This window comes from Dromiciops gliroides, chromosome 3, assembly GCF_019393635.1.
Source record: "Dromiciops gliroides isolate mDroGli1 chromosome 3, mDroGli1.pri, whole genome shotgun sequence".
Lineage (NCBI taxonomy): Eukaryota > Metazoa > Chordata > Mammalia > Microbiotheria > Microbiotheriidae > Dromiciops > Dromiciops gliroides.
Genome location: NC_057863.1, coordinates 442,256,125 through 442,400,303, shown reverse-complemented (window position 1 = coordinate 442,400,303; position 144,179 = coordinate 442,256,125). Strand labels below are relative to the sequence as shown.

At 39.7% G+C, this 144,179-nt stretch overlaps 2 protein-coding genes across 9 annotated transcripts; both read left to right on the top strand.

Moving 5' to 3' along the window:
• Positions 1–25,158: 25,158 nt before the first annotated feature.
• On the top strand, positions 25,159–124,332 carry METAP1D (methionyl aminopeptidase type 1D, mitochondrial). 8 transcript variants are annotated; one of them, XM_043994377.1, is made up of 11 exons: positions 25,423–25,467; positions 92,283–92,441; positions 102,910–103,079; positions 105,293–105,442; positions 107,568–107,716; positions 108,366–108,408; positions 112,395–112,558; positions 120,708–120,805; positions 122,692–122,739; positions 123,647–123,725; positions 123,843–124,332. In XM_043994377.1, the coding sequence occupies exons 2-11, from the start codon at positions 92,315–92,317 to the stop codon at positions 123,919–123,921; spliced, it is 1,107 nt and encodes a 368-aa protein (XP_043850312.1). In that variant the 5' UTR covers positions 25,423–25,467; positions 92,283–92,314; the 3' UTR covers positions 123,922–124,332. The 8 variants fall into 8 exon arrangements, with proteins under 8 accessions (XP_043850313.1, XP_043850314.1, XP_043850318.1 ...); XM_043994376.1 differs by lacking the exon at positions 25,423–25,467 and adding an exon at positions 40,057–40,186; XM_043994378.1 differs by lacking the exons at positions 25,423–25,467; positions 92,283–92,441 and adding an exon at positions 25,159–25,331.
• Positions 124,333–130,403: 6,071 nt separating this feature from the next.
• On the top strand, positions 130,404–134,813 carry DLX1 (distal-less homeobox 1). The gene is made up of 3 exons (XM_043994384.1): positions 130,404–130,727; positions 131,337–131,536; positions 132,964–134,813. The coding sequence occupies exons 1-3, from the start codon at positions 130,415–130,417 to the stop codon at positions 133,216–133,218; spliced, it is 768 nt and encodes a 255-aa protein (XP_043850319.1). The 5' UTR covers positions 130,404–130,414; the 3' UTR covers positions 133,219–134,813.
• The last annotated feature ends 9,366 nt before the right edge of the window (positions 134,814–144,179 follow it).

Sequence of the window (144,179 nt, the reverse complement as noted above, 5' to 3'; positions counted from 1 at the left end):
TGAAGAAAGATAAAACGTAGAAGAAAAATTATAGACCAATATCATTGGGGGGTGGGGGTGGGCAATGAGGGTTAAGTGACTTGACCAGATTTGAACTCAGATCCTCCTGACTCCAGGGCCAGTGGCTCTATCCACTGCACCACCTAGCTGCCCTCTAGACCAATATCATTAATGAACATTGATTCAAAAATGTTAAACAAAATCCTGTCAAATAGAGCACAGATTTATCCAAGAAGTCATTTATTAAGACCAAATGGGATTTATACCAGGGAAGCAAGGATGATTTGACATTGGGAAGAAATCAACATAACTAATCATATTAAAAACAATAACATCCAAAACCACATGATCATTTCAATAGAGGCAGGAAAAACCTTTCACAAAAGTACCACACTCTTTTATACTAAAACCCTATAAGTATAGGCAGAGAAGGACCTTTTTCAATATTTTAAAAAGCATCCATCTAAAACCAAAAGTAAGCTTCACATGTAATGGAGATACATTAGCACCTTTTCTAGTAAATATGTGAGTGAAGCAAGGAAGCCTACTCTCCCTACTATTATTTGGCATAGTTTTGGAAATGTTACCAACAGCAATAAGAAAAGGAAAAGAAACTAAAGGCACAAATATAGGTGAAGAGGGGATAAAATTATCCATTTCTGGTGTGATGGATACTTGGGAAATCCTGGAGAATCAGCAAAGATACTAATCAGGGCAATTAATAGCTTTGGCAGAGTAGAAAACTACAAAATAAATCCTCAAAAATTAACCGCATTTCTATATAATAGCAAAACCAAAGGGACAAAAAGAAAAAGAAAAACCCATTCCAAATAACTACAAAAATTCATAAAAGATCTGGATACCAAGCTATCAGAGAAAAAAAAAATCTAGTATAGACAACTACAAAGTGCTTTTCAAAGAAATAAAGAGCAACTTAAATAGAGGAATACTCAGAACTCATGGCTAGGATGTGTCAACATAATAAAATGGTATACAATCAAATTACTAAGGAGGTACTTCATAAATATTTCATAGAACTTGGTAATATAATAAAATTCATTCAGAAAAACAAAAGAGCTATAAAATCAAGAGACATTATGAAAAGAAATAGGGATGAAGGGGCAATAGCACTTCCAGACCTCAAACTGTATTATAAAGCAGCAGTCATCGAAACTATCTAGCATTGCTTAAAAAACAGAGGGAATGGAATGGAACAGACTGTGTCAAGGAGAATCAGAGGCAATGAAACTCAATAACCCAGAGCTTGATAAAGCAGAAAGCATCAATTACCTAGGGGGAAAAATCCTTTTTTTGATTTAAAAAAAAAAACACCCAACTTCTGGGAAAACTGGAAAGAAGTCTGTTAGAAATTAGGCATAGAGCAATAGATTCCATATTACTTCATAAATAAATTTGTGACCTTAATACTAAAGCTCATAATATTAAAAAATTATATGAGATGGGGCAGCTAGGTGGTGCAGTGGATAGAACACTGGCCCTGGATTCAGGGGGACCTGAGTTCAAATCCAGCATCAGACACTTGACACTTACTAGCTGTGTGACCCTGGGCAAGTCACTTAAACCCAATTGCCTCACCAAAAAAAAAAAAATAAATAAAAAATTATATGAGTAGCAAATCATATATCTCTCACAGCTATGGTTAGGATATATATTCTTAACCAAACAAAAGATAGATGAAATTTCAAAAAATAAAGTAGATAACTTTCATTACATGAAACTAAAAAGTTTTTTTTTCACAGACAAAATTAATTACACCTAAGATAAGAAGGGAAGTGGTAGAAAGGGGGAAAAGTCTTTGTATTAAGTTTCTTTAACAAGGTTTTGATATCTGAGATATATAAACAATTTTTTAAATTATAAAAGTATTTTATTATTTTCCAGTTACATGTAGAGATAGTTTTCAACATTTGTTTCTACAAGATTTCTAGTTTCAAATTCCTTTCCCCCCTCCCCAAGACAGTAAGCAATCCAACATAAGCTATATATGTACAATAACATTAAACACATCTCTGCATTAGTCATATTATAAGAGAAGAATCAGAGCAAAAAGGAAAAACCTCAAAAAAGATAAACAACAGCACCAAAAACAAAAGAAATAGTATGGTTCAATCTGCATCCATATTCCACAGTTCTTTTTTTTTTTTTTTCTGGATTTGGAGAGTCTTTTCCATCATGAGTCCTTTGGAAGTATCTTGCACCATTGTATTTGCTGAGAAGAATCAAGTCTATCACAATTGATCAACACACAATGTTGTTGATACTGTGTACAATGTTCTCCTGGTTCTGCTCGTCTCACTCATCATCAATTCATGCAAGTCCTTCCAGGTTTCTCTGAAATCCACCTACTCACCATTTCTTACAGCACAATAGAATTCCATTACATTCATATGAGGTATATAAACAATTAATAAATATACATATAGGTCTAAAATCCAATCCCCAATAAATAAGTGGTTTAAGTATTTGAACAAATAGTTCTCAAAAGAATTGAAAAGTATTAGTAACCACAAGGAAGAAAGCCCCAAATTACTAATGACAAGAAAAATACAAATCAAAACAACCTTGAAGTTTTACCTCACACCCTTCAAATTGGAAAAATATCCTAAAAATGGCAATAGTAAATATTGGAGGGACTGTGGAATGATAAGCACACTAGGACATTGTTGGTGGAGCTATGAAATGGCACAATCATTTTGGAAAGCAATTTAGAACTATGCAGAGAAAATGTTCAAACCAAAGACTCCATTATTGGACTTACACCTCAAGGAAGCCATTGATTAGAATCCTGGTAAAGTGGCTTTTGAAGGACCGCCCCTTTTGGGGAGGAGACCATGACGAACAGCCATGTGCCTGCTGCTGCCCGGGAGATCGTGGCCAAGCACTCAATATTTCTGGGACGCCAACTTAAAACTGGGTAGTAGAAAGGAAGTGCTCTCTGGGTCTCACACACTCTGGCTTAACGGTGCATGCTTTGGTGATCAGCTCTGGCTCTCGGCCTGGCAGGCAATTTTGGGATTTGGTGAGTTTTATAAAAGAATATAGACTAAGCTTAGATCTAAGACTATTCGTTTGTATTTTTACTTTCTATTTCCCTAATCAGTATCACCTGTTTGTTGTCTAAACAATAAAAGCTAATCCCTCTCTGATTAAAGCTCAGAGGCTTCTTTTTCTTACTGGTCTGGGAGATATACAAGGGAAAGGTTAAAAGGGGAGTTTAATGATTTTATATCCAATTTTAAATCTCACAGAAGAAAGTCCCCATATACACCAAAAGATTTTCTATCACTTTTTGTGATAGCAAAGAATTCAAAACAAGGTATATTCCCATTCATTGGGGGATGACTAAACAAATTACCTGTCATACATGAATGTAATGGAATATTACTGCGCTATAAGAAATTATGTGTGTGAATATAGAGAAACATGGAAAGACCTACATGAACTGATGCAGAGTCAAGAAAACAACATATGCCACAACTACAACAATGGAAATGGAAAGAACAATTATATAACACACAAAATCAAAAGTTAATGTTGCAATTATAAAGAACAAACATGGTTTGAAAGAAGTGATATAAAGGCACTCCCAACCCACTCCTTTTTGGATGTATGAGGTTCACAGGTGTTACACATTACACATTTCCTTTCCCCCAAAGCATTAATAAATTGTACTAATTTTTTTCCTCTTATTTTTCTTTTGTCTTTAAAAAATACTATTTCTTATATGGGATGGCTATGGGCGGGGAGGGAAGGGAGGTGTACTGGGGGAAACTATGATGATGTAAAAAACAAATAACACAAAAAGCCTTATTTTAAGAAGATTTTAATGTATTTATTATTCTTGCATCTGCTTTGACTAGTAGGTCTGACCATAACAAATCTCTCTTTAAAAGCTCTACTGGCTCCCTCTTGCTTCTAGAAAAAAATGCCACATCCTCTTTTTGACATTTAAAACCCTTTACAATCTGACTCCAGATTTTCTTTCCTGGCTTATCATAATGAATGCCCTTCATACTGTGTTATTTAAAATATTGTGGGACTAGCTGTTTCTGTCTAAATTATTGGGGAACTGGGCTGGGGTTTCTAAAATATTGCTACTTAGAAATTAATGGCTATTGCACCCATTTAGGTAGTAAGCATTTATTAAAGTATATTAAATACTAAGAAAGCATGGACTGTATTTAACACTAGCCAAAAAATCCCCTCTCTAAGAGAGAGCACATGGCTCCAAGCAGAGTTCAGAAGCCTAAAAAGGAGCATGCTCACTCATGACAGCCTTCCATGCCTAGTATGCAACCCTAATGCCATTTGCCTCATGGTCTGTCTTTTTCCTCTTCTGATAGAGGTGATTCTTACACACTGATCAAAGCTAATTGGCTAGACTAATTCAGTTCCATTAGTTGACGTGACCTGAGGGTGGCCCATATTAAAATGAGTTTTACCTACGCCCTAATGATGTAATGACCTAATTGGGAAGTGTGCAAAAAGATCATCTCTGAAAGGCTAGGCAGATGAAATCCAGGTGTGGCCAATCTCATCTAGTTAATCTCCATTTCTATCGATCTACCCAAGGGCTCCTGGGCTAGTCCTGAAAGGGATTGAAAGGGGTGAAGAGAAAGCTAAAACTTGGTCCCTGTGTCCCCCAAGAAATCAATTATTAATAATTATTTTCTCGAGGCAGGTAGGTGGTGCAGTGGATAGAGCACCGGCCCTTGAGTCAGGAGTACCTGAGTTCAAATCCGGCCTCAGACATTTAACAGTCACTAGCTGTGTGACCCTGGGCAAGTCACTTAACCCCAATTGCCTTGCTTTAAAAAAAATTTTTTTTCTCACAATACATCCTATATTTCAATCAAACTGACCTACTTGCTGTTCCTTATAACATCTCTTTGTCTTTGAATAGACTATCCCCCATTCTTGGAAAGGACTCTCTTTTCACCTCCTCTTCTTGGAATCACTGGCTTCCTTCAAAGTTCACTTTATGTCACCTCCTTCATGAGCCCTTTTTTTATGCTCCCAATTGCTGGAGCTTCCCCTAAATTACCTTGTATTTATTCTGAGCATTTTTTTTTTTGCGGGCCAATGGGGGTTAAGTGACTTGCCTAGGGTCACACAGCTAGTAAGTGTCAAGTGTCTGAGGCCGGATTTGAACTCAGGTATTCCTGAATCCAGGGCCGGTGCTTTATCCACTGCGCCACCTAGCCGCCCCTATTCTGAGCATATTTTATATTTACTTATATGAGTACGGATTTTTTAAAAGAATATAAGCCCCTTGAGAGTAGAAACTGTTTCTTTTTTTGTTTTGTTTTTATCACTTGTGCCTACCATGATCCTGATACATATTAGGGACTTAATGAATGCTTGTTGATGAACTGAACTGCTTTGATGAATGCCACTTAAAATATACATACCTCAGTATTCTGATTTTGGGTCAATTTTACCTGCATCATTTCACTTCTTTTGAATAGGAAATCTAGACATGTCAACTCTCTAAGAATCATTTGTGATTTTTCAAATGTCATAACAAAAGAAAACGTCGCTAGGTCTTAATTGTAGCCTCTATTGCTATTAACCATTTTATCATTCCCTTCTTTTAATGGAGTTGTATAGTTGAGACATTTATCATTTATTGTGAAAACAATACTATCAATTTTATTTATTTCTATCCTGGTATCATCCATCTTACAATTGCAAAGTAACTTAATCCTTCCCCCCCACCCCCAATATTTAGAATTTTATTTTCCCAAATTACATGTAAAATACAAATTTTGACATCAATTTTTTAAAACTTTGTGTTCCAAATTCTCTTCCTCCCTCCCCCGCTCCAAGAACTCAAGCAATTCAATATAAACTATACGTGAGCAGTCATACAAAACATTTCCACATTAGCCAGGTTGTGAAAGAAATCAGACAAAAACAAAACTTCAGATAAAGGAACTAACAAAAAATTATGCTTCAATTTGTATTCAGATACCATCAGTTCTCTCTCTGTAGATGGACTGCATTTTTCATAAGACCTTCAGAGTTGTCTTGGATCATTGCATTGCTGAAAATAACCAGGTCATTCACAGCAGATCATCTTACAATATTACTGTTATTTTGTATACAGTAAAGTACAGAAAGAAAGAAAGAAAGAAAGAAAGAAAGAAAGAAAGAAAGAAAGAAAGAAAGAAAGAAAGAAAGAAAGAAAGAAAGAAAGAAAGAAAAACCCCTAAGGGAAAAGGACTCACATGTACAAAAATATTTATAGCTGCTCTTTTTGTGGTGGCAAAGAATTGGAAATTGAGGGGATACCCATCAGTTGGGGAATGGCTGAACAAGTTGTGGTATATGAATGTAATGGAATATTATTGTACGGTAAGAAATGATAAGCAGATTTCAGAAAAACCTGGAAAGACTTAGATGAATTGATGCTGAGTGAAATGAGCAGAACCAAGAGAACATTGTACACAGTATCAACAACATTGTGTGATGATCAACTGTGACAGACTTAACTCTTCCCAGCAATACAATGGTCCAAGATTATTCCAATGTTCTCCATATCCAGAAAAAAGAACTATGGAATCTGGATGCAGATTGAACTATACTGTTCCTACATTTTTTTTCTTTTTTGAGGTTTTTCCATTTTATTTTGATTCTTCTTTCATAACATGACTAATGCAGAAATATGTTTAATGTGATTGTACATATATAACCTATATCAGATTGCTATCTTGGTGGAAAGGAAAGGGAGGGGAGGAAGGCAGAAAAATTTGGAACTAGATATCTTATGAAAATAAATGTTGATAGGGCAGCTAGATGATGCAGTAGTTAAAGTACTGGCCCTGGATTCAGGAGGACCTGAATTCAAATCTGACCCCAGACACTTGACACTAGCTGTGTGACCCTGGGCAAGTCACTTAACCCCCATTGCCTGCCCCCTCCCCAATAAATAAATGTTGAAAACTATCTCTACATGTAACTGGAAAATAATAAAATACTTTTATGATTAAAAGAAAAAAGAAAAACCCCTTTTTCTGCGCAAGACAGTATAAAGACTGGAGTACTCAAGATTAGAAAAAGGTAATTTTTTACGGATGAAACTCACTTTTTATTCAAGTATATACTACAACTATTTTTTAAAATTTGTTTTATTTTTACTTTATGGGAAAAAACAAACATTTTCATAACATAGTATTAATTAAAAAAGATGATTGTACATGAACTGCTAATCTATTATGTACAACTTGCTTTTTCTTTTCTTTTTTTTAATTAATAAAGTGTTTTATTTTTTTCTGTTACATGTAAAGATAGTTCTCAACTTTTGTTTATACAAGCTTTACAATTTCAGATTTTTCTCCCTCCCTCCCCTCCCTCCCCCCTCCCCCAGACAGCAGGCAATCTGATATAGGTTATATATATATACACATAATAACATTAAACATATTTCTGCGTTAGTCATGTTATAAGAGAAAAAGTCAGATCAATGATGAAAAACCTCAAAATAGAAAAAAAACAAGAGCATCAAAAACAAAAGAAATAGTATGGTTCATTCAGCATCTATACTCCGCAGTTTTTTTTTTTTTCCTTGGATTTGGAGATCCTCTTCCATCACAAGTTCCCTGGAACTCTTCTGTACCATTGCATTGGTGAGAAGAATATAGTCCATCACAGTAGATCAACACTCAATGCTGTGTACAATGTTCCTCTGGTTCTGCTCATCTCACTCATCATCAGCTCACTAAAGACCCTCCAGGTTTCTCTGAACTCCTACTGCTCATCGTTTCTTATAGCACAATAGTATTCCATTGTATTCATATACCACAACTTGTCCAGCCATTCCCCAATTGATGGGCACCCCCTCAACTTCCAATTCCTTGCTACCACGTAAAGAGCAGCTATAAATATTTTTGCACATGTGGGTCCCTTTCCCCTTTCCATGATTTCTTTGGGAAAAAGACCCAAAAGTACCACAAGAAGTCCATGTGAGCCTGTTTGATCTGGATACCTTCATCAAATTTTAAAACATCTATGCCCCCAAATATGGGAAGACTCGAAACGACCTGTGCAGAAGTAAGCAGAAGCAGGAGAACAATCACAGTTACTACAGTAATGACAATGAAAGCACAAACAAAAAAATTGGATTAAATAGAAGGGCAGATATTGATTCTGCAAGACAGATGATGAAACACTCTTCCCTCCAGTAAGGACAGAGGAGGTTAGAGAGACTATGACCCCAACTTACCTTTTCACCCTTATTATACATTATTTTCCTTCCTTCTATGGTCCAAACTGGCTTTTTTAATGTTCTTCATAACCAAAAAAGACCAGCCAAGATGGCAGAGTAGGAAGAAGTATAGCCCAACTCCTTATCACAACTACTCCAACAAAGGCCAAGAAAAACACTGCACTGAGTCCTGATTGGGAGATCCAAAGAAAAATCACAGTAAGTTTTTTTTTCCAACCCAAGATGGGAAATTTACAGAGGTCTGTAGACACTATCTAACCTGTCTCTAGCCAAGAGAGTGACTAAGGAAATCTTACAGCTTGAAGACACCAAGGAGCTTGAGGCCTTGCATTAGCATAAAACATAGTTAAGGATCTAGCATGGAGAAAGCTGACAGCAGTGCAGGGGGCAGGAACAGGAAGAAACTGGCAGCTGTGTCACTTATTCTCCAGAGTTGGTTTGCAGATCTAGTGTTGACTCAGGGAGGGACCTGTACCTACAGTTGGAAGACCAGGGCATGGAGTAGCCACAGGCCTGATGCTATGTAATAAGTAAGGAGCAAGCAGCAGCTGTGTGACTCTGTCCTTAGAATGGGGTCTTGCCTCCAGTCCCCAGCCTGATCTGCAGCTAAATTATTAAAGCAAGGAACACAGAATAAGAGGAAATCTACGGTTTTGTTGCTCTGAATCTCCATAATCTTCCAGCTACCTATTACTTCCTAGAGGAGGGAATTGAAGGGATTAGTACAGCAAGTGGCTAGTTGTGGGAATTGAGTGAACCACACTGACTCCATCTTGTGACTCAATTTTGGAGTTAGTTGAGTTCCCTTTCTAGTCAATTATGGGTCTAGTCCAACTTCTGTCCTGTGAGAAAACATTATTCAATTGTGGGAACTCTTGCATTGCTTGAACCTAGTCCTGTGTGGCTTGGAAGCTGGACATCGGTCAGATTCAAAGAGTGATGCAAGGACTTTTTACACAATTGTACATCTCGAGCAACCCCTATGTCTTATATGAAAACTGGTTTCTATGCTTTTCTGATTTCAGGGAACTGAATCTATTCACTTTCCCCCTCAACTTGGAAAGTCCCTAATCTTTCATCTAATTAGAAATCAGATTACCTAATATTATATTGTTTCCTTTTAATTAATTGGACATATTTGATTAATTGTTTTTAATGTATAAAAGTTGGCTTCCCCCTGTATTTGGGGTCCAGGCCTAAGCTGAGGTCTGGCCCCCATTTGTCGGGCAGTTGGCACGAGTTGCTTAATAAATTATGCTCTGACAACTGAACCTTTGTTTCCTTAATCCTTTCATCTTTCACCAGCAAGATGGATCAAATCTAAAATCCATACAAGTGGTGGCAGAACAGATGGAAAGATGGCCATGGTGGACAGATGAATGGGATGAGAAACATAATCTAGTTTGGTGTTGGTCAAAGTAGGCAGCTTTGTACCCATTTAATTACCAATCAAGATCCCTCAGCTCCAGGGTGTTAGCTCCAAAACTAAATGGGTTAACTTCCCTAGGGACTGAGGGAGGTCTACTGTGGAGATTGATGGTCCGGTTGGTCCTTTTTATATTGAAATGTTTGTGTTTGCTGGTGATTATTCAATTCCTAATGAACAAGAAAATTTTAAAATGAAGTAGGACAATTATGGCAAGGTAGAAGGCAGCATGGCCTGGGGTAGACGGTTGGATGAGAACCATGAACTGGTCTGGGACCAAATATGGTTAGGTAAGAACAGATTAGACTGGGTAAAGGGTACTTAGAATAATATATATATATATTTTTTTTAGTGAGGCAATTGGGGTTAAGTGACTTGCCCAGGGTCACACAGCTAGCAAGTGTTAAGTGTCTGAGGCCGGATTTGAACTCAGGTACTCCTGACTCCAAGGCCAGTGCTCTATCCACTGTGCCATCTAGCTGCCCCGGTACTTAGGATAATATTAAAAGAATCTAATTGAGTAGTACGAAGAGCTTAAAGTAGGGTGGTAGCTGTGAGAATAGAGTGGAGAAGACAAATGTGAAGGAGTTAAATATAACACAAAACATTTTGTATGTGAAAGACTGCTCAAAAAGTGGTCTAGTGACAGAAATATTGAAATCAGAAGGCAGGTAGGGAGGTTAAATATCTACTGCATACAAGACACTGCAATAAACACTAGTGATACAAAGGCAATAATGAAACAGTAACTGCCTTCAAGGAGCAGTCTATGGAGGTGACAAAGCATAAACGCATGTTATTTTAAACATGTTAACTACAAAGTAACAGAGCAGGTACAATGAGAAGATAATAAATTCAAGACTGGATACATTACATTTGAGGAGTTGATAAGATATATCTATTTGGCAATGTACAGAATAGGCAGTTGGAGATGTGGTCCTGGGAGAGAGATCAAGATTGGAGATAGAGGGGCAGCTAGGTGGCGCAGTGGATAGAGCACCGGCCCTGGATTCAGGAGGACCTGAGTTCAAATCTGGCCCCAGACACTTGACACTTACTAGCTGTGTGACCCTGGGCAAGTCATTTAACCCCAATTGCCTCAACCCCCCCCCAAAAAAAAAGATTGGAGGAGTCATCTGAATAGGGGTGATAGTTAAAGCTTTGGGAATAGATGAGCTTGCCTAGAGAAAGAATATAGAGAGAAGAGGGCTTAGATCAGAACATCTACCTTAATGGGTCAAGAAGGTTCCTCCAGTTAACCTTATTGTGTCCTTCCCAGGGAAAGATTTTCCCTTGGTGAGATCCAGAAGAGCCACATATATAGTAGTTTCCTAAAAATTCTACATGGTTCAGGGGGCAGCTAGGTGGCTCAGTGGATAAAGCACCAGCCCTGGGTTCAGGAGGACCTGAGTTCAAATCCAGATTCAGACACGTGACACTTACTAGCTGTGTGACCCTGGGCAAGTCACTTAACCCTCATTGCCCCACAAAAAAAAAGTAAAAAAAAATTCTATATGGTTCAATTGGTTTTTGTCTTTTCTTTTTTTAAAAAGAGGACCAATAGCACTGGGTGACTGGAAATTGGATTTAAATGAGGCAGAGTTGCACAAAGTTGTCAGCCTCAACTCTCTCTCTCTCTCTTTTTTTTTTTAAGTGAGGCAATTGGGGTTAAGTGACTTGCCCTGGGTCACACAGCTAGTAAGTGTTAAGTGTCTGAGGCTGGATTTGAACTCAGGTCCTCCTGACTTGAGGGCTGATGCTCTATCCACTGCGCCACCTAGCTGCCCCTCACAACTCTCTCTTTTAGAGTCATCAAAATCAAGTGGTAAGAGAAGTCAGGACAACTGGCAATGACCTGGCATGCATTAGATAACCTTGATATCTTTGATGTCTGACAAAATTGTAATTGCTCCATAGTGCCTGCTTCAGTCATCTTCAGTGGAACAAATTGTTCTCATCTGCCCATTCTGCCAGAAGTCTTCACATACTTGGGGTAGATATCCCCTAACTCACCAATGGGTTTATGGCATGTCAGTTCTTTTCACCTGATTTAGCCCGTCTGCCAAAACGGTTTATCAGGCACAGCCACTGTGTTTGCTACAGCTTCTCAGACCCACAGGTGAGAGTAGAGTGCCAGGGGAACACCAAAGCTGGATGAGCAACCCTGAAAAGGGTTCTGCAAGCCTTCACACCAGAAGTCCACCTTGAATACCCTATGTGGTTCAATACTGCCTTTGAGAAAGAGGAGCTGGCTCCAAATCACTGTGGGGAAAAACTGGCTTTGGAATCAGGAAGCCTGGGTCCAAATCCTGCCTTGAACATTTATGAGTGTTGTGTACTCATCTTCTTCGAATCATAGTTTTTTCTTCTGTAAAATGGGGATTATATATAGCCAACTTTATAAGATAGGCTTAAGGGAAAACACTTAGCAAATCTTATAACACTTTGTCAATATGAATTGCCATTATTATTGTTAAAGGACAGCAGACAAATTACTGGGCTATAATGCTGGGCTAAGGGAAAGTTTCCAGGGGCAGTAGATAACTGTTATTCTTTTCACCTCCTTCCCATCAAGAAAAAGCCTTAAAATTTACCCTGCCGCATAGGCCATCAACTGATCTCTGGTTAATTTGATGATGAGGGAAAGGATGTGGGTGAAATGTGTGGCAGCAATGGATGGAATTTTCAGTGACTATTTTCAAGAGTTGGTTGATCATTTGGGATTTCCATTCAACATTTATGAATGATGTGCTCAGGCCTCCCACATAGGAGCTTAACCTAATTAGTTAATTGCTTAACGGGTCAGACTGCTGTTTCTGACAGGGCCTAAGCTTAAGACTTCCAAGTTCCAGACCTAGTAAGTCAGACAACAGACAAATACCCAATGGGGTTGTGGTGAAGTTTTGTGTTCTCAGTACTTTCCATCAGAATATTGGTTCCCATGTCATATACCAGAGGTGAAAAAAGTCTTACTTGTGGTAACAGATCATCATACCTTGGTTCAGAGCCAGGTAGAGACAACCCTCCCTCCCCCCAATATTTAAAAGTTCTTCGCACAATTAAATATGAAACATACCCGTCAGTGAAAGTGAAAATCTCCTTTCTTCAAAATAAGCTAATTCTGGAGTTAGAGGTGAAAATCTGACAAATAATACTATCCAAGTGAGTCAGATTATAGTATTTTTATTTGATCACCAGAGTCGCACATGGCTGAATGTGTATTTTATTCAAGGCACTGTGGGAAGTGAAGGGGATAATATGGATTGCTTAAAGTCCTCCTTATTTTGAAGGTTCATTTTGAAAGAGCTCTTGGAGCAGGGCTATCTAACTGAACCTCAGTTTCCTCACCTACCTGACTGCATCTTCAAGTTCACATGTTATAAATATGATTTCCTTTCCCCCTCACAGATCAAACACTAATTGGGAAATGGGTTTTAGTCAAGCTCTCACTTCAGCTGGATGAGTCTTTAAGAACTGTAATGAGTTATTTTGGCAGGTGAATCTGTGCAGAAGCCATAGGCTGTAAATGTTTATTTGCCTGGGCTTCCTGAATTCTCCATTGTGATAGCTCTGGGTGACAGCAGAGTAAGCCCTGTGTGCTGTCTGTTCCCACAGCAGCTGCAGCTTTTCTTCCTTTATCGAGCAGAGGGACAAGCAATGATTTTGAACGGGCTTCTGATGAGAAGAATGCCCTTCAGTTAAAGTAGACTGGACATAGTTTTATGCAGTTGAAGTAGGCTGTCGTGAAGGCAGATGAGATATAGTTCAATGGGGAGGGAAGTCACAGCATCTGCCCTCTTATTTCTAGAGCTTAAATCAGGAAGGATCTGACTGAACCTCAAATGTGAATTTGTGTGTGTGTGTATGTGTGTTTAGAGAAGAAAGGAGGGTGAGTCTGGGAAGAATGAGTTGAGAAATACACCAGTTCAAGAAAGAAGCATTTTTTTTTCTATCATTAAAATTCTAGTATTATCTAAGTTGCAAGTGTATTTCCTGATACAGACTCTTAAAGGTTATTGCAGCAAACTAAATTGTGTGGCTCCAAAGGAACAGAAAACAATTTAATCTTTATAGTTGTAATAAGTCAAAATTACTCACCCATAGAAAATTTCATAAGCCTATACCAGTGAGACGACTGGTCCTTTTGCTCCTCTCTTCATGCCCACCCTCATAATCACTAGACTAAAAGAACATAACCCTATATATATGCTTGCAGCCTTACATTCTCAAGAGTTCACCCATAAACATAACTCCCTGTGAAGCTAGCAAAAGCTAACAGGAGCTAAGAAAAGAAGTGGGGGAAAAAGGTATGCAGGTCAACAGCAGGGTAGCTCAATGTGGAAGGCAACTAAGAAAGAGAGAAATAACAAGACAACTCATAACAGGGAGCAAATAATGAAGCAAAGAAAAGAGAAGAGACACCGTGGTAAAAAGAATGCAAGAAGGAAAAAGTAAAGAGGAATAAAAGATAAAGTTTATGTAAAATCTTACCTTCTTTTCTGTTTGGTCTATGTTCCTAGTCTAGCTTTAAGATATATTGTCTTCCATATATGTTGTTTTTAAAGGTCAATCAGAAGGACAAAAGAAGTCTTTGTCTACACACTTTGACACCTGTTTCTTCTGGCACAGAAATGTAAGACAATGCATCCTGTCTCATAGACCATCCTCTTTATAAGGAGAGATAAGAAATCTTGGAATTTGGAGGATAAAAGGTTAGGGAGCATTTTCTTATTTTTCTTAGGCAATCAGTTCTAGGAATATTTGGAGAGCCAGAATAAAAAATCTTTCAAACCCACTGTTGGTCCTGTTACCATATCTGGCATTAGTTCTTGTTCCTATGTTTTCCTTAGAGTTTGAACCACAAAATTTGGCATTTTAGTCCAAAGTCTTAAAATATTTCACCTGTGATTATTTAAGTTGCTTAAAGGCAGCAGTTATATTTTATCTTTCTCTGCTCTCACATAATCTGTACAAAATGTTGGGCAGGTACTGTCAAGTCAAATCAAGTCAACAAGAATTTATTAATGGTTTCAGAGAAAGCTGGTAAGACTTGTTTGAACTGATACAGAATGAATTGAACAGAACCAGGAGAACAATTTGTACAATGACAACAGTACTGTAAAGACCAACAATTTAGGAACTCTGATCAGTGTAATGACCAACTATAATTCTAGAGGACCAATGATGAAGCATGCTATCCACCTCCAGATAGAGAAGGGATGGACTCATAGTGCAGATTGAGACATATATCTACATTTTTTTTTCTTCTGGATATGGCCAATGCAGAAATTTGTTTTGCTTCATGACTAATATGGCAACATGTTTTGCATGATTGAACATATAGAAATCTATAACTAATTCCTACTGTCTCAGGAAGGTGGGGTAAGAGGAGAGAGAAAATTTGGAACTCAAATTTAAAAAAAAAAAGAATGTTAAGGGGGCAGCTAGGTGGCGCAGTGGATAAAGCACTGGCCTTGGATTCAGGAGGACCTGAGTTCAAATTCAGCTTCAGACACTTGACACTTACTAGCTGTATGACCTTGGGCAAGTCACTTAACCCTCACGGCCCCCCCCCAATGAATGTTAAAAATTGCTTTTACATGTCACTGGGGAAAAATAAAATATTTTTTAAAATTTCGTTTTGTTTGATCATGTGTGTTTATAAGAGGGGTTTTGTTTTTCTTTCATTTTTAACTGGTGGGGGAAAGGTGGGAGAGGAGAATTTTTGTTAACTGAAAAAATAAAATTTAACTTAAAAATCACCTTGTTTTTAAGCTCCTGTGTGCCAGGCATTGTGCTAAGTGCTGAGGATACAAAGAAGGGCAAAAACATCATTCCTGCTCTCAAGGAGCTCACAGTCTAATGGGGGAATCAACAGGTAAACAACCATATACACACAAGATATAGATAGGATAGAGTAGATATCATCTCAGAGGGAAGACACTCATTACAAAGGATCAGAAGGGGCAGCTAGGTGATGCAGTGGATAGGGCACCGGCCCTGGATTCAAGAGGACCTGAGTTCAAATCCAGCCTCAGACACTTAACACTAGTTGTGTGACCCAAGGCAACTCACTTAACCCCAATTGCCTCATCAAAAACAAACAAAAAAACAAAGGATCAGACAAAGCTTCTTTTTCAGAAGGTGAGATTTTAACTGAGACTTGAAGGAAGCCAGGGAAGTTAGAAAAATAGAGATGAGGAGGGAGGGAATTCCAGGCAGGAGAGACAACCAGTGAAGATGCACAGTTTGGATGGACACTCCTGTGTAAGGAACAGTTAAGGAGGCCAGTATTCCTGGATTGTAGAATACATTATGGGGAGTGAGGTGCAGTAAGACTAGCAAGGTAGGATGAGGTCAGTTTATGGATGGCTTTAAAAGCCAGAGATTTTTCTATTTGATCCTGGAGGCAAGAGCGAACCACTGGAGTTTATTGAACTGGGATCGATGGTGAGGAAGAGGGAGACATGGTCACACCTACAATTTAAAAAGATCAGCTGAATGCAGAACGGACTGGAGTGGGGAAGAGACTTCAGGCAGAGAGACTGCTAGCAGGCTGTTTCAATAGTCTAGCTACAGGATAATGAGGGTCTGCATTAGAGTGGTGGCAGCCTCAGAGGAAACAGGGGCTGGGCCATATCTGAGAGCTATTATGATGGTAACACATAGAGGTCGCTGACTAAGTTCTGATTGATTGGCCTCTCTTCTTTTTCTGAAGACTACACCTTTTCTTCTTTTTGTTTGTTTTTTTGGGGGGTGGGCAATGAGGGTTAAGTGACTTGCCCAAGGTTACACAGCTAGTACTTGTCAAGTGTTTGAGGCCGGATTTGAACTCAGGTCCTCCTGAATCCAAGGCCAGTGCTTTATCCACTTCACCATCATAATTCTGGGCCTATCCTAAAGGCAAAAGAACCAGGAAAAAGATCAAAAGAAAGAAAAGTGGTGGTGGTGGTGTTTTCAAATTCTCTTTTACCAATCCTTGTTGCTTCTCTTTTTGAAGTGTTTCCATGGTCCCTATTACGTCTAGGCTTAAATAAAAACTCCCCTGGCATTTAAAACCTTTCATAATTTCCAGAACTATAACACACTACTACCCTTTGAACATTATACTGTTCAGCCAGACTGTTCTTCTTGTCCTTCTTCATGTGGGGACATTTCATCTTTCATCCCTATGCTTTAGTACAGGTTATGCCCTATTCCTGGAATACTCTTCCTCCTCACTTACACCTCTCAGAATGCCTGGCTTCTTTTAAAGCTCAGCTCAAGTGCAACCTCCTATGAGACCTATCCAGATCCACCCAGGTAATAGAATCTTTCCTCCCAAAACTATCTTGCATTTATTTTATTTTGTATTTACTTACACATATACATGTTGTTTTCCCTGTTAAGAGTATTTTTTTTTAAAGTGAGGCAATTAGGATTAAGTGACTTGCCCTGGGTCACACAGCTAGTAAGTGTTAAGTGTCTGAGGCCAGATTTGAACTCAGGTACTCCTGACTCCAGGGCCGGTGCTCTATCCATTCACTGCGCCACCTAGCTGCCCCGATAAGAGTATTTTCAAGAGATCTATATTTACTGTTTCATTTTTGTCTTCGAATGTCCAGGACCTACCACAGTGCCTAGCACACAGTAGGCACTTAGTAAATGTTTGTTGACTCACTTTTGAAAACATTGAATTCCTTGCACAATTTTTTTCTTCCCTAGTGATGCTGTGATGATCAAATGAGATAATATTCATAACGCATTAGCACAGTGCCTGGCATATAGTAGGGCTTAATAAAGGTTTGTTTCTTTCCTTTCTTCCTCCCTACAACTATATTAAGATAACTAGCTTACTTAACATATCAGAAGATGGCTACAGAAAATATTAAAAATACTGATGAATGGGGCAGCTAGGTGGCACAGTGGATAAAGCACTGGCCCTGGATTCAGGACCTGAGTTCAAATCCAGCCTCAGATACTTGACACTAGCTGTGTGACCCTGGGCAAGTCACTTAACCCTCATTGCCTTGAAAAAAAAAATACTGATGAACTCTGAGCACAGATTGAAGCATATATTTTTTGCTTTCTTAATTTTTCTTGCTTTTTTGTATGCTTTTTGCAACATGGCTTGGCTAATAGGGAAATAAATTTTGCATGACTTCACATGTATAATGGGCATCATATTGCTTGTCTTTTCAATGGAGAGGGGCTGGAGGGAGACAGAGAATTTGGAACTCAAAATTTTAAAATGAACTATAAAAAAATAAGAAACATGAAAAACTCCAACTGGCACCCTCATTTAATTTATTTTTCATTAATTTATTTTTCATTTAAAACTTTTTTCTGGTACCCTCCATTTCATTTTAATTATTTATTTATTTAATATTGATTATTGATTGATTGATTGATTGATTGCAAGGCAATGAGGGTTAAGTGACTAGCCCAGGGTCACACAGCTAGTAAGTATCAAGTGACTGAGGCCAGATTTGAACTCAGGTCCTCCTGAATCCAGGGCCAGTGTTCTATCCACTGTACCACCTAGCTGCCCCCTGGCACCCTTCATTTTAGCAAATGATTTATCTTTCTATTTTGCTAAGATTGAGGCCCTTAGACATGAACTCCCTTAACTCTCTTCCCCTGTACATCTCAAAGCTGGAAAGAGACTTTCTGGACATTGACGAGTACAGATGAGGTAATTTTAAAAAATGCTTTCATAAATTTTATTTTGTTGCTGTATATTTTGTGTGAGGAAAGAAAGAAGTACAGAGTTCAGTGGAATATGATGACTACAGATCATGTATCTGGCAGTGAATCCAGGGTTTCCTTTATTAAGAGGAATCAAGTTTTTGTGATTTGAGTCTCCACAAACATTGATGTGCATGTTTTCCCTTTATCTTCAAGCAACAACTGTCACTAGACGTCATATAATTAGGAAAGGTAAGCATCATTTTAAATGTTCAGTCTACTGCCAATTTCATGCTACTGATTGTCCACCACTATTATTGGCAGTAAAATGGGGGTGGTGATAAATTGAAATACTTATTTCTGGCTGTCAAATGATGAATAGCATTTCTGTTCACAAATTTGACTGTGGGAGTTAGGAGGGGAAGGCACTAAATTGGGTTGGACTGGGTTCAGGAAAAATGATTTTATTTCATTTATAAAGTGAGAAAAGAGAAAGAAAAAAAATATCTCCCACCCCCTTTAATTTCCACTTAACTAAATACTCCTACTGGGTTCAAAATGACATCAAAATCACTGTCCAGTGTTGAACTTGGAGAAAGATGGAAAGAAAAGGCATTTGAATTGTTGCTGAAAGGGCGGAAATGCAAAAAGCACCACCCTTTCCCAAAGGAAGTCCAGATCCATGGATGACCAAGTGTTAAAGTACTGCCTCTAACATAGGCAGCTCTTAATTTCCAGAAATTTCCCCTCAATTCAAAATAATCCAAAACTTGAGCAACCAAGTAAACTGCTGCAGGTAGTTCAATAAATGAAGAAAATATAATATTCCTCTCAACTAAAATGAGTTTTCATTATGACCACATAGTGATGATCAAATTAGGAGTTATTTAGGGGAACACTCACTAAACAATTATTAATTGCCTACTGTTAAGGGGTACAGTTTTAGCTAGTCTGTCTAAAATATCTAATGAGTGGTCGCCAATAAATCATAAGCTTAGCAAGAGTTAGGCTTTTAAGCATTTATTAAGGAGAATAAGAATTTGGTAAAGTGAGAGAGAAAGGCCTACATTCATCTATCTATTAAAGGGAGAGCTCATTTCTAAGTTCCGCTCTCCGCCAGAGTCCCCAGGACAGAGCGAGTCAGAACGCCAGGCTCCCCCCTTCTTCCTCCCACAAGCAAACGTCACTTCCTGACGCCAAAGAAAAGACGCTTGGTCCTGCCCTCAGAGACGTTCACCTCATAGTGGAACTTTTCTACAGTAAGTCTCCAGCAGGTGGCATCATTCCAATTGTTACACTACTATGTGTCAGACACTGTACTTAAGCACTGGGATACAAAGAAAAGAAAAAAAAAAACAGTCCCTGCTCTCAAGGAGCTCACAATCTAATGTGGGAGAAAATGTGGAAACCACTATGTACAAATAAGATATGCACAGAATAAATTGCAATTAACCAACAAAGGGAAAACATTAGAATTAATGGGGATTGAGAAAGGCTTCCTAGAGAAGGTGGGATTTTAGCTTGGACTTGAAGAAAGACAAGGAAGCCATGAGGCAGAGATGAGGATGGAGAAAATTCCAGACATGGGGGACAGACAGTGAAAATGCAGGGAGTCAGGATATGGAGTGTCTTGTTTGAGGAACAGAAAGTCCTAAATAGGGTAAAGAAACTTTTCAAAGCCAGCCAAGAGAATGAGTGAGTATGGCTTTAAGAATTATTGGTTTACCGCAGTGGATAAAGCACCGGCCCTGGATTCAGGAGTTCCTGAGTTCAAATCCGGCCTCAGACACTTGACACTTACTAGCTGTGTGACCCTGGGCAAGTCACTTAACCCCCACTGCCCTGCAAAAAAAAAAAAAACCAACAAAACAAAACAAAAAAGAATTATTGGTTTACGGGGCAGCTAGATGGCGCAGTGGATAGAGCCCCGGCCCTGGATTCAGGAGTACCTGAGTTCAAATCCGGCCTCAGACACTTAACACTTACTAGCTGTGTGACCCTGGGCAAGTCACTTAACCCCAATTGCCCCTCAAAAAAACAAAAACAAAAAAAAGAATTATTGGTTTACTTTTAGGTCTTTTTCCCAAAGAAATCATGGAAAGGGGAAAGGGACCCACATATACAAAAATATTTATAGCTGCTCTTTACGTGGTAGCAAGGAATTGGAAGTTGAGGGGGTGCCCATCAATTGGGGAATGGCTGGACAAGTTGTGGCATATGAATACAATGGAATACTATTGTGCTGTAAGAAATGATGAGCAGGAGGAGTTCAGAGAAACCTGGAGGGTCTTGTGTGGACTGATGATGAGTGAGATGAGCAGAACCAGAAGAACACTGCACACAGTATCATCAACATTGAGTGTTGATCTACTGTGATGGACTATATTCTTCTCACCAATGCAATGGTACAGAAGAGTTCCAGGGAACTCATGATAGAAGAGGATCTCCAAATCCAAGAAAAAAAAAAAAAGAAAGAACTGTGGAGTATAGATGCTGAATTAACCATACTATTTCTTTTGTTTTTGGTGCTGTTGTTTTTTTTTTTCTATTTTGAGGTTTTTCATCATTGCTCTGATTTTTTCTCCTATAACAGGACTAGTGTAGAAATGGGATTAATGTTATTATGTGTATATATATATATATGTGTGTGTGTATAGATATATCTATATCTATATGTATATAGATATATAGATATAACCTATATCAGATTACCTGCTGTCTAGGGGAGGGAAGAAGAAAAATCTGAAATTGGAAAGCTTGTATAAACAAAAGTGGAGAACTATCTTTACATGTAACGGAAAAAATAAAATACCTTATATGTAAAATAAAAATAAAAAATAAAAATAAATTAAAAAACATGTAATTGGGGAAAAATAAAATTCTAAATAAAGATTAAAAAAAATTATTGGTTTACTAAATGACTTTCAAATAGAAATTTGGTAAACCAGGGTTGAGTCTGTGCTACAAATCAAACATACCTTTATTTTGCTTCCATTTCATTCTTTTCAACAAACAGAAACCTTATATCTAGCTCCCCCACCCCCTGAAAAAAAAAAGAGAAAATATTTTGACCAAAAACTTACATCCATATCTAGGGCATCAAAAGGAGTCATTAAATCACTGCACTAAGTTTTTGAAGTGAAATTAATTGGAAAAAGAATGAAAATAGCTTTTATTGATGAGGAAATTCATGAATCAATCGAATCACAAAGGCAAAAAAACCCTAAAGGGGCATGATTAAATCAACAGAGGACTGGAAATGTTCTTTCAGGTCATAGAGTATAATACTGAATGATTTATTATAACTTATTTAGTTAAAATACTGATTTTCAGGATCAAATAGCAAAACTGAGGGCTGGGGCCCAGAGCTAAAACTGAAGCTACCTTAGCCATGGACAAGTCTTTAAAAGCTGCTCAGGTTGCCAGGCCACCAGGATTTTCCCAGTTTCCCTGAGGGGCCATCTGATCCTGCTTTCTTTCCAGCAGGAAACACAACATTATTTCTAATTAAACTGTAATGCATATCTATGTAACATTTTTCATCTAAGGATTTCAAAGCACCTTTGTCTCAGTTTAAAAAAAAGTACAGATGTGTTCTATGAAAAAAATCTAACCTATAAAAAATCCAAATTTATAATAATTAATTAGGAGGTAGTTATTAGCATTACAAAAGCATTATTTACTTTACAAAAAGCTTTGCCTCAGAATTCCTAGAGAAGTACTGAGCTCTCTTGAATTTTGGATGCGAATGAATATATAAAAGTTCACTTTTTATACTTTTCAGGAACACATGTATTATGTAAGTGAGGTACAGCCACATAGTAAAACATTACTGATGTGGCTAGAATAATAAATGGTGTGGTGGGAGGTGAAAAAGAAAGGACCAATTTTACTTAGTGAAGGGTAAATTACAGAATATGTTTCATAAATGCAGCTTTGTTGCTATCAAGTACAATACATTTTACAAACTGGGATATGAATTGTTGCTACTAAGTTAATGAAAAACCAAGTTAAGTTAATTTAAAAATAATGAATCACAATAGCACTAAAAACATCAGATTGTATTAAGGAAGAACATCTTTTAACAAGAATAAACTGTTGGAAGCAGTAGCTGAAGGCACGTTGTTTGGAAAAGTAACTTATTTTAGACTGGATGCCCTTTCAAGACCGTGAAAATTTGTAGAGGAAGAAACTTTCAAACTTTTTACTCAATAGCAATCATGCATACAGGGTCTGAATTATTACTTTCGAAATAATGCAGTTTTATAGTATGATTAAGTCCCACATCACAGAAGTGGAAAAGTAACTGTACTTATTGGCTACTCATCAAATAAATGGCAAAAATCAGAACAGACCCTAAATCTATCAATTTCCACTCAAATTCTCTTTATTACTCAAACTCATGGAATGAAGGGCCCTAAGAGATTCTTTAGCAATCTAGCTGGTCCCTTTATCTTCCATACATAATGTAATATAAATTAATGAATTCAGAAGATTAAATCTGTTGAATTCCAAGTCTTTCTAAGGTCAGAAGGATATATTAGGATGACAATTATATCCAAGGTCACTGGATCACCTGTATCAGTTGTATGATTTGATCACTTGTATCAGTTTAAAACTGGTTTATTACCAGTTGGATCTAGATAATTAAAGTTCCTTTCCACTATAGGATATAAGAACACTGTACTAAAAATCAAGGGATGTGAGTCCTAGACCTCTACTCTGCTATTCACTAGCTGGGTGACCCTGGGCAAATCTTTTCACATTCCTGTGAATCAGTTTCCTTATCTGTAAGAGAAGAGAATTGAACCAGATGATCTCTAGGGTCTATACCATCCCTGAAGTTCCAAGATTGTTTTATTTCAACTCATCTGGAAACTAGTACCCACTAACAGGTTGCTCTTCAAAGCACTTTGTAAACCCCTAAAGCGCTATGAACATTGTGGATTATGATTATAATTTTATCTTCTAACTGCATTGCAAGACAGCAATTTGGTTTGGATAGTCAATTAGCTGAATCAGAGGAATATATTTTCCATACCAATAGTTTCTGCCATTCAGCTAGGGTCTCTAGAGTTTCCCTCCTCCCCCATACTACAATATATTTTATGTACTTAAATAGCTTTCAGGGGCAGCTAGGTGGTGCAGTGGATAGAACACTGGCCCTGGAGTCAAGAGGGCCTGGGTTCAAATCTGGCCTCAGACACTTAACACTTACTGGCTGTGTGACCCTGGGCAAGTCACTTAACCCCAATTGCCTCACTAAATTAAAAAAAAAATAGCTTTCATACCCTTCCCATTGCACTCCAATATGAAGCATGGGCTGTTTAGGAAAGTCTTCAATTGGTTCAGATGTTCTTTCCACTAGAGCAAGGGATCTTAACAGGAAATCTTGGAACTTGTTTGGGGAAAAAAATTTGCATCTTTATTTTTGCTAACAAAAATTTAGCATTTTCTTCAATTATTTTAAAACACTATTATTAGGAGGCCCTATAGGCTTTACTAGGCTGCAAAAGGGATCCAAGATATACAAAAAAGGTTAAGAACTCCTGCCCTAGAGGATGTCGGAGTTTGGAAAAACAGATACCACAGGAGGCTAACAAGACCTAATAAAAGATTTTATCCAATTTTGAGGGAAAACTTGTACATCTCATTTTCCTTCACTCAGAAAGAAACCAGAACTATTCTCCACCTTTATCTTTGAAGGCTTAGCTTCAAAGCATTTGGTAATTTCTCTCTAATGAGCTAGCATACTTAATTGTCCTTAAATCAAGGATTTACATCATAAGACATCATGCAAATTGAACAATGACCCTTATTGCATAGCCTCGACTTTTAACAAAGCAAGGTTACTTCTGGAACTTTGGCTGGATGGTGTTATGCAGTGTTCAGTGCGATGATGGAAATCTAGACTGGCCCAAAGCCTGATGGGGCACTAGACTAGGTAAAACTAGATGATGACATTTAAAGAGATGGGATAGAGCATTCTGACCTCAATTAGATGGAGCCCACTTGGCTTTCTCTGTTCCCTATTTGCAGTGAAATTGCCTGGAACCTCCCCCTATTTCCTAGAATCCTCTGATTTAGAGTTGGAGGTCATTTTAGACATACCCCACATTTATGTAGTACTTTATAGTTATTGGTTGGTTTTTATTTGTTTATTTTTCTTTAAGTTTTGCAACCTGATTTTCTCACTGTAACCTGGAAGGTGAGGAGGGCAAGTATTATTACTACACCCATTCTACAGATGAGGAAACTGGTAGCTGAAGGGTTAAACAGTTCTTCCAAGGTAACTAACTCTTCCACATTTCATCTGACTCTTCTCTATTTCTTAAGAGGGCTGGCTACTCAGGAATCAAAAATCGTTGTGGGAAAGGTTATCACTACAAAAAGGAAACAATTCCCTGCTCACGCATGCCCCAGTGTTGTGGGGTTGATTTCATTATTCACATAGGTCGTCCCTGTCTTGCTGAGTAACAAGGTGGTGCCCGGGATGCTCTGGGGAAACAGAGCGGTGGATCAGCGTCTGATAATGACTTTGAAAAAGACTTGACCCCGCAGCTCCAACAAGGAAAAGAATTTGCCAAAGGAAAAAAATAAGTGACAGAAGCTGTTTGTTCTAAGACCGGCTGATAGTTGCATTTTTTTTTCCTCCCAACATCTTGCCGGCTTCACATTTTTAATGCACCAAAGCGATGCTAAAAATATTGCTTCAACCCTTACCTGACAGTCTTCTCACCCACGAGTGAGCGCGGGGGTGGAGGGGGGGCGGCGGGGGAGGAGCGGCTGGAATAGCCCGGGAGGCTGCAGCGGCCGTTGCCACAGCGGGTCGCCGAGGTCGCCTTCTCCTCCCGGCCCCGGGGTGCTCCAGGTCCTGAGCTCCCGCAGTCAGTCACTTCCCGCGCAAGCGCGCTGTTCCTCCGCCCGACTCCGCTATGGTTCCTCTCCACCCCCTCCCCCGAGTCATTAGGAGCGTCGCGAGGAGCCGGGGTAAGCGGGCGGGGGCAGTAGAGGGAGGGGGAAGGGTGAAAAGGGGGAGGGGGGGAGGGAAACCCCTCCCCCTCCTGACCACGTGACCTCCCCAAGATGGCGGCGCCCAGAGGTGTCCACCTGGTCCTCAGTAGAGGTAAGAGCTTTGGGCGGACTGAAGTGCGTGTATGTACACAGACGTACGCGCGCGCGCGCAACACACCACACCACACTCATACACACTCAGGACACGTCGGTGCTCTAGACAGCGCGCGCACGCGCACACGCACGAGTTACAAGTTGACACACAGATTCACCAGGACATACAGACATTGACACACCTGCATGCTGACTGGGTCATTTCTCTCTCTGTCTCTGTCTCTGTGTCTCTCTGTGTTTCTCTCTCTCTCTCTCTCTCTCTCTCTCTCTCTCTCTCTCTCTCTCTCTCTCTCTCTCTCTCTCTTCCTCCCTCCCCCCCTTCCTCCCTCTCTCTCTCCCTCCCTTCCCCTCTCTTTCTCCCTCTGTCTCTCCCCCCATCTCTCTCTTCCATATACTTCCTCCTCCTCTCCTCCCAAACCTCATTGACCTGCCAGTACTTACTACTTCAGATTCGGGGTACATTTCCTTTATTGTTTCCCTCCTTAATTATATGGATTTGGAGGTAGAGGACCTGGGTTCAAATCCTGCCTCTCCTACTGGGGTCAAGTCATCAAGCCTACTATGTGCCAGGAATTGTACAAAGCTCTAGGAGGACAAAGACAGGCAAAAACCAGCCCTTGCTTTCAGGGAACTCATAATCTGATGTGGGGGAGACAACGCACAAGCAAATACTTACAAGCAAGATATGTGTACGATAAGTTGGAAATAACCAGCAGAGAGAAGGCTCTTTAATTAAGGGGGAATAGCAGGAGATGGAGAATGAGGAGGGAGAGCATTCCAAGCATGGGGGCGGGGGGCAGGGGGGCTCAGCTAGGCAAAATGCAGAGTCAAGAGTGTCATGTGAGAGAAGTAGCAGGAGTCACTGGATTTCATAGTATGTGGTAAGGAATAAGGTATAAGAAGAGTGGAAGAGGGGGTTGGGGCAGGTTATGAAGGTTTTTGAAATAGCAAATAGAGGATTTAAAAATATTTGAGCCTGGAATTAATAGGGAACCCCTGCGGGGGGGGGGGAGACATGGTATAGGGTGAATGTGACATATTCAGATCTGTACTTTAGGAAAATGAACTTGACAGCTGAGTGCAGGATAGACTGGAGTGGGGAGAGACTTGAGGCAGGGAGACCAGTCCAGGAACGAGATGAGGAGGGCCTGTCCCAGAGTGTCAGAGGAAAGAAGGGTGTGTATAGGAGAGAGATTATGAACGTAGACCACAACTGATTGGATATGGAGGTGGAGGGGAGGCGTGAGAAAGTGAAGGATGATATCTAGATTGTTTGTTTTGGCAGGATGCCATAAGGGTTAAGTGACTTGCCCAGGGTCACGCAGCCAGTACATGTCAAGTGTCTGAGGCCGGATTTGAACTCAGGTCCTCCTGAATCCAGGGCTGGTGCTTTATCCACTGCTCCACCTAGCTGCCCCCTGATTATAAGCCAGGGTGACTGAGAGGATGATGATACCTTCAACAGTGATAGAAAAATTAGGGAGAGGGAGGAGTTTGGGGGTGGGGGGGTTCAGTTATGGACATATTGAGTTTAAGATCTTTATGGGATTTCCAGTTTGAGATTTGTGAAATTGAACAAGTGTCTTGATGTCTTGGCACCCAGCTTTTTATTTGTAAAATATGATAGACTAGATAAGTCCTAACATCTGTACTAACCTCTGAATCTAAGTTCTCTGTATGACTTCCTGTTCTATTCCTTCGATCATGTTTCTGTCACCCACCAAGATCAGGTTTTCATGGTTTTCCAGAACTTAAGGTGATTTATTCAGCAACCATTATGGTTTAGTAGAAACATCTTGGGTTCCAGTACTTACTCTCTCATTTACTGAATATATGTTCACCTTTCTTTGCCTCATTTTGGCATCTGCAAATTGAGGGAGATTTCTGGCTCTAAATGCTATTAAATGGATTTTAGAATGTTTTCATGGGAGTGAGGTGGTACAGGTATATGTCCTTATTCTTTAATCAGGGATATCTGTTGGAATTATATTAGTTTCCTAGGTTTTAGAGACAAGTAAGGATGTTCGAAGTGTGGGGAACAAGGTACTTTAAGACAGGACAGGACTGGACAGAGAGGAAAGGCAATATTGCAGCAGAATATATACTAGTCATGGGGAAAGAGGTGCTGGGGGTCCTTAGGTATTCCTCTGTAAAGAATCACACGCTTGAACACAGTCCAATTAGAATTAAAATGGTCCTTTATTGGACGCTAGAGAAAGTGATCCAGAGGGAAGTGGAAGACTTAGCCTCAAGGGGAGGAGATGGATTAGAGACATCATTCTCCTCAAACAGAAGAAAGGCCAAAGCTTTTGTGGAGGATTGATGGGATGGCCACCTGACAATGGAAAGTTCCTTTTGGGGGTTGGGTGGGGAAAGCTTGGAGGGGTGATGGTCCTGACTTTTGGAGTTATCTCTGTCCCTAGTACTACTCTAGTAGTAGCCATGACTAATGGATTTATATCTCCTTACTTCCTTTAGTTTTGCTTCTTGAAGAGAAAACCTCTGAGTTATCTCAGGCCCATATCACTAGTGAAGAGATATGTTGGAGAAGGAGACTGGGTGAAGGGATCCCTCTTCAGACATCAGAGTAAGGAATGCAGATTTGCTATGGAGGTCTGTGAGGAGCCATTGGAGGTTTTTAAAGAATGAATGAATGAAAAATCAACAGTCTCTTAGCGTGTGCCAAGGAAGTACGGGGGATAGTCTTTGAAAGTGTTACAAAGCTCTTTGTGTCAGTAGCAGAACTTAAACTGTGGAAACAGAACTTGCTGCCCTTGATCCTGGGTTGGGCCATGCTATCTCTAAAGTGGTAGGGGGTACAAGTTAAAAAACAGACACAGTTCTTACCCTCAGGGAGCTCACATTCTACTCAGGAGAGACAATACATATAGGACAGACCAGTTACAGGGCAGATGGAAAGGCCCTGTAGATCTTAGATTTCAGTGGTTGGGCTGATGACACAGTCCATGGCTCTTTTTTTTTTTTGTTTTTTGTTTTTTGCAGGACAGTGAGGGTTAAGTGACTTGCCCAGGGTCACACAGCTAGTTAAGTGTCAACTGTCCGAGGCCGGATTTGAACTCAGGTACTCCTGAATCCAGGGCCGGTGCTTTATCCACTACTCCACCTAGCTGCCCCTCCATGGCTCTTTAAGACTGCTTTGTTGTTATCCAGTCCTGTCTTATTCTTCATGGCCCCATTTGGAGTTTTCTTGGCAAAGATTCTGGAGTGGTTTGCCATTTCCTCCAGATCATTTTACAGATGAGACATTGAGGCAAACAGAGTTAAGTGACTTGCCCAGGATCACACAGCTAGCACTGAGGAGAGATTTGAACTAAGGTCTTCCTGACTCCAGGCCCAGGGCTCTATTTACTGTACCACCTAGCTGCTCTTTAGACTAATTTAACAGATCACAAAGCAGTCCCCAGGGGTCTGGAGGTTGTAGCAGCAGAATAATTAGGCAAAAAGAATGTGAGAGATTGATAGCGGAGAGTAAAGTTAGGAGAGCTAGATTTGAATCTGTATTCTCTGTCCTCTTCACCCACATAGTCATAACCCTGCTTCAGGTCCTCATCACTGATTTCCTATATTCTTCTTCTTCTTCTATTTTTTTTTTCAGGGCAATGAGGGCTAAGTGACTTGCCCAGGGTGACACAGCAAGTAAGTGTCGAGTGCCTGAGACCAGATTTGAATTCAGGTTCTCCTGAATCCAGGACCAGTGCTTTATTCACTGCATCACCTAGTTGCATCCCCCACCCCTGTTTGACTTTTTTTTTTTAGTGAGGCAATTGGGGTTAAGTGACTTGCCCAGGGTCACACAGCTAGTAAGTGTTAAGTGTCTCAGGCCAGATTTGAACTCAGGTACTCCTGACTCCAGGGCCGGTGCTCTATCCACTCCGACACCTAGCTGCATGCCGGCCCCCCCCCCCCCCCCCCGTTTGACTTTTAAAGCTCTTCTTTACCTGGCCTCTTCTTATACTGTTCCCTTTCATATATACTGCAATCCAGCCAGAATTGACCTTTTTTGCTTCTTATATACATTTCCTCTCCCATTGTCTGTCCTGTATACCTGTGATGCACTCCCCTCTGACTTTTGCTTCTTAGAATCTTTCCTTTCCTTTGCAATTTAACTCAAATGCTACTTTCTGTATGGTCCTTCTCATTCTTTAGAGTGCCCCAGCACTAGTTCCTTAATCACTTCCCCCAATTATCTTGTATCTAGTTCGTGTACTTTGTACATAGGGCAGAAAGGTGGTGTCAGGCCCAGGCCTGAAGGAAGATTCATCTTTCCCGAGTTCAAATCTGCCCATAGATGCTTACTAGCTATGTGATAATGGGCAAGTCATTTAACCCTATTTGCCTCAGTTTCTTCATCTGTAAAATGAGCTGGAGAAGGAAGTGGCAAACCACTCCAGTATCTCTGCCAAGAAAACCCCAAATGGGGTCACAAACCATTGGACAGGACTGAACAACTCTAAAATATGCACGTTGTCATCTCCAGCTAGATTGTAAATTTCTTAAGAGCAGAGACTTTCACATTTGTCTTATTGTCCCCAGTGCCTGGCACATAATAGATGTTTAATAAATTCTTGTTAGTTTATTTATTTGTTGATTGATTAATGATTACCACCATAATCAAGTCACTTACCCTCTCAAAAAACTCAGGTTCCAGTTCGATAAAATGAGTACAGTATGACTTATACTAGATATTCCTCAGGGTTATTTTAAAGAAAGTGGTTTTTTTAGAACTTTGAGGTACTATATAAATGTTAGTGATTGTTGTTATTTAGATATTCTTCCAAATTGGTTAGAAGGGAAATGAACAAGAGCAATGAAGGCTGACTTAAAGGGGACCATGAGTGAGGGTGTCTGGACCAAATTGTCCTGGACCAAGAGGAAAGAGGCCTAGGTTTTTCCCAGATCCACTGTACTACTATGAGAAAAACCACTTCTCTGTTTTTTTCCTCATCTGTCAAGTAACTAACTACTCCATATATATCTATCTTATAGAGTTGTTGTGAGGATCAAGTTAGATCTTAAATTTTAAAATATTTTTAAAACTTCAAAATATTATATACTTTGCAAATATAAGGCATATATGAAATACATACAAAGTACACTTTACAAATATAAAATATTATGTTATAGTCCAAGCAGGGAGAGTAGGACCTGGACCAGAAATTTAGTGTTAGAATGCCCCATGGAACAGTGGGAAAAGCATTGGGTTGGGAGGCAGAGACTTGGGTTCAAATTCTAGCTTGGCTGCTTACTAGTTTTGCAGCTTTGTACAAATCACTCCACTTCCCTAGGCCTCAGTTTCCACATCTGTAATAGGAAGGAGCTGGATTAGATGGACTCAAAGGTCTTCTCCAACTTGAACTTGTAAAAATAGGAAGGAAGTAGCATGGAAGTAGAAACTGATGACTGAATGGAATCAAGAATGGATATAAGGGGGGACAGCTAGGTGGTGCAGTGGATAGAGCACTGGCCCTGGAGTCAGGATTACCTGAGTTCGAATGTGGCCTCAGACACTTAACACTAGCTGTGTGACCCTGAGCAAGTCACTTAACCCCAATTGCCTCACTTAAAAAAAAAAAAAAGAATGGATATAAGGACAAACAAGTTATAGGCATTTATTATAAAGCTAGGGAAAGAGTAATTATAACTGATATTTTTATAGTATAGTTTAACATGAAATAAGGGATTTTAGGGAAAGGATGAAGTGCAGAACCTAAACTGGATTGGATATGGAGAGAGTATAAGGAGATAGTTTTGTGGCATACCTCTGTTTGTTGTTCAGTCACTTCAGTTGTATACAACTCTTTGTGACCCTGTTTGGGGTTTTCTTGGCAAAGGTATTGGAGAAAGGGCACCTAGGTGATGCAGTGAATAAAGCACCTGCCCTGGATTCGGGAGGACCTGAGTTCGAATCCAGCCTCAGATACTTGACACTTACTAGCTGTATGACCCTGAGCAAGTCACTTAACCCCCATTGCCCTGCCCCCCCCTCCAAAAAAAAGGTACTAGAAGGGTTTGCCATTTTCTTCTCCACTTCTTTTTTTTGGGGGGTGGTGGTGGTGAGGCAATTGGGGTCAAATGACTTGCCCAGGGTCACACAGCTAGTAAGTGTTAAGTGTCTGAGGCCGGATTTGAAATCAGCTCCTCCTGAATCCAGGGCCAGTGTTCTATCCACTGCACCATCTAGCTGCCCCTTTCCACAGATGAGGAAACTGGGGCAGCTAGGTGGCACAGTGAATAAAGCACTGGCTCTGGATTCAGAAGGACCTGAGTTCACTCAATGCCCTGCAAAAAAAAAAATAATAATAATAATACAGATGAGGAAACTGAGGCATTTTGCAGATGAGGTAAACAAGGTTAAGTAACTTGACCAGCGTCACACAGCTAGTATGTCTGAGGCCACATTTAAACTTAGGTCTTCCTGACTCCAGGCCTTGTGCTCTATCCATTTAACCACCTAGCTTCCCATATAATGCTGGTTGTTGAGTGGTTTCAGTCATGTCTGATTCTCTGTGGCCCCATTTGTAGGAAAAGCATGAAAGGAGTAAGAGAAACACTGCCTTCTCCTTGAAGGGGACAGTTATTTAAAATTTTTAAAAGCTCTGGTTGGGGCAGCTAGGTGGCACAGTGGCCTCAGACACTTGACACTTACTAGCTGTATGACCCTGGGCAAGTCCCCTAACCCTCATTGCCCTGCCAAAAAAGAAAACAAAAAGCTCCAATTATAACACATTTGGGGCTGTCTACAGAGTCTCAGGAAAACAAATCACTACTCAGGAGTCAAGGTAAGGTCTGTGACTTCCTATGATGCTGGCAGAACGCAAGTTCCCTAAGGGCAGAAACCATCTCGTTTCTGTTGTATTTCTCAGTGCCCAGTACATTATAGATGTTGACTACATGCTTACTGAATTGAATTGCTATGATAACTTTGCTGGGAATGAACAGATCTGGAGGATATATAGAACACTGAATTCTTTCTCATTGAGGTGAGCAGAAGATATATTAATGGGAAAAGGTCAGAGTTGGGAGTGGAGTGTTAGAAAGATTTGCTGTAGGGAGAGTCAGGGTCCATGGGTTCAAAGCCCACACAAAGCTAGTACCCATGTGACCTTGACTAAGTTAGCTAATCTTCCTGCACCCTAGTTTCCACATCTGTAAAATGAGGGGGTTTGACTAGATGGCCTCTGATCTGCAATAGAGCTATGATCGTATGAACTCCTGGTAATCTAGTTTGTGTATTATCTCTGGTAGAGTCCCAGCCTGTCTTTGCCATGCCTAGCAGCATGCTACTTTGCGTCTTCCCTCTGCCTGTCAGTGTGTCCTCAGAGAAGTCAAACTAATTCTAACTTTAGGCTAACCCAAGCATAGTCAGTAAATCAAATCTGCTGCAAAATTGTATAATCACACAGTACTATGTCAGATAAGATAATAATAAAAATTCACATTTATGTAACACTTTAAGATTTATAGAATGCTTTACTCACAGAAATCCTGAAAGGTAGGTAGTGCAGGTTTTATGATCCCCAATATTTGTTGATGGGAAACAGGCTCATAAATTACTTTTTTTGGGGGGGTGTGTGGCAATGAAGGTTAAGTGACTTGCCCAGGGTCACACAGCTAGAGTCAAATGTCTGAAGTCAGATTTGAACTCGGGTCCTCCTGAATCCAGGGCTAGTGCTTTATCCACTGCGCTGCCTAGCTGCCCCCTCATAAATGACTTCTTCAGGGTCACATAGCTACTAAGTGCCTAAGCCAGAATTCAGACTCAGATGCAGTCTTTCTAATAACCACACTGTTTCTAGAATTACCTGTTGTTTTGGATAATTTGTGCTGGTGTTTTATTCCACTAAAAGCGAATCAAGGGTTGATTCTAATTGCCTAATAGTATGAGGCTAGTTTTAATAAGGTGTCATATATATGTTCTGTATATTTCTGTTGAAAGCCAGTGTAGGGACCAATTTTTAATTGGGGAATGTTAGCTAGGTGGCTCACCGCAATATTGGGGCAAGGAATGAGACCGACAGCCTCCCTCAAAACAGAGCAGGATTTATTTAACAAGAACGAATTTAAAAAAACACAAACTGGATCAGTAGGATTAAGGGAAAGGAAATAAAATGGGGATAGGGAAATAATACAACCTGAGTAACACCACTGCCCAGGAATCAACATCCTGTTGCCTTCCAGCTTCAAGCTAGAATGGTGAAAAACCTCCCTTCTTCTCAGCAGACCCCAGGCTGACCACACACAGCCCCAAGCCAATTGCCTGGCAGCTCTGACTGACAGTCACATGACTGCCCTCACTGGGCTTCCAGTCATTATAATTTTGCCAGGCCCGTGTAGGTGTCGGCAAGTGGTGATGACGTGAGATGCCAGCGCCATGGTGGCAGTTACAACCAGTGGGTGGAGCACCTTGCCATTTGCTGAGGTGCTGGCCTGGGCCCCAGGCCTGTGCCCAAGCAGGGGTTTTTCAAATTCTAGCCAAAAGATGGGGTCATAAAAACCTCAAATAGCAATTAATTCTATACACCAGATAATAAGAATGTTTTGTCATTGTCATTGTTATTTGTTGAATAGCACCCTGATCCGACATGACCTGTGGTTATACAAATTCAGATGTGCTTCAGGTCAAATTGTGTCCCTGAAAACAACTCATGTACTTCTGTGGCTTCTGTAACAGGATTAGCCCATGAGGCTAGTGTTAGCCAATCAGTTAATCAACAGGCTTTTCTTAAGCAAGCTGTTGCCCTCAAGGATCTTAATAATGTAATGGGAAAGACACAATGTCATGCAAATAATTATATAGGTACATACAAGACCTATGAAAATCAGATTACTTTGGAAGGGGAGTCACTATGACCTGGGGGAGCAGGAAAGATTTCCCACGTTGGGTGGCGTTTGAGCTGTCTTGAAGGAACCCAGGGATTCCAGGAATCGGATATGAGGAAGAAGAGCAGTCTAGGCTTGGGGCACAGGGTACAAAGGGGCCAGGGTGTAAGGGCCTATAAATACCAAGTGAAGGAGTTTATATTTTATCCTAAAGGTAATATAGAGACACTGGAGGGTTTTTTTGAGTGGGGGAGGGTGACATAATCACACCTGCTCTTTAGGGAAATCACTTTAGCAGTTGTATGGAGGGAGGCTGGATTAGATTGGGAAGAGTTTTAAGGCAGGGAGACCAATTTAGAAGGCTATTGCAAAAGTTGTAATGAGAGGTGATGACAGCTTTAATTAGGGTGGTGGCCTTGCATGTATCCAAGAGATGTAGAGGCGGAAACGAGATTTAGCAACTGATTGGATATTTGGGGTTAGCAAGAGTGAGGAATCAAGGCTGTTAATCTAAGTTGCTAGAGGATAGTGGAATGAGGAGTGGGTTTGGGAGGGGGGGGATTGGGGAAGATGACAAATTCCATTTGAGACATGTTGAATTTGAGATGTTTCTAACCAGTCAGTCAGCATTTATTAATCACCAGTTACTGTGCCAGTTACTGTGCTAAATCCAGGGACTACAAAGGCAAGAGATTGCTCTCAAGAAATTCATAGTCTAATGGAGGAGAAAACAAGCAAACAACTCTACACACAAGCTGCTTACAAGATAAATTGGAAATAATAAGCAGAGGGAAGGCACTAGAATCAAGGGGGATTGGGAAAGGCTGCCTGCAGAAGGTGGGATTTTTGGCTTGGACTTGAAGGGAAGCCAGTAGGTGGAGATGAGGGAGAGAGCATTTCCGGCATGGGGGCCAGCCAGAGAAAATGCGAGGAGGAGAGGGAGAGAGAGAGAGAGAGACAGCAAAGAGCCCAGCAAAGAGACAGCAAAGCAGCAAAGAGCCCAGTGACCCTGGATTTCAGAGTAAGGGGGTAGGTGGGAGTCCAGTATAGGTATAAGAAGACTGGAGAGGTAGGGGGGTTATGAAGGGCTTTCAGTGACAAATACAGGATTTTGTATTCGATCCTGAGGGTGATAGAGAATCACAGGAGTTTATTGACCGGAGAGATGACATGGTCAAGTCTGTCCTTAAGGAAGTTGATTTTGATAGCTGAATGGTAGACTGGAGCATCCTGGGATGCAAATTTTTCTGATGATTCAACTTTTTTTTTTTGCAGGGCAATGAGGGTTAAGTGACTTGCCCAGGGTCACACAGGTAGTAAGTGTCAAGTGTCTGAGGCTGGATTTGAACTCAGGTCCTCCTGAATCCAGGGGCAGTGCTTTATCCACTGCACCACCTAGCTGCCCTGATGATTCAACTTTTAACAATATCTTCAAGAGTAAAGAAGCCAACAAGGGTTATAAAGGGTTAAAAAGGGAGTAAGGCTAAAGCTGACCTTCCTTTTGAGGACTTGTCCTACGCTTAAGACAGTTTTTTTCTTACATAATATGTTTCTTGGGTAGTTCTATTTTTGGTGATCTATTCCTTATCCTTCATTTGCTAAAAGAATGTGGAAAGATTAGAGAGAGGGAAGGTGTACAGGATGAGTGATGGGAGCAAAATGGTTGTAGATAGAAGTGGCATTTTCTGAGATGAATTTAGGAAATTCTTATTGGTACTTAATGCTGGAGTGGAAGATTGTAGGGTGAGAAAGGAATGAATGTCCTTCAGAGCTTTTAGCAATTTGGGGCTAACACTAATAGGCATCAGCATTATAGAAGAACACTCAATTCTCAATGCAATGGGATTTCCAGACCTTGTACTTGGAAGATAATTTGTACCCATCTATTTGGGTAGTGTTTGCCACCTAAAATAAAATGACAATTTTTAGAGAGTATGTTGATTACCTTCAGAAAATAAGAAATACCTAATTTTCAATGAGAATGCTAAAGATCCATATAGTGAATTTAATAATGAAAATCACCATGTAACATTTTAAGCCCTGACCCCTGATTCCAGAGCCTTGGAGTTGGCGAATCTTGCAACTGAATGTGAATTGAAAAAGGATTGTCTTAGTGAAAAGGAGAAATTGAAGAAATTATTTACTTTAGAAATAAATAGGGGCAGCAAGGTGGTGCAATGGATAAAGCACTGGCCCTGGATTTAGGAGGACCTGAGTTCAAATTCAGCCTCAGACACTTGACACTTATGAGATGTGTGACCCTGGGCAAGTCACTTAACCCTCATTGCCTCACCAAAAAAAAAAAGAAAAAGAAAAGAAAAGGAAGAAAGGAAGGAAGGAAGGAAGGAAGGAAGGAAGGAAGGAAGGAAGAAAGAAAGAAAGAAAGAAAGAAAGAAAGAAAGAAAGAAAGAAAGAAAGAAAGAAAGAAAGAAAGAAAGAAAGAAGGAAAGAAAGAAAGGAAGGAAGGAAGAAAGAAAGAAAGAAAGAAAGAAAGAAAGAAAGAAAGAAAGAAAGAAAGAAAGAAAGAAAGAAAGAAAGAAAGAAAGAAAGAAAATATACACATACCCCAAACCCATAGAGAAGAGGCAAGAAAGTAAGAAGAAAAATGAAGTTTGAGATTTAGCCTAGGTGTTTATTGCAAGATATATTTGCCTTTCATTTTTTAGGAAATAAACTTTAGTGAAAACAAAACTTCAATAAACACAGTATTGAGAAAACTTTATTTTTTGCTGTACTATAAGTGTCACATAACAAAGTAACATTAAAACCTTCCTAGTCTCTTTAATTGAGAAATGTGCAAATGTGTTTTATCTACTTTGTCTAGCATCAGTTGACACCAGATGCCTGGGTCAGTCTGGGAACACACAAAAAAAGCACAGTAGACGATCACAGAATGAATGATGCCATGTGGACTCTACCCCTTCTTGTTCTCAGCAGAAAAAAAGGGGGCAGCTACTTTAACTAAAGAAACAAATGACACTGAGTACCACTTCTAGTATCTGTTATGCTTCGTGTAATTGAACATGTGATACCTATGTATGATCCTGGGACAAAAAAAGAGTACTTCAATAATTGTCACATAGGCAGCTCTTAATTATTTGAACCAATTCAAAGAAGAATTAATCCTATGTAATAGAAAACCACAGAAAATATGCCCAATTAGTTCAGGACTTTAGCAAACTTTACTGATCCAGGGACCAGAACTATAATTTCAGTCAATCTTAATGCTAAGCTAGAAGGAAAGGATGCATCATTACTTTAGGCCAGGAACCCATCCAGCCTTTCTGAAGGGGATGGTTTGATATTGTGTATGAATATCCAACAGATGTAATAAATGGTTTATAAAGTTGAGTAGGGCATAACTTCTAAAAGCCTGTCCTAATGCTTTGGGGGGGGGGGCATGTTTTGTGTGTGTGTGTGTGTGTGTGTGTGTGTGTTCTTTTGGATGTGGGGGATAAGGGAGACTACAGAAAACTGTTTGAGGATCCCATGATGGTATGCTTAGATTGCCTGTAGGAAAAGGTATCCATGCAATATTTCTGCTTCAGAATGGATAAGAACTGTAAGCAATATACTGGATTGATTGATTAATTGATTGGAGAATCAGAGACTGGAATCAGAGACACCAGTGAGAAGGCTATTGAAATAATTCAAGGGTGAAATGAGAAAGGCTTGTGCCAGTGGGAAAACGAAAAGGACAGTAAAGATGTGTGAAACATTTTGAAGTAAGGAGACAGAATTTAATATCTGGTTATGATTAAGAGGAAGAGAAGAAAGACTCGGAGTTTACTCTTAAGGTTTTGAGCCCAGGTGCCTGGGGAAATGATGGCACTATTAGTAGAAAAAGGGAAGTCAGAAAGAGAAGCTATCTGGGGGGAAATGTGATATGAATTCACTTTTCAATACATGAGTAAAAAATGTTCTTCACTTTTTTTTCAAGTTCACTTTAAGATTTGCACAGTGTGTTTCTCACAAAAACCCTGTGAAAGTAGGTAGTACAAAATATTATCTCCATTTTACAGGTGAAGAAATTGCATCTCCAGCAGCTGAAGGAACATGTCCGTGGTCACACAATTAGTTTACAACTGAAATCTGAGCCCAAGTTTCCTTGTTCCTTTCCTTATTTAGTCTTGCAGGCTTTCTACTGTCCCACACACAGAGATGTCCTTTAGACACTTGGAGGTATAGGACTGATGAATAAATTTGGGGGATAAATCGTTGCTGCAGATGTGGAGTTTTCAGTTTGAGAGTTATTTACAAGGAGAGGATAGGTTGGTTCCCCCCACGCTCCATACGTTTTATTATTACCTTTTGTTTTTAAAATCATAGTGATTTCCAGATGAGCTGCCTGTCCCCCTCCCCAAAATGAGTTATTTCTTGTAACAAAGAAAAACAGTTAAACAAAACCATTTGACACGGGGACTGGATCTGATAACAGAATGCAACATCCCACATGAGTAACCCACCTTGAAAGGGGATAGGCTTCCTCATGGCTTCTCTGGGATCAAGATTGCTAATTACAATTACATAGATCTGGTAGTTCAAGTGGGACTTGTATTCGAGCTCAACTATAAACAGTAACAATGGATTGAAGAGTAAACACACATGTAGAGGGAAGGAAACAAAAGAAAAAGGAACAGGAAAAGTAGGAGAATTGGGGTAAGGAAGCATCATGGCATCCAGGGGAGAAAAATCTCAAGGAAAGGAATGGTCAGCATCATGTTAAATACTTCAGAGAAGTAAAGGAGAGTGGGGATTGAGAAAAGGTCAGTGGATTTGCCCGTTAGAAAATGATTGGTGACTTTCAAGAGAAAAATTTCAGTTGAATCCTGGAAGTGGCAACCAGATTACAGTGGAATACATAGTGACAAAATGGAGGGAGAGGGTACAAACCAGTGGTGCTCACCCTTTTTAGTCTCAGGATCCCTTAACGTTATTGAGGATCATCCTGGAAGCTTTTTCTTATGTAGATTATATCTATTCATAATTACCACACTAGAAATATTAAAAATCCTCATATTATTATGAAAAGTTTTAATCCTAGTGGACCCTCTGAAAGGGTTTTGGAGACTGCAGACCCTGGACTATACTATGAGAACCATTGGTATAGACTATTTGATTGAGAAGTTTGACTGTGAAAAGAAGAAAAACAGGATAGTAGTTAATGTGGGTAGCAGAGTCAAGTGAAAGTTTATTTGAGCGAATGAGACCTATTTGTGCTTGAAGGTAAAGAGGAAGGGGCCAGGAGTGAGAAATAGAATGAAAATGCTGGAGAAAAGGCATGATCAAGGGAGCAAAGTCCAGGAGGTGGTGGAAGGATATTGGCTACAAAGCTCAAGTGTAGAGATTAATCTTAGAGAGGAAGAGGGTACCTTTGTTGAAGTCAGAAGAGGAGAGTTTTTCAAGAATTTTTTTCCCCCTAGAGCTTCAGCTATTTTCATTGTTGGGAAATTTGTAATAATACTATGATTTTTAAAATGTTAAGCTACCATTAAGTGACTAGCAGAATGAGGGAAATTTTACTAGTTAATTATAAATGGTATCTAAGGACAACTGCATCTGAGGTGCCTTGTGATCCTCTCACTCTGTGTGTCTGTATTTCACATCCTAGCTCGCCTTCCTATTCAGTGTTATGATTGGAGTTTGGGGTATCACAAACTATTCCTATAACAGCAGATAAAAGTAATACAGGAGCGGAAAGAACACCCACGTTGCTCCCTCAACTGGCTGAAAACTGGCTGCTCTATGGAATTGATTAATATCAATTCCAAAGATTGTTGTTCCTGTTCCTTCTTTTATTTCACCCCTACTTTGCGGCTTTATGAGTAGGAGCAGCTCAGTGCATTGCTGAGTGCTAGAATTCTGCAATCAGAAAGGTAAGTGAGTGACACAGCAGGGAGAACGAGTATGGTGGGATTGTGATGTGAGGGAAGTAGGTGATGTTCTCCGTTGGAAGGTAATGAGATTTTTATCTGATGGGTAAATGGGGGATGGGACAAACAGACAGCTATCGATATGATTGCCAGTTATGAGCTTGTTGAAGATTATCAATTACCTTAATCAAAAAACCCGGATGTTGAATGTTTTCATGTCAGTGGCTTTCCCATGATTCCATCCATATCAGTAGAATGGAGTGAGAGAATAGAATTAATGAATTTTAATGGAAAATCAGTTGCCAAGGAGATTTTTCAGAGGCCTATAACTACTCTATAGAAGATAGCTATGTTGATTATTTTTTAAATAGTAATTAAATTTATTTGGAAATTCTACATACTTTTAAAATAGCTACTTACTTTAAGTGTCAGATTTGTTTTCTGGCACTGTTTTCCTCCTTAATCATTAGAATATTATTAATTTCTGTAGGCAGTGGGGAGCCATGGAAGATTTAATAAGATTGGCATTGTTTAAATGCTGATGACTCCCTGAATTCAAATTAAGCTTGCTTGACCTTGAACCAAGATTCTTCTCCAGGAAAATTTCTTATGAAGAGGCGTATACTAAGTCACTAAATGCTTAATATATTTCTAGCTTGTCCCTAAATCTATATATGGTAAGAAAATTCATGTTCAGTAGGAATTGCAGTACTTTTTCATCTGATTTTTCCTCAGATTTTATGTGATTCCTGCTATGGATATAATCAGTAAAAATGATTTTCATCCCCCAAAAGCACAAATCCCCGAACAGCATGTAGGTTTGGATTAATTTGGAAAAATCGTAGGTCGTTTATAAATCTTGAATACTTCTTAATTGATTGGCTAGCTCAGTGCTATCCAACTAGCAACTAAACACCATCTCCAGGCCTCTTTTCCTCCAGGCTTCCCCTATCTTCTATTATATGAGGTTGATCTTGCTCTGTGAACCCAGCAGCCCCTCCCCCCCACTGCAGTTATACCTCTGACCCCTAAAGTGGTGATGGCATCAGATTGGTACCTTCTTCACACAGTTTACCCACTGGGAGCAGATCAGCACTGGGGCCTGTTGTCCAGTTGACAGGTTGAGGGACTGAGGGAATATGGGGGAGAGTGTGTGGGTGAGGGGGATGAGTTGGGGAGCAGGTATAAGAGAAGGTAAGGATGTAAGAGGGATCTTTGTGAGGGGTTATGTGAATGAGCATATGAAAGAAAGGCTAAGGGAATGGGTGATTGTTTATAGGAGAGGGAAGGCCATGCAGGAGGTGGGAATGTGCCTGGTAGAACCTGCTGCCAGGCAACTCCACAGGAATGTGATCCGCACACCAAAGAAGTTGCTTAACCTTGTACTACTTAATGTTTTCTTAGCAGTACCTTTATTTCTTGTACAAAAGTAAAATGCAGAATTAATTTTTGTATATGTAAAGAGCACTTTCCTTGGTCTTTTCAAAGCAGATGTAAAGAATTAATTGTTATATGAGGTTTTTATGCCCCAGGCGTGCACTGGCCTGGGGCTCCGCAAACCGCACTTGCTCCACCCACTGGTTGTAGCCCTTGTCATGGCGCTGGCACCTCACATCATCACCACTCGCCCTATGCCTACATGGGCCTGGCAAAATTATAATGATTGGAAGCTTAGTGAGGGCAGTCATGTGACTGTCAGAGCGGCCATCCCATTGGCTGGGGCTGTGTGGGGGTTTTTCTGGGATTGGGGGAGGAGAATTGGGCATTCTAGCTGGAAGCTGGAAGGTGACAGGAGCTCTGCTGCATATTCTCAGCTGATTCCTGGGCTGTGGTATCTTTAAAGGTTGTATAATTTCCCTTTCCCCATTTTATTTCCTTTCCCTTGATCCTACTGATCCTGTTTGTGGTTTTTTTTTTAAGTTCCTTCTTGTTAAAATAAATCCTGTTCTGTTTTGAGGGAGGCTGCCGGTCTCCTTCCTTGCCCCAATATTGCAGCGAGCCGCTTAGCTAACACTCCCCAATTAAAAACTGGTCCCCACACAGGCCACTATAAGATCATAGATTTAGAACAGGAAAGGAGTTTAGAGGTCATCTAATATAAGCCTCGCATTCACTAGATGAAGAAACTGACCCTCCTCTGGTCAGTTTGAGGAAACCGAGGTCCAAATGTATGGCATAACTTGCCATGGTCACACAGATTGCAAGAGCTGATGTTTGAACCAAATGCTAAGGTCTTTCAGGATTGTTTTTCCTCACATCACTATGATCATCACATAAATCGTTCTTCTGTTTATTTCATACTAGCCTTCCCACATTTCTCTGAATCTGTCATATTCATAATTTCTTACAGCACAATATTCGATTACATTCATATACCACACTTTATTCATCCATTCACTAACTGATGGGCAATTATTTTTTTCAAAGAAGTAGTCAACTCTTTGCATATGGGTAATTTCTCTCTAATATTGACCTCTTTGGAGATATTGCCAAGAAATGGTATCATCACTGATACTATAATCAAAGATGATGTACAGTTTAGTGGTGGGGTTTTTTTTAGAGGGGGAGGGAGGATATAGATAGTTTCAAATTATTTTCCAGAATGGTTGAATTAACTCACAGTTCTACTAGCAGTTTATTAGCTTGCCTTTCCCCCCACATTCCTCCAACAATTGCTATTTTCCTCTTTTTTTTTTTTTTGGCCAACTTGATGGGTATAAAGTAAAACCTCAGAATTGGAGAAAAACACCGATTGTGTTTGTTAAGTTGACAATTTTAAAAAAGAGGGAAAAAAGACTGGGAACTTAAGGAAAGTAGAAAAGATTAAGAACATCCTTTCAGTGCTAAGGAATCAATAAAAGATAATGAGAGTTCAAGTAAAAGAAGCACCCATTTGTATTGGGTCAAGTTAGCACAGTCCCATTTCCCCCAGGGTATTTTGTGACATAGGAGCAAGAATAGAGAGAACAAAAAGAATCTTTAGTTTGTTGGGGTACATCTGTGAACTTTAGGCTAAGAAACTATGAAATGAAGATATCAGATTAGTATGGGTCACTGACAACAATAGCAAGGGATTGGGTAGAGAGGAAAAATATGAGCCAGGAGCTGAAGTCACTGAAGAAGGTGTAAACAATCCTGTGAAGGTGGCATAACCTCCAGATATAAAAGCCTCCATTTGGATAGTGCTTTAGGGTTTACAAAGCATTTTCCCTACAATAACCCTGAAAAGTTGGTAGCATAAAGATAATTGTTCTCATTTTACAGATGAGGGAACTGAGCTTCAGTGAGTTAAAGTGATATGCTCAAGGTCACAGGGATAACAAAGGTCAGAATCAAGAGTCTAATCAGTGTCTTCTGACTGCAGGTCCAGAGTAATTTCCTCCACAAAGGAGAAGAATCTAAGTTATGATGGTGGGTCGGTGGAACAGTACTAGGGAGTAGACCTGTCCTGCCAATGAATCAGGAAGAATGGGAGAAAGTGAGGTCTTCCCAACTGACCTAAGGAATTCTGCTTTCACTGTTGGGAGGTAGAGGGAGAAGGCTGAAGAAAAATAAAAGTCACAATGGAGGGCATGGTGGAAGGAGCTATAATAGGAGGCAGAACAAAGAATGAAAAGAAAGGGAGGTACAGAGCTCAGCTACAGTGAATAGTAAAAGCAGGAGGAAGAAGAGGTTTTCACCAGAGACTTCAGGTATGGAGAAATGACACAAAGGAAGGGGTGGGGGGGGGCAGGTCAGGAAATCTTGTGGAAATATGTTAGTGCTAGTTGGCTTACCTGTGTTATGAAAACAACTTAGAATATTTTGAAGTGGTCACACAGTTTTTAAAAGTTGTATTAGCAGCTTTAAAGATGGGTTTAGATATTTGTGATGTATCTGAACTTGGAATATCACATTCCATTTTGGTTGAACTTTAAGAAGAACATTAGAACTGGAAAAAGCTCAGTATGAACAAATGGGTTATTTGAGAGAATTAGATTAATGGGAATTGGTCCAGTTTCTTAATCTGGCTCTGTTCTCTCTATATACTTTTCCTTGGTCTCATCAGCTCCCTTGAGTTAAATTATTTTCTCCATGCAAGTGATTCCTAAATCTAGTCCTGAGCTCTCTCCTGAACTCTAGTCCAGCCAAGTGCCTGTTGGACACTTCTACCACAGGCATCTCCAACACAATATGTCCAAAACTAAACTCACCTTATTTCCACCAAAAAGTTCTTCTCTTTCCATATTTCCCTATATTACCTATCAGATTTGTGGATGAGTGAACAATTTATGAATATATAAGAGAGGTGTAAAATAGATAATTTAGATTACATTGAATTTAAAAGGTTTGTAGGTGTTTCCCCATTTCTGTTAATGGCAGACCTCCAAACTTCTGCTCATGTAGGTTTGTATTCTTGAAGCCATCCATGACTCATCTTTCTCTCTCAATTCCCATATCAGATCAGTTTCCAAGTACTGCCATTTTTACCTCTACAATAGCTCTCATATAGGTCCTCTGTTCACTCATAGCCTCTACCCTAGGTCTTTATTACCTCTTGCTTGTACTGCTTCCATTCTCTCTCATACTGCTGACAAATTGATATTCCTAGTACAAAGATCTATCATTTCCTTTCCCCAGAAATCTTCAGTGGCTCCATAGGGCTTCTAGGATAAAGTTCAAATTTTTCACCCTAATATTTAAAGTCTCCCACAATCTTGTTTCCTATTACTCCTTGTCATACATTCTTCATAATTAATAACATACATAGCACTTGAGGTTTTCAAAGTGCTTTGCCAATATTATCTCACTTGATAAAGCTTTTTTTTTTTTGAGAAGAACTTATTAAACACTTGCTACATTCTAGGCACTGTGCTAGACACTGGTGGTACAAAGACAAAAATGAAAGTATATGCCCTCCAGGAGCTTATTTTCTATTCGGAGATACATGTGTATAAGTAGGTGTATATAAATAGACGGGAGGTAAATTTGGTTGGGGAAGGCACTAGCAAATGGGGGTGTGGTGAAGACTTTGTCTAGATGATATCACTTGAGCAGAGTTTTGAAAGAAATAAGGGATTCTAAAAAGGTAGAAGTTAAGTGGGAGTGCATTCCAGTCATGGGATACAACCAATGCAAAGAGATGGAAATGGGAGATCGAGTATTGTGTGTGAGGAGCAGAAACAAGGTTGCCATATTGCCTGAACTGTTTTGTACAGGAAGGAGATAATGTGTAACAAAGTTGGAAAAGTAGATTGGGACCAGGTGCTTAAGAGTCTTAAATGATAAATAGAGAAGCTTATATTTCATTTCTGAGGCAATAGTAAGACATCAGGGTTTATTGAATGGGGGCGGGACATGGTCAGACTTGCACTTTAGGAAAATCACGTTGGCAGGTATGTGGAAGATATAGTGGAGAAGGGAGAGACCTGAGTCAGGGAGACCAATTAGGAGGCTATTGCAGTGGTGCAGAGGAAAGGTGATGAAGGCCTTGTGGCCATTTGGGTAGAGAAAAGGGCAAATATGCAAGAGATACCATGGTGTTAGAAGTGAGAAATGTGGGGGCAGCTAGGTGGCACAGTGGATAGAGCACTGGCCCTGGAGTCAGGAGGACCTGAGTTCAAATCTGGCCTCAGACACTAGACACGTACTAGCCGTGTGACCCTGGGCAAGTCACTTAACTCCAATTGCCTTACCAAAAAAAAGAGAAAGAAGTGAGAAGTGGGGTGGCGGAGAGTATGGGGGGAAGGAGTCAAGGATAACACCAAAGTTGCAAACTTGTATGACTGGAAGGATGGCAGAAAAAGAGGCATTAGGTGGACAAGTGAGTTTGAATGAGGAGGATGAGTTAGTTCTGTTTTGTCCAGGTTGAGTTTGTTATGCCTAAAGGATATCCAGTAGGCAGACAGTGATGTGTAACTGAAGCTCAGGAAGGAGCCTAGAACAGGATATACCAATTTAACAGTCATCTGCATAAAGTTGATAATTAAACCTGTGGGAGCTGGTGAGGTTACCACGTGAAAGAGTATAGAGAGAATAGAATGAGTCTCAGGACACAGCCTTGAGGTACAACCATAGTTAGGGAGCATGATACAAAAATGAACCAGCAAAGGAAGCTGAGGAGTGGTGAGAGAGATTTGAGGAGAACCAAGAGTGAGTGGGGTCATGAAAACCCAGAGAGAAGAAAATAGCCAGGAGGAGGTGGTCAAAAGTGGCAGATGCTGTAGCGGGGTCCGGAAGGATCAGGATTGGTACTGGGCCATCAGATTGGGCAATTAGGAGATTATTGGCAAGGGATCTTCACAACAAAGTGAGGTGAGTACTCCATGCGGTATAGTCCCATTTTACAAATGGAGAAACCAAATCTCTGAGAGGTGAAATGACTTGCTCATGATGGCATGACTCTAAAGTATCACTGGTAAAATTCAAACCAAATCTGTCTTGACTCCAATTCTAGCATTCTTTCCAGTCTGGTCAGTGGATAGTCTTCCCAGTCGGGTGAGGGACCCCCCCTCCCTAAGGCGGTGAAATTTACCATTGGGAGGAAGGCTATGAATCTGACTCAGCTGGGCAGTTGGACACTGTGACCCTGAGCTGTGTAACTGTCACACTTGGTCTGTGGCTTCATTCAAAAGGGCTCAGAAGTATTAGAGAATAGGTTCACTGGGGAGATTTCTCAGGGCAGGCACTCTGGCTAATAAGTCTTCACCCCCCCCCCCCTCAACCAGGCTGGGACTGCATTCATCTTGGCAGATTTCCTGGCCCCGGGGAAAAGTGCTGTGCCCTTTATCGGCTGGGCAAAGGCTCCTAAGTTCTGTGATTCTATGCATGGGAATTTCATAGTGTTGATACCTGCACAGATAATTAGTTGTCAAGGCCCACAACAATTTACTGGCTTAGTTCAGGATATTCACCATAATCCAAAACTCATAGTCACAGTGGGCAACTATTTCAAGATAAGCCAAAGTGTCAAAAGGATTCCAAACAGTAATCATAAAGCAAACACTATAAACAAGGGAATATGAATTGAGCATTCAGCTCAGCTGCAACAAAGGTGCAGGCTGGTAGGCAGGAAAGCAAACAGAGTTTAGGTCACTGAGTTTATAATACAGCCATGGCACGTGCAGCTCGCTTACCTGCTTCAATGTTAACCTTTGACAACTTATTCCGTTGCCTGTGGCTTTTAAAATCTGTACTGCCACCTAAGATAAACACCATCTCCCCTCCCATGAGTACTCCCTGGGCTACAGGCAAGGGTTTTGTTTTCTTTGTTTGTTTTTTGGGGGTATTACAAATTATGCTTGTAGTCAGCTTTGTGGAGGTTCTCTGGGCAGGCTCCCACTTCAGTCTTCAGACCTGTGTCCTTATTACTCAGTTATGAGGTGAAGTGTCCCAAAGGTCTAATGAGAGTCCCTGAGCTTGGACCAGGAACTCTAGCACCAGGGGAAATCAGAGAATGTGTTGAGTATAACCCCAGCTTTTCACTGAACTTGTAACATAAGGTCCTATAGAACTTTTTTTTTTTTGGTGGGGCAATGAAGGGTAAGTGACTTGCCCAGGGTCACACAACTAGTAAGTGTCAAGTGTCTGAGGCTGGATTTGAACTCAGGTCCTCCTGAATCTAGGGCTGGTGCTTTATCCACTGTGCCATCTAACTGCCTCAGGTCCTATGGAACTTATTAACATAAATCCCCTCCATTTATGCTAGGAGTTCCGCTGGATTTAAGACTTATATAATGAGAAAAGAACTGAAAAGTCTATAGCTTGATAAACAAGGATGCTTTGTGGATAGCCCAACCTGATTTCCCATCCTTAATGGTTTCCTATGTATCTGTGATCAGCTGCCAATTTGTAGGAGGCTATGGCTGCATGTAAGGGGGTGTTTAGTGTGAGCTGAGATGTGTCTATCTCCTCCAAGTGTAACCATATGGGGTGGTAGGTGAGTGTGGGGAAATGTTGAGGGTAGACCCCATGATTCAAAAAAGAAGGGACTAATGAGGGAATTTGTTTAGCTCAACTATACATATTTTTTTAAAAAGATTTTCTATGGGGGCAACTAGGTGGTACAGTGGATAGAACACCAACCCTGGATTCAGGAGGACTTGAGTTCAAATCCAGCCCCAGAAACTTGACACTTACTAGCTGTGTGACCCTAGGCAAGTCACTTAACCCTCATTGCCCTACCAAAAAAAATTTTTTTCCTTTTTCTTTTCCCATGGGAAGGGAGAGGCATAGAGGACATAAAATGGATTTTTGTTCATAAAAAATTAATTTAAGTTTTTAAAAGAAAGTTTGTTCTATATGAGTATAATTACAGTATAAAATAGTTAAAGCAAAACTAGGCAATAGGCAGAAAGGATAGCCAGTTTTCTTATTGATGAGAGAAAATAACTAAGAAAAACTACTCTTATATCTCAGCAGTCTCTAAAATTTTTTGATTATCACTATCAGTAAAACAATTGTTGAGCAAGTTATACTAAATATTTGTTCATAAATTATACACATGTACTAACAGTATATACATTATAAAATATACATAACATAGACATTTTAAAAGGTAATATAAAGATGAACAATATTTTAGAATAATTTTACTGTTTTAACAATACATAAAACCTTTTTATTCTCAGTAAAAATATTCTCAGTCATTATTAACAAAAATAAAATTTTTAACAAGAGCAATATGATAGAATGTGCTTCATTGTTTTTTTAATTTATTTAATTTATTTTAAATTTTTTTAGTGAGGCAATTGGGGTTAAGTGACTTGCCCAGGGTCACACAGCTAGTAAGTGTTAAGTGTCTGAGGCTGGATTTGAACTCAGGTCCTCCTGACTCCAGGGCTGGTGCTCTATCCACTGCGCCACCTAGCTGCCCCACTTCATTGTTTTTTGAAAATTTTGGTTTACACTTTGAGATAAAGCAAGTATGTACCAATATGCAAAAAGTGGATAAAGAAGTGAGGGTACTACTGTCATCCCCTCACGTTCTGGAACACCTGCTCTTGTTTCAGGATACCTTGTATCCCTTATTTGTTGTTTTTTTTTTTCACATTGCTTTTCCCCAAGGCACCAGTATTTTATTATTTTCCAGTTACATGTAGAGATAGTTTTCAACATTTGTTTATATAAGATTTCCAATTTCAAATTTTTCTCCCTCCTTCCTCCCCTCCCCTAGATAGCAGGTAATCTGATATAGGTGTGTGTGTGTATATATATATATATATATATATATATATAATATTAAACATATTTCTGCATTAGTCATGTTATAAGAGAAGAATCAGAGAATCAGAGTAAAAAGGAAAAACCTCAAAAAAGAAAAACAATAGCACCAACCTTATTTGTTTTGTTTTTGTTTTTGTTTTTTTCGGGGCAATGAGGGTTAAGTGACTTGCCCAGGGTCACACAGCTAGTAAGTGGCAAGTGTCTGAGGCCAGATTTGAACTCAGGTCCTCCTGAATCCAGGGCCAGTGCTTTATCCATTTTGCCACCTAACTACCCTTGTTGTTTTTTGTTTTGTTTTTGTTACCTTGTATCCCTTGTGTGACATGTGAATGTCTGACACACAGAGCAAATGAGGGCATCAATGTCAAATATTAGTAAAGATTAATTTCTTTTATATTCTTTTAAACTAAGTTTTTGCCAGGATTTGTAATTGATTCTTCTCAAAGGTGTATGGATACCAATCATATCTTGCCGTTGGCACATCCTGTTAATCAGGAACACCTGATTTGCTGTAAACAAACATTGTAGGCTGGGTAGAATCTGAATCTCACTATTGGCAGGTAGGGAGCCCAGGGTGTGTGGGACAGCTTTCCACTTGCTTAAGGAAGTCGGGTTATTAGAATTCTAGGCTGGAAAGAATAATTGATTAGAATGAGCCTCATTACTTTATGATGTTAGCTGTGCCTGCAACATAGAAGTAGGTGTGCTGCAGTAACCACTCTAGAAAACTGATTTGGGGTGTGACTATGAATAGGTCTTTCCAGTATATTGTCTTGTTCTGTGTCTGCCCTTTTAATCCACCCATAAGTAACAAGGTGACCATTATTCTTTAGGCACTTTTTCTTTCTATTTAGGAAATCATGTTGTCTGGCCAATCTTCACTTTCTTCCTCTGTAACATTTTGGGCTATACTTGGTGGTGGTTCAGATTCCAAATTCCTTTCTTCAGTCACAGAGAGTTTTTGTAGGAACATTTTTCTCTTGGGCCACCTTCCTCTCTTTCTTGGATTTGGGGTACTGAGATGTCTGAGCTCTTAGAGTGTTATCTTCCTCTTTTCTTGAAGTGTCTAAATTTAGCTGTAAATCTAGTGCTTCATCCAAATAGTCTATACCTGGCTTTAGGGGGTTGGGGTGGAGGGAGGAGGGAAGAAATTGTCTCAGCCTCCAAAGGCTATTGGCTGAGTGGACCTTTACTACTGGACAGTGGGTGGCTAGCAGGGTCAGAGGTCACACCAGAGTCTGGCTTCAAAGGCTGTCATCTCATATGCATCACTCCTTTTCCCCCATCTTCTTTGATTTTTATCTATGAGAGCTCTAGAGTGACTAAGGCTGAACTAAAACTAACTCAGCCAGCACATTTAACCAGAATGATAGAGGCAAGTCTTGAAGCTGTCAGGTCCATGATTCACAATCCCCAGAGGGCTCAGCCAGGCTTCAGAGCTGAAGCTGACTCCACAAAATGTAAGTATGAGAAGTCATCCACAGACCTAAGCAGGACATTGACCTCTGCCCCACTTTGTGATTTTCTGCCTTCATTTTTTGCCTCTTTCTAATCTATCCCAGTTAGAAAACATCTTTCTTTTGGAATAATTTCCCCATTCATTGTTTTTCCTTCATAGGTTTCTGTATTATTGTCCTTTGCCATTTGAAACCCCTCACAAGCTGGCTTCCACCTACCTTTTTAGCCTTATAACATTATCTCATATGTTGCCAGACTTCCTAATATGCATTACTTCCCTTCTTGCACTCTTCGGTCTCCAGTCTAGCCAAACTGGCTTTGTACTTTTCCTATACTCAACAGTCTGCCTCCTATCTCTGGGCCTTTGCTGTGCTCCTGCCTGGAACGCAGTCCCTACTCACCTCCGCCTCTTAGAATACTTAGTTTCCCTCAAGACCCTATTCCACACCCTTCCCCAACCCTCAACTGCTAGTGTTTCCCTTAATTATCTTGTATCTATTTTGTATGTACCTATAAGCACATGTCATCTCCCCAATTTAATATTAGCGTTTTGTACACAAGGACTCTGATTTCTGCTTTGGTGTGGTGCACATTTTGCACAGTGTGAGCCATAACATTTTCAGTTGTTTCGGTCGTGTCTAACTCTTTGTGACCCCATTTGAAGTTTTCTTGGCAAACATACCGGAATGGTTTGCCATTTTCTGCCCCACCTCATTTTACAGATGAGGAAACTGAGGCAAACTGGATTTGTCCAGGGTCATACAGGTACTAAGTGGCAGAGGCTGAGTTTGAATTCAAGTCTTCCTGACTCCAGGCCTGACATTCAATCTACTGTGACACTTAGCTGCCCTGTGGCAAATAATAGATTAATAAATTCTTGCTGATTGATTGTCACATTATACCAGACCACTGTACCTGGTGTTTGGACCTGGCCTTGCTGTTTCCAGGAACTCCCTCATTGATGGCATATGCCATATTTCCTCTTCCTTGCTGCTACCTCTGCCTCTGTCACTTCCCCCTCCCAGTCTGTATCTCTCTCTGTTGCCACTGATGCCCAGCCCTTGGAGATAGCAAAGGAAAGAAGAACTGAGAGAACTCCTGCTTGTGTAACTGGAATCTTCACCAGAAATGGACAGTTTGGGGAATGGGAGAAGCCCTAGGGCCATATTTTCTTCTTTTACCGATCTTAATTGTCTTCCACACTACTTAGGGGCCACCTTGCAATATCTCATTAGTCTATTCTGTCTGTCCAGAAGTTAGGTAGCCAAGAGCTTATTTTGACACTAAGATCTTCAGTGATGTGGTTGGGTAAAATATTTTCCAGAGGAAAAAAAATATATATATAGTTTTTTTGTGGGGCAATTGGGGTTAAGTGACTTACTTGCCCAGGGTCACACAGCTAGTAAGTGTCAAGTGTCTGAGGTCAAATTTGTTTGGTTTTGTTTTTTGTTTTTTGGGGTTTTTTTGGCAGGGCAATGAGGGTTAAGTGACTTGCCCAGGGTCACACAGCTAGTTAAGTGTCAAGTGTCTGAGGCTGGATTTGAACTCATGTCCTCCTGAATCCAAGGCCAGTGCTTTATCCACTTCTCCACCTAGCTGCCCCACCTGAGGTCGAATTTGAAGTGAAGTCCTCCTGAATCCAGGGCCTGTACTTTATCTACTGTGCCATCTAGCTGCCCATGTACTCTAATAATTTAAAAAAAAAAACAGCAAAAAAATCTTAGAAACACACAGTTGGAAAAGAGATTAAAAGGGACACAAGACCACATAGCCATTTATGTAGTTATATTGACAAATTTATACTTGTCTTTCTTTTGGTAAATGGGAATAGCTTAGATTCTTTAGCTTATATATTATTTTATTCTTTGTTTTGTTTATTTGATTTTATAGAAGGCTATTATTTGTAACAAAAATTACTTATTTGTTTTTAGAGTAAATCTCTCGAAAGTGACTGGCAGATTGTAGTCTCCAAAAGACCTGACTATAGAGTCTCTTGTTTGAACCAGAAATGTTACATTTCCCTCATCCTCTTTGCAGAGATCAGACAGTATCCACACTTAACTCCAGTCCAGTCTAGTGCATTTCATAGCCTGTTGTAATCATTATAGTTAGATTTGGGGTCATTGGCAAGGGGTACTAGGCCAAGAAGGTAGTGACTATTCAATGGAGAAGCATGGTAGAGGAGAAAACACTGGACTTAGCCTCAGAAAGACTTTGGTTTAGAACCTACCTTAGATTCTTGATAGCTTTGTGACCCAGAGCAAGTCACTTAATCTTTCTTGGCCTTAGTTCTTTATCTGTTAAATGAGAGAGTTGGACTTGCTGGCCTCTGAAGTCCCTCCCATCTTAGATCTAGGAACCTGTGATCCTTGTTTTTACCTGTTTCCAAAGAATGCCTTCTTCCAGCCCCGTCTCTGCCTGTTAAAATCCTATCCACCCTTCCAGTTTAGTTCAAAGCCCTCCTCCATGAAAACTTCTTAAATCCCTCAGCCAGAGATAGTTTTTCATTTTTTTTCTTCAGAACTCAAAAAATACTTTGTTCTTTTTTTATGCCCTTAGTCTGCTAACAGTTATTGCATAGTTAATTATATGTCTCTTAATCCCCTTGTCAGCTCCATGAAAGGAGTGACCATGTTGCAATTTGTTTTTTGTATCTCTTTCAGCAACTTGCAAAAATGCTTTGCAAAGGGGTTAGCAGTTTATTAGAGGGGGGGATTCTCTATACTATGAGGCGGGGGTTGCAAGTTGGACTGCTAAAAAGTGAAACCCTGGCTACAAAAGATAACCACTAAAAATCTTTAAAAACTGCAGAGAAGAAAGTATGGAAATGGGATTAGAACACCCAAAAATCCAAATCAAGGCTTTTTCTTTTTTCTTTTTTTTATCTTCCTCCTTCTCTCTACCTCTCTTCCTTTTTTTCTCACAGGTACCTAATGACCTAGAGTCTTTTAACAAAATAAAAGTAATATCCTATGAGTCAGGAAGGAGTAATTACAGTGGAAAGTGATGGTTGGAATGAGCAGGTAGAAAATATCAAATTAAGTGGAATTGAGTTCATTTATTCAACTAATATTTATTTGTCCAGCTGTATATTGGCACAGATGAAGGAGAAGCAGATGAGTTACTCAACCGATTGAAATCAAATAGTAGAGGAGAGAAATAAAATTCCTAGATGTTACCAGATAGGATGGGGAGAGGATGGGTAAAAAGACAACTATACCTCAGATAGCAACAACTGGTATGGCTTTGTGTAGATCTTTTTTTCAGATTTGAGGAGTAAGAATGACTACTGAAAAGCTATTGAATTTGAGTCTTGTTTTTCTTGTGTTCTCTAGCATGGTAGGGAAGCTGAGAGGGTAAGAAAGCAGGTTTATGGGGCAGCTAGATGGTGAAGTGGATAAAGCACTGGCCCTGGATTCAGGAGGACCTGAGTTCAAATCCGACCTCAGACACTTGACAGTTACTAACTGTGTGACCCTGGGCAAATCACTTAACCCTCATTGTCCCACCAAAAAAAAAAAAAATCAGAACTGCAGGTGTTCAAGGCAGAGGCTGGATAACCATTTGATTGAATGTTGTATAGGGCATCTCTGCTTCCAACTTGGGTTACACTAGTTATCCCTATACCTCTTTCAAGCTTGCAAAATTTTATTATTTAAGAGTAATTCCATAATTTAGGAAAGAGACTGGGAAAATTATGTAAGAGCCAGTTTTGCAAGCATAGTGCTTGAATACTTATTCTGTGTGTCCCTAGGCAGGTAATTATATTTTTCTGGACCTCAATTCCCTCATTTGTAAAAATAGGGAAAATTTTTGTAAACAACTGGCCTTGAGGATCAGGAGCTTCAGAGCTAGAAAGAACCTTTGAAAAATAATCTAATCCAACTATCTTTTTTTCCCCAGATGATGAAATTGAGACCTAGAGAGTTTAAAATGACTTGTCCGTGGTTTCATTTGGTAAGGAGCAGATCCAGGATTTGAATCCAGATCCCTGGCTCCATATCCATGTTCTTTCCACTCTGTTATTTTGGCTAGGGCTGTTTTAAAGAGCTTTTCCTCCCACCTCTTATTAGAAAGCGGTGGCCTAGGGTTATGGAGTAAAGCATATGTTTGCAGACAGACTCAATGCATTGATTTGTTTTGTTTGGCTATAAGTATTAGGGGAGAGTTTTGTTATGGGGGATGAGTAGTGATAATCATGTAAAAAAGTAAAGAGCATCAGTAAAACTTAAATGTAAATCTCAAAAAAGAAAAAAAAGAATAACTTTTGAACTCATTAGGGAATTTTGTTTTGTTTTTATACACATCCAATAAACACAATTGTGATTGCAATGTTTTTTAAATAGTAGGAGACAAATTGGTACAAACAGGTAGCCAAACTCCTTTGTAAAGAGGCTTTTGTAAAATCACTTTTCCTTTTTAAAGGAAAGAATAAAAAATATATTAATAGTCATATAAAATGCTCTAAATAATTATTAGAGAATTAGAACAATTCTGAGGTACCACTTCACACCCATCAGATTGGCTAACAACAGAAAAAGAAAATCAATGATGGAGGGAATGTGGAAAAATAGAGACACTAATGTACTTTTGGCAGAGTTGTAAACTGGTCCAACCATTCTGGAAAACAATTTGGAACTATGCCCCAAAGGCTATAAAGTTGTGCATACCCTTTGACCCAATAATACCACTACTAGGTCTGTATCTCAAAGTGATCAAAGAAAAAGGAAAAGGACCCATGTCTACAAAAATGTTATAGCAGCTCTTTTTGTGGTGGCAAAGAACTGGAAATTGAAGAGATGCCAGTTAGCTGGGGAATGACCAGACAAATTGTGGTATATGAGTGTGATGTAATAATATTGTGTTATAAGAAATAACAAGGGTGCAGCTAGGTGGCACAGTGGATAAAGCACTGGCCTTGGATTCAGGAGGACCTGAGTTCAAATCCAGCCTCAGCCACTTGACACTTAAGTAGCTGTGTGACCCTGGGCAAGTCACTTAACCCTCACTGCCCTGCAAAAACAAAAAACAAAAAAAAGAAAGAGATAAGAAGGGGGTGGTTTCAGAAAACCTGAGAATTATATGAATTGATGCAACATCAAGTGAGTAGAACCAGAAGAGCATTGTACATTGTAACAACAATATTGTAATGATAATCACCTGTGAAAGACTTAGCTTTTCTGATCAATACAATGCTGCAAGACATTTCCAAAGGACTCATGATGAAAAACACTATCTGCCTCCAGAGAGAAAACTGATGAACTCAGAGTACAGATTCAAGCTTCTTTACTTTTCTTGCCTTTTTTATTGGGGGGGGGCACAATATAGAAATATGTTTTGTATGAAAAAAAAGGAAAGAATACAAAGCTAAGAGAGAATCAAGGGGCAGCTGGGTGGCGAAGTGGATAGCACACTGGCCCTGGAGTCAGGAGTACCTGAGTTCACATCCAGCCTCAGACACTTAACACTTACTAGCTGTGTGACCCTGGGCAAGTCACTTAACCCCAATTGCCTCACTAAAAAAAAAGAGAGAGAGAGAGAGAGAGAGAATCAAGACACCCAGATTCTAGTCCTAGCTGTGTGACATTGGGTGAGTCACACCACCTCTGGGGCTTCCAACTCCTCATCTGTAAAATGAAGAGGTTAAACTAGATGACCTTGAAGACCCCTCCCAGCTCTTGAAAATCTACAGGACTTAAAAGTTAAAAGCTCTTAGGAGTCTACAAGACTTTATCCCTAACAACTAGCTTGTGCAACTACAGAAAAGTTTTTTGTCTTAATTATTAAGATGGCATAGGCAGTCCTCAACTTTTGTCTTCACAAAAGTAGTTTATGACACAAAGTCTGATGGTGATGATGAGAAAGAATATGTGTTTAACTTGTTCAGCTCCCAGTTTGCTGAGTATCCAGCTTTGGGGGTACTGGTGAAAAGATGAAGTGAGTCGGTCTTTAAGGAAATATATCAATGGGGTCAGTAATGATATATTCTGGTCTATAAGTAAAAAATGTTGGCTTTAAAATGTCATTGTTTGTGACTACACATGCATAAATGTATATTGAATTGCTTGCCTTCTGGGGGTGGGGGTGGGGAGTGAGGAAGGAAGAGAAATTGGAACACAAAGTTTTAAAAGTGGATGTTGAAAATCGTTTTTGCATGTAAGAAGGGAAAAATAAAATTTTAAATAAAATTTTAAAATATTATTGCTTGTGTACTGCCTAGGTAGGGGCTAGATTGAAATACACACACACAAACACACACACAAACCAATCCTAGTTTGTGAAATCTCTGTCGAATCTTTCAAATAAACTTTGGACAAAGGATTATAAATTTATTTAATTTTTGTACGTCTCAAAAAAATGTTTTATACATCTCCCCTAGACTGATTTAATGTATTGACATTTTAAAATTTCCTTCCTGAAAAAAACAGTTCAAAACTTTCTTCCCCTTCTATCTCCCTTTATTTATTTATTTTTAAATGGATGGATTAGAGCCATTATTAGCCTGAAAGATTGTTGTCTTCTCCAAAACTTGTGTGAAAGCCTTTGCCATAGAAGCATGGGACTTTAGCTTTCCATTCAAACTTCAGGATGGATGCAGATTGGCTTGGGGTGGGGGAAGGGCTGCTTCTGTGAATATCACTTATCTTTCTAATGTGTTTGCATGTAAATTAAACAACAGATCTAAAGTTCCAGTATAAATATTCTTAAAAGTCAAAATTAATGTCAGTGAGAGAGCAAGCTAAAAATGATGATGATTATTTTGCTCAGCAGTGGGAAATGTTTTGCAAAGCCTTACCTTGGATGAAGGATTTTTCCTAGTACTTCTTAAAAACTAGAACTGTGTGGTAATTTTGATGACTGTCAGTTCCTGTGGGGTGTTTACACAAAGGTACTTTTAAATGAAGAGCCATTTTTTAGAGCAATTAAAAACGAGGATAGACAGAAAGTAGTTGGCTCAGGGGACTGACAGGTCAGGGCTGAGGTTTATTGACAGGGCAGGGTCAGGCATTCTGTGCTCCCACCACTGCCCTGCAGTACCTGCCCTCGGGGTACATGAAGACTTCAGCCTTTTGAGCTGTCAATCCAGCTCCTTTCTGTAGGACTAAAGCTACACACATGCAGAAGAAGAGAAACTTGGGCAGGGAGGGGAGGTGAGTGAGTCATGTCTCCTGAAGCACTATGTGTACTATGGAAATGCTGATTTAGAAACAAGCTGTTAATGTTTGAATACATACACCTTTTCTGGCCCGAATGTTTCTGCCTGTATGGGGAGGAAGGAACTGAAAACATACCAGGGATTGTCTTCTGTTCTTCAGACGCCATCGTTTGCAGTTATTGAATCCCGAAGAAAGAAATTGCCTGGCTGAAGTAGTATTTTAATTTCATTTTTTAGTTTTGAGTTACATGCTTCTGGCAAGCTCCCCGACCGCTTCTGTTACCTGGTGGCGCCTATATTTCATCAGACTTAGACAGGCAGACTACCTGGATCCAGGCCCAGATGAACTGTTGTGACTGATAAACATGATCCCGCCCCCCCCCCGCCCCCCCCCATGGAGCTCCCTCCTTTTCCTTTAAAGGAATCTAAGACTTTGAGTCCTTCGAAAGATCCCCAAGGGAGCTGAAACAAAAATGTGCTCAGGCCTCATTTTATTATTTTCTTTCACTTCGTCCCTTCTTTACCCAGGGACCAACGAACATTAACAGTTGTGCTGCCACTCTGCTGGGATATTGGTAAAAGATTCCTCTAAAATAAAAATGAGCACAGGGCCAGCTAACAGGCCACAGAATGGTAGAACTTGTCTGACATTTTGTGATTGCCACTTACCCAAAGTGTCAATGGTCTATTAAAGAGACAAGAAGAGAGATGGATTGGATGCTCCTTTTTCTTTGGGACATTTTTGGAAATTATTATTGTTCTTTTCAGAGTGATAGAAACTCATAAAGTGAACAGAATTAATTTGAAAATCTAGGTCATGTTGGATTTAGAGTAATGATATAACATTCAAACATTAAACAAATGAGCTATTTTTAGCTTCATAATATTCTCCTCGTGGCTTTTCCTTTCATTAGAAAATATTTTAAACATTTGTTTTTATGATTGCAAAGGGAGTATTAGCATTCAATGTAATTAAACTTAATTGCATTTCCTATGTGATTTATTTTTAGTCTGTTTTTGTATGCATTTATGATTCTTACCCTTCTGTGTACTACTGTGGGCTTGCCTTGTTAGGGTTGTGGGAAAATTGTTTGCTGTGGAACAGTCAGAAGTCACAGATTTGTACTGTACTTCTTTTGGAAGTTTTCAAATTAAATTGTAAAATATAGTCAAATGGAAAGATCACCAAACTCAAAGTTCACATGCCAGTGTTACTTTTTTTTTTTTGTAAGGTGACCTAGGAGACATTATCTCACCTTGTTGGCCTTAATCACCCCATTTGTGAAATGGCACAATAATATCTGCCCCCCCCCCACCTCTCTGACTCTCAAGGTGGAGATAATCTCTCTAAAACACATAAATAAGGTGTTATTTAGCACCCTCTCAGGCAAGGGTGTTTCTGTTCTTTAGCACTTAATGTACCATAATTTTTTCAACATTTTCCCACTATGATCTAAAAGTTAAAACATCTAGATTAATACCAAAAATATTGAATGGATCCCTTTAAGCCAGTAGAAAAATAGAGCCATCTTATGCTTTCTCTACTTCAAAAAACTCACCACAAAGTAGTAGGGTGTAGATGAGGTATCATTCTGGGACAAAACAGTGCTTGAGGAGTCAGACCTTCATGACCTACCTAAACATTGGTTGCCAGACCCCAGATGTAGAAAATGACATTTCCTGTTGACACACATACTTCACCATTGAAAAGCAGATAACACTCCCAAGGTTACCGTCTTATATACTGCCCTGTTGGGTTAAACTGGGTTTTCAGTTTGTAGCCAAATTGTACGAATTTGCCTATGAACATCCCTGCTTTTATCAGTGTTGCCAAGCTATCTCTTCAGTCCTTACAGAGTCTGCTTTTTAAAGATCTCTCATGAGGAACCCTTATGATATTCAGTTATTTTAGCCTCAAAAGATAGAATCTGATAGAATTTCAACCAGCGGTAGCATGACTTTTTAAGAAGTATAAATGAATTGAATGACTAACGGCTCTAAATTTTTACCACATTTGACATTCTTTGATTTCCTCACTGGGAAAATGACAATCAGGAAATATGATATGATATACCTAGGCATCTTAATTTTTGAATTATATTATTTGAATATATTAATATTTGAAGTTCCTTTTCTTTTCCATCATGGTTTTTCTATTCTCAAGGATAATTTTATTGATAGAGAATGGGTAGCTTCTTTTTTTGGAGGCCGTCGAGGTTAAGTGACTTGTCTATGATCACATAGCTAGTAAGTGTCTGAGGCCAGATTGGAACTCCTGACTCTGGAGCCAGTGCTCTATCTACTGCATCAACTAATTGCCCTCTCACCTTGATAACTTTTTATTGCAGGAAGCAATCTATATGGACTATCATCTTTTCTGAAGAGTTTAACAGAGAGAAACCAGTTGCCACAAAAAGAAACCAAAAAAGTAAAAAAATGGCTCTAGCTATTAAACACTTGTTCTATGCTAAGATTGAGGGATATGGTGGCCAAGGGCAAAATAGTTTAGTGTATACACTCATTTGTACAAAAGGAAATAATGGAAGGTCTCGAACAGTATTGTCTCAGAAATAGCAAGACATCCTAGATGGAAAAAGAAATTTACAGAAAACTTAGTAAAAGGCTCAATTAAACCAGATCATCAAGAGAATTTAAGGATAAAAATAAAAGGACAACATGGTGGTGGTGGTGGTGATTGGAAATGAGTCAAGGCAAACCATAACAAGCCCTTCTTTCCATCAATAACAGTGGAAGCAACACCTTTAATATGATATTAAAGAAGAGGCATTAGCATCTACTTTGCTGCCATACCCTAAGACCATAAGACCTTTCCATGTTACGTGCAACTGAACCTTCAATATGTATCATCTCTCCTACTAGAATGTGAGCTCCTTGAAGACAGGGTCTGTCTTAGTTTTCTGTGTGTTCCCAGAAGTTAGCACAATGTTTTCCATATAATAAGTCCTTAATAGGGGCCAGCTAGGTGGCACAGTAGATAAAGCACCGGCCCTGGATTCAGGAAGACCTGAGTTCAAATCCGGCCTCAGATACTTGACACTTACTAGCTGTGTGACCCTGGGCAAGTTACTTAACTCCCATTCCCCTGTCCCCCACAAAGTCCTTAATAAATGCTTTATTCATTCATTCATTTTTTTTTTAGTTTCCCAAGTTTTATTGCAATACTGTGGGTGACCACAGGGAGAGAACCAGAATATTGGAAAGGTATCTCTCGAATAAGGAAAGGAAAGACCCATTCATTCATTTTTAAAATTCTAACATGACAGTCATGTGCTACACACAGAAATAGAAGTTATACTCAAAACTAGAACATGCACAGAGGAGATCCATCCTGAAGGCAACAACAACTTTGAGGCCATTGAGAGACCAGTTTTCAAGATACCTGAAAGAGAGGATGATGTCAAATACTTGGAAAAAATCATGAGTGGTATTCCCACTGAAAAAAGACAGTTTAGACAACATTAATAATTACCAAGACATATGTTTACTTTCCCACCTCTATGAAGTTTGGGTTTTTTGTTTTGTTTTGTTTTGTTTTGTTTTGGTGAGGCAATTGGGTGTTAAGTGACTTGCCCAGGGTCACACAGCTAATAATTGTTAAGTGTCTGAGGCCGCATTTGAACTCAGGTCCTCCTGACTCTGACTCCAAGGCCGGTGCTCTATCCACTGTGCCACCGAGATGCCCCCCCTCTATGAAGTTTTGAGAATAATTTTCATATTCATCAAGGGCATCCTTGATGGAGAAAGGAATGGGTAGGCCTTCAACCATTATATAATCGACAGTGGGCCATATATTTATGGTCAGACAGTTACCTGAATATGTGATGCTGCTGTGCCTGTTTGTTGACCAAAAAAAGCATTTGCTTCTATAGAGCCAAAGGCTGCCTTAATGATTCTCCTCCAGCAAGGGCCCTCTCAGTCCTTCCTTTAAAATCTCTGGGCAGTAGCACATGTGGTGGGAAAAGCACTGGATTGGAGGTGGCCAAGTCGGCTTTCAGTTCCACTTCTGTGACTAACCATCCATGGGACGTTAGACAGGTCACTTCACTTCTCTATCCTTGGTTTCTTTATCTGGGAAACGAAGGGGTTAGAATGCCCCTTCTAGCTTTAAATCTATGATCCTGGAGTCCTAAGAATCTGTGAGGGGTCAGTGGGGATAACTTTGCTCAATGACTTTCTGATTATATAGCAACCAAGTGAGGTATAAAACATAGAAGGGGCAATTGTGACTGGAAACAAAGGGGACAGTTGTGTAAATATGACCAGGTTCGCTTCCTTAGTAACCGTATTACATCAAGACATGTATAGGTAGGTATGTCCACAAAACACTGGGAAGCCTCCTTGCACAGGCTTCACAGGAGTGTGTGGACAGAAGTCAAAGCAGGGTGAAAAGCTGTGGTGGAGTTGTGATCTGCACTGTTGGAGGGAAGGAGAGATTATATCTTATGGAAATGGCCCCCTTTACCCTTGCAATCCAGTTCCAGGCTTCCATTTTTAGATAATCACAGAAAAGACCTTAGATATTATTTGGTCTAGTTCTCTTGCTATGCAATTAAGGAAACTGAGACCCAGAAAGGTTAAATTTATTCATTAAGTAGATGTTTATGAAGTGCCTACTATGTGCCAGACACTTTGCTAAGCACCTAAGGGCACACAACTAATTAGTGTCATAGCTGGCACCATATCCCAGATCTCCATGAGTCCATATGAATTCATGACTTTTCAATGAACCCTGTTGCCACTGGTAATTTAGCTCAGTTTTTTTCTGATGTCCTGATAAATTAGCAGCATCACTTGTGGCACATTAAGATGAATGAATGACACTGTTATTGAATTAGAAAGCCCTTAGCTATGGAGCTGACTGAAATGACCATTTAGAGGCAGACACTTTGTGCTGATTTAGTGGATGAAAGTACTGTTGAGACCAGTTTTGCACCCCTGCAAGGGTGTTTGAAAGACCAGAGGAGAAAAGTGGATAGAGAGTTGGTGCTAGGAGCTGGTTGATCATAAAGGAGACTTCTTCTAGCACCTTAACAATCATAACTGTGTTGAAAATTTTTAGATTAGTAGGATTTAAAAAAATTAAATCCTGTTTTCCCCACTAACTCCCCATTGTAATTTCAGGAATTTTTTATCTTAATTTCTGATTAATCTTCATCTTTAAATGTCTTTGAACAAGTTAGCTATAAAATTTTCTAACCCTTAGCCTGTCTGTCAAGTAGTTAATAATGTAAATATTCACCTTAATGTAGTACTATGAGGGAGAAAAAGGGGAAAAGAATCTGTACTGCTGTTTAAGTGATTAAGTAAATAAAGAAAGAATACTTTTGTAATGAGAATAATCATGCCCTAATGCATCTGTTTTGTAAGTCTGGATTTTTCCCTATGAGGTTTTGTTAAAGTAGAAATATATAGCTATGTATGTATATAGAGGTTTCCTAGGGGAAGGGGGATAATAGAGGGCCAAGAAAGATATATGGGACTTACTTGAATTCTTTCGTAGTTCAGAGTTAGATTAAAGGGGAGGTCCTTCAGAAGGAGGCAAATTTTGAATTGAGGTTTAAGGGATGATAGGAATATAGTTGGAAAACTGAAGAAAAAAAAAGATTGTTCAAGATTCGGTAAAAAAATGAGAAATAAATGGGAGCTGAGGTTTTTCACTTAAATGATCAAAGAAACTAGACCAAATGATAAAAGAGCAATAGTAATCATTGTAATCAGGTATATAGTACATTGTGGTTTCAAATACTTTACAGTGTATTATCCCACTTGATCCTTATAACAATCTCGTGAACTAGATAACAACAACAACAATATCCAACATTTCCATGGTGCCTTAAAGTTTATAGAATGTTTTATATATATTAGCTCATAGAACCATCAGGATAATGGTGCGAGGTATTATTATCCCCATTTTATAGCTGTGGAAGCTGAGGCTCAGAGAAGGTAGTTCCTTTCTCACAGAGTTATGAGGCTAAACTGAGATATTACATATTATATATGTTTATATATAATATACACATTTAAATATACATTTTATGTGTGTATAAATATAACCAAATATACATACACATATATGTATATAAATATATTTTAATTTATATACATATATATATATAAAATGTAACGATTGGAATAACGCCACCTGCTGGATACTTACTGTAGAAGAGTTCTGCCCATGAAGCGAAGGTCTTTGAGGGCAAGACCAGGAGTCTTTTCTTTGGCGGGAGGAAATGACGCGGACTAGTGGGAGGAGGAAGGAAGAGACTGGCGCTGACTCTGGGGCTCTTTCCTGAGGACGCTGGCGGAGAAGGGAGCTAGAAATGTGCTCTCCCTTTAATAGATAGGAATCTGGGCCTTTCTCTCTCTCTTTACCAAATTCTTATTCTCCTTAATAAATGCTTAAAAGTCTAACTCTTGCTAAAGCTTATAATTTATTGGCGGCCACTCATTAGATATTTTAGACAGTTTAGCTAGAATTTTAGCCCTTAACAGATGGCGACCACGAAGGGATAAGCTGAACCTCACTTCTGATCTTCCGGTTGGGTAAGAAATTTCCCCTACCCTTTAAACTGCTAAGTACTGGCGCACTGGCTGTGTTTTCCCTTTAAATTTTTTCGAATGGACCTTTTAAACTCCCTAATTACCCTATTTTTGATTTTAGTCTGTTTAACCAGACAAATGGGAGATAAGATCATGTTAATGCTTTGTTTTTGTGGATTTTCTATTTTTCTTTTTATTTTTGTTAAAAGAGCCAGCAACTTACTCACACAAGGAAATATCTCTCCCTCTCCCAACCATGCTTTTTCAGAGAAACCTGAAGAGATTCCTGCAGCTTTTCCCAATTCTAACACTAATTGTTGCTCTAATTTTGCATGCCTGGAGGCAATGACCCACCCTCTAGAAGCTTTTAATCCCCTAGCACCTGGAGGCAAAGTGGGGGAAGAGGAATCCAGGCCTGAGTTCAAAATCAAGTCTGATTCAAATTGCTCTGGTCCCTCCCCTCCTCTCCAGACCCCACCCTCTACTCCTCCTATGGCCAAGCCCATAGCTTCCCCTGCCTGGGAAGTCCAGAGATCTGATGCGCATGCTCAACTTTTTCTACCTGCATTTGCAGCTTCAGGCTCAGCCCTTCCCTGGCCTGGCTGTGCTTTTGAGACAATCTTAGAAAACTCTTTAAATTCCAGATATGCTCGTTTTGTTCATAATTTTGCTAACCTGCTTTTGTCTTTAATTAGTAATCTTATAAAGCATTTGTATGGTGAAAAGCCCGACAGACAATATAGAGGGGTTAAAGAAGAAAAACTTAAGCTGAATAAGAATGACAATCAACATAGTTCAAGACTCTGCTTCTTTTGCCATGGAAGGGTATATATTTTACAGAAATGTAGAAGTAAGCAGCAAGGTATTGATATGAGTATTGGGGATTTTAGATATCGGAATCAAGAGTGTTCTGAATTCACTCAGATTATTAATGTCAGTTCAGAGGTTACATAGGATTTCTATGCTATTACATATACATTTTGAAATTAATGGTATGGGTTTATTTTCATAGAGATTTTCATGCTTTTGAGATTGTGTCTTATACTTAGTTTTTAAAACAAGGAGAATATTTGTAAAAGCTTTTTAGTCATGTGATCAAGTTTATATTTTATAATACTCTTTAAGTTCATGTTCATTTAGATTTCCTTAGTTTGAATTTCACTGTCTTTTATTGTTCCATGTGTATTTTCTTCTATTCATTTATCTAATTTTGAAAAAATTGCAAGATGGTTTTGATTTCATAATACAGTGTTAATTCTAGGAGTATTGTGCTCCCATATTCTGAGTTGTTTGTTTTTGTTATTTTTTCTCAACTGATTATTTGATCAAACTCTTTAAAGCATTTCCCTGGCAAATTGTTTGCCATGGCAAGTGTAAATTGATTCTAGAAGTATTATTTTTGATAAGCATATTCAAAAAAAAAAAAGAGGGGAACATTTGTAAAAGTTTTCTTTTTTCAAAAAAAAAGTTTTCTTTGAGATTCTGTTGTGCTTTAACTTGTATTTAAATATGTTCTGATTTTTCACAAAAGTAATTGTATACTAAGTACAAAAAAGGGGTATTATTTGAAATTGTTGCATAATTATATATTGTGTTCTGAGTCAAGATGTATTCACATTTTTTGCAATCATTTATTATCCTCAATTTTTAAATCCATATGAGACTTGGATTATGGGAACTTATCATTTAAGACATTAATTGCCTTTATTCTGAGTTATCAGATGCCAGTCCAATCACAAGAGGAATACGTGCAAGAGCAGACACTGAACTGTCACATGAGGGGAGACATGCATGAAGTCAAGGTATGGCCGAGGGAACGGCTTTTGACAAATGTTGAGGTTGGATTCTCTTGGTTTAATATTTTATTTTATTTTTCCCCACAATATTGTACAGATGGCTGGAAGTATTGATCCCACCCATCTCACTTCTACACCTGGCTTCTATGCTCCCTCCTATATGCCTGATGCCATGGACATCTCAATCCCATGCATCTGATTAAGTCTGACTCAGTTTCTTCCAATATGTTCGGTGGCTTGGACATATATTCCATCCACCTATTTTAAGCCTGGCATACTGTATGAGCAGTACATATTGCTCAAGTGTGGGAATGCTCATATCCCATCATTTCTCTGTTCTTTTATGGTAACCCCCATAATTATCTCAGGTGTCATGATAAATACAGTGTTGAATTTGGCCTTGACACCTGTTACCAATTATATTAGATTTTTTAATTTCTCATGATGGCATGAGGATAATTAGGCAGATGATGCAAAAAGTGATGAAACAAAGATAAAAAAATTATTTTTAATAATTAATATCTCAGCAATTGTCTTCTCAATTACCCTCCATAAGGGGGGGACTATAGTAATATTATAATTTTAAAGAATGGTTCAATTTTTGTTTTATTATATGTTTCATGTGTAACAACTAAGATTCTGAATTCCCTTAGACATGTTTTTGAAAACTTTCATTGTTTGATTTGATTATTGACAAAGCTATTTTAAAGTTGTGTTAAGCTCAATTTTGTAGGAAATTTTCCTGGCTGATTACCAGCATCCACACATCAACCCCTGAAAAGACTTCCATTCCACGACTATACCTAGAGGACATCTGAGAAAAGACTTTCAGAGACTTTAAATGAACAGTTTTGATTTGTTGTTTTTGTTGTTTTTTTTCTCTTTCTGTTATAATATACACCATCTGTTACATGTATTCTCTGCAGAGGCCCTCCCTTTGCAAGACTAATGTCAAAGCGTCGGTTCATGAGGACAAAAAAAAAATCGCCCCTCTGGACAAAACTTTCCTCTCTTCCTTTTCTATATTGTTGTTCACATATTATTAGTTAGCAATAGTTATTATATTGTTTTTACTGTTCCGTCAAGGAAACATTTTGTTTCTTGAGGAACAACAGGGGGGACTGTAACGATTGGAATAACGCCACCTGCTGGATACTTACTGTAGAAGAGTTCTGCCCATGAAGCGAAGGTCTTTGAGGGCAAGACCAGGAGTCTTTTCTTTGGCGGGAGGAAATGACGCGGACTAGTGGGAGGAGGAAGGAAGAGACTGGCGCTGACTCTGGGGCTCTTTCCTGAGGACGCTGGCGGAGAAGGGAGCTAGAAATGTGCTCTCCCTTTAATAGATAGGAATCTGGGCCTTTCTCTCTCTCTTTACCAAATTCTTATTCTCCTTAATAAATGCTTAAAAGTCTAACTCTTGCTAAAGCTTATAATTTATTGGCGGCCACTCATTAGATATTTTAGACAGTTTAGCTAGAATTTTAGCCCTTAACAAAAATCACAGATCTAGAACTAGAAGAGATAAGGGAGGCTATCTGGTACAACCCCCTCAATTTTACATTTGAGGGAACTGAGACCCAAGAAAATAAATTGACTTTTTCAAGTTTTCACAGGCAGTTGTCCCATGGAACTTCAATAAAATTAGAGATTTTATTGATTGACTAAAATTTGTCTACCCTCTCACATTTTAGTTTATTTCAGGATGTGATATGAACAATTCCAACAGAGATTATAGAAATAGAGAAATCTAAGAAGAATAAACTCCATCTGATCTGAGACTTCATTCCTAGACAAAACACTAAAGAAGCTTTGTGTTTGTCAATTTAGAAGGAGGTCTCTTTTGGAGTGCCTCAAGAATCTGTCCTTTATAAATTATTGACATGGATAGAGATGATGTGCTCATCAGAGTTGCAAATAACTTCAAACTGGGAGAGCAAAGGTAATATGTTGGATTTTAAAGGCAGTGTCAAAAAAAGATTTGGATAGGCTGAAGGCAGAATTTCATAGTGATATACTTGGGTTTAAAAAGATCAACCTCATAAATACTGAATAGGGAGACATGAATAGAAAAGCAGATTTTCATTTGATTTAAGGAAAATTTACCACCCATTAGAGATATCCACAAATGGAATGGACTGCCTCAGGGGTAGGGAGTTTCTCTGCACTTCAAACAAAGTCTCTGTGACCACTTGTCAGGAATGTTGTACAGGGAATGCTCATTCAAGTATGGGGTGAAATTGATGTCCTCTGAGATCAGTCAGTCAACAAGCATTTATTAAGCACCAACAGTGTACCAGGTACTGTGCTAATTGATGGGGATGCAAAGAAAGACAAAGACAATTCCCTCTTTTAAGGAGCCCATGGTCTAGAGGGAGAGACAACTTGAAAGACTATGTACAAACAAGATATTAAACTGGATAAATTGGAAATCAATAAAGGGAAGGCCCTAGAATTAATGGGGACCAGGACCTACCTCTCTGAGATTCTATGATAGTACCATCCTAACATCAAGTCCCAGAGTGTTATAATCCAGGCACATGTGTTTACTTGACACTTTCTTTTTTTTTTTCTTTTTTTTTTTTTAGTGAGGCAATTGGGGTTAAGCGACTTGCCCAGGGTCACACAGCTAGTAAGTGTTAAGTGTCTGAGGCCGGATTTGAACTCAGGTCCTCCTGAATCCAGGGCCGGTGCTCTATCCACTGCGCCACTTAGCTGCCCCTACTTGACACTTTCTTATCAGTTAACATTTCTGCCTTAAAGTCTTTGCTCTAAGAAATTTGCAGTTGCATAAATTGCCTGACAACAGAATTCTTCCAGGTTTTTTAGTAGTCTCATTTTATTTTCATCTGTGATTGTAAGTGAAAATACACTTAGATTTTCAAAAATAGTTGATTTTATCTGGGCCATTTGTTAAACAAATTTCTCTAATTCATATGCAGTGATTGCTAGAAATAATTTCAAAAATAATTTTCCCATTATGTAGCTTTTAGAAATTACTTGGTGGAGTAAAGTCTAGATAAGAGGCAGCATTACATGGTTGATAGAGAATCTGGAAGTTCTGGTCCCACCCCAGTTATCTGTGGGCTATATGACTTTGGGCAATCAGTTGTTTTAGGGATGAAAAGGGGGAAAAAAGGAACTGTTCCTGTTCTCAAGGAGCTTATCTTCCATCAGGGGAAACAATATGTACACATATAAGTAAGTACAAAATATGTGCAAAGTAAATACAAAATAATTTGGAAGGGGCACCATTACCTGTGGGAGAGGGATAAGGAAAGGCTTCTTGTAGGAGGTAGGTCTTAAACTGAGTTTTCAAGGGCACCAGGGATTCTTAGAGGTGGAGATATAGAAGAAGTACATCCCAGGAATGGGAGCTTTTGTGTCCAAGAAATGACAAGAAGTTTGTAACGTAGAATGAGTTGAGGAGAATATTTGGCAGAAAAGCTAGGTTCGAGCCAGATTATGAAGAGCTTTCAACATTAGTTTGTGATTAATCCTCTAGTCAACAAGAGGCCACCGAATCTTGAGCAGGGGAGTAACATGGTCGGATAGCTTTAGGAATATCAGTTTTGCAGCTACGTAGAAAATTAATTGGAGGAGAGAGATTGAAGGCAAGGAGCCCAATTGATGGTTGTTGCTTTAGTATAGATGGAGAGAACCTAAACTAGGATAATGACTGAGTAGAGAGAAGGGGACAGAGAGGAGAGAGGTCAGGGAGGCTGGATTAATGAGATTTAGCAACTGATTAGATATTTGGGATAAGGGACAATGAAGAGGTTGACTCCAAAATGTGAACTTGGGTGACAGCAAGGATGGTGGTGCCCTCAAAAGAAATTGAGAGGTTAGGAAGGAGTTGGTTTCTGAAGAAAAGCTAATGAGTTCTGTTTGGGACATACTGAATTTTTTTTTTCAGTTGATAATAAACATTTTTATTTAAAGTTTTGAGTTTCAAATTCTATCCTTCCTTCCCTCCCTGCCTTCCCCCCTCCATGAGGTGGTAAGCAGATATAGGTTATACATGTACAATTATGTAAAACATTACTATATTAGTAATTTTATATAAAAACTTGAATAAAAGAAAAAACGAAAGAAAGTGAAAAATAACATGTTTTAGTCTGTGTTCAATCAATATGAGTTCATCCTTTGGAGGTGGATAGTATGCTTCATCATTAGTCCTTTGGGATTATCTTGGATCATTATATTGCTGAGAATAATTAGGTCTTTCACAGTTCTTCACTGAGCAATAATTGTTGTCACTGTGCATGGCGTTTTCCTAGTTCTGCTCACTTCACTATATATCAGTTCATTAAGTCTTTCTAGGCCTTTCTGAAATTGTCCTGCTTGTCATTTCTTATAGCACAGTAATATTCCCTCACAGTCATATACCACAGCTTGTTTAGCCATTCCCCAGTTGATGGACATTCCTTTGATTTCCAATTCTTAGCTATGACAAAAAGAGCTGCTATAAATATTTTTGTACAAATGTATCTTTTTCTCTTTTGGTGGATGTCTTTAAGATAAACCTAGCAGTGGTATTGCTGGATCAAAGGGTATGCACAGTTTTATAGCCCTTTGGGCATAATTCCAAATTGCTCTCCAGAATGGTTGGATCAGTTCATAACTCCACCAACCATGAATTGGCATCCCAGTTTTCCCATATCCCTTCCAACATTCAATATTTTCCTTTTTTGTTATATTTGCCACTCTGATAGGTGTGAGGTGATTCCTCAGAGTTGTTTTAATTTACATTTCTCTGATCAATAGTGATTTAGAGCATTTTTTCATATAACTATAGATAGCTTTGATTTCTTTGTCTGAAAACTTCCTGTTCATATCCTTTGATCATTTATCAATTGGGGAATGACTTGTATTTTTATAAATTTGACTCCATTTTCTATGTATTTGAGAAATGAGGCCTTTATCAGAGATATGTGTTTCAAAAATTCTCTCCCAGTTTTCCGCTTTCCTTATAATTTTGGCTGCATTCGTTTTGTTTGTGCAAAAGCTTTTTAATTTTATGTAATCAAAATTATCTATTTTACAGGACATATTGAATCTGATATGCTTATGGTTTAAATGCTCCAATAGGCAGTTTAGAATGGGGGGTGAAATTCAAGAGATGACTATAGATATGCCTATCTGGGAATCATATGCAAATCAGACCAATGAGCATTGATGAGACCATTGAGAGAATAGAGAGAAGCCAGCCCAGGAAGGAGCCTTGGGGTTTCACCCACTGTTAGGAAGTGTGATGGAAGTGATGAAAAAGCAGATAAGGATCAGTCAGAAAGTAGGAAGGGAGTTAAAAGAGGGTATAGTCACAAAAACCCAGAAAGGAAAGAGTAGTAGGCAGTTTCAAATGCTGCCAAGAGGTCAAGAAAAATGAGGACTGAGAAAAGGCCATTGGATTTGGCTATTAAGAGATCATTGGTAATTATTTTTGGTGGGGAAATGAGGGTTAAGTGACTTGTCCAAGGTCACACAGCTAGTAAGTATCAAGTGTCTGAGGTCAAATTTGAACTCGGGTCCTCCTGAATCCAGGGCCGGTGCTTTATCCACTGCACCACCTAGCTGCCCCCATTGGTAATTTTTAAGAGAGCAGTTTATGTCAGACAATGAGGTTGAAAGCCAGATTACAAGTATATGAGAAGTGAATGAGAGAAATGTGAAGTAGAGACAGAGTTTTTTCCTAGGCATTTCCTTAAAAAGGTGAGGAAATATACAGGACTTTAAGGAGGATAGCTGGATCAAATGAAGATTTTTTTTTTTATGGATGGGGAGACCAAGGCATATGTAATAAGCATTAAGGAAGGAGCCAATAGATAGGGAGAGATTGAAGATGGGGTGAGGGAGTGATTTCAGGGCCTGAAGATAGGATCAGGGTTGTAAGAAGAGTATCGAAGCTGGTGTAAATGAGGAGAGTATAAGGAAAGATGGGTAGCTAACATTTATATAACACTTACTGTATGCTAGGTATTGTGCCTGAGAACCTTTCCAATTATTTTCTCATTTAATCCTCACAACAACCCAAAGAGTTAGATGCTACTTTGCCCAAGGTCACACAGGTATTAAGTGTTTGAAGATGAATTTGAACTAAGGTCTTACTGACTCCAGGCTCAGCGTTCTTTCTATCCATTGTGCCACCTAGCCGCCCCCAAAATCTCAAGGGATTGGGTAAAAAGGGGAAAAGCTCAGTTTGAATGGCCCTCCTTCCTTCCCCCCCCCCCCAGTAAATTATGAGTTGAGTTCCCCAGCAGTGAAAGTCACAGGAAGCTAGCTGTGTGACCCTCGGCAAGTAACTTAACCCTCATTGCCCTGCAAAAAGAGAGAGAGAGAGAGAGAGAGAGAAAGTCACAGGAAGGAATGGTATAGGAAGCTAGAGGAGAGAAGAGAAGATTTATGTAGGCCATCATGGGGAATGTGATAGAGAATCAAATATAGAAGAATATAAGAATTGGATTGCCTTGCAAGAATGAGGGCCCAGTTGAAATTATATAACATAGATTTGGAGTGGCTTCTTCCATCATGCTTGACTGATTTCCAGAGCCTTGGGTTTGTTGGTAGGTTTTTTTTTCCTATTAAGTGAAGGGTTTGAACTAGGTGACCTCTGAGTCTTTCCTATCTTGAAATCTGTGAACTTGTGGATGACAATTATCATTCTGCATTAGTAGGGTGTTCATTACCAGAAGTTTCCTACATCAATAAAAATAACAAGTCTAGAGGGAGAATATTAGATATCAATTTAGGATAAACATCATTTAAATACTTTGCAGTTGTTGATGTTGTTTGTTTGTTTGGTTTTTTAGTGAGGCAATTGGGGTTAAGTGACTTGCCCAGGGTCACACAGCTAGTAAGTGTTAAGTGTCTGAGGCCACATTTGAACTCAGGTACTCCTGACTCCAGGGCCAGTGTGCTATCCACTGCGCCATGTAGCTGCCCCCTGTTGTTTGTATATTTTTAAAGGCTTCATATTTCAGGGTGAAATTTGAAGGCAACAAACCAAAATAGTGATCAAAAATAAGTTCCCCATCTCTTTCCAGGGCACCTGAAGTTCCCACTGTTGGTCATTTTTTGGGTAGATAAGGCACTGTGTCTAGAAAGCCTCAGTTAAAATGCAAATGTTAACATATTACCTTGAAATTAAAATACTTAAAGCCTTGAGCACTCATAATTAGCCCATATTAGTTCTCTGATTATCTGGGAATTGATACTTTCCATTCTGGACTGGAAAGGAAATGGGGCAATATTGATTTGAGGAGGCAAGGTGGATCTGGAACAGAGTCTCTGGAGGCTTTTGATGGGGGAGGAAGGGAAAAAGAAGGGCTCCCAAAAGGGAAGTTGGAGGCCTGATAAATGCAAACTTAGCAATTTTGTCAAACCCTAACCCTTACAGCACTAAATGAAGCACAGTCAATATACCCTTGATAGTGATATGGTGGGAAATGAGGTATGGTTGTTGGGAGTTGGGGTTCTTAGGAATTCCTCTTTAAAGAATTACACCCTCTTGCACACAAAACTTAGTTAGAATAAGGTGATAGTTTATTTAGGAGCAAGGGAAGGGAAGGGTGGGGGGAGGGAAACCATGAAAGAAATTCTTGGACTTTTCATGGGGAGATTTGGCATAAAGCACATGGCCCAGAGGTACCAAATCTCCTCGAACAGGAGACCGGAAGGTACTTTTATAGAGGACTGATGGGGGTGGACCATCTTCCTGTGGAAAGTTCCTTTAGTGAGGGAGGACCATCCCCCACTGGTGGTAGCTGGGGGAATTGGGTGAGCAGTGGAGGACCATCCCCCACTGGCAGTGACTAAAGGAATTGGGTGAGGGGTAGCTACAGATCCCTCTTCAGAACACAAAGGCCGAAGCCACACCCAAATTTATCTCCCCAGGGTAAGGGAGACCAGAATGAAGGGTAGGAAGATTCCTTGGTGTGCCCCAGAGAACTTCTGGGGTGCTCTGCACCCCATGACAATAGGAAATTGTCTAGAGATAGAGTTGTAGAACTCATACTGTTAAAATGAATTTTACACCATCATAATCAACTAGGTTGCATAATAATGATGTTTGTGGAACATCATTTACCTCTTTGATGTGCCTGCTACTTGAGCAAAAATAATACCTTTGTGGATGAGAACTAAGCACAGAGGCGTCCTTTCTTCTGGAGTCCAAACAGAGAGAGCAAGTCTGGAAAATAGCATGTTAAATTCGAATATGGATTGTTGGGAAGACTAGAGTTTAGTTTTATCCAGTGTATTTCTGATACATTTCACTAAATGCCTTTTTTTAAAAAGGGGGAGGGAGAGACTGGTAGTTGGCCTGATTAAAGTGAGCAGTGATTCGGTGGCTTTAGAAATGGCAGTTGGGGAATTTGAATCTTAAAATACAATCATACAGAAATTGACCAAATATTTTTCAGCCATGAAGTAACCAGTAGCAAGAAGTAAAAGCTTTATTGTATGCTTTACGCAGGTGCCTCAGCTGCTTGGGATGATCATTACCATGCTGCCACTTTCCATATCCTTACCAGCACTACCCCCATGTCCTTTGTTGATGCTTCGTTGGCCAAACATATGTAGCAGTACCACGGGGCACAGAACATACCCCCAGGTTACTAAATGCTGCCAGATGTGGTTAGGATGAATTGACTTAAATGACTGTGATTTAAATAGTTAACTTTACCTGTTTTCTTTTGAGTTTTGAGTTTCTTTCCTACAGTAAAATGCATTTTTAAAATGATTCCAGTCATGTGTTGTGTTCTGTCCTACCTCCTTGTGCTGAGGGAAAAAAGGCAGAAGGGAAAGAGGAAGGATATTTGGTTCATTGAGCTCTGGTGGTCTTGACTTTTCCCTTTTTGGCAAAAAAAAATTGTTAAATGCAGCTGGTTTACTTATCTTAGTCAGAATTGTTTTCATTGTTTAAAGCTTAGGTGAATCTCATAGGTATGAATTTTTAGCTGGAATTATGAATTTTATATGAGTCCTATTTATTTTGATACTTCTGAAAGGAAACTTGTATTTTTCTGATTTGGCTTAGAGAAGCCCCGTAGTTTGCTGTTTCAGTAAGTTAGTCCTGCTAAAAAGAACTTTCTTCTCCATTTACATTTTATCATGTATGACGCACTGAAATGAGTCCATATCTAAGAGAAATTAAGATACCTGTTCACTTGTTTTTCATAACAAAATAATTGAAGGAATCCATTTCAAAATTTTTTCACTTTAAAGTGAAAAATTGATTGTGTGGTAATTATTTTTCATTGCCTTGTTTGTTTTTCTGTTGTTGTTGTTTTTTGATAAATAGGGATAAAAACTGGAGCTGTGATTTCACTGGTATAGAGAGCTTCCAGATGAGGAGATTCCTTTTGCCAATGTAGGTCAGCACCTTCTCTGCAACTTACAGTCTTATGGCAAGTGAACTTAACCTGGCAGCTGGGACTTTAAAAAACAACAACATATATTTAAATAACTATTTCAGAATCGTTAGTTTCTTTTGCAATCTTATGTATTTTGTGCATTTAAAATATTACTCTAAGAAGTTTATAGGTTTCACCAGATTGTCACAGGGGTCTATGACATAAAAAATGGTTAAGAACCCTATCTTATTTTTTTGTGTGGGGAAATGAGGGTTAAGTAACTTGCCCAGGGTCACACAGCTAGTAAGTGTCAAGTGTCTGAGGTCAGATTTGAACTCCGGTCCTCCTGAATCCAGGACTGGTACTTTATCCACTGTGCCACCTAGCTGTCTCCAAGAACTCCATCTTAAAGAGTTGCCAAGAAGTTAAGCAACTTGCCTGGGGTGCACAGCTAGCTTCAAGGCTTACTCTCTGCCCATTACACCATGATGCTGTTTGAGAAGTTAAAATAAAACATGAAAAATTTCCCCTGCCTTCAGATTATCAATACATATTTAAGTTACTTGCATTAAAATAGAAATAAACTTAAATAGTATGAACTTAGCCAAACCTCAGTGCCCTCATCTGTAAAAAACAGAGGAGATTGTACTAAGTCCCTTCCCACTCCAAATCCTGTAATCCTAGTGTTTTATTTATAAATCTGTAGTAAAAGCAATAGAGATAAAAGCAACAATCATCTAGTTATTACTTTTAATCCTCAAGATTATTAGCTACCTCTGAGGAAAAAAGAAATAAATTGCTTTTTTCCTTTGGTCTTAAATGAATACTTTCTAATGATGAATAGGCTGTTATCTAGTTATCAAATTACTTTTTCTTGTGTATCAAATGCTAGAGACTTGGAAAAGCCATCTATCTGAGAAGACAGTTTGCTCCTGGTCAGCTAAGAGGTGCCCTGCCCCCTCCCCCCCAATAGTGGAAAGACCTAGCTGCCTAGTGACAGCTCTGCAACTGTGTGACCTTGAGCAAGTCACTTATTTATTCCCTTAAGACTGAGTCTCATCACATGTAAAATGGGAGGGGGGGAAAGACAAGCTGGACCAGATGATCTCTGAGGTTTCTTCCAGGTCTGAATTTCAATGGACAAAACTTAATAGTATTTTGTACACATGCATAGAAATCATGGAATGTTTCTCTAAGTTACCAGATGATTGAGAAAGACAGTTAGGGGGCAGTAGATGGCACTTTGGCTCAGGAGTCAAAGAATGAGGATTTAAATCCCACCCCTCACACTGAGTATCTGTGTAGCCTGGAGCAAGTGACTAAAACTCTCTCAGTTTCCTCATTTTACCAATGAGGTCCTTTTCAGGTCTAGATAGATGATCCTGTGAAACCACTTAGCTCTTTCTAACCGTGTCCCTGCAAGTATCAAATGAGAGAGTCCAACTCAGTGGCCGGTGCTAGATTTATGACCGGTCACTTAAGAGCAGGGAGTTGGAAATGTGTTGTTTCCTGGGGTTTGCCTTCTTTGGAGGAGGAAGGGCTGGGAGGGAGATCCTATGGGATAAATCCAGGATGAGGGTCAAGAGAACAAGTGGATGAAGTCTCAGCTTGTTGGGGCTACCATGGGAAGGGAAGCACCTCTCATCAGGGGGGAGGGAGCACTCTTGGATTCCCCTGGAGCCCTAGACATTCACAGCCATGGGCTTCTCCTGGACACCACTCTTCTAAGGGAGAGAACTTCAAGACAGCCTCTGAACAACTGATTAAGCTAACTAAATCTTGGAATCACCTTGTAGAATCAACCTTAGAATCACCTCTTTGGCAAGTTATATTAAAGACCATTGTGAGGAAATGGGGAATGGTCTCCTGTCAATAATAATATAATAGTCACCGTTCAAATTACACTCCTCCCGACCAGTTTGGGGAAAAAGGTTTCAATCCTCTTTCTTCCCCTCCAGCAAACAAGATCGCGTGGTTCAAAGAGCCCTGAGCTGGTCTCAATTAGGTCCACTCCTGGGCTGTGTCCATATAAGGGAAGATTGAAGAAATGCCCGTGTCACCTCCCCCATTGGCTAAGAAGAACCCAAAGAATAATTATGGAAATTAGGGTTAGGAATACTGTGTTCTGGTTAGCTAGTTTTTGCACATAGACTGTAACCCTTGAGTAATTGGACCAGTGATGAAAAAGGGGAAGGTCCATTCCCGTTAGGGATTAGGGGATAAAATGGGCCTGTGAGCCCCCCATTCTTTGCACCCACCAGCTTCACACTGGGTTGCCCATTCTCGAGAGAATAACAATAAATGAGCCTTTGACACATCACCTCCACTGAGTTCCAGAAAATTATTGAGCAGGAGTCGTTTTCCTCACATATTCCTTTTATGCTTTATGTACTGAACATGATCAGATTTACGCATTACTACCAGCAACGTTCCTAGTTGCTGACTTGAACATGAAGTATATTACATTTGTTACATGCTACTCTCTATACATTGGTGTGCTAGTAAATATTTAACAACCAGCTTTGGGGGGGGGGGGAAGGATGCACACAGAACACATTTTTAAGTTTAATCTACACACTTAGTGTAGACAATCTTAAGTCTAGACAATCAACAAAATCATAAATCAAGCCCTGGTTTGTAAGTTTGCCAATTTGTGAAGTATAACTGTTCACACTGAAAAATTAATAGTTGAACAGCCATTTTAAGCTTGCTCTAGCAAACCTCTCATCTCTATATTATACTGAGAGTCCTACATCTTTGCTTGTTAGACTATTAACAGGGGCAGGAGTTTACTAGCTTCTAAGGATCTTAGGGGATGAGAATCAGGATAAGATCCTTTTGACCCCCTTCATTCCCTTTCCCTCCTGCCATCACCCCCCTACACATACACACTTTCCTCAATAATCCCAGACCCTTTGATCTTTTTAACCAATGGGGGAGGGGGAACAGGGTTGGGGCAGGTGAATGGAAGGATGAATGTATTCCCAGTATCTCCATATTCCCTTCTCCTTGTGTAATGTTGAATGAATTTTACTGTAGAAACAATATTATAAATGATGTTCATTTCTCAGACTATGCCATTAACCTTTAATGTAGTAAAAAATCCCATATTTTTGCAATATTAGAGTTTTTACCCTTTCTATTGTGTGTGTATATATATATATATATATATATATATATATATATTATCTACACTGTTGGCTAATGAGCTAGTCTGAGGACCTAACCACTATATATAACATTGTTTCTATGAGAAAAAATGTTCAAAATTTGAGACAATTGACTTATAAGCACATTTGTGGAGTGCCCACTATTTGTAAATTGAGGGTTTCCTGCATAAATTAATTATTCAGCACCTAAATGTTCTGCTCCAAAATTACTGTGCCACATGTGTTTATTATTTGGTGGGAAAGGAGAAAAAATGAACAATAAGACACTAGGAAAAGTTTGTGTGCATAGAAGAGGTAGCATGGTACAGTTGAAGGGAAGAGTTCTGGAGGATGTGGGTTCATATCCCACCTCTAACCCATGTATGAGGCTGGGCAGGTGCTTTACCTTACTTGGGCCTTGGTTTTCTCCTCTCTAATATGAAGGAGTTGGACTAGATGATGGGTTCTTGACATGGGGACTGTGAACTTGTTTTGTTTGTTTGTTTAGTTTTTGCAGGGCAATAAGGGTTAAATGACTTGCCCAAGGTGACACAGCTAGTCAAGTGTCTGAGGTCAAATTTGAACTCAGGTCCTCCTGAATCCAGGGCCAGTGCTTTATCCACTGCACCACCTAGCTGCCCCCTGTGAACTTGTTTTTAAGAACATTTTGATAACTATATTTTAATATATGGGGGCAGTGAGGTGGTACAGTACATAGAAAACTAGGTCAGGAAGACCTGAGTTCAAATCCGACCTCAGACACTTACTGGCTATGTGATCCTGGGTAAGTCCTGTTTGCCTCAGTTTCCTCATCTGTAAAATGAACTGGAGAAGGAAATGGTATCTTTGCCAAGAAAAGTGCAGATGGAATCACAAAGACCCCATTCAGTCACAACTGAAATGACTGAACCACAAAAATTTCAATATACTGTAATTGTTTCCTTTGTAATCCTATGTGCTGTATTTTTTGCCTTTAAAAACATTATTCTGGGGCAGCTAGGTGGTACAGTGGATAGAGCACCGGCCCTGGAGTCAGGAGTACCTGAGTTCAAATCCAGCCTCAGACACTTAACACTTACTAGCTGTGTGACCCTGGGCAAGTCACTTAACCCCAATTGCCTCACTAAAAAAACAAAAAACAAAAAACATTATTCTGAAAAGGGGTACTCAGAAGGTATCAGAGGGGTCCATGACACAATAAAGGTTAAGAATCCTTGAAACTGTTGGCTTCAGAGGTTCTATCTAACTCTGGCTCTATGATCTTATGGCTTAAAACTATGATGACAAAATTTGAATTTTGCCAAAATTCTCATTTGTTCTCTCTCTCTCTCTCTCTCTCTCTCTCTCTCTCTCTCTCTCTCTCTCTCTCTCTCTCTCTCCCTCCCTCCTTCCCTCCCTCTCTCCCTCTCTCCTCTTCCTATCTTTAGTTTGGCCCCTAGTTTAACATTTTATATAAAAGTTCAAACATATACTAAAGAATGGCTGTTACTCTAACTTGTTTAGGCATTAGGAATAATAATTATAATCTGCTTTAGGCTATGGGCCAGAATAATATCAAAAGGAAATATTCATTCCCAGTTACAAAAGCAGAGCTCATAAATTCCAATTGCCAGGTTTCCACTTGTGGTTGAACATTTCAGGGTGGCAGGGAGAGGGGTAAACTGAGGCTGGAAGAATGTTTATGTAGTCCTTAATTGACTTGCCACCGAACCTAGTTAGTACTGACCTCTTTGATTACATGGTCAGGGTGCAGCACCATGGTCATCTTTACCAGTACCAAGGCATAACAAGGTGATGAGAACAGATATGGAGTGTATTTGATTATGGCAAAGCCCTAGAAATAAAATAATCTTAAAGCATGCATATTACCCCCCTCCATTAACTGAACACACACTTGATTTTCGTGGTATATAACTTCTTTCATATATCATCAAGAAAATGCCTTGGGGCAGCTAGGTAGCACAGTGAATAAGGCACCAGCCCTGGATTCAGGAGGACCTGAGTTCAAATCTAGCCTCAGACACTTGACATTTACTAACTGTGTGACCCTGGGCAAGTCACTTAACCCCCATTGCCCTGCCCCCCCAAAATGCCTTAAGAGACAGGTCTGGAACCATTTGACAGAAGCCTACTTGCCAGCTAATATACATATATACATACATACATATACATATACACATATGTATATGTTTATGCATATATAATGTATATTTTTTAATACAGTAGAGGAAATGGAATTTGCTTACTGCATATTCTGTCTCTAGCCATTCTGATGTCTAAAACTGTCTTGATGGTACATGGTGAAGTAGAAAATCCTCAAGGTGACCAAGCCCCAAACGCTTTAAGATCAAAGCCAACACCTTCAATCATACTGCACTTGGAAATCATTAGGTACATATGATCTGCAGAGCACTGCTGTGCTGTTTGAGCTGTATTGGCTGAAACTTTGGGCCACATTATCACTCTCAAGAAGAGTGTGCTGCAGTGATGTGGATGTTACAAATGCATGAATAATCACAAGGAGAATTCTGTCTTCAAGAAGAGGCTGTGATCTCCACTCTGCTGAGGCGAGATTAGGAGTTTCCAGCTTCTTCCAGTTGTATGCACCTTGTTCACAAATAGGACAGAACCGCAGGTTAGGACTTAGCTATCATTTGAACTTAGGTCTTCCTGACCTGGTATTCTATGTACTGCACCACCTTGATGGCCCATATATTAAAATACAGTTATCAAAGTGTTTTTAAAAACAAGTTCACAGACCTCATTTTTATTGTTTCACAAGATGAAAAATCTAGGATTGAAATGAGGTCTTCCATTTCTAGTCTGGAATCCTTGAACAGAGACAGTTTCTTTGTACTGGCTAATGAGCCTTGGCTGTTTAATGGAAAAATCAATCAGGTAGGAATCATTTTAAGAAGTGGGATTCTCCAACCTTAGGGTTGGAGTTTTGTTTCTCATAAAGGAATTGAGGAAAACTCACCATAAAAAGAATATACACCAGGGGGCAGCTAGATGGCGCAGTGGATAGAGCACTGGCCCTGGAGTCAGGAGTACCTGAGTTCAAATCCAGCCTCAGACCCTTAACACTTACTAGCTGTCTGACCCCGGGCAAGTCACTTAACCCCAATTGCCTCACTAAAAAAAAAAAAAAAAAAGAATATACACCAAATTGTAAACTCTTTGAAGAGAGGGACTGTGTCTTATTCATGTTTATACATCTGTCTCTCTTTGTGCCTAGCACATAGTAGTAGATGCTCAACAAATGCTTGTTCAATTTAATTAACTTGAGAGAATTTATCTCCATTATCTATGGGAGAATAACAAAGAAAACTGGGGACTTTCCCCTCACCCACCCACCCTATAACCCTGTTGGGTCTCAGGGTAAAACCAGAACCTTGAAATATTTTCAGAAGAGGTTTCTCAGTCTTTTTTCCTTGATTGAATGAATAACAAATTCAACAGACATTCATTAAATGAGTACTAAGTGCTGGCTCTTCAGAACTCCATTCTCAGATTTCCAGGTGCTTACTGGATATCTCAAAATAGATGTCTCATCTTAAACCCAGTATATCCAAAACTGAACTCATTACCTTTCTCCCCAAATTCTCCTCTCTACTTACTTTCCCATTTCTGATGAGCGCATCACTATTACTACCACCACCACCATCATCTCTAGCATTTAAGGTTTACAAAGCACTTTACAAATATCATCTCATTCTATCCTTACAACAACCCTGAGAGATTAGTGCTATTATTATCTCCATTTATAGATGGGGAAACTGAGGCAGACAAAAAATTAAATGACTAGCCCAGTCACATAGCAATTAAGTATCTGAAGGCAGGATTGGAGCTCGTGTCTTGCTGACTATGGGTTCAACACTCTAGCTGTAACTCCAACTGTCTCCAGCATCCTTCCAATTACTCCATGTTATCTTTAATTCCTTACTGTCTCTTACCCCACCCCCCCACCCCCATCTAATTGGTTGCCAGGTCCTGTCATTTATACTTTTATGACATCTCTTGTATATGCTCCCTTCTCTCTCTGATATTGCCATCACCCTGGTCCAGGCCCTTGTTTTTTCACACCTGGACTTTGGCAGTAGCCTTCTGGTTGGTCTCTCAGTCCCAAGTCTCTCTTCACTCCAGTCCATTTTCCACTCAGGTGTCAAATTAACCCTAAAGAGCAGGTTTTACCATGTTTTCTCTCCCTCACCCCCCCACCCCGCCAATTCAACAAACTTTAGATATTACCTACAGAATCAAGATCAATATTTTGCTTTTTAAAAAAATCATAAAAGTATTTTATTATTTTCCAGTTATGTGTAAAGATAGTTTTCAACATTTGTTTTTATAGGATTTCTGGTTCCAAATATTTCTCCCACCCTTCCTTCCCTTACTACTCCCCAAGACAGGAAGCAATCTGATATGGGTTATATATGTACAATCACTTCAAACATTTCTGCATTAGTCATGCTGTGAAAGAAGAATCAGAACACAAGGGAAAAACCTCAAAAAAGGAAAAAAAAAATAACGGCCCCAAAGTAAAAACAGTATGGTTCAATCTGCATTCAGAATCCACAGTTCTTTTTTTCTGGATGTGGAGAACATTTTCTATCATGAGTTCTTTGAAATTGTTTTGGATCATTGCACTGCTGAGAAGAGCCAAGTCTATTCCCATTGTTCATCATACAATGTTGCTGTTACTGTATACAGTGTTCTCCTGGTTCTGCTCATCTCAGTCAGCATCAGTTCATGTAAGTCTTTCTAGGTTTCTCAGAAATCCTCCTGCTCATTGTTTCTTACAGAACAATAGTATTCCATTACATTCATATACCACAATTTGTTCAGCCATTCCCCAACTGATGGGCACTCCCTTGATTTCTAATTCTTTGCCACCACAAAGAGAACTGCTATAAATATTTTTGTACATATGGATCCTTTTCCCTTTTTTGTGGTCTCTTTGGAATATAGACCTAGTAGTGCTATTACTGGGTCAAAGGGTATGCACAGTTCCATAGCCCTTTGGGCATAGTTCCAAATTGCTTTCCAGAATGATTGGATCAGTTCACAGCTCCACCAACAGTGCATTAGTGTTCCAATTTTCCCACAGCTTCTCCAACATTTATTATTTTCCTTTTGTGTCACAGTAGCCAATCTGATAGGTGTGAGGTGGTACCTCAGAGGTGTTTTAATTTGCATTTCTCTAATCAATAGTGATTTAGAGCATTTTTTCATATGGCAATAGATAGCTTTGATTTCTTCATCTGAAAACTACCTGTTCATATCATTTGACCATTTCTCAGTTGGGTAATGAATGACTTGCATTCTTATAAATTTGATTTAGTTCCCTATATATTTTAGAAATGAGGCCTTTATCAGAAATACTGGCCATAAAAATTCTTTCCCAGCTTTCTGCCTCCCTTCTACTTTTTTTTTTTTAAGTGAGGCAATTGGGGTTAAGTGGCTTGCCCAGGGTCACATAGCTAGTAAGTGTTAAGTGTCTGAGGCTGGATTTGAACTCAGGTACTCCTGACTCCAAGGCCAGTGCTCAATCCTCTGTGCCACCTAGCTGCCCCCATCCCTTCTAATTTGGGCTGCATTGCTTCTATTTGTGCAATTTTTTTTCTTTTGGTGAGGCAACTGGGGCTAAATGACTTGCCCAGGATCATACAACTAGCAAGTGTCACGTGTCTGAGGCTGGATTTGAACTCAGGTCCTCCTGACTCCAGGGCCAGTGCTCTATCCACTACACCACCTAGGTGCCCCTGTACAAAACCTTTTTAATTTTGTGTAATCAAAATCATCCATTTTGCATTTCATAATATTTTCTGTCTTTTGTTTGGACATAAATTGTTTTCTTATCTATAGATTTGAGAGATAAACTATTCCTTCCTCTCCTAATTTGCCTATGGTATTACCCTTTATATCTAAATCATGGACCCATTTTGACCTTATTTTGGTATATGGTGTAAGATGTTGGTCTATGACTAGTTTCTGCCATACTCTTCCAGTTTTCCCAGCAGTTTTTGTCAAATACTGAGTTCCTATCCCACAAGCTGGAATCTTTGGGTTTATCAAAGAGTAGATTACTATAGTCATTTACTACTGTGTCTCTTGTGCCTAACCTATTCCATTGATCCACCACTCTATTTCTTAGCCAATACCAAATAGTTTCTGATGACTGCTGCTTTATAGTATAGCTGTTTAGCTTTTAAAATCCTTCATAAAGGGGCAACTAGGTGGCACAGGGGATAAGGCACCGGCCCTGGATTCAGGAGGACCTGAGTTCAAATCCAGCCTCAGATACTTGACACTTACTAGCTGTGTGACCCTGGGCAAGTCACTTAACCCTCATTGCCCTGCCCCCCCCTAAATTGTAAAATCCTTCATAACTATGCAACTTCTCTAGTCTTCTTCCACCATTATACCCTGCTCCCTATGTACTTTGAAATTCAGTGATACTGGCCTCATTGCTGTTCCTCAAACAAAACTTTCCTCCCAATTCCAGCCATCTTCACTGGCTTATGAAAATGTCTAGAATTTTCTATGTTTAGAAAATTGTGTCTAGAATTTTCTTTTCCCCCATCTCCTCCTCCTGGCTTAAGTAGTTTCCTTCAAGAATCAGCTAAAACCCCACCTTCTGCAAGAAGCCTTTTCTAGTCTTTTTTAAATCTTAATGTCTTCCCTCTGATAATAGCTCCCATTTATTCTGTATATATCTTGTTTGTATGCAGTTTTTTGCATATCGTTTCTCCCTGTAGACTGTGAATTCCTTGAGAGCAGAAACTGGTTTTGCCTTTCTATCTCCAGTGCTTAGCACAGTGGCTGAACACAGTAGGCACTTAATAAATGCTTGTTGACTTGATTAAAATTAGGTTATATAGAAGTCTTGGACTTTGGTTTTTGCTTCTTGCAAACGTGCCCTTAGGGTGTAGGTGCTGTGCTGCTTTCTCCCCAAACTCAGAGCTGTTGCAGTATCCACTAAGGTGGGAATGAAAGTATATAGAGGAATTCACTAAGTGGAAGGTGGTATCTGGGTGATCACAACTGTCACCAACAACCACTTCTATGCCACAAGGCAGAAATTGGAGAAGATGCTATAAAAAGCCAATAGATAGATAGTTCCTGCTCTGATACATGAAGTAGTATTAGTAAGGGAGAAATCTTAGAGAACTCTTTAGATTTTCCCAAGTCAAGGCTTCCCATTCCATGGGATCCAGCAGAAACAGAAACAGTTGTAAATGACCTTTTTGAAAGATAAACAAAATGAAAAAGCTTAATGTTGTAGATATGTGCACTGACGAGCATCCCTACCTTCACAGCCTCAGAACTCTTAAGAAGCTTACATTTGGGAACAAAGAGCTACTAGTCGGATGGTCATGTTCATACTTGTTGTTTAAAGAGCCTAATTTATGTGGAACTTACCACCGAGAGGGGAGAACAGGTATTTCTTCTGAAACTACCTATGATAACTTGACGAGCCATTTTGACTTCTTCAGCATTAAACTGAATTATCCCTCTAGAGTTGTCCCAGTGTTGTCCACTGCTAGAAAGAAAGGAAATTCTAGCATTGTTCCTCATCTGATTTTGAAAATATTCTCAAGGAAAGAAAGAAAATATTCTCGCATTTTTGTATCAATTGCTTTCCATATTCCAAAGAACTTGCTTTGTATCATTTGGGACTAACTTGAGGTGATTTGAAGCCATGTTTTAAAGAACATTTCACTGTTTTATCTTGCCCTTTCTTCTACCCCCTTTTTTCCCTATTACCCCTAATTCCCAACAGAGGTAAGAGTCATTGTTTGGTGGTGACAGGGTTGCTGACCTATTTGGAGTTAAGGCAGCCACCATGTCAAAACAGGAGTCCACTTCCAAGGAATCTTTTTGCCATCCTCAAAATCTTTACAGACATGATGTACACATATGGTATCACTGGCCCAAGTCTCTTTTCTCATTCTAGGAACTGAGTTTCCCATTTTTTTCTTTCTTTTTGAATAGGAAACAGTTCAGTGTTTTCAGACATTCCCACTTCATGTTAGTTTTTATTGCAATTTGCTACCTCTGAGGCCTGGCCCCGTGGGGCCCAAGTAGTATTTGAAAATAGGGCCAGTGGCCTTGAAGTGTTTTTCTGAATAAAAACAAAATACTTTTTTTGATGTCTGTTACTCTGTTTTCTCAATAAGCACATGCATAGGTAACTGACCAATGGTGAGTCTCATTGGCATTAACAGGTTTTCTAGTTTAAATGCTCATGACTATTTTTTTTCCATTCTAGCTGTCTGAATGATTAATGTGACTAGGAAAATACTGTTGACCCATTTAAATCATGTCAAACAACATCCCTTGCTCATCTACATAATGAAATACACACTGAACATTAAATCTTAAGTGTGGGAGCCAGTGAACTACAAAATAATGTTTCACTCATTTAGATTAGGAAGTAAAATATAGGACATTAGTACTAATCATAGTATTAAATATTAAACCATGCAAATTGTAATTGTCATTGAGAAAGAACTATAACAGAAAAGACTAATAGCATTTCAGTTATAGCAGTTAATTAGGGGAGGTTGGGGGGTGTCATATGCAACAGTGTGAGGTTTAAGAAAAGTCCATGTGTCAGATGAATTTTTAATATGCTGATATTGTGGGATTCATTTCATATAGTTGAGTTCTTTCACTTGTTAATCAGCAGTTTAGCAGTGTTAACCCAAAAAACAGCTGTCTCAAAAAATAGAAAAAATAGTCAGTATATTTTTACATTATTTTAGTAAAATATCCTCTGAATTTTTAATTGAAGTTATTTTGATCATCCATCAGACAACAAATGAGATAACCCTTTAAAAGAAAGGTTTTAATTTTATGTGGACATTATTTCCAGTGTGTTTAAATAAACACAAATTTCAAAGATACTGAATTTAGGCTATTAGGTTTCTATGGTTACACACCTTTCTGAGTTATTTTGTGTATTGTGTAAATAGGTCTATGAGTCACCTATAATTATTTGTTTTTTTGTTTGTTACGTTAGTAATTCTGTGTTTGGTTTAATTTAATACAGTTCACACCACATGCTTTGGTTTATGTATATTTTAGTCTGTGTGATTGACAGTGATTGAGCATTTCTCATGGAGTGCTTGGTTTTTTTTTGTCATAAATGATGTATGTTGGTAGTGCTAGAAATGTAAACAAGTTCTTCCTCTATTACTGTTTAATAAACAGGGAATGTTATGCAAAGAAGAGACCCTTGTACATTTTAAAGCAATAAGGTAGGGCAAAATCTAGTTGGATATTCCTATGAAAAATTCACATTACAGGTATTTTTTTAAACTATGCTCTTTAAAACTTGTTCTATAATCCTGTCAATTACTCAGGGAATTTAATGGTACATAGGGGCTTATGGGTAACCTACGTTTGAATGAATAACATTTAAAGACAGAATTTTAAAAATAGAAGTTTTCTGATAAAACTCAAATATGAAAACAGCTGGTACATTAGCTTAGATATTTGGATGAATCCTTAAGTTTTACAGACTTGATGATAGGCCAGGTGGTAGAAGAGTTGATTCTCCTGTACTAGATGACACTGGAATTCCCTTGTCTAGGAAGGAACTTTGGATAGGAATAGAGACTGAGTCTTTCATAATTCACATAACTGGACAGTACCTATGAGCTTCCTGGCTCTTCCTTTTAAAGATTGGCATTTCCAACATTAGAAGGTTAGGCAGGATAATACAGCTGCATGTTTATTAACATGAATTACCTGTGGCTCATTAAAAATTTTTTTTAACCAGTTTTTCACTGCCAGTCAATATACTTTGATTTTTACCCACCATCAGCAACTAGCAACCAGAGATTAAAAAAAATTAATTGGACTCTCAGCCCAGGTAAATGTGGAGAAAATCCTGTAAGATATTCCCTCACAAAAATAATAGATTTTTGGCTTAGCCACCATTTTGTATTTTATTCCTCACTCTTAGTCTCCCTCTAATGAATGTATTCATTTTTATTATGTCTGCATTAGAAATATAGTTCAAAAAGTTATAAATAATATTTCACTATTAGGACAATTATATCAAAGCCTCTTAATATAAAAATGTGGGGGAAGCTAGGTGGCACAGTGAATAAAGCACCATTCCTGGATTTGGGAGTACCTGAGTTCAAATTCAGCCTCAGACACTTCACACTTACTAGCTGTGTAACCCTGGGCAAGTCACTTAACCCCCCAATGCCCCACAAAAAAAATATAAAAATATGAAGATGGATTTAACTGTCCACCAAGTGTGACAGATAGTACCCAATTCCATCAGTAAGAATTAGCATTTTAAGTTAAATCATGTTTTCAAATATGAGCATCAGCTTGTTTAAATAAAAATAGAAATTATAGATACTTAAAAAAAAACATCTCCAGTTGAGGAAATGATGTTATAGTCAGATGTCTCTCTTGCCAAGGAAAGGTAACACCTGATTAAACACTCAACAAGTCTCCCTTTTAAGTATGTACTCTTTGGGGGTACTCCTCAGTTATTGTATTAGTACCCAAAACTATGGGGGTAAGTGGGTCTTTGTGCTTACAATTAGCCAGTTGTCTATTGGTTGTATTGCATATACAGTATTTTGTTGTGACATAACTGTTCCAACCCCAAAGAAAGCTACTCTCAGAAAATATGAAATTTTCTTTTTTATTACAGTCTGCTGTGTATTTTGTCTTTATTTTCATTGTGAAAATAACCCTTTGAAGTGTGACCTTAGATTCTATTGTTTTAGAGCTATGTATATTCAATCACAGAAACATGAAAGTACATTGCTTTCCTAAAGCCTTCGCCTTTTCATTTTGGGTTGTGATTACTGACTCTAGTGACCATCTCTTCTATTGCATGGTGATAAGGCAGAGAGAAAAATCCACACAATTATCAAAACCATCCAGTACAGAATTTGTATTCAAATGTATTCTTTTTATTTTCTGTTCTTCACCTGGAGTTATGCAATCAATGAAAACATTGCATGTAAAGCATTTTGGTGTAGATTTTTTTAAAGCCACTGATACTGCATTGTTCAGCCCAGACGGAAGCTTCTGAGCTATTTTATACCAATTGTTTGCAGAAATGACTTTAAATGGTACACATACATACTAGGGGAAAAAACCCAACTAACTCTAAGACACTACATATAGAGTATCATTGGTGTTTTTGCAAAATAAAGCCCCCAAATTCTCCTAGTCGTTTTCATATGCTTTAATAGAATAGAAACAATGCATATTAAAGCTGTCTCTATAGTCAGCAGCTTTGAGGCTTTTTGGTCCCCTTTCCTAGGTTTCCTATGTATTATGTGATTTTGGACCTAAATGACTCATATTTTGGATAGGATTATGTATGACAGGAGAATTCATATGACCTATTCCCTAAAAGAATTAAAGGCAGGCAGAGAAGCTGCAAAGGAAGGGTACTACTTTAACTGTTTTTTAACTTGAGATACTTTTCATATAAATTGTTCCCAAGATTCAAATCAGTGTGTGAATCTTATCAACTTGCTGTTTCTGGTTCTGATTTGTGTGTTTTATTGCAAACTCCTTTATTTTCTTCATCTTCACCAAAAGTGTGTAAGGTAAAAGGAATGTTTCTCTTGCTAGACTTTGGAAAGTTGAAATTTGCCAGATGTCTTATGCTAACTAGGGGTCTATATTCCCTAGGTACCACCAGTGTGAAACCCTTAATATTACTCAGCCTGAGCTTTTGGATTTGATTTCATTTCATGTTGTTCTGTGCTTCTACTCTAATTAGCACTTGTCTTTTGTTTTGTGGTGTTGCTGGATTCAGAAAGCTTACAAGAGGAATGGTTTTTTGATGACATTTTTTTCCACTGGCTTAACTAAAGTATTACATTTTAACTATGGCATTAATAAATCACTTCTTTATCTTCCCAGGCAGAATACAATATTTCTTTGTCAAAAAAGTTGGCCTGTGTATATGCATTGTTAAAATGCAAAAAAAATTATACTTTTCTGTAAACTTTAACTTATAGGCAATGAAATCTGCTAAATGTATAGTATATTTATAAAGGCAAGCTTAGTGACTTTCCATTTTGATGTGAAAAAGGCAGATTTCCATCTTGAGAAATTTGACTACAAGTTAGTCCCCTCCTTCCTTCCTTCCTTCCTTCCTTCCTTCCTTCCTTCCTTCCTTCCTTCCTTCCTTTCCTTCCTTCCTTTCCTCTCCTCCCTCCTTCTTTCTCTTTTTCCTTCCTTCCTTCTTCCCTCCCTCCCTCCCTCATCTCATAAGTGATTTTCTGTTAGCTTTGGAGTTAGGGAATGAGTTCTTACTACAGTCATTTTTTATACCAAAAATGTGGGCTAGGTTTCTAGCATACTATTCTTCTCATTCCTCCAATATGTATCAATATAGTAAATATTCTTGTTTCCCACTTTAGTTTACCATAGACTGGAAGATGGTTTATTTTATTTTATTGCAAAGGGGTGGAATAATGATCAGGGAATTAGCAATCCAGCCTTTTTAAAGAAGCAAAATGAGAACTTCCCCTCAATTTTCTTCTTGTTTGTCATTGACATTATACTCCATCAATTGCTATTGATAAAAAAAAGGGAAAAAAAAAGGTGGCATGGAGCCAACTTCCTGAAAGAGCCATGGAGAGGGTCATGTTTTGTCGTGACCTGGGCACTCTTACTTGAATGTTGTTATTATTAGGCAAGGGTGCCCTAAGGCTGTCACCCTTCCTGTACATAGAAGAGGCTCTGAGTCTTTCTAGCTTTCCAACTTACCTTCTCTGGGAGGACTGGGAGGCCTGGGGCTTTAGTTTAAGGCTGAATGATGAATTCTGAGAACTCCAGTTATGTATTTGCTTCATTTGAATAGGCACACTAAGCAGAGAAATAATAAATGGTTTCATAAGCAGTGGTGGTAGTGTGCCCAATTTTAATATGAGAAAAATGTAGAAATTCAAACAAAACCTTATTGGCCTTTATTAGCTTATTCTAGTCTAGTGGAAACTGCCAACTATAGCATTAAATGACTGGTACAAATTGTGAGATTCGCGTTACATGTTGTTTCTGTGTAAAAAAAGCATTTATGATTGATTTTTCTGGCCATTTAAAAACACTCTCCATTTCATATTATCTTATGCTTTCAAAATGTGACACGACAGTATTGAATATAAATAACCATAAAGCCACTATTCTTTACATCTCAATTAGAATCTTTATTTTAGACAAGTGTATGTGCCAATACATTTTGGGGTTCAGCTGGGTATTTGACCATATTTTGAGCATTAAAAAAGTCTCCTCCCCCCAACACCTGCATAGCAAATGGAATTGTATCCTCATTAAAAATATTGTTTGATAAACACTGTAGCCTTATCATCTTGGGGGAGGGGAGTTGCCAAATGCTGCTAATTAGAGAAAAATGTTTTTTTACAGGCTTGTAAAACAGATTTAGTCTTCTCTCTGTAATGGCATCTTGGCTTGTAATCCAGGAAACAGTCGTGTATGGTGTCCATAGCCATGATTTCCTGAAATGGAGAAAAAGTGTGGAAAGCATCTGGAGAAAAGGAGACTCCCTTTACCAGCTTGTTTCCTGTAAGCTAAATTGGAAGACCTTGTCTGTGCAAATAGATTTCAAAATAGAGCCTGCCCTTTGACTGTCTCCATAATTACATGGCTCTCTCTGTATTTTATTTGGCTGCCAGAGCAGTTAACCCCTGGAAGTAAGGGGCTGATGATGGCGTGGGCCAGCATGGCTACACATGTCCATGTGAATAGAATACACTGTTGTTTAGAGAAGCCTAGTTAAGACCTCATTACAATATTCTTTAACTTGACTTAAAAATTTTTACAAGTTAGATAATGTTGATTGTGGTTGGGTAAAGGCCTGCTATATATAGATAAAATGTAGAGGTATTGGTTGTTTAAAAAAAAAAAGGGGGGGGGGAGAGAAAGTTCCTTATTGCTTTGATGTAATCAACATCTGTCAACAGAATGAATTTGCTTTTGTTTAGTTTCAAGGGCTCTTGTCCTTCTGCTTTGCCCAATCAGTTTCTGCTTCAGCCTGGGGCATTCCTCTATGTTGTTCTTTTATTCACCAAATGCACAGGTTTTCTCTTGTGAAATATGAGCTTCTCTTCTGCTATACAGGTTACTTGTAGTTGGAAGAAACCTTTAATCTTTTACATTTATTCTTGAAATGTGCATCTTGAATAGTCATAAAAATCAATAAGAGAGGTATATTAAGTATGCAGACTATTTAATTTTCCACTCCCTACAATTTTTCTAAGATAGTAACACTGTCATGCAGATCCTCAGTGTTTTAGGTTAAGAAATAGAAGACAGATACATTTTATCATATTCCCTTTTGGTTTTGAAACAGAGTACTTTAAAAGCTTGCATCCATACTCTAGGTAATTGGTTGGAGTTACTGAAGTGTTATCTTTCCTCAGTTCCTAAATTAGCCTCTTCAAAAGGTATTCCTATAGTGTATTATTTACTGAGACTGCCATAGGAAGCATTTTTGTTGTTATTATTTTAAGCAGTTACATAAAAATATCTCAAAGACTGCCATATTGGAATTAGATACCATTTAAAAGTTAACCTGTTCTTTAAATAATCTGATTTAAAGTTAAAATAATTAATAAATGGAAATCCAGTATTTGAAAATGGATTGGTAAAACACGATTGCTTTCTAATTTGGTATCCTAATTTGTTATTATTTAAATCTAGTGTGGAATCCTCAGTTCATCCAAAAGAACTGACACTATTGTAAAAATCAACCAGATATTAACATACTATAAATAATACTTTTGTAACTAGCCCCTGGCTTTTGCTGATGGTTGCAGAAAAAAAAAACCATATTAAAAGAGACGTTTTCATGATGTATCCTTTAAAATTATATATTATCTCTGTTGAGTTTGTCAGCTTCTGTGAATTAGTACCAGGCTGACTTATATGGGTGATAAGTTTTTGGTTTTTTTTCTGCTCTAACACTTGATGCTTTTGAAATGTAGAATAACTGAGAATTAAAAACCGGGATGGTGCTTCCCTTGAAATGAATTTAATGTAAATGAATGGTTTAGATGGTAATAGGCCACACCTCACTAGAAGTGGACTTCCTTCAATTTCATAGCTGTTCAAAAAGAAACATTTTAAAACACCCGTTGGAAAGTTCAATGAACCTCTCCCTTAAAAAATACTTGTTGACCAAGAGAAAAATCACATTTACAAGGCTAAAATCAACTTAATTAAGGGTCATTAATAGAGGTGCACATAAAAAGCCCCACTGCTTAGTGGGTGAAATGGGAGTATTTCATTATGGCATGTAGCCTGTGTGAACAGATAACAATTAAAACAGACCTAGACTAAAAGGCTAATAAATATAGGGCACATTGTGTGCAGCAAAATTAGTCACTTAAAATGTACCCCAGCCTCTACCATACTTCAATTCTGTAATTCTACCTTTGGGGCTGAATCTGTTCAAGGAGGAAAAAAAATGCAGCCCTCAGGAGATTCTGTTATTACTATACATGGGAACATTTAAAGCCATACCAAAGATTTACATTGTAAATATAAATTTAAAATGGGGAAAATATGCCACAAGATCCAGGATACATACAGCAATTTTGAGAAGTGCTCAGACTGCGCAGTGTGATTCTCCATGGAGCGAAAGAAGCACTTGACTATAATTTTCAGTGTTCAGCACAAACTATGTGCTGATACAATTTTGGTGACACTGAAAATAATTCTTATTATTACACTTGATAGCAGTAAGTATTCTAGTATTCATAACAAATAACGTATAGATTTGCTACCTTTTAAAAAAAGCCTGTATAGAGTTTTTGTTAAATAATCAACACTAGACATCCTCACCATGATGATCTGTTTCAAGACCAGTAGTGAAGATACAAAGCATCTCCTTCTTGAGCTCCAGGCTCTCCTGATGCTTCTGATACCTTTGCATTGGAGTCTTAAACATATATAAAGATGGGTAAAACTGTCTCTTGCAGTAATTAGCACCACCTTATAACTCATGCCTCCCACCCTATCCCCCAAATAGCTTAACAAAAAGATGAACTGTGGACTGCAGTTGAACAATGGTGAATAGAACTGGACCACAATAAAGGGAGGAGTATGGCCTAATGGGAACAGGCCAGTTTGTTCCCATCTCTGATGATCAGTGAGGTGGGTGCATCAAATTAGTTATGAATGCAGTAATTTAAGAGTTAGGGAGTTGAAAAGAGGTATGAAAAATACTGTTTTGACTGGGACTGGTAAGGGAGATGTTGAGGGCAGGGGGGGGGGAAGAAATGTGTAGAAAGTGTTAAAAAATTTTTGAAATTATGATATACTATTTTTTTCCTCCAAGAGCCATCTAATAAAACAGGACATGGTGATTTTTGTCTTTTTTTTGTGGGGGGGTTTGAGAAGAATTTTGTTATGCTAGTTTCTATTTGATAAATCAGTTTTTCTTCATTTCTTTTTTGTTTGTTTGTTTTTTTAGCTTTACTACAACCTTTATCTTGGAATGGCATGTGGTTGGTTTAAGTACATTCTTCATTTCACCTGTGAAAGGACTAGATTTTTTTATTCCTCCTAGTTTGTAATGAATAGTTAGTGGAATAACAACACAGTACGGTACCTTATTATCCTGTTATCTTGTGACAACATTTATAGTGTGTCTTTTATGGGATAGAGGTAAAAGATTTCATTCCAAATAAAGAAGTATCCTGTGAATGTGGAATAATTGATAAGATAACTTGGCACACATATAGCCACAATTGTTAACAGATTGAATGTTTCTGGTTATGTGTTTTAGAGTTTAGAATCAGATATTTAGAATTCTAGTATACAGTCAGCTCTGTATCCGCATCTAGCCTTTCATCAATCTTTTCTGTAGCAAATTAGGTACAATGGCAACATTCTGTTTATACTTATAGAGAATATCTGAAAGATATCTATACTCCTATCTAAATGAGAGTGGCACAATGGAAAGAATAGCCTTAGACAAGTAACCTCACCAAACCTCAGTGTCTCTATCTGTGAAATGGGAATAAGAGTATTTTTACTATGTAGTTCCCCAGATTGTTGTAAGACTCAAAGGAGATTATGTATGTGTATATATACAAATATAAATATATATAATATAATATATAGTGCTTTGAAAGCCTTAAAATGCTATGTAAATGTGAGCTGTTATTATTGTAGTTAATAACAATATAACCCCAGTGAGGTTAAGTGATTTGCCTCAGGTCTGCCTCTGATCTGGGATTTGAGCCCAGGCTTTCCAAGCTCCAAGTCATCCCTACCCACCCCACAGGGTCATGCTGTCTCAAAGACAGGCAAGTCAAGTCTAGTTGGTCTCATGCCTGGACATAAATGTTTCATGTACAGAAAAAAATTCCTCTTTTGTGACTCTACTAGAACTGGGTAAAACTGATAGACTGCTGCCTTGTAAGGGATTTGGCTGCTTTGACTTAGGCTTTATCACCACTCATAATTCCCTGGCCCTCAAGAGGAGTTAGTAAGAGATTTTAGGATTCATCCAATCCAATCCCCTAATTTAACAATGAGGAAATTGAGTCCTGGAGAGTTTACATGGCAGAGTCAAAACTATAATCAAGATCCCCAGACCACTAGTCCAGAATTTCATGTTGTCTCTATGAAAGCCCTGATAACTTTTGAATACTTTAGGTGCTGGGATGAGGTTCTTAAGTGATTCTTGTGGAAAGTATCATCTAAATTTTTCTTCTAAATTCTTAGCATTTATGGTTTCTGTTAAAACAACACCCCCCCCCAAACACACACACACACACACACACACACACACACACACAAAACCACACAAAACAACCCAATCCATCCATCACAAAACAACTCATTCCCTGAAAAGCACATTTTGTATCTTGGACAATACACATTCCTGAGTTAATTCTGGATTGAAGCACTTGCTTTAAAAAAAACAACAAAAACAAATGAATGTGGAAAGTCGAAGGAGATAGAGTACTAGCCTCAGATTCAGGAAGAACTCAGTTCAGGTCCTAGCTCTGACATATAGTAGCTATGGGAAAGATACCTAACCTCTCAGTGTACCAGGCAACTCTCAAAAACTAAGTGTATGAACAATTGTCAATCTCCATTGATAGAGGGACTTTTCATACTAGGCATTTTTTCTGTACAGCAACAAATTCATTAGCCTTGTACCAAAAGTGAAAATGTTAAAAAAAATTATAAAAGAAAGAAAATGGATGAAGCGCAAAATCATATAACTCAAAAATACTATTAGAAGGGATTTTGGGGAGAGTATGCCTGACTCTTCGAATGATCCTAGAACAGTTTCTAGTTTCCTCATCTCTAAAATGTTGCTAATAATATTGGAATTGCCTATTTACATCATTGTTATGAAGTAATATGTTTTTAAATCTTAAAGCAGTTTATGAGTAGGAGTTATTAATTTCTCTTAGTGTCTTTGTTTTTGTTCTTGTTTTGCAGGGCAATGAGGGTTAAGTGACTTGCCCAGGGTCACACAGCTAGTAAGTGTCTGAGGCCAGATTCGAACTCAGGTCTTCCTGAATCCAGGGCCAGTGCTTTATCCACTGTGCCACCTAGCTGCCTGGTCAATTTGTTTTGCTTGTTTTTAATGTGTTATGAAGGAGGGTTCAATAAGTATGGAAGAATCACTTTACATTCATTGCCCTGCAAAAAACCAAACAAACAAACAAAAAAATAAGTGTGGGAGAAGACATTGGCAAATGATTTTGGTATAGGGAAAAAAATGAGAGACATCAGTAACCCTTTAAAAAGAGAGAGAAACAAAGAATTTTCTACTAGTGTAGGGATGAGCCAGATTACCAAGAAATAATTCTTTTAAATGGGGCCTAACCCAGTATGGGCTCACTCTACATGTGTGAGCTAATTAGACAGGAATTCTGCCTCCCAACAAAAATATATGCTGTGATGTTTTGTTGTTTGATATTGTAGTAGTTTCCCCTCCCCCCAAAAGGTTTCATAGTATATTAACTGTTGTACAAAATGATAATATATGTAAAGATCTTTGCAGACTTTAAGACATTCTCTAAATGTTAGCTGTTATTATCAACATCATCACAGATTTAAATTGTTCTCAAAATATAGCAACTACATTTTATACAAATGTTTTTCCTATTCTTTCACAGCACCATTATAAAGGATGTTTACTATGTATGGTTTTTTTTAAAATTTAAAGTTAATTTAAATTCATTTTATTTTGGTAACTCCCAGAAAATTTCCTGATACCAGACCAGAGATGGGAACATTCACAGTGATCCTCTTGTTCCTACTGTAAACTATTATTCCTGAATATTTCAGTAGGAATATTCCAGATAATTCCAGGGATCATGAGAGTACATCAGAAGGGAGCCATCCTTGTAAGTGATGAGGGCTGAACAACTGGGCTTTAGAGAATCAAGTCAGTCATGAATTATGCTTGGAAGCTGTTGTCAGGCAATGAATATGTTACAAACCTCCTTTGGTGTGACTGGGATGTTTGTTGTTGAATGTCCAGTGCTTCGTCTTATCTGTGTAGTGTAGTTGCCCAGAGTCTGATACTAATGAGGCCTATGTCAAAAGGTAGATTCTAAACAGCTGTTTTTATTCAGTGAACTTCGAAGAAATGAAAATCTTTTTTTTTGAAATGCAAATCTTTCTTACAGACTCATATGAACTGATGCAGAAGCAAGTAAGCAGAACCAATTTACATGACTACAACAATGTAAATGAAAGAAAAAGCAAAATGAATGCTGTCGTTATCATAACCAAGTGTAGAATGTTGTATATGCTATCAGATGTAGCTGATACATAGTGTTTCCTCTTTTCTTTTTTTTAATATTTGGTATGAGAAAAGGTTTTCTGGATAAGGGGAGGCAGGGGAAGAGATACATTAAGAAATAAATGTGATGCAAATCAATCAACAAATGTTTATTATGCATCTATTATGTATCCAGGGGGCAGCTAGGTGGCACAGTGGATTCAGGAGGACCTGAGTTCAAATATGACCTCAGACACTTGACACTTACTAGCTGCGTGACCCTGGGCAAGTCACTTAACCCTCACTGCCCTGCAAAAAAAAAAAACCCAAACAACCCCCGCCCCCAAAAAAGATCTAGACTCAGATTCCACCTCTTATCCTTATTAGCTATGTGACCATGGGCAAATAACCTAACTTCTCTGTGCCTTTGTTTCCTCATCTGTTAAACAGGGATGTTCATAATGATAAAATCTACCTCACAGGGTTGTTTCAAGTCTCAAATGAGATGGCGTCCAATGCAATCAAGATTAGAAGGAAAGCAGAAAGCAGGGAAACCATTTTTGCAGCCAGTGTTTCTGATAAAGGGATCATTTCTCAAATATATAGAGAACTGAGTAAAATTTATAAGAATACAAGTCATTCCCCAATTGATAAATGGTCAAAGAATATGAACAGGCAATTTTCAGATGAAGAAATTAAAACTATCCAGTCATATGAAAAAATACTCTGAACTACTATTGATTAGAGAATTGCAAATCAAAACAACACAGAGGTACCACCTCGCACCTATCAGATTGGATAATATGACAGAAGAGGAAAATGATAAATGTTGGAGGTGTGGGAAAATTGGAACACTAATGCATTGTTGGTGGAGTTGTGAACTGATCTAACCATTCTGGAGAGAAATTTGTAATTATGGTCAAAGGGCTATAAAACTATGCATACCCCTTGACCCAGCAATATCACTATGAGGTCTGTATTCCGAAGAGATCATAAAAAAGGGAAAAGGACCCTTATATACAAAAAATATTCATAGCAGCTCTTTTTGTAGTGGCAAAGAATTAGAAAATGAGGGAATGCCCATCAATTGGGGAATGGCTGAACAAGTTGTGGTATATGAATGCAATGGAATACTATTGTGCTATAAGAAATGATGAGCAGGCAAATTTCTGAAAAACCTGGAAAGACTTACATGAATTAATGCTGAGTGAAATGAGAAGAACCAAGAGAACATTGTACACAGTAACAACATTGTGTGATGATGAACTGTGATAGATTTAGCTCTTCTCAGCAATACAATAATCCAAGACGATGCTGAAAGACTCATGATGGAAAATGCTCTCCACATCCAGAAAAAGAACTATTGAGTCTGAATACAGATTGAAGCACACTATTTTCACTTTTGCTGTTGTTTGTCTGTTTCTTCTTTTTTTGTGATTTTTTTCCTTTTGTTCTGATTCTTCTCTCACAAATGACTAATTTGGAGATATGTTTAACATGATTGTACATATATAACCTAATATCAGATTGCTTACTGGCTTTGGGAGGGGGGCGGGAAAGGAGAGAGGGAGAAAAATTTGGAACTCAAAATCTTACAAAAATGAATATTGAAAAACATCTTTACATGTAATTGGAAAAAAATAAAATAAACTATTTTTTAAAAAGGGGGAAAAAGACTCACATGAGCTGATGCTGAGTGAAGTGAGCAGAACCAGGAGAACATTGTACACAATAACAGCAACATTGTGTGATGATGAGCAATGATCCAAGGCAGTTCCAAAAGAATCATGATGGGAAATGTTCTCCACATCCAGGAAAAGAAGTATGGAGTCTGAATGCAGATTTAAGCATTCTATTTTCACTTTTTTTTTCTTTCTTGTGGTTTTTCCCTTTTGTTCCCTGATTCTTCTTTCACAATATGACTAATGTGGAAATATGTTTAACATGGTTGTACATATATAATCTATATCAGATTGCTTGCTGCCTTGGGGAAGGGGGAGGGAAGGGAAGAAGGGAGAAAAATTTGAAACTCAAAATCTTACAAAAATGAATGTTGAAAACTATATTTACATGTAATTGGAAAAAATACTATTAAGATCAAATGGTATACATAAAGAGTTTTACAAACTTTAAAGTGCTATATAAATGTCAGTTATTATTATTATTATTATACCTAATTTACACATGAAGAAACAAGCACATAAGCATAAAATTGTTTGCTCGAGATCACAAACTTAGTGAAGGAAATAGGAATAGTATTTTCTTATATATTCTTTCTCTTTTTTAACTTAATTTTTTCAATAATCAAGCATTTATTTTTTCCCTCCCACCTCCCCTCAACACTGAAAAAGAGAAGACAAAAAACTTGTAACTGATAAGCACAGTTGAGCAAAATAGATTCCCATATTATTCATCTGCAAAATTGTATGTCTCATTCTGCATAATAGTCTATCACATTCCTCTCAGGAGGTGGATGACATTCTTCATCATCAGTCCTCTGGCATAATGATTGATTATTGCCTTAACCAAAGTTTTTAAGTCTTTCAAAATTGCTTTTATAATATTGATGTTATAGCATAAATTTTTCTCTTGGGTCTGCTTACTTCATTCTGCATCAATTTGCTCAAGTCTTCCTGAGTTTCTCTGAAATTGTCTCTTTCTAGCAACACGATAGTATTCCATTACATTCATGTACCATAATTTATTCAGCTCTTTTCCAAGTGATGGGCACCCTCTTAGTTTCCAGTTCTTTGCCACCATGAAAAGTGATGCTATAAATAATTTTTATACATACTGGATTTTTTCTTTTTTCTTTGTGATCCCTTTGTCTTATTGAAGTATCACCAGCAGTGGATAGAACACTGGCCCTGGAGTCAGGAGTACTTGAGTTCAAATCCGGCCTCAGACACTTAACACTTACTAGCTGGGTGACTCTGGGCAAGTCACTTAACCCCAATTGCCTCACCAAAAAAAAAAGAAAGAAAGAAAGAAAGAAGTATCACCAGAACAATACTAGGTTCTTTCCACTCTGTTGCTCTGTCCCTCATTAGTATGGTCAATTTAGTACGTGGAAGGTACATTTAAGAAAATACTTTAATAAAGTATCTGTTGTTTTCACGTTTGTTGTCTTAAAAAAAGAAGTAACTGACATATGTACATATATATAATTTTAAAGTATACAAAGCATTTAATATACTTTGGGTTTTTTTTACTCAGAACAACATAGTGAGGTAGGTGCTAAAAGTATCCCCTTTCTACAGGTGAGGAAACTGAGGCCCAGTGAGGTTAAGTGACTTACCCCTAGTCCATAAATAGTTAGTATTGGAGGCAAGATTGACACACAGGTCTTCCTAGCTCCAGGTACAACACTCTACCACCACCAAGTTGCCTTTCTGCTGTTTTGTTTGGTCTTATCAACTCTTTTAAAATATTAGTTAATGCTAAAGCCAGTTAGCAAAAACCAGGCCTTATTTTGCAGATGGAAGTACTTGAAAGAGCTCCATGAAAAAGACTGACTTACTAGCTAGCTGACTTGGCATAAATAATGTCCTTTTCAAATTCAATTAGAGATTTGATTTCTGAGGCCATTTTATGAGAGTATGCTGTGCTCTATCCCTGTCACAGTTATGCTCCAAAACTGCATGGTTTGTCTGGTCTCTCAATGGGTCTGTGCCGAGGAGTCAGTTCTGGACCCTTTAATGCCATCTTTGTTTTGTGCTCATTACCCTTTTGTGTGAGGCCCTAAATTTTTGCCATGTCTCTTATTCTTTATCTGCCTCAAACACTTGCCACTGTGCTTCATTGTAATGCCCCACTGTATACAACTTAACACGTAGTAATCTGATCAAGGTCAAAGGGTCCTGCTGGCAATTGGTTTGTGTAACTTGGAAGAAAATCAGTCTGAGTGTGAAATAATCCAAACGGGGACCTGAATCAAGGGTCCTTTTGGTTCTGTCCTTACCAGATAGATTCCACAGAATCTTCTCACAGATCTGATGCATACAAGATGTTTTTACACATGTTTGTATTTCATTATAGAAGGATTTTTTATTGCCAAACATTACAAAAATAAACTACTAGCTAATAAATATGCTACAACACTATAGAATGTAATTTATCCTATGGACCAAAACTCAATGCATTGTCTGCTTTCTTTGTCTTTTGGAATCAATTAAATATGGAATAATTTAAAATCTTATACAGCATTTTTTTTTGCCATAGCAGTGTATGTGTTTCTTTTCTTTGTTTTTGAATAGACATTTTTTTCCCTCAAAGGTCATGTGACTGGCAGTCCTAGAGTTTTCTGTTCACCTGTCAGTCCTGTCTTCTTACACAAGCAGACAAGCAATCAGCAAAGAAGATATTTCTTTTTCCAAAGACAAAAATGCACATCTCCTAGGATAGTTTTGCCTGCTGTGGTCTCTTCAGCTCATCCAGTTCCTCAGGTACTGTGAAGCCTGTTCTCTGCTACTTTTTGTAGTCTTAGAAAGGTTGGCTGCACAAAGGATCAAGTACATTGATTTGTTCTCCTAATTGTGAGGGCATGAGCATCATGTGTTTGTTACATGCTTTGTGTTTTGACATAGAAACATTAGTCTTAGAAGTTCTAACAGGCTCTTCCAGGCAAAGGTTTGAATCTGCTCATTAAAACTCTAAGCCAATAACTCCTCCAGAGTACTTGAATGTGCATCTCTAACATAAACAAAGCATATGTCATGTTTGTTTGTTAGAGCAAAGATTTGAGTTCTGGGTTCGGGACACCTCAAAGAAGTGGGTTAAAACTGACATGATATATTTTTCTGAAACCTGACTTTCATATTTCCACTATTATTGCTGCTGCTTTAAAATAATTTCTTTAGAATAAATAAAACAGCATGTCAGGCCTCCGAGTGTCCTTGAGATTTTCAGGGACTGCAATCCTTACCAAAAAAGCAATTGGTCCATTTTTCAAAATTCAATGTAAAGGAGGCATAGGAATCATGTGGGAAGAATCAGAAAAGCTAAAAAGGAAACATTCATCACAAAGGCAGTGATTTTCTTTTTTCCTTCTTTTAGTATTTTCCCCTTACAATAAACCCATGCCAAGAATATTCTGTTTCCTAAAAGTTAAAAATACCATCCTGGTGATAAAGTTTGCTAAAATTGAGTAGGCCAACAAAGCTATTCCCTTTCCAGGGTAAAGCACTTTCATCTCAGAGAGAGTAGGGATATAGCACTTGATCTTAGCCATAATGGAGTAAGAATTTAACTTGTTGGTTGGAAAAGAAAAACCTATAGAAATGGCAACACGTTGTTTTAGCATTGCCTCAAAAGTAACCACTGCTGGGGGCAGCTAGATGGCGCAGTGGATGGAGCACCGGCCCTGGAGTCAGGAGTACCTGAGTTCAAATCCGGCCTCAGACACTTAACACTTACTAGCTGTGTGGCCCTGGGCAAGTCACTTAACCCCAATTGCCTCACTAAAAAAAAAAAAAAAAGTAACCACTGCTTCTGCTCTTGCATAGAGCTCTGACTTCAGCCGATCATCCAAGAGAACTGGGTCATAGTCATCCTTTCTCTTAGGGAGAGTTGGAAGGTCTTACAGACAATTTATATTGTAGTCTCAGAAGAGCTAACATTTATTTATCCACAATAAAGCAGGAGCAAATCAGAGCTATGAGCTGGTAATTGAAGCAGAATGCTCTTGAAGGCACTTCTTATCAAGGCAAAATAGAAAACTAATATTAAGAAATTTTGAGGTCCCTAAGAATCGCATCATGTTTTTCATAGGAGACATTAACCTCAATGCCATTCAGGATTTTCCCTGATATTTCAGTTGAATAGTGTTGTCTTCCTCAGCTTCCTATCCTAAACTTCTGTGCAGTATTACTGTGTACTGTTAAATCAGACTTACGTAGCAATTGCCATAAATAGTTTGTGAAGTGCTGAGGAATCCTTTGGGACTGAAAGAAACTCTGTGTCTGTAATACTGTTTTTTATTTTATGAGTCCTGCCCAAGAACTTGTGATAACTAATGCAGAATTTCCTAAGAGAGAGATTGTAGACTTTTAAAAAATGTTAAGTAATAGCAATATTAGAGGTAATTTTGAGTTAAGGGATCTCTTTGTGTCTGTTCCTTCCCCTTCTTCAACCCTTTACATGTAAATGGTTGCAAAGTATAAGAAAATCGTAACTTTTTCAGTGATCTTGGCAGCCATCTTTTTAGATATATCCATTCAGAAACAGTATTGTCAGTTTTTACCTTTTGTACAAAATTTAAATTTACGTTAAATTGAGGAAAGTGCTCTTAATTAACCATTAGACTGTTTTGAAGTTTAGTGGCATTTTCCACCAGTGATGATGATATGTTTCACATGGAGGTAGGAGAAAGAAAATGAAACTGTTTGTTTTGACCAGAAGTCTACTACAGTCTAACTTGGAGCTCAGCACCATGAGGTTAACAGAATATGTGAAGTCAATCCTAACAGGCAATGTTAAGTTCACAAGGGCAGGAGAAGAAATACTGAGGCAGCCTTGAGGGTTTGTTCTGCTGGCTTAGGGAGGTCGCTGCTTCAACAGGAAGGGCAGAGTGCCATGAAGCAGGAGGCTGTATCTGAGAAAATGATCCCATTGTCATGCTCAGTGTTCTGATCTTCATTTTCAATCCTTTTTCTTCAAGCACATAAAGAAGCCAGACTATGTGACGACAGGCATTGTACCAGACTGGGGAGACAGCATAGAAGTTAAGAAGGAAGATCAGATTCAAGGGCTTCGTCAGGCTTGTCAATTGGCCCGTCATGTCCTCCTTCTAGCTGGAAAGAGTTTAAAGGTAGTAGCTTCATAAGAATTTAGATGGACTTTCATTTATGGAAACTTTCCTTTTTTAAAAAAACATACTTTTAAATTTTATTAAATGTATATCGAATTTGTTAGCTTTAGTGGAGAGAGGGAGGAGGAAGGTTACATTGGTTCTGGATGGTTATTCAGAAGATAATTTTTAATCCATATAAAATTTACTGGATGATCACAAGTTTCTATGGTTAAGCAGAAAAAATTCTAGAGGTACTTTTCCCTAAATAAGAGCTAACCAAATGGATCAAAAGCATAGACTATTTTGACTTTGGCACTCTCCCCATTTGTGCTTATTTTATGCTTGTTACTTATTCCTGATTTTCCTAGCATTTTTGTGCTATGTCTCATTTTTTGTCTCCTTTTTCCTTAATATTTGCTTTTCTCTGGAAGATTAATTATAAAAGCACATATTTATATAGAGCATTACAGTTGACAAAACATTCTGTATACATCATATAATTTGATCTTTGCAACAACCTAATAAAATTGTTGTTGTGCAGCCATGTTCAATTCTTTGTGACCCCACTTGGGATCTTCTTGGCAAAGATACTAGAGTGCTTTGCCATTCCCTTCTCCATCTTATTTTATGAATGAAGAGCTTGAGACAAACAGGATGAAGTTACTTGCCCAGGTCACACAGGTAGTAAGTATCTGACGTCATATTTGAACTCAGGTCTTCCTGACTCCAGGCCCAGTACTCTGTTCACTGCACCACCCAGCTGTCCCTAGACAGTACTAGTATTGTTGTCCCCATCTCCCAGATGAGGAAATCAAGTCGTAGAGACATGCAGTGACTAGCCTAGATATATAGTAAGTGTCAGAAATGGGTATTTAACCTGGGTCTTCTAACTCTACTCTCCTACACTCCTCTCCATTCTACTGTTAACTGGAATACATAAAGCTTTGGCCACCATCAGAGCAGCTGCATTCACCATTTAGCCTTTGCAATGGCTCCCACCCTCCTTTAGTGCTCTTTGCAATAGCAGGATTCTTTAGGGTTGTCTGGAATATCCTGTGGTTCTGCAGAAGGTGGTGCAGAGTTCAGGGAGAGGGATTTGCAAATGAAATTATTTTGGTTAGTACCTCCTTCCATGAAGGTAGGAACTCTTAATGTGAGTAATTGGATAAAAGCAATAAGTCCTTAGCCATGAAGGAGACAACTGTAGTAGCAGTAGCAGAACATGACTTTTCTTATCCCAACTTTCTCTGTATGTTGTATGTTGGGGGCAGGATTTTCCTATCCTACTCTTCAAAGAATTCTCATGCACTCAGAAAATAATAAGTTTGAAGGGTTGTGGAGCAATTAAATGCCTTCCAGTGGGGGGAAGGGAAACTAAATCGTTTGAGAAATGGGGAAATAAAATATATCAAAAGCTGAACCCCTCATTCAGTAAGGTATTTATTGAACTCTCACAGGGGGCTTGATACTATATAATTCTACCAAATGCTTATTGCGCAAAATATGGATAAATAAGGATAGTAGATGCTTCCCCACAGTTACAGAAAACTGATAGGCAAGAATAAAATTATGTCCTAGAAACCAGATATGTATTTTTTTTAAATCACCCAATAAAGCAAACAGCATTTTCAATGATGTCAAAGACTGTTGTTAGAAGATGGAAGTCCATAATCTTCACACAATTTCCATCAAACCCAATTTAATGTTTCGCTCAGATTAGGGGATACAAAGTTGACCTAGTTCTCTAACTTTATCATACAAATTAAACCCTTGATTTCCAACATTTCATCAACCCTGGAATGCTGACCAGTGACAAAAGTGGGAGAGAGACATTGCCTAAGAGTACATTTCTGGGACCAATAGGGTATAGTAACATGTGTGTTGTTTAATTGCATATAGAGAATTTCCATGATCCTTCAGATTAAAAAATATTTTATTTCATAATAGGTGCTAACAGTATCATATACTCACTTACACAGCAAGGTACCAGCAAGCCATTAAAATATTGTATTTGTGGTTTTTTGCAACAAACTAGTGGAAGACAAACATGATTGCATTTCTTCTGTCACAGTCATATTTATTAAATAAAAGAAATATCTTTAACTGCCTCTGCATGCCTTTAAATAAAAATTTAATGTTTTAGGTTGACATGACAACTGAAGAGATAGATTCTCTTGTTCATCAGGAAATAATCCGTCACAACGCCTATCCTTCACCTCTAGGCTATGGAGGGTTTCCAAAATCCGTTTGTACCTCTGTAAACAACGTGCTGTGTCATGGTATTCCTGACAGGTACTCATTTCTTAATAACACATTGTTCCCCCGATCACTAAAACCTGAAACCAAGATCTACAGCCCTTGTTGAAAGACACTGGTTTAATTGAAACCCACCTGCAAGCTTCCGTAGTTACATGTGGTAAAGCACTGATTATGAAGTCGTATTGCTTCTAATTTGACAGAACACTTCTAAACCACAGCTTAAGGTCTCTTGAAGAAGCATGTAGTTTGAAAAAGGGGAGGGAGGAGAGGACGGTAGATTTGCACATTAAACATTTCTTTAATCATTTTAGATTTTAATGATGATAATGATAAGATCTGAATGTATGCAAATATTGACTGGCATCCCTTGTTTTGGCTGCATGCAAAGAAATATCAGGCCACCAGTAAGTAGGGTCTTTTGATGAGCAGTGGAAGGTTTTCACACAATGACAATAAGTTTGAATTAGATGTTTCTTGTAAAAATCCATGTGATTATACTTGTTCTTTTAAGTAGCAAGAGCTGAAGATTAGATATAGTTATTCCATTTATTCCCTCCTCCACTCCAAATTATCTTTGTGTCTCATTGGTTTTTGTGATGGTAGTCATTAGGTGTTTATTTTTATGCTTCTTTTATTGAGACCTGTCTATCACCATTATTTTTTTTTTCTGTTTATGTTTCAGTCGACCTCTTCAGGATGGAGATATTATCAACATTGATGTCACGGTGAGTAAATCATATAAAAAATAGTCTTTGATCAACTTCAGAATTGCTGGTAGCAACAGGAAGAAGAGTAGATTGAAAATGTGGAATGAACAGATGGACGTGGTGTTTACTTCTAAACCCAGGAGCAAGCAGCTGGTTTCCTTTTTTGTTTTTAACTCTGTGTTTATTCCAACAAGACCCAGGCCTGACTTGAATTTAGGGCTGGAATCAGATGCACTGAGATCAATGTTGGCCTAAGTGAAATGTCAACCCAATCCTGCTATGTGTCATGTTTTTGAGAAGGTGTAATTGTTATTGATCCACTGGGTAGTTAATGCAGAGCGCCGCAGTACTGGGCAGCTGCTGAAGATAGATATGTATGAGATGAGCTAACATGAAGAAAGCCAGCATTTTTCCTTCACTCTGCCAAGATTGATCTTCCTCTTCCTGCTGATTTTGAGTGGGGCCTGTCATTATCTTACTCTGTCATTAGAGGCTACATTGGCCTGTGTATGTCAGTCTATTTGGACAGCAACTCTTTTGCTAGCAGTGTTCCCTACATTTATTAAAATCTCCGAAGGTAGTGTTGTGTTCCATTTCTGGTATAAAGAGTCTTGGATGCTAGCTAAGCTCACAAGCAGAGAGCAGTTATCCCCATGAACTTAAGTTTTCACCAAATGGTTAATAGTGGTACTTTTGAATAACAAGGCTAAATCATCTAACATAGGAACCCCAATTATAGAAATACAAAGCTTTTATAATTCTCTTAGCCTTTCACTATTCTCAGAGTTGGATTTATTTATCTGTGCTGTAGTAATTCATTTTGCTCAAAAGGTGATTTATTTTTAAGGGATCTTCAGCATTTTTGTTGTCTTAAGTACACAATATACATCGAAGTCTTAATAAATTACAAACATGAGTTGATAATTATTTGAGGAAGTCAGTACAATGCATTTTTATTTTATGGGGAATACTATGAATAGAGTTATGTTCTGTCCATACACATAAAACCATTTGAAAGGGGAAAAAAAGTTAATTCAAGCATACAATGGGTACCTTAGTCTTTATTTGACTGAATTAAATCAGTTGTTTTGAAAATAGCCAGTTGTTTGAATTGTCAGCCTCCCTCCCTTCTCAGGAATATCACTTTGTGTGTAGGCATAGCCAGTAAGTCTTTTATAGTAGATATCTTAGTTTGGGGATTGATAATATTTTTCATTATTTTATTCATTGTGAGTTTGAACCTCTAGCAAAGTCTTTGTATCCTGTTTAGAATACTTGAAGATTTGCTCCATACTCCTAGTTACTTGAAATCCAATCCTATTTCTTCCCATTCAGAACTGTGTAAAAAAAAGAATTTTTTAAATAATATTTGAAATAAAATCCTCTTTTTCCAAATAGGCTCTTTCATCAGCCATCGCCTGATTTGTTATTATTACTTTGTTTAACTCCAGATAAATCTTGAATATTTTGAGTAAAGTCATCCTTGGTTTCTCTTCTTTGGACAGAGAAATAGTACTCTTCTTTTTGGATGTTGACTCAAAATTTTTAGCATTTCTGGGATCTAGTTGTCTTCAGGTTCACAAAACTTATTTAACAAAGTTAGTCGTTTCAAGTGACCAAGAATCCAGAGAAGTCTGATGCTTGTGTGGAAGGCTACATTCTCTGACTATATATTTTTCATAGAAAACAAACTTATGATTAGCTCCTTGTGTCTAAGAAAGAAACAGAGGTTTTCCTCACTTCTTTTAACTGAACTCTTAAAATTTAAAAATCCAAATTCAGAGCAAAAAACGGATATTTTGTGTTTAGAAACTATGATTAAATATAGTATAGTCCCTATAGATGGACAATATTTTATTTATTTAGACAAATATGGTTATTACATTTATATGTTGGATCTTTAAAAATGATCCTCTTCAGAACTACCAGAGAAGAATATTTCACACTAAATGAAAATTACCTGATGATTTAAAAAAAATGTTTTGCTGCATACATTACTACATGATGTAATGGACTTTAGTAGCAGCTTTGTGAAATTTCCCATATACTTTGAAGGCATTTCATTTAGCTCATCTAATATTTAAATTGTCAAAAAATGAATTATAAAATAAAAATCTTGCCCTTTTGTAATTTGCTACTGTTCTAAAAGTTTCCATATTAATAATAATAATTATTCACTTTTCCTTAGCACTTTTGGTTTACAAAATGTTTTCTCATAAATAGCCCTGTGATAAGGGAAATATAGTTTATAAATGGGGAAACAGATCCAGAGAAGTTTAATGACTTGCCTGCCAGGGTCACTCAATTCATAAGCATGAGATCTATGGCTTGAATCTAGATCCTCGTTTATTTCACTATACCAGAGTATCCTCTTTTTCAAATTATACTTTGAAAAGTATAAAGTAATACTATATAGATGCAATGTAGGTTATGGCATTAAATTAGGGTCAGAGACCTGAGTTTTCTTCAAGTTCTGCCACTTACTTACTATGTGATATCATCTGAACTTCAGTTTCCCAATCTATAAAATGGGCTCATAATCCTTTACCTCATGACTAGGCATTTGAAGACACCCTGACAAGAAATATGAGAACCAATATAAACTTGAAGTCTTATTATGAATGCAGACTTCACATAACCAGAAAGGTCAAGCACATGGAACCAACACATTTCTCATTTTATTTTTTTTCACATTCCTCAGTTTACTTTTTATTATTTTATTTGTTTGTTTGTTTGTTTGTTTTTCAGGGCAATGAGGGTTGAGTCATTTGCCCAGGGTCACACAGCTAGTAAGTGTCTGAGGTCAGATTTGAACTCAGGTCCTCCTGAATCCAGGGCCAGTGCTTTATCCACTGCACCACCTAGCTGCCCCAGTTTACTTTTGCAAGAAGAAGACACATGACACATAAATTGATATCAAGAATTTATTCCAAAATGTAGCCTCCAGATATGAGAAATGGCAGAGAGTCAACCACTCTTCTCCACCTTCCATACCAACAGTTGTAGAAAGTGATGCCTAATGGTGACCCTACGCTTACAAGATCTTACTGTGCCTTCTTAGTTCCTAAAAGACAATTAAATTATGTTCACCATCACTTTGGTTTTAAGTACATTTTACTATATTAAAATGTTGCACTTTATTGTTCAGCAGCACTCTCTTTAATGTCCATATGTTCCAGGTCACATGAGTAATTGGATATGTGACCTTGGCCCCTAATTTTCACACCTGGAACAAGGAGGCATTAAATTTGATAAGCACTAAAGTTTCATGTAGCTCTAAGGTTCTGTGTTTCTATAACTCTCTGTTTACCAGCTTATTCAGTTAATTAGAAATATCATTCCCTAAATTTTCTAGATAAACAGTAGTCTACTGTAGTGTAACTCCCAAATATTCCTAATTCTGTTGAGAATGAAATACTGGCATTAAATTCCCCTGTTGTGTGTGAGGGCACTGACACGTTTCTCTCATTTCTTCCTGTAGGCATATGTATTCGCTTCTAAAATGTAGAATTGGTAAATGAATAGGAATACGTGGAAAACCCTAACCTATATTGAAGAAATTATTTCCAATATAGTGAATGTTTCTTAGTTTTATAATCTCCTATGTGCCAACCTGGAGTAAAATTCTTTGCTCAGTAATGTTTGATGATGAGGTTATTATACTAACCAGATCTTGTACTCAAAGATAAATCTGTGAGTCCAAATGTTGAAATGACATTACTAATCACAGTGCTAAAATAGTGGCACAAAACTTATTTTAAGTTTTGCAGTTTCACTATATAACTACATTTTTTTTTATCTCTGAATGAGGTCCGGTATTTTCATCCCATATTTTACAGATAAATTTGGCGTAACACTGTTTTGGGGAATAGGGGAGGGCAAAACGGGGAAGTTAGGGGGACACACAAATGTATTCAAATAGATACATAATTCATTCAAAATATCCACTTTATTGAGAAAGTGAATTTGACAACTAGAAAACATCTTGACATTTCTACCTGTAGGTCTATTACAATGGCTACCACGGCGATACTTCTGAAACATTTTTGGTGGGCAATGTGGATAAATATGGTAAAAAGTTAGTGGAGGTTGCCAGGAGATGTAGAGATGAAGCAATTGCAGCTTGCAGAGCAGGGGCTCCCTTCTCTGTAATTGGAAACACAATCAGGTAAGCTTTATACTGACAAGTAAAGGGAGGGTTGGCAAGTAGGACAAAGGTTATTGGTGGTTTGGTATAAAACTGATGACATGTTTTATGATTCAGAACCATCATTTCAGTCTGATATCAGTATGTGAACTGCCAGGCTGTAATGTTGTTCCCTGGGTAAGAAAAGGTTTTTTAAAAAGTGACTTACACTGAGGTCGGCAAAGACACCTATGGAAACGGAACATGTCTACAAGGCTCCCTTAGTTTTTATTTAGCAGGTTCATTTTGGTCTTACAGTTTCCCTTTTACATAAAACTGCAAAAGTTACTAAATAAATTTGACTAAGAGAACAATAGGTGTCCCAACACTCCCAAGGATAGTGAGGAAGCAGAAAGTAAGAATCACTCTTAGGAAGGCTCTAACCAAAAGGTGTTTCTATGTTGTAAAGACAACTAGGTGTCCACCTCAGAGTTTCTTATCTTTCACAACTGAGGTTAAGCAAATAACTGGAAAGTAAGACCCCTTGTCCTTTTCTTGGACAGACCCATTTTTATTGTGAATCATTGTTTGTTTACACATAATACTCCAGGGAAGTACCATCCATAAGACTTATTTTTTTGTGTATATGTGTGTTTGTCTTTTCTAAATTCAAGCTGTTTCTGTTCCCCATTTTTAGATTTTTTTTCATAAATGTTGCAAAATAGACATGTGGAGTTGGTTTTCATGAAAAAGCATCGCATTTCACTGAAGGTGGTCACATTAGTAGTTTGTAAAAGTGCTTTTTTTCATTAATATAAACTATTGAATATATTCTGTTTGCCTAAAATATGAAAGGCTTAGTCACCTTGGAAAGATGCTGTCTTTTTTTCTTTGTGAGCCTTCAAATACTTAAGAAAAAAGCGGTAAAATATCAGTTATATGTATTTATAGATTTTAAAATATTGTAACAGAGTCTGCATCAAACTTTAGTAAAATCTCTTTGGGTTATATCTGAGAAGCTTTTATTGAAGACTTTGAACAAAATTGTGTTTTTGACAGTTTTAAATTATAGGCTAACTAGCCTGGGAAAAAAAGGATGGTGTCTTTCTGTTCTTGCCTAGGAAATGTTGAATCAGACCCCTACTGGGAAAAGAAATTTAATGCATATCTCACTATCTTACTGTCCATGAATATAATAGAAATGAATTCAAAATGCAGTTTTATTTTTGCAAATGGGATGAGTCGATAGATGCACCTCATATTTGTGAACACCTAGGGTTCAACAAATTTACTGGTGGTACTCTTGCATTTTAACCAAATTTATTCTTCAGTAGAAGGGGGCATAGAACACTAGATTCTTATTCAGGCATTCTATCGAGCTCTGCATTCATGGCTGTGTCTAAAGGGCATGTCAGCCTTTGATTCTCTCTGAGAGGTAATTATCCTTTTCCTGTCACGGAACAACAAATGATAGCTAACTACAGAGGCACATTTGCAGTAGTCACATTCATCAACTGCAGAAAAAAAAAATTCAATTTAATTGTGCAACACAGCTGCACATAGGCTTTTTGAGCATTTCTGTTGTTCTCCCTGTCTTGCTATTCCTCCCTCCAGATCTATTTTTTAAACTTTTTTTCTGGTTATTTTTTCCCCCTTTTTGTCTCTTCTTCCATTTTTACTCTCTGTACTTTCTTGTTAAAGTAATTTTCCTTTGTGGCTCTCATTCTTTTTTCCCCATTGAAGGCTATGAATGTAGAAAATTATCACAATTACTCATATAATTGAGCCTCTTTGTAGCAAGTGCAACTCCGGTAGCCTTTCTCCATCATGAAAATGGTTTCATTATAGGGTTTTTCATATTCTCTGACACCATCTACACAGAGGAACAGGCGTGCAGATGAGATGTACTAGGAACAGGGTAGATCAGTAAGGTCACAGTAGGAATAATTAGCTCTGCTATGGAAAGAGCATCTAGGCCTTTTACTGCTACATAAATGTACTGTCCGTGGCTTTTAGTCACAAAAAAACTTACTAACAAATGGAGCTCCCGCCTACTACTTTGAAAAAAAGATTTGTATCAACACTACAATTTTCCATCATTAAGACTAATAACACAGAGCCTAGTATACATCAAGGGGAATAAAAAGAAAAATCTCACATTCAAGTGGCGGCTGGGTGCTGACCTTTGTTCCCTTTTTTTGTGTACGACTTAACTCTTTACAAAAAAGAGCCACACGCCACACCAACATGCAGGTGAACTCCAGCTAGCACTAGCAAAGCATGGCATTCAATTGGAAAATCTGATAAATCTCCATGCAGGATAATGCATTTCATTACATATTCACTACATTAATTCTAGCTATATAAAAAAAAAAAGGAAGAGTAGAATCGAAAGTGACATTGGATTTTTAGCTATCTGGATGCAAAGGTCAGTTTTCTCAGACTATGAATTTGCATGCCCAGGGTTCTTTGAAAATCACATCAAGCCTTGAAACTACATTCACGAAACTATATGAAAAATAATAGAGGATGAACTTTTTTTTCCTTTTACCCTAGTACACTCTTATTATTTAAATGCATTATGTGTGCCACTTGGGGAAGAAACAGAAAAATGATTCTGATAAATGCTCGCCCTGGTTTGTTGAAGTATAATGTTCTTGGATAGTTATTATTTTGTCTTTTCATATGCAAGCAAAATCTTAAGAATAGCAGTACACCTAGAAACAGACATAATCTATAGCCAAAAAAAGAACTTGGAACCATTACAATCTGAAGGGTTACAAACCTTTCAACTCAGGCTTATTGTTTGCTAAAAGGCATTCATCATCCTTAGTTTACCCTTCCCCCTCCACAACCTATCTTAGACCACACATACCATGCGTTACCTGGAGAAGACCTTGAATTTGAGGACCTCTTATTAATAACTATACTATGTACTATGCATGGAGGACTTCAACACTAGAATAGGCTTTGCAATTCCATGGGAAATGTGGGATAGTAACTCTAGTATTATTGGATAAAAGGAGAAAATGTTGACAAATGTACCTTTGTTAGGGACACTAGTGGTACTAACTCATTGCACCCCAAACCACTTGTTTGAAAATGTTATTAAGTAATCGTCTGTAGATAGATTTGTACTTATAAGAATGTTGTAAAGATGCAGGATTGTGCATTCCAAATATTTTACAGTTCAGTAAAAATAATTCATACTCATAGGTGTAAATTCCATGATCAAAGTCTCAATAAATGGTTTTTAAATGTTTAACTCATAAGTATATGTTTTGATATTAATTTAGAACAATATAAAGCAGATTTTAAAAAATAATCTGTTTCTATGAGATTATGCACATTTAAACAATAACTGGCTCAGGCAAAATAAGTCATTTTAATGTCATCTGTGATAGATTTTCCTTGACAGCTACTGTAAATTACAATTACACTGCTTCTCTCTGCACTTGAAAGTAAGCATTGCAATAAATTATCTTTTATTTCAATCCATCATGTCTGCTTTTCAGAAACAGAAAACCTCAAATAAAAGTTCAGCAGTATTGTAAGAAAAATACAGTAATTTGTGTTCCAGTTTGAAACAAAAAACGTACCATTCTTTCAAAAAACAATTGTCAGTTTTCAAAAATATTACTAATTATACTTAAACATTACTTGTTATTAAAGAGGTCCCCTGGACTTGTACATTCCTTCAGTCAAAAACAAATACTTAATATAAAAATATCTTAAATACTTCAGGTAGGATTCTGTAACTTACCAAATCAGGTACTGTCAACCACTTCAAAGACATTTAAGTGAAAAACCATGATCAATCTGGGGGTTAGCATTGTCTATTATTTTGTAACAAAAATTTATTAAATCTATACCCACATCCATTCTTTTTTTTTCTGTAAACAGTATAGCCATATATTTATTATTCCTGCATCCATTTGGAGAATGCATTTGCAACCTTAAAAGTGTAAATAAAAGCTATTAAATAAGCCCAACCTTACTTCTCAACCCTACCCCCCCCCCAGGAAACACCATTTCAGTTGACTATGAGTTGCTTTTTAAAGAGAATTAGACTAAAAACAGCTATCATGATAAGAAATTTTTTAAGTGAGACATTTGAAGCTGGAAATTAGCTTTAAAAACATGACATATTTAAAGCAAATGTAAAGAATAAAATGCATCAAGTCTTATTATATCTCCTTCTTTCCTCTATCCCAATCCCCACCCCAATGGCCTATATGAAGAGCATCACATTATGAACATTATCAGAATATTTGTGGTTAGAAAATATACTTCTAAGTGCACAGATAATACCTTCCCCTCCCCATTTTCTTTTAAATCAGAGAAAATAACTATAGAAAAGCTAGTACTGACTGCTTAAATTCAGCAAAGGCTGACTTCCATCGGTAGTGTAATAAATGTGATACTCTACTGTCCAGAGCAAGAGAAACATCCTTGCATTGAAATAGGTCCTGGCACTGCCACTTCTGGTACCACAAAGGAACTGCATCTAATTCTTACATCTGTGTTGTTAGAACAGCCCTCCTCATTCTGAATAAACTAGTCAGGAGTACGCTCACACACTGGACCTTTCTATTCCAAACAAGATTACATGATTTGTTTTAGTGCTAATATGAATGAGACTCTCCATTGATAATCCCTATATCATCTGTGTATGTGAGGTTTCCAAATTGCAAAAAAAAAAAAAAAAAAAGGCAAATAGCCATGTGATCTATTAGTAAGTATCCCCATATTGTTGGAGGTAGTCAGTTCAAACACTCATCATGTGTTGGGGTTTTTTTTGTTTGTTTATTTGTTTTTTTGCTCCTTTGTCCCCAGTAACTGAATATAAATACTAACTCTCAATCCCAAATGAAAATTCACAGAAGCAAGGACTCAGAAGCATATGCTATGCCCCTCAAATATCAGTCACTGGGGATGATATAGAGTAGATGGCATTCAACAAAGGAGCCAACCATACTTTTTTCTGTTCTTTTTCTTTTCATTCGTCTTTGTATTCCTTTGACCTCAGGAATCCATAATGCATACTTCTATGATACTGCTAGAACTAGCCATTCTAGTAGAATCAAGGAATTAATTGCTATTGGAGGATAAACTCAGAATGGTTTTGGCCAACTGGATACTCCCAGAATCTTTTATGAACAGTAGAGACCATTTCAAAATGGACATGCTTTTTTCTTATTAGAAATGAACATACTGGTTTGACTCAGTTTTTCCTTCTTTTCTTTGCAATACATTCTTGTTTGTTTGTTTTTGTGAGGCAATTGGGGTTAAGTGACTTGCCCAGGGTCACACAGTTAGTAAGTGTCAAGTGTCTGAGGCCAGGTTTGAACTCAGGTCCTCCTGAATCCAGGGCCGATGCTCTATCCACTGTGCCACCTAGCTGCCCCTGCAATACATTCTTAAGATTTGGAAGTGATACGTGCCAAGCATTCAAGGCCCTGACCATCAGGTTTTATTGTTGTATTCAGGAGGGGGGTGAGGACAGTGGAAATGGGGAGTATGGTAGAGAAGAAATATCATATTTCTTTTTTTTTTTTACATATAAGGTATTTTATTTTTTCCGTTACATGTAAAGATAGTTCTCAACTTTTGTTTATACAAGCTTTACAATTTCAGATTTTTCTCCCCCCTCCCCTAGACAGCAGGTAATCTGATATAGGTTATATCTATATATCTATATACATATAGATATAGATATAGGAAATATCATATTTCAACAGACATTTATTAAGCCATTCCTATATGCTAGGCCTTTTGTTAGGTCATGGGAAATACAAAGACCAAAATAAAAACAAACCAAAATGGGGTTGGGGGAGTGGAGGGGGGGATTCCTGCTCTTAGAGAGTTTACATGCTATTGGAAGAAAACAACAAATACAAAATAATGTCAGGCTGTGGGAGGGAGGGAATATCCCTGCTGACATGACTTACTAGAAAAATACCTGGGGTGGGCTTTAGATCCATGGTGCTTTAATTTAAGGTTTTAGAGATCTTTCCTCACAAGCATCATGCTTGTGAGTTCCCCCATTTTACAGATGAGGAAATTGTAACTAACAGAAGTTGAAGGATTGGCTCATGATCATATAGCTAATAAGTGTCTGGGATCAGATACAGACCTAGGTTTCCTGACTCCAAGCCTAGTATGCTATCCACTAATACCTATTGCCTCTCAATAAACCATGATGTGTACCATGATGTAATGGGGAAAGCCCTGATCTTGGAATCAGGAGAGTTGTACTGGAGCCCTAGGTCAAAATCTTCAGGGCTGTGTTGGATAGCTCGGTGGCACAGTGGATAGAGTGCCATGCCTGGAGTCAGGACAATTTCTCTTTCTGAGTTCAAAGCTGACTTCAGACACTTACTAACTATGTGACCCTGGGCAAGTCATTTAACCCTATTTGCTTCATTTCCTCATCGGTAAATGAGCTGAAGAAGAAAATGCAAACTACTGTAGTATTTTTGTCAAGAAAAACCTCAAATGGGATCGAAAGAAGTAGACATTACTGAAACTACTGAAAAACAACAATAACATTTTCCTGACTAACAGAATACTCATTTCAGCTTCCGAGTTTCTTCGTCTGCAAAATGAAGAATGCTTTACCAAGTGCAGTATCTTCAGTATCTTAGTAGTGGCCTGACACAAATATATGAATTCCAGTAGACTGCATTTATTTTAAATATCTGGTTCTTGTGTTATTATTATTTCTTACAATCGCTCTTCTCCTTCCTATGTTTATATTTAGCAGTGACTTCTGCAAATCCAACCTTGGAAAAATTTGTTAATTATGCTAAGGCTTATTTGGTAAAAGTGTAAAATATAAAACATACAGTGAAGTTTATAAAGTTTTTGTTAACCCTTTAGCCCCATATATTGTAAGTTCTATACTACATTCTTCTTTCTGTAATCTCTTAGACTAAAATTATACCCAAATGATCGAGAAGGCCAAGAAGAGTTGAGCAGCTAGTAAAATAGCTATAGTGACTTCAAAGCAGATGATTAAGAAGCTTCAAATCTAACTCAGGGTATTAAAGAAAAATCAGTAGATGGAAGCTGAAAATGTTTCGAGACAGTGATTTTGCCTGAAATGTTGAAGATTCTAGCTCAAAAGCATCGTTTTGTATGTTAAGCCAATACCAAGGTCTTTGAAACTTTGATTTGGGTCTTTGTCCCATGGCACTAGCAAGGACTATAATTGTAGTGCCTCTAAATCCTCTGGACCATGATTCATGCAGGGTAAACGGTTTGAATGTGCCACAAAGCCCTTCATCAGCATGAAAATATAAGTAGTTAATGGAAGGTGTATAAGTACTTATCTTTCTAGTACTCGCAGAAATAAGTATGTCCATTTGATTTCAAAAAACATGGCTTTTCAGCCTTTTAGATGAAGTTTTTTTTTGTATGAATGCAGATCATATACTTATTCTAAAAAAATGCAGTCTAAAAGCATGTACGTGTGTTAGCTACTCATCTTCAATGAATAGTACTGTTTAGCTTAGCTTATATAATGATTAAGCATTTTCTATTAATTTTGTAAATGATATAAGACCAATGTAGAGTTCCTAAATGATCACATGGTTTGGGTATGTTTACAAGAACACTGACAAAAAAAGATTTGACTAGATATGACCTGCCTCTTTACAAAATATATAATTCTTTGGAAGAGACTAGAATGAAAAGAATCAGGTAGGTGAAGAGTCAAAACATTTTCCAATTTATATTTCTTTTCTATTTGTTTTCTTCAAACTAGCAGTGACTTGTGTAGTCTTTTAGTGAATCCAGACAAAAGGAATGTAGAATTTTGTGCTCTGAATTCTATCTACATAATCAGTATATGCACTCAGTATCTAGATATATTACAAATGCTCAGAAGTTAAACAAGCCTCGTATAAAGCTATGCTGAATTAAATGGGGGTGGGGGGAGGAAAGAAAACATAGTGCCTATGGGTGTGTTTGTGTGTATGTGTTTCTACTGTCCAAACAAGGTAGGGAGCTAAATTTATTCAAGCATACTAAAGGAACATTAATGTTATCATCTGACTAGTGAATATGGTTATTTTTTTTTAAACTTCAGAAGTGTTTCTAAGTGGCCATGCTTGACAGGAGTCTGCATTGAAATGATTGCTCCCACATCTGTAAAAAATAATACATCTCATGTTTGGTTACTTTAAAGCCGAATAACCTGTGAAAATGGGTTGCAAGTCTGTCCCCACTTTGTTGGGCATGGAATAGGATCCTACTTTCATGGACACCCAGAAATATGGCACCATGGTAAGCAAATTAACAGAAGGAAATTTAGCAGAAGTCTTGTAAGGCCATTTTGCCCCAGAAGCTGTGCCCCACAGACGATTCACTTTAACATCTTCTTGCATGAAAAAAAGACCAAAAAAAATGCCACCAAAACCCCAACTGCACACCCGTAAAACCCCACTCACACTTAACTATCACATTATGTTACTGGACTAGTGCCCTGCAGTTTTCCAATATTAAAATGAGGTTTCCTTTTTTGCTTTATGTCTTCTCCTGAAGGGTGCTAGGCTGGAAGGCAGAGGGAGATCTTTTTCTCGAAAAAAAGTTACCCATGATAAAAACAAAACTCTACTGCATCAATATCCCAGCATGCTCATATGACTGTTTTCTGTTTTTCTTTTTCTGCCCCCTTTTCAAACTGCTGACTGTTGTGGTTAAACTTCATTACATCCTACACAGCGCTGACAGCTGATGTATTTAGCAGCATGTACCTACCTCTTTAGTGAGTTCTAGGTTGTAACCCACCTCCCTGCTCCTCTCTCCTTCCTGTTTCCTCTATCACCCCTTGCTTCTCACTGCCAGTAGGAGGTATGTGCCCTTCCAGTGTGGCAGGGGTAAAAGGGGAGTAGTGGTAAGGAGCAAGAGAGTTAGTTATGCTGAGGAAGGTGGGAGTTAGGAAAGGAAGTAGTGTTTTGGAGAAGGATGGTTGTGTGTGTAAAGGAGGGTGTGAGCAAAAATAGGAGGCGGGAGAGTATGGGGTATAGTTATGAAAGAGTTCACTTCTGGCCCTGAGATTTGCCTAGAATTGGGGGGGCAGGGGAGAGGATGGGGAAATCACATGTGGACACCAAGGTAGCCTTGCCCCAGTTCTCAAACCTTTAGGGATTTCTATGTCCCCTGAAGAGCCCCACCTTAAGCCATCCATCGAGAGCTCTCTGGTCACAAATTCTCTGGCCACAACTTCTCATTCAGGGCAGGTAATGGTGGGGGGAGCGCAGTACCTTAGTGCTGTAGTGTGATTTTTTTAAAAGATAGTCTTTCAGATCAATCTCCTGGAATTAACCATCTGGAAGAAATTGTGCTGGTGTAACCGAGTAGTTCAGAACCCACACTTGCCAGGCATTGGCTTTCTTTCTCCTTAAGCACACCCTGAAATGGTGTCCTAGCTCACATATCTAGTGTCTGAGCCTTGTAGGAAGGAACTAGGTAGTGAAGAAGCTTTCTAGAGGTTCCTGACTAGATTCTGGGTGTCCCCAAACTCCTCTTACTGCTAGAGAGTCACTTACATCGCTCTGTCCAACCCAGCCTTCCATGTACCAACACCTGGAAATAATTTCGCTAAGGTGATGGCCACATGGGTCATTCCCTCCTTCCTTCTCTACCCCACCCCCGCTATTGGAAACCCTGATTGACTCCCCACCCCTTGGCTGGAGCAAACTTTTGGCGAGGTGTTTTCTCCCCTCCCCTTCTTTTGCCACACATTCATTTTATAGCTTTCTTTTGGCTGGGTCGGAGATTGGGGTTGAAGATAGATTGAGGCTGCAGTGCAGGTGTGGCTTTCTGGCCTTCCAAGAAGGAGTGAACTTAGGGCTGGAATACCAGAACTCTACCTAGGCCAAACCATTCTATTTCATATATCCCTAAGGCTTCTGGTGGATTTTGTCTTGGGGCAGGGTGGGACTGGGTTTAGGCCTGGTAGGTATATATCTCCTTGAAGGTGAGTTACTTTGAAGGATAATTTTTCTCAGTGTTTTTGCCAGATTCTCGCTCCTCTAAATTTAAATTCCCCTCCAAAAAAAAATATTTTTTTAATGCAGTGCAATGTAGCTTTTGAGTAAGTCGCCCAAACTCCTAATTATGTTTCTCTTTTTCTCACTCTTCCCCCTCCCCATGCTTTTCTTTTGTAGCGAACGACAGTGATTTGTTGATGGAAGAGGGGATGGCATTTACTATAGGTTAGTCTCCACCACACACTCGAAGTCCCAGACCTCGCTCCTCCCGGGTTTTCTTCTGCACGTTGTGTAAGCGTCTGTCTGTCTGTCTGCCCCGGCTCGGCTGTGCCTTGAGGCAACCAACTCGGGCCAGAGTTAAGCCACTCATCTGCCTAATAAGAGAACTGTCTTCCATAGTAAATCTTATTAAATCTAATTGCTTGAGACCCATTTTCCTAATTCAGATATTTCTCCAACCCGTTTTGGAAACGGCAGCCGTCCAACATCTAATCTCCTTTGCAGTGTTATGATTTTGATGTGATTGTAACCCTCGTTTTTCCTTTACACTTGGATAGCTTGTGTCTGCTCTCTCATTTGTTTCTCCATGTCCGCAAATGTCCCTGTGCCAATTTGTTTTCTGCTTGTTAATAACTCCTAGATCGCCCATCCACTTCTCTCACCCATACACAGTTATGGAAAAGTACTGTTTTTCCCCCTAAGTGGACTTAATGGCAAAAGCAATTAGAGGAAAATAAGAAAATTGTTATTTTGCTGATTAATGAACATTTTGAGCATGTTTTAAAAATTCAAATATTTTAAAACTGTTTGATGTGTACAAGAGGGGCCTGCGTTTTGGTGGTGATTATCCACAGGGTCTTAATTAAGGCTTGATTAAAATGCCCTCTAAAAAATGAAACGGGTAACTTCATACATGTTTAAATGCCTTAATGTTTCTTCTTCCCACTGTTCAGTTGGTAGTTTAATGTGAAAGCAAAACTTCAATTAAAGAAACCTTACAAGATGACAACATGAGTCAGTGGGGGAAGTACTTGGAAGATAAACCTTTTTATAAATCTTTTGATAATGAGCCCAAACAGTGTTTGACAAGGATCTGATGAGGTCACTGAAGTAAATATTTTTCCCATTACAGAGCCAATCATCGTGGAGGGATCCCCTGAGTTTAAGGTCCTGGAGGACAAATGGACTGCAGTCTCTACAGATAATAAAAGGTGTTTAATTCGGTCCTTTTACTTCTTTGTTTTATTTCAAATTCCCCAGCTCTCAGCCAGAATTCTGGGGCAAGGTCTCTATACTGCTACCTCCTAATTGTTAAATGTGTATTTCAGATCAGCGCAGTTTGAACATACCATTGTAATTACGTCTGGAGGAGCCGAAATCCTGACAAAACTGCTTGAAGAACCTTAAGAGTTGCATCAAGGAGTTCTTGGGGACAGCGATCCTCTAGGGCTTGCTAGTTTGAGAAAGGCTTAGAAACCCATTTGGGAAGTTTTAAAAAGACACAGTTAAGGCAGATCCAGTGGTCTTCTGAAAACTAATTTGATTATTAGGTGAGGGATTATAGTGGAAAGTTTTGAAGACCACTCCTCAGAGGTTTGAGGAGTGTCGGGTTCCACAGAACTTGCTTCCCCCTGCCCCCACGAAAATTCAGGATAAGAAGGAATCAGTCTGATACTTTCCTGTTTGCAGTCTCAAATTCCATTGGAAAGAAACGGGGAACTGGCAAATCCCTGCTTAGGAGAGGACTCCCGAAGGAGCATAATTCTACTTCTTTGTAATTAATCAGCATTTCCTCGAATTGAATCTGCATGAGTAAAATGTTTTCTGTTTTAAACCAGTTGTCCATGGTGTCATTACAATATTTCTCCGATAGTTTGGGGTAAGGTGGAAGTGTTTGAACTTAAAAAACAAACAAACAAACACATACTTGAAGGGCACACAATAAGAAACAATTAATTTACTTCTAATTTTGGCTTTTCTTTGCTAAGAGACTTTTTAAAAAGGAAAAATCCCTTTGTGCTTCTATATAAGAAAGTGATAGAATTCTACCATTTTCCCTATTGTTAATGCCATACAGTATATCAGTCGGCTTTATGCAGAGGTAGGTTATGGTTGGGGGGGTGGGGCGGGATTTTCGTCAGCTAAATAACTCCTGGTAAATGAAGGAGTTTTTTCCAAACGACCCCCCTGACTGTGGAGATTTAATCTAGCTATTTCAGTCGGACTTCTAAAATGCAGGAACTTGTCTCTCCTGCCTCTCAGCTCTCCTTCCCTCTCCCCAGTGCCATTAAAGAAGGACCTCCAAGAGCACCCAGAGTAGCCCTGAGGAGCTTAGACCCCTGCTGCCTCGGGTCCCAAGTCCACCCTGACCAAAAGAGCAGAGTTTTGAATTCAAAATTCAAACAGGACTGGGGAGTCCCTTGGAACAAAAACCTGGCCAAACAACCTATTCCGAGCTGTCCCAACCAAACACATGAGACTGGGAAGGATGCAGTGCCTCGGTTTACATATACATGTGCATTTTTGTCCACAAAATCACCAACTAGACCCTCCATTCCCCCCGACCAATGGTTACCCCTTCCTGTGTCAGTCTCTTCTGAGTGATGAAATGACTTCTGACTGGTGGGGATAACGGGTTTAGGGCAGGCTAGAAGGGCTAGATAGTATCTGAAAAGCTGAATTGGGGGGGGGATCGTGTGGAAATTAGGCCGATGGTGGCTATTGGGTTTGACTTTTGCTTTGTCTTAAGGGACTAATCTCTCACTTGAGGGACTCCCCTTGTGCAGACCGTGTATCCTTTTAAAGGCCTAATGCCTTACAAAACCAAACCTTCCAACCCAAACATCTTTCCTTGTCCCCTTCTCACTTAGCTATCCAGACTCCGCCTGGTTTCTTTCAGGACTGCAAGGCCTTGAACTTAGCCCACCAATTGGGAATCCAATCAATCGATCTGGGGCTGAGGTGTCTTTTTAAAATACGAGAAATGTAGATATTTGTTTCTAAAGAAATTTGATAAGCAAAATTGTGTGATTGCGTGAGTGTGTGTCTGCGTTGCATGCCTATAACTTTTTTAGGAAAGACAGTCTCTTTTCTCCAGAATGCCACAAATACTGGTGTTGCAGCCATGCAAAGTGGAATTGGAGGAAATCTTGCTTCTAGCAAATTCAGACTCCTACCCACTAGAATAGGAAGAGGACGAGAGAAATGAGCCCATAGGCTGTCCATTGAAAACATCCCGTTTTCAAGGAGGCATTTGGATTGGTTACCTGGACATATGTTTTCCCCCTGCTTTTCAAGCCCTGGTGAAACCACATTTTGGTTGTCTCTGCAACCATGGATGCTAGTTAATTCTACTGGGCAAGAGGCTGGTCTCTTTAGAGGCGTCCTGTTCCAGTTTTTGTTGGACTATTGGAGAGGAAAGAGTTGGAAAAAGGCGAGGACCTCGAAGTTTAACAAAAGTGCAGTAAGGAATTAGTAGGAGATTGACCCAGGGTTTCGACTATCAGAACTGTGAGAGAGGGAAGTGGAGAAGCTAGAATGCCCTTGGAGTGGCACAGAACAATACAGCCTCCTAAGAGCACCAGGGCCATTTCGATGCTCGGAGAGACTTGCCAAAAGAATGATTTCTCTTTCTTCAAAGGATAATCGGATTGCTGGAGATTACTCCGGCATCTTGGTTTAGGATGTATTGACTGCGGTTATCTGAGAATCATTTTTATTAGGACTGCAGGATTCCAACAACTGCTGTGGTAACAAGCTGTTTATGTAGCAATTATAGCGAGGTGATTATATTTATGATATTCATTTATAATCCGGATTGTAAAGGTTATTGCTAAAGTTTTAAAAAATATATACATAGATGTGTATATATAAAATATTATATATACATATGTGTCCAATTCCCAAACAAAACAAAACAAAATCCCAACCCAAAACAAAAAAACGACCCAACCCAACTATATTCTATATAGCAGAAGGAACTTTCGAGTTGAAATTAGTATGACCATTTGAAAGGTATTTCTTTTGTCCCTAACCGTGCTACTCCACTTCATGTCAAGTTAATTGTAAATATTTGTTAGGACCGACTTTGAATCCTTTTGAATTTATTTTCAATTTACATCTAGATACAGTCACGCAGGCACCCACAACTTTCTGTAAGAGTATCTTACTGTTCCTTGGTGAATTTTAAAACAAGTTCAACTTCAGTATTTGTGAAACTCTGGAGGAAAGGGACAGCCTCTTCTATCAAAGTTGTGACATGCAGAGACCTAGGAAAGCCAGGCATTTTAGAACAGGTGTTACGCTCAATGGGGAAGAGAATGGGGAGAAAGATTGTTCTCTTAAGGCTTATAGAGGATAGATAAGATCACGCGAAGTTGGTGACGGGCAAGGGGGAAAAAGCTTGATAAGAAAGCTGAGTCTGTACAGTGTACCATATCTTTCTCTCCGCCGCCTCTCCTCAGATTTATACACGAATACGTCCCTCTCTAGGTGTAAATAAATGCACAGGTACTCCAGATAAGCACATTCATACATAAGCACTCCGGGGATATGCCGAAGGTTTCAGCATTACGTATAAAACTAATCTAAATATTTCTGGTTAGGATTTTTTTTCTTGTGGAACCAGCCAACAGCTGAAAGGACTTTTGAGTTGGCTTTGTTTACACGGAATCAGTCTAAGGCAGCACATTTGCAAACCATACTGCTGACTGCAGCTCTCTGCCTTTATTCCCTAGTCCAGATGCAAATAAGAGTAATTCATCAAAAGGATCCTTGACCTGCATTTGCTAGTTAGGTTCACTTTCTTGCCTACTCCTTCCTAGCTATTCCTTCTCTCGGACAGCTTTCTTAGTGAATCTCTGCTTAAACAAGTCACTTTAGTTTGTTCACTGACACACTTTCAACTTAGTGTCTCAGAAACCCCCTTCCCTATCCCGAATCTCCTCTTGCTCTGGGGGCCCTCCAACCCCTGCCTCTTCCCGAAAACGAACCCGCCTCGAGTGATCACTTACATGGCCACGGCTCAGGAAGGCAGCACGCAGGGGAGACCTGATTGCCAGAGAGGAGTTCATGCTGGGGGGAATGGCAGGCATCATTCCCCCCCTCTCGATACCACCACCACCGCCACCGATCCACGGCTGGGCCAGAGAAATGAACTTTTACCGGGCCCACCCCAAAACGAGCGTGAAACAAGCTCTAGGAAGGAGCAATTAAAATCACGAGAGTAACTACTAACTAAATCAGGAAGAACCCACAGGCTCCGGGGGCTGTCAGGTTGCAGTCATTAGCTGGTTGTTGCTACAAAGCATCACCGTTTGGCTCAGGGATTAAAAAAAAATCTTTTTAACGTTGGCAAACCCATTATTGGTTTGGAAGATTTCTTCCTCCCCTCCCCCCCACTTGTTTTTGTTTTTGCTCCAACCACGCTTCCTGACATATTTCTGCCCCCAGCCTGGTGCCCTAAACCCAGTGAGAAAAATTCCGACAGCAGCAGCAACAGCGGCGACTGCAGCCGCTGCCGCAGAAGTTAAAAAAGAGAAGCCCCCTCCACTAATATCTGTAACGACATCACCAATGTAATTTGTTTTGAATGTTCATTTTTATTGGTGTTCTCTCTTTGCCAAAATGTGCTTGATTACATAGATTTGGTCCTGTGATAACTGCGCACCCTAGACAGGCTAAGGTGTAACGGAGAAGGTTCAGCTCAGGCCAGATCAAATCCCAGGCTGTTTAACGCTGAAAGGCTGCATGTTGCTATTAGTGTTAAATATATGGCTAATTATGCGTATGAAAATTAAACATCAGTGTTATGCTAATGGGGCCGCCTTCAGCTGTGGATCAGAGCACTTGAGACTAGCATTTAATCAAATGAATCAGTAACTAATACATCTGCACGTGTGAACTTTCACAAGATCATTTCCCTGTTACCGTCACACCACTAAATTATGAAAGAAATAATTATCAACACTTTCTAATTATCTAACAAAGTAATTTGGGATTCACCGTGGGGCTGGCGGGATTGGGATCCTGCAGCCCAACGTTGTCAGCATGCCTGCGACTCCGCTCCAGTTGTTTTGTGTGAATGTGTGTGTATTTTTGCAGAGTGTATTTTGCTGAGGGGGGGGAAAGGTGCTTGTTGCGTCTGAGTCTTAGGCTTCAGGGCAGGACTGGAGGGGCCTTCTCACTTTCACTAGCCACCCACTCGCCCGCCCACCCAACTTCCATTTTCACCGCCTCGCCTTGGGCCCTAGTCCGGGACCACCTCCTGGGTAGCAGCACAAGGTCTTAGCCAACACCCTCCTACACTTCCCCCCCTCACCCCCCTCCCAAGTTCATTCGTGTTTCTAACCGGGTTTGGAGGCCGAACCCTATACATGTGGAAGATAGCTGGACATAAATGGAGACATGCGTCCGCACACGGATGTGTGCCGACGGACACAGATTTGCTCCCTGTTTCTGCGTGCGGGAGAGTGCTCCCCCTTCGCACAGGTAACACCCTTTACTTTAACAAGGCCTCCTTTGGGAGACGAAGAAATCCCACCCTCCAGCAACCATTTAGTTTGCTCTGTCTCCTGCTGATTCTGCCCGTGTTCTGGTTTCTGGCTGCTCCCCTGGAGCGCTGAAAACTAGCCCTTCGCCACCAAGCCCGTAGGGGAAGGGAAATGAGGTGGGAAGGGGAGGAGGAAGGCGGCGGTGGATTGGGGTAAGGGGAAAGACAGGAAGGAGGGTAAAGAGAGTGTATGCGTAGGGGGTGAATGGGGTGCAGCCTCTTTTCCTGGGAGGAGAAGCGTGGGGTCCACTTCAATCACAGGGAGCGGCATTCTAATCAGATCAGCTACAGCCTCAGCGCACCCGAGGAGCCGAGGCTGGAGAGATGCGAGCTGTCCCTGGTGAGCAGCGGAGCGCCGGTGGAGTGAACAATTGTGTGTTGGGGGGGAGGGGGATAAGGAGGGAGGGTCACCAAGAAAAGGGGAAGGTGGACCTCATGGAGAGTGGAGAAAGAGTGAAAAACGACCGAGAAATAGATGCATTAGAAGGGGCAAAAAGAGACTGGAGAAAGAAGTAAGCGCGATTAGATTGGAAGGAGGCGCTTTCCCTCCCGGGCTCTCTGCTCCGCACTTAGTCCCACGGATTGTCTATGCTTGCTGGCCCCTAAGATGCTGCGGTCCAGGGGAAGCGCGAACTAGGATAGTAGGGAGGCCAGTCAGGGGACTGCAGCCCGTTCCCCATCCCGGTCCCCCCTCCCCGCTTTAGACTGGGGGCCCAGAGGACCAGAGGAGGTGGAGGCGTTTGTGCAAATGTAGAGGCTGCTGCAAGCTATAGCACCCGGGGTCCCCCAGTGAGGGGGGCGGGCTGCCTGGGGGGGGGTGGAGTTGCTGGTTGGCTTCTTGGGAAGAAGGCGCTTTGAGGGAGGAGGGAGAAGGAAAAGAGGAGGTAAAGAAGTTAGGGGGGGAGCGTTGGAGGGATTGTAAACTCTCTCCGCTCTGGCGCCTGCCGCCGCCGCATTGTGAGCCCTGTCGTGTTGCTCTATTGCAGATGTTCACTCGCAGGGGAGCGGGGACGCATCTCTCCCAAGTCCTGCTTGCCTCGCTCCCTCTAGTCCAGCCGAGCCAAAGCACCTCGGACCAATCCCAGGCGATTATGCAAGACGGCGGACCAATCAGATCCGCCAGCTCATGAATATTCATGACCTTGGCTGAGTCAAAGCTTTGAGGCGAGTTTGGGGAGCTCGGCAGCATCATGCTTAGACTTTTCAAAGAGACAAACTCCATTTTCTTATGAATGGAAAGTGAAAATCCCTGTTCCGCTTAAATTGGGTTCCTTCCTGTCCTGAGAAACACAGAGACCCCAAAAAGGAAAGCAGAGGAGAGAGACCCACACCCAGACCCAGCGAGAAGAAATGACCATGACTACTATGCCAGAAAGCCTCAACAGCCCCGTGTCGGGCAAGGCTGTCTTTATGGAGTTTGGGCCGCCCAGCCAGCAAATGTCTCCTTCTCCCATGTCCCACGGACACTATTCCATGCACTGTTTACATTCTGCCGGCCACTCGCAACCCGACAGCTCCTACAGCACGGCCTCATCCTTCTCCAGACCGCTGGGCTACCCCTATGTCAACTCCGTCAGCAGCCACTCGTCTAATCCCTACATCAGTTCAGTGCAATCCTATCCCAACAGCTCCAGCCTGACTCAGACCCGGTTAGAGGAGACAGGTATGTGCACTTGGCTTTCCACAGGGAGGAAGGGGAGGGGAGGAGGTGTGAGGAAAGAGAGAGAGGAGAGAGAGGGAGAGGGAGGGGGGAGGGCGGGAGAGAGCAAGAGAGGTTTCGGGTATCAGTCTATGCATCCATATCCTATCAAAGAAAAAATTAAAACTCATAACCATCAAGAAAAGAATAAATCCAGCGTTCGTCCTCCCGAATTGGCTGTGTCTCTGGGCGGCTCCGTGTGCTGAGCACACAATGCCCCTCTGGAAAAGAGAAACCCAGATGTGCACGTATTAGTCTTGGTAATTATTTATTGCGTAGCGCTATAAACAATGTATGCAATTAAGGGTAATTAAACCTAAACTGCAGCCTGTAAAAATAGCAAACTTTCCCTGAGAAGGAGCCCAAGCTTCTGAAATAGCCCCCCAGCCTTTGTTAGAGGGACTTGATCTCGGTTTTTTTCCCACCTCTTTCTCACTTGTTCCAGTTCTCCCCCCACCTTGTTGCTGCTTCTGCTCTTCTCTTTGCTTGTTATTAATTATCGTTGTGATTATCACCACCACCACCACCATTATTACTATTAATGATTGCCCCTCTTCTTTGCTGTTATTCCAGGAGCAGACTCGGAGAAAAGCACCGTGGTAGAAGGAGGGGAAGTTCGTTTCAATGGGAAGGGGAAAAAAATTCGCAAACCCAGGACTATTTATTCCAGTTTGCAGTTGCAGGCTTTGAACAGGAGGTTCCAGCAAACTCAGTACCTTGCTCTGCCGGAAAGAGCGGAGCTCGCAGCCTCACTGGGACTCACGCAGACACAGGTACAAGAGAGAATCCTTCTCTCCTACCACTCACACAGGCCTCTTTTCATTCCTCTTTGCTTTGTTGTTGTTTTTCCTCCCATGTACACATACACATAGAATAGAACATATATAATGTCATATATAATCTGTCTCTCTGACTGCCCTCGCTCCCCTTTCACCAGTGATCCTCTGCCGTACTTTGATTCTCGGGCACTCTGATCAGTGAAGCAGTAGGATTTCCTCTCTGGGTTTTGTTTTGGGGGCTCTGGGGCCGCACGTGCCCGAACTACCGGAACAATAGAGACGAGACGGGTTCTAATCCCCTCTATGGCTTTGAAGTGCGTTGCTAATCACTCAGCCTTTTGGCACCACGACTCTGCCACCCTTCTTTTCTTCCTAGTCCTCCTCCTCCTTCTCTCCCATTTTGTTGGTGGGAGTGGGGGAACTTTCCTTCCCACCCAGAGATCACAATCACGTTTAACAGGATCCTAACGGGGAACAGAATAACTTTTCTTAGCCTCATTTTAGATTTTCTTTGAGAGAAACAGCAAGCGTTCTTTCTCTCAGCAGCTCTGTCATTTAGGGATATTCTTGGTTTTGAATGTCCCGGGCCGGTATTTGGAGCGGGGTGGGGGGGTGGGGGAGCAAACAAACACAAAAGCCATGATTGGTTTGAGCCCAGAGAAATGTCAAACGTAACACCATCATCTCAGCCAACTCACCCGAGGGCAAAGAAAGCAGTGAGAAGAGAACGCCGCGGATTCGAAATAAATTTCCTAAAACAGTATCTGGAGTTTCCACACCTTTTGTTTTTATTTTTTGTTTTCTAAATGATTACTTTAATTAGAATCGGAAGGGTTTTCATGGGTTCTCAGCGCCTGGTAGTCGACAAATATTGGAAAAACCTGTAAGATTTAGTTCTTGTCTCTGACTCAGGCAGGAAAATGCCCTTTATTCTACCTCTCCTTCGATTTCTCTCTCTCCCTCCCCCTCCTACCTACCTCCACAACACCCCCCCCCCAACACATGCATACACCATCCTTGCTCATTTAAAACTTGTTCTCTCTCTCTTAAAAAGGCTGTTCGCTCTCAGCAGTGTCTGGGATTCCCAGCCGCGCCCCCTGGACTAGTGTTCGCTCGGTGCTTCTTCTTTTCCGCTGCTCAGCCCCATGGGCTGGTCACTGGCTTCAACATTCAAAGTTAATGAGAAGGGATTAGGTGCTGGGAATCGCCTTCAGTTCTCTCGGTAGAAGCGCCGCTGCCTTCCGGCCTCAGTCACTTTCCCAAGCTTTGCGAGAAAGCCTAGGCTTTTCTCTCGCCACTCCTCCCTCCCCTTTCCCTTCTCTTCTTTCTCCCCATCTTCCCTAGCCATAAAGCCTCTCCCTTAAGCACCGTGCCACCTACACCTCCGCCCCGAGTCATGTCTGTGGTGTTTGGTTTTGCAGGTTAAAATCTGGTTCCAGAACAAGCGGTCCAAATTCAAGAAACTGATGAAGCAGGGAGGGGCTGCCCTTGAGAGCAGCGCCCTGGCAAATGGTCGGGCTCTGTCGGCCAGCTCGCCTCCAGTCCCCCCGGGCTGGAATACTAGCAGCTCCTCCAGTAAGAGCTCCACTGGCAACGCGGGCACCTACATCCCGAGCTATACGTCGTGGTACCCCTCAGCCCATCAAGAAGCTATGCAGCAACCTCAGCTCATGTGATTTACAAAAACATACCGACCCAGCTTCCTTCCTGCCGCCTCTCCCCACCCAGTACCCGGGTCCCCACTTGTCTCCCCAGCTCAGCCCAGTCCAGCCCACCCCCGGTTGACACGCACTATGGGTCCAGAGGAGAAGAAGGGAGAGCCAAGGAAGGGAAAACATAAACAAAGGATGCAAACCACCACCGCCGCCAACCACCATTGCTAAGCACCCGTCTCCAGACAGACCACAGAGTGCACAGGACCTCTTCAGACCGCGGACAACCTTCGGTTGGATGGCGCTCCAAATTCTGGCATGCCGCAAACAAGCGCAGATGTGATGCGGGGTTGTTTCCCATGTGCTGACAGCTGAGAAAGCTGCCTCTGAGCTCTGTTAGATCACCCGGAGGACAGCCTGGGAGCAGGGAGACAATTCGACCCTCAGCTTTGTGGGGCGATCAGAAAACAAAACAATGTTTGTAGAAACACGCTCTTTTCTGTCCTGTCTGTCTCCTCGTCTTCTTTCTCTCTGTCTCTGTGCCCTGATCAAATATAGGTCATTTCATTTGTTCTCCCCACCTTTACAGCCTCTTTGATAGCAATGAGCACGGGAGGGGAGTACCCCTTCCCTACCAATTTTCCTCTCCTTGTAATAGTTTGGGAAAAAAATTTTTGGACATTCTCCTGTGCCCTGCCTATCCATATGTGTAGTTTGCTGGGGTGGGATGGGAGGAAAGGGAGGGGAAGGGATTTTATTTATTGACAAATTGACTTAAACTACCACTATCTGAGTGCTAGACACTTGGTGAATATATTTGGCTTGCAAAGTGCACTGTTTGAAAGCACCGTTTACTTTAATCGAAAAAGGAAAAAATGATGAGGATGTGATTTTTAACTTTTACAATAACTTTTATACTTTAGTGATGTGGAGAGGTTGGGTCCGAATGATTTGCTTTTTTTCACATACTCAGTGTTATTTAAAAGAGAGAGAGAAAAGAAAATGAAAACAAGCGAACACAATTTCATTCATCCTCCGAGCGGTTGATTGCTTCGGGTGAAAAAATTTTAATTCCCTTGGCTCTGTGTGTGTGTGTGTGTGTGTGTGTGTGTGTGTGAAAGGAGAGAGAGAGAGAGAGAGAGAGAGAGAGAGAGAGAGAGAGAGAGAGAGAGAGAGAGAGTTGCTCTTAGTGGAAAAGAAGAAAGAGGGAGGAGAGGCGAAGCGAAATTATTCCAATGGGCTTCGAATTGAGACAGTGCAGCTTTAAAACGATCTCCAGAGGCTTTGCCACAGAAAATGCCAATCAAAAATCAACGTGCACACACTCCAGTGCAGGATCTAATCGCTGTACATATTATTATTGTTATTATTATTATTATTGTTCTGTAAACATGTTGCACAAATTTAGCCTTTTTTTGTTCCGTTTTGTGTGGCTGTAAAACATGATGCTTTGTGAAATGAGAATCTTGACATTTTACTTGTGAAATTTGGAAAATGTGATCAATTGAAATCAACTGTGTTTAGTGTTCTATATGTCAAAGTTTAGTTTTATATTGAGAATGTTAACTTATTGCTTTGTATCTGGAAAAAACTTTGTAAATAAGTTATAAAGTTTCTTTGAGACAGTAAAATTATGGTTTCGAAAAAGAGCTGATGCCCTGTGTGCTGTGTACAGGAGCGAATTTGGGGCAAGAGAGAAGGGAACAGGGCAGAGGCGCCGGGACCCGGAATCTGCGAGTCAGGCAGAAACAGGTGCTCCCTCTGGCCCAGTTCGGTTTGGCCCTTGGCCTCTTCCCACTAGTCTTCAGGGGCCAAGAGCCTGGCAGCCCCTTGGGTGAATGTGTGGGCTGGCCGAATCCAGACCCTAGGGAAGGATGCATATCAGAAAAGAACTTTTGGGACAAGGTGTAATGCTAGCTAAGCTTGGCCACGGGATCTGCTGAAGACTGGCGACCTCAATGTTTATAAACTGAGTGAGTCGATTGCCTTGGCTAGTGGCTATCCCAAGCCTGCCGTGTTCACCCTTATAGTCTACTCTGTTCCCCTTAGATCGTCTGGACACCACAACCCGAAGTCCTTGGACTGGGTGCTCACCCCACCCAAGGGGAGGAGGGAATCATCCTGCTCCCCACTCCAGACCAGCTCTCAGCCCCCGAAACTTCCTGGTCCTTCTGGGTTCCTCAGTCTCCTCATTTTGTATTAGATTTTCCTTCTCAACATTAGAAGTTCGTTCTCATTTCTTGTAGTGGTTTCCTCTAATCCTACCTTACTCCAGTTAAAAAGGCGGAGGAGGGCAGGAATGGGGCTGAGGAGAGAGCATGAGGTGGTTGAGAGGAAATTCAGAGAAGGAACAGGTGCTTCCGAGAAGTCTGAAGTCAGGAGTGGGAAGTATAAGTTAAAGGTCAGGAAGAAAGAACGGACAATCCAAGACAGCTGCTGGGCCAATAGATGAGTGCTCTGGGTCCCTGGAGTGTCCCGGGAGTGTCCCTTCCCCAAGTCCCTATGTCTGAGTGTTGGGATGAAGGGGAGGAAACGGAGGACTTTCCTTCATTCACTGGGTTGACATACTCTGACCCCAGTGCCTGGGCAGAGAGCGCTCCAGCCAAAAGCTCGGAGGAGGGAGTGGAGGGGCGCTAAAGTCTATGTCTTCATTTCTCCCTTTCCAATAAATTAACGAATATTTATTGAGTGCCTACTATATGCCCAGTAAGTGAGGGGGAGAAAAGGAGTGGGGAGCAGTCCTCTATTTTCTGGGAGGAGGGTGAGGGAAGCAGCCGGATCTTCCACGCCCGAGGCAGTTTGGGCTTAAGGCCACTTACTCGCAAAGCCTCGTCTGATTTAAGCACTTCTGAAAGCTTGTTTAGTTCACCGATTGCCAAGCGCTCCCTGGGCCTTAGTGTTTCGCCAGCGAGTGGGGTGTGTCTGAGTGCCCGAGCAGGGAAGCTGGTCAGTGCCTAACCAGGAGAATGACATTTCTGTAAACAGTTTGGAAATGTTTTCCCCTGCTTATTGGAACTGAAATGTGATTTGAAATCTCCACCGGGAGGTAGGGGAGGTGGAGGGAGGGGTCTTCAGCACAGGAAGCTTTGGGTTAAAGGACTTTGTAAATGATTATTTTGTAGAGTGGATTCTTTCAGATACATGCTCTCTCCCCTCTTTAAAAAGCAGGATTTGGAGTGTATGCGCCTGTGAGACGGTTTGACGAGTAGCCTGCTTGTGTGGGCCGTCGGGGCTGACTCTGGAAATTCAACGGGTTCAGGACAGGAAACTTAGCCGCCTGCTTCCCCCAGTCTCAGACTTCCCATTTAATCCCCAGCCGACTCATCTGCCTCTCCAACTCCCAAAGCCTGGACTTTCGGACCGCACTGGGGAAGACTCCAACTGATCAAGCCCGAGCCTAAGTTTCACCTCATCCTACTCCTCTGATCTCCCTGGATAGCATTCGTGGGCCGCTTCTGCCCCTGCCCTGCTCTCTGATCGGAATTCAGGCCTCTCTTCAGAGGTTGCTGCTGATCGCGACCCTACCCCGGGCTCTGAGTCCTGACCCGCACTCAGAGTCCATCCACCGAACCTGCCAGTCACCACGGGCTTGGCCTGGGGGTGGGGAGCGCTGGGGCAGCTGGTTTTGATTCCGGTGACTAGGTCTAGGTCTGGGTCTGCAAATGCATCCTCTGCCTGGGGGGGGGGGGAAGGGGAGGGAGGGGGAATTTCCGGTGGGTGGTTGGGAGGAAAGCGGTGATAAATGGCATTGATTTTTTGTTGTGACACGCACCCATTTTTCAATTCATGATGATGAATGATCAAATGATCTGGGCCCATTCGACGCCTTTCCAGAAAGACACAAATGTGGGATGGGAGCTTATGGGGATGGGAAAACGATGGGCTCTCACTCCGGCAACTGGAGGACATTTCCGGGAAGTAGCTACCCTGGCTTCTCCAGCATGCCCAGAGAGTTTTGACCCAGGATCATTAAAAGAAAAGAAAAAAAAAAAGGAAAGCAGAAAAAACTCCACAGTACTATCCACCTCCAAACCCCTAATTCTGCCCACTTCCTATTTCTGAATGACTGTGAACGGCCTTGCTAGGCCAGAAATCTAGACATTTGGTCTTAGTGGAGTTCACTTTGACTTCGGTTTCCCCAGTGAGACGTGACTCATTTGTCACTGGTTAGGTTATTGACAGATGAAGATCACATATCCTACTCTTCTCCCCAGAAACAGCAGCCAGGGGCCCAAAGCCTTGAGCCACAGGCAGAATCTGTTTGGTCAAGCAGATTTTAATACTTTGAGATATTAGCTTATACTAATTTAATAATGTCTTGCTAACAGTTCAAATAGAGAAATTATTAGTTTTATCTCAACGAAGGCGGTCTTTAGTTAGGCTCTATTATAATTATAAGCGGTTGTACTTTTAAAAATGTTAATCTCAATATAGGCCTAATTAATGCTGCCTTGTTACTGACAAGTAGTTCATCAAATATCTGATTCAAAGATTTTCATAATGAGTATATTAATTAAACTATGAATAATCTAAAGGTGGTTATATTTAAACAATACCTCATTACAATGATTAAATACTGATTTCGAATATTATGTCTTAACAATTGTCACTTAGAAAACACAACCTTTCCTTATGTATGAGTCTGTAATGGCAAAATGCAATTTTAGGATTTTTTTTCTTGTTCAAAAAATGTGAACCTCATTTTAAAACACTTCTGAAATAGGTTACACACAGCTTAATGATTATCAAAATGACTCTTTTCTGCAAAAAAAGACCCCAAAGTGCGCGTACAGCTGCAAACCCGAGAGGGTCAGCATCATTTCACTGTATTCTCTTCTTGATTACAAGCCGAGCCCATCAAACACAACATAATTACAGTAATTTCAGGTTTATTTATTCTAATGCAGTTTCCCCATCTCTCTGGTAATTATGAGCAATTTTTTCGCCCAGGGAATCTTTTTGCATTAACAAAAGAGATAACGCACTGAAAGCCAAATTTGCTGTGCATTGAGAAAAGGAAAAAAAATAATAAAATAGGTTCGAGCTGCCATCTCTGCAATTCTCCTATATTGGAGCTAGGCAAATTGCTTGCAGGTGTATGGAGCAGGACTGTCAATGGGAAGGGGCTTCCAAATTAGCAAATGCACAATGTTGAAGTAATGAAGACAGACTTAGCAAAATTGCCAAACAACAGATACCTCTTTAATATCTTCTCTTACACACACACACACACACACACACACACACACACACACACACACACACACACACACACCCATAAGGGGGAAAACACCCCAATACCCACCAACACCCCCCACCCACACTCTTTGGCATGGCTTTCATCAGTCATTGAGTAACTGGGAGTGCTGGACATGTGTCATTCTACTTGCAGAGCAGCACAAACCCTCAAATCTAGAAAATATTTCGAAATATAAAATGAGAAACATTAAAATTTTTATTGACTTTCTTAATGGGTTAGCATTATCTCTCCCCCTCCCCTTTAAATTTACAACAGACTTGACTCAAATTGCATTTCACAATTGCAGCTTCCCTGTTTTCACTAATTTTAGAAGCCATGAAAAGTTAAAAATTCTTAAAATATAAATCTAAATTCATAGGTTTTTTATTAATTAGGTAACATTTCAGTAGATTGAATTCAAACTCTCAAAACAGAAAAGAAAACACCTATGGTTTAATGAAAATGTGAGTGTGTGTGTGTTGTAAAAGGAAGAGAAATCCTATCACTCTGGATGATATTAATTGGAAATATAAATTGTGAGAAAAAAGATGGTTATGTACCGCAGTTTTAAGTCTCCCTTTCCCATTAACCATCTCCAAGAACATCTCCCTCTTTTGCCTCCCGCCCCCTTTTAAAGCTGGTGTGAGAATAATATCTCACTTACTTGCTCAGTGCCAATGCCTAGGACGAACATCCTATATTTAAGCTGATGCGAACTTTTCTTTCATTACATAGGTGTGTATACATACATATATGCACATGAATATATGCATGTATGTATACACAGATGCAAACACACTGTCATATATTATACAGTATTAGGTTCACTCCACACGCACACTCCCAACCCTTACATGAAAATCCTACAGAAACCAGCCGTGTAACAGTCATATCAACTAGAATCTAAACATCTCTCCTCAGCTTTAAAGGGTGAATACCCCTAGCAGAGGATGCATCTCCCCGCCACACACACATACACCCCCCCAGCCCCCTCCTTCATACCCTGAATCTTCAGGGATTAACACTTCCTGAAACATCTTAAAAAAAAAAGAAAAGAAAAAAAATAATCCTGACATAGCTGACAAGAAGTTTTGATGGAAGAATTAGCTGGTGCATACATAATCACTCCCCCACCCTCCTACTCCCAGAGCGGGGAAATGTATCGACAGAGCGCATTCATCCAACCCTCAGAAAAATGAAACTGGTTTCCACCCTTACCTTCTTCACAGTCTCAATTTCAGTTAATCTGGACACACTCTTTGATACAACAAATCAAAGGGGTCGGATACGGCTTTTGGCTAGGAAAGTTATGGGAGACAGAAAGGGGGGGGGCAAAACATAAAAACCAAACAAACCGAAACAAAACAAAAACAGAAAGGGGGAAAAAAAACCAACAAGGCACAATAATCCTATCCTGGGAGTGCAAATGTGGAATGAGATTCCCCCGAGACGAGCCTGCCTCTGAACGCCCGCAGCCTTTTGCAGCGCTGCTCCTGCAGAATATGACTGAAATTTTCGGCTATATAGCCTCTGTCTTTATAGCTGATGAAAAAAATTGCAGATTATTAGCATAAATGTTTACTCTTCATTACGCTGATGACATTGTGCACTCGAGATCTTGGTAATCTTTGGGAAAATTATGAGTAATTTTTAAAAATTTTAAAGCAGCAGCAGTTACCATGCAATTCAGGCTAATTCTGCGTAGGCTCCGAACGGATATAATTATCGAGGAGTCAAGATGTTATGCTAAAAACTATGCATTGATATTCCCATTTATTATGTACATACAACTTTGACAATGTTGATGCTTGAAATAGCAGGAAATTGTCTTGCGCAAAAATTACAGTCCATATTAGGACATCTGAAATTGCGAAGAATTATATAGTAATTGCAGGCTTTCAGATGGGAGAGCCAGAATGCTCAAACTAGTGCAAATGTGGATAAAATTACAGATCAGAGCAAAAATTAGGGAAAAAGGGGGTCTGGGATTTTTCAAGTTGGCTATAGGATTCCGGAAGTGTCTAATGCCACATGATTGCTACAGCTTTAGGGGAGACATTCATGCCTCAAATAGCTCCTTTGCCAGAGCTGCTTTAATTGAATTTCTTGTTCTTTTTCTTTTAATAGGGGCAAATGAGTAAATTGCCCACCCGTGGCAAATTTTCACCGTCCTCCCTGCAAATGTGCCAGGGAGAGCATCCTTTCGCGTTCTCTTGCTCAGGTTAACTGGAAAGGGCTGAATCCCCAGACTCAACAAGCTAACAGAGCAGGGAAAATTAATTAGCCCCAATCTCCTCCCGCCACCTCCCCCTCCTCTTTTTCTTCCCCTACTCCCCCACCCCCACCCCAACTCTTCTGACTCTTCTCTTTCCTTCCCCATCTCCCGCCCCCTCCCTCCACTCCCTACCCCACCCCTGGGGTCTATGAGAAAGGCCACCAGAGAATAAACTTCTCTGCGTTCCTCTTTCTTGTTCCACTGCTGCACATCCCCAACTCCCGCAGTCACCACCCCTGGGGATCAGGACAACACGAACTAGAGGAGGCGGAGGGCCAGGGATGGGGATAGGGGGAGTGGGCTGACCCGTGAGCAAGCGGGCTGTCTGGGAAGGTGGGTGGGGGGCGGATGCTTAGCTGGACTTAGTGAGGGTGAATCACTGACGAGAGCGTCCAGGGACAGACTGGTATAGCTTCCAGGAGGTGCGGAATGGACGCGAGGGAACCTCTAGGAGTTTCTCCTAACCCAAGTCACCTAGCCAAATTTCAGCGCGGGGAGTGTGTGTGTGTATGTGAATATCTAGATGTCTCTCCTTGTCTAATTCTGCAGATCGCACATCCAACCTCACAATAGCCGCCCTTCCCCTTCTCGGGTTCTGTTTCTTTCTCTAGAGCGCATCCGGAGTTGTATGCACGGACGGGGGCACTAAGGCGCTGTGTGACTTTAAGAATCTCGAGCGCTAGGGGCAGGGAGGGGTGGGGCTGGGGGCTGCTGCAGCCTCTGTAGCACTAAAGAAATTTGGCTGAGGCTACGCCTGGCGGAGACGGGTTACCCGCAGTTAGCTGCGCCCCGAGACTTTGTTCCTACCGAAGGGCGCGGGTGTGTGTGTGTGTGTGTGTGTGTGTGTGTGTGTGTGTGTGTGTGTGTGTGTGTGAAGGGGGGGGGTTCTATTGTCTAGGAGGTGGTGATTTCACACCTAGTAAGTTGGATCCTATTGGATAAGTAAAGGAAGTGGTGAAACCAGATGAAAAAGGAGTCTGGAGAGAGCGGATGCCGGAGCCGGGCTGACTAGGAAAGAGAGAAAGGGAGAAAAGGAGAAAGGCAGAGAGTGTCTACCACACATATACACACAGGCGCGCCATTTTTTGGGGGGTGGGTGGTGTTCCTTCCAGCGAAAGAGAGCCAGGAGTGAGGAATCAATGCAAACCGAATTCTCTCCCAAAGCATCGTCACATGTTCCTCTAAAATAGATTCAAGCCTCTCTCAGTCAGAAACTCTCTTCCCTACTCCATCCAACCACTTTCTAAGATTCCCTAGTCTAGACCACCTTCAACCTGCTTCTGTCCTCTTCCTCTCCCTTCGAGCTCTGTCTTCTTCTCCCAACCTCCTCTCTCCCCGTCCTTTCCCGCAGATTTTACTGCCACGGAATAGGGACGGCGACTCATCCAGCAAGCTTCAGTACAAACTCCCTTTCTCAAAAGAGCTGAGGCTCTGGAAATTCCCCCGGGAGAGTTATGCTAATAACTATAGTACAGTAGAGTATTTACATTTTTCGGGGGGGGGGCTTTCTGTCTTGAAGGCTGACTTTCCTATTTTTTCACTTTGAGGCTCCAAGTGCTGATGCTTCAGGGAAATGGCTGTTCTTTCTGTTAAACATTCTCTCTCTCTCTCTCTCTCTCTCTCTCTCTCTCTCTCTCTCTCTCTCTCTCTCTCTCTCTCTCTCTCTCTCTCTCTCTCTCTCTCTCTCTCTCTCTCGCTTTCGCTCTCTCCCACCTTCCATTCCTCCGCCTTTCCTCTTTCTCTCCATCTCACCTTTTCCCCTCCCCCAGCCTCAGGGCGGAATTTAACATCTTGTAATGTGGCTATGCTGCCTGGACGTTTCCGGGGGGGTGGAGGGGAGGTGCTACTCCCACTTCTTAAGACACAGGATTCTCTCTAGCTCCTGCCTCAAACCTTAGGTGTGGCGGAGGTCTTACCTCCCCATACTCCCTTCCTCAGCCTCGCCTCTTATCACTCCATCCACTGCTAAGTTTCTTGACCTGTCTTTACGTCCCATAGGCCCTGAGGTTCTCAGGTTTGTCCTTAGCTAAGGAGGCAGTGTGGAGAAGGGAGAGGAATCTTAGCGTTGGACATATTTTTAAATAACCCGTGGAAAGGCTTTTGTTTTGTTCTGCTTTACAATATAATCCGCGCACTGTGCCTTCAGGACAAAACCTGATCAGTGCCCAAGAGTAGAAAAAATGCGTACTCGTGCTTTAGTACCTTTGGGAGAGTGGAGAAAATGCTACTCTCCGCACAGGAGGACGAGTTCTCAAACGTAGGGGAATTTACTCTTTTTGGTTGTTGTTGGTTTTTACCTTTATTTCCACGTCCAAATCTACCCTCTTCAGTTTTGCCGGCCTTAGGACTCCAGAGCCGGAAGGACACTCTGTGAACACCCTCTGCCCCACACTGGACGCACAGGTCCTAGGCCCGGCTTCTCCCGCAGTCCATGGGCGCACTCCGGCGGCTGGGGCACGACTGGGAAAGAGCGCCTACCTAGAACTGTGGGTCAACCACGCTCAAGTCTTCTCGGCTCGAAACGTTCACTGCTCCTTTCCCGCCCCCACTCCCCCCTCCGCCTTATTAAACCCATAGTCCACCTTCTTCGAATTTGCCCCAGAAGTCTCGGAAATCGTTACACACAGGCGGATATTCCCAATTTTCGCAAGTAATCCTAAAAGAAAGGCAGAAGGGAAGCCTCCTAAACGGTCCCACATTTCAATCTCGGCTGATTAGACTGGGATTTGCTTCTTTCCATCCCCCACCCCAACCCGCTATTCTGCCCCCTTGTGCAAACCAGTGGGGAATGCGGAGGGGCAAGGAGCCGGCGGGCAATTTCTAGGTATTTATTGGCATTTCAAACGTTTGGCTCTCTCCAAAGAGTTTGCGAACCGTACCCGAGGGTGGATGGTTGGGGTGGAGGTTGGGGGCGGGGGTGAGGGTGGATCCTTTTATCTGCCATGGGGAGGGCGAAACATCAAGCAGCAAAACATTAGTATTAACGTTTTGCCCAAGTTTGAGGAAGCCTCCCGCATGGGAATAATGCTCAGATTGTGAACAGAGCAATCCAGAGTCTTGTCTTTACCGCTCCCCCCACCCCTTTCCTTACTCCGACCCTCCTCTTCCCCCCACCCCTTTGCTTCCCAGCGCTTGTCACATCCTGTCTCTGGTCTGATATTTCACGTGCGCAAATTGAAGGGGATTACAATGAAGATTTATGTGTTTTATGAACGCGGCTGGTTTCCCAGTGGATGGAGCCGAGTTCACTGCTTCCCATTTCCATTTTTCATCGGCACATTTGGGAGAGCCGTTCATCACCAGGGGGGAGGGGATGTCTGCGCGGCGGGCTGATCACAGGGCTCTGTGTCTTGGAGAGAGCTGCAACTTGTGAGAAATGCTTCCAAGTGACTTGCCTTGGGCTGTGGTGGAGCCTCCCGCTCGCTCCCCTCCCACTCTCGTCTTTGTTTCTCTTCTCTCCTTCATCCCGAC

Bases quoted from the DNA above. Each gene is read 5' to 3' on its own strand.
- METAP1D (XM_043994377.1), top strand. From the start codon at position 92,315: ATGGCATCTTGGCTTGTAATCCAGGAAACAGTCGTGTATGGTGTCCAT. The intron at 107,717-108,365 runs GTACTCATTTCT...TTTATGTTTCAG, and splicing joins TGTCATGGTATTCCTGACAG to TCGACCTCTTCAGGATGGAG. The intron at 123,726-123,842 runs GTGTTTAATTCG...TGTGTATTTCAG, and splicing joins GTCTCTACAGATAATAAAAG to ATCAGCGCAGTTTGAACATA.
- DLX1 (XM_043994384.1), top strand. From the start codon at position 130,415: ATGACCATGACTACTATGCCAGAAAGCCTCAACAGCCCCGTGTCGGGC. The intron at 130,728-131,336 runs GTATGTGCACTT...CTGTTATTCCAG, and splicing joins GACCCGGTTAGAGGAGACAG to GAGCAGACTCGGAGAAAAGC. The intron at 131,537-132,963 runs GTACAAGAGAGA...TTGGTTTTGCAG, and splicing joins TGGGACTCACGCAGACACAG to GTTAAAATCTGGTTCCAGAA.